This window comes from Furipterus horrens, unplaced genomic scaffold (assembly GCF_987537825.1).
Source record: "Furipterus horrens unplaced genomic scaffold, mFurHor1.1.pri manual_scaffold_5, whole genome shotgun sequence".
Classification (NCBI taxonomy): domain Eukaryota; kingdom Metazoa; phylum Chordata; class Mammalia; order Chiroptera; family Furipteridae; genus Furipterus; species Furipterus horrens.
Genome location: NW_028327175.1, coordinates 169581957 through 169726135, shown reverse-complemented (window position 1 = coordinate 169726135; position 144179 = coordinate 169581957). Strand labels below are relative to the sequence as shown.

The 144179-nt window shown below is 41.3% G+C and overlaps 1 protein-coding gene across 1 annotated transcript; it reads right to left on the bottom strand.

Moving 5' to 3' along the window:
- Positions 1 to 75674: 75674 nt before the first annotated feature.
- On the bottom strand, positions 75675 to 135036 carry SH2D4B (SH2 domain containing 4B). Its single transcript, XM_090279493.1, has 7 exons — positions 134885 to 135036; positions 132870 to 133017; positions 121108 to 121255; positions 105162 to 105378; positions 101058 to 101182; positions 79501 to 79721; positions 75675 to 76115 (listed from the first exon to the last, which is right to left on the bottom strand). Exons 1-7 carry the CDS (start codon positions 134983 to 134985, stop codon positions 76023 to 76025), a joined length of 1053 nt encoding a protein of 350 aa, XP_090135619.1. The 5' UTR covers positions 134986 to 135036; the 3' UTR covers positions 75675 to 76022.
- Positions 135037 to 144179: the final 9143 nt, after the last annotated feature.

The window sequence follows — 144179 nt, the reverse complement described above, 5'->3', positions numbered from 1 at the left end:
AGAATAGATCATCAGATTTAATTGCATATAATCAAAATTTCTGCATAGTGAAAAAAGCAAAATAAAAAGGCTGGTGAGAAAAAAAATGCTTCTGTAAATATATCATTAGAAAAAACAAAGGGGTAATGATTTTATTCTGTGAAGAACAAAAAGACATTAATTTAGAAAAAGAAAAATAGATGAATAAGTAAAATAGTCTCAATAGAATAAAAGGTATTTTTATCATTATTCTATTATTCCATTTATTATTACTAAATAGCATTTAACAATGATTACTCCCTGAAATTAGGCTGTGTTGAGTGTATATTACTCTTAATCATTATTGTAAAAACTACTTAATAATGGATTTAATTACAAAGAAATGATCACAATTAAAGATCAGTTATGGAGCCATGGCTGCTGTGTCTCAGTGGATTGAGCATCAGCCTACAAGCCAAGTGTCACTGGTTAGATTCCCAGTCAGGGCACATGACTAGGTTGCATGTCAGGTCCCCAGTTGGAGGCACGAGTGAGAGGCAACCACACAGTGATGTTTCTCTCCCTCTCTTTCTCCTTTCCCATCTCTCTAAAAATAAAATAAACAAACAAATAAATATATAATTTTGTTTAAAAAAAAAAAAGATGTTCTGAAAAGGTATGTAAAAGATCAGCAGTGGTTATTTTATCTATTTATTTATTTAATTCTCACCGGAGAACTTTTTTTTTCCATTGCTTTTAGAGAGAGAGGAAGAGAGAGAGGAAGGGAAAAAAGAGAAACATTGATGTGAGGATGTTCTGAAAAGGTATGTAAAAGATCAGCAGTGGTTATTTTATTTATTTATTTATTTATTTATTTAATTCTCACCGGAGAACTTTTTTTTTCCATTGCTTTTAGAGAGAGAGGAAGAGAGAGAGGAAGGGAAAAAAGAGAAACATTGATGTGAGAGAGAAACATCTATTGATTACCTCCCCTACACACCTGGACTGGGAATCATGTGCACCTGGACCACCAGGGACCAGACGCGTAACCTAGGTATGTGCCCTGTAACCTTTCGGTTATAGGACAACACTCCAACCAACTGAGCCACACCAGCCAGGGCTATTTAATTTATTGAAATATACAACTAAAACTTAACAGTTATGAAATGCAATGACCAAAATACAAAAGTTATAAGCTTCAACCAAGTAAAAGTAATACTATAACAAATTAAAATAGAGACATGAAGGAAATGGAGAGAGAGAAAAATTAGAAAAGTGCTATTTTTTATTATCCCTGTCACAAGGAGTTGGTTGGTAGTGTGTATGATTTAAAAGATGTAATTTAAAAAGCTAACTCTCACCTGTTAATATTTTATAAGCTATTTCTTAACTTTGGAAGGCTCTTTTGGAAAAGGGACAATGGAATGTGATAAAAAAAAAAAAAACATTTATCTAAAATTCAGTTCTTCCTTAAGTTTCTTCTTCTGTAATATTCAAGGAATATGGATTTTAATGCTTTCAATTTAAGGTGGCAGCTTGAGAGCAGGCCTCTGTTTCTCTCTGCTCCTGTGAGTCACAGAACGGCCAGGCAGCAAGGGGCCTCACATAGGCAGCAAGTATCAGAGCAGCCTCTTCCGAAGAGGGGTCTTGAAACAAAGAGATATACAGAATGGAAATATTTTAAACAGAACCAGAATTGTAAATTATTGAAGTGGCTAAAATAAACCTGACTGTTGGAGAACAAAAACAGGAGGTGAAAGAGAGGAATAGGAAAATAAAGAATCTGAGGGAAGAGAATTAATATTTCTTTTAGAATAGAAAAGGGAGAAAGCAATAGAGAACTTATAGCATATCAGACCTTCCCAATTAGAATGGGGAATAGGAGAATAAAAATATATTCTATCAGGTCAGCAGAAATAAAGATTTGGAAAAGAGCAGAATAAAATAAATAGTAAACTTTAAAAAAAATGAAAGGAATAAAAATCAAGTCTAATACATATTATCCAGAATTTGCAGATCAATAAGCAGACTATTAGACTGTTAAAAGCATTGTATTCTGTGTGGTTCACAAGAAATACACCTAGGGTGACAAACATTGAAAATGAGGGAGACACAAAGATATCAGCAAATAAAAGTAAGCAGGCAAGCAAACAAGCAATAGCAATAATTTCACTATCAGACAAATCTCAATGTAAAGTCAAAAGAATTTAACAGAATAGATGGTGGGATGATTAAAAATATGTAATCCGTGATAACATTATAAGAGTCATATACACTTTGTACTAAATAACACAGCAACCAAATCAAGTCTCTTATAAATACAATAAAACTTGAGACGAATGCAACTTGAATTTAAAATATAACTATACTTAAAAAATTTTACAGGTGTTGACAAAAATAACAAAGAATAAAGATTTGATTGAGGATATCAGCATTTAATGATTACTTGATTGATTGACTCCTTTCTTATACCCAAAGCACTTTTACAATATTGACTATATCTTTACCCAATAGTTTTGTCAAATTCAAAACTCTACAAGCTATGGTCTATATTAAAAATTAACAATTAAAATACAGTATTCCCTCACTTATCATGGGTATTATGTTCTAGAGCCCCCCACAATAGGTGAAAATCCATGAAGTAGAAACCTTACATTTATTTTAGTATTTATATATATTTTTAAGGCTTTATAAACCCTTCCCACACACTTATAAACCATTCCCAGCCCCTTACTGACCTTTCCCACTCCCTTATTAACCTTTTCCACACTTTTATAAACACTACTTATGTTCTTAAACATATTCTACACTCTTAAACCTACATAACTTTTGTGATATAGCGAAAAACTGTGATAAATAATTAAATATAATATTTTTTAAAATCCCACGATACAGTGAGGCCACGATAAATGAACCGCGATAGAGAGAGGGACTACTGTATAAAAAATAGAGTTCTTGAAAATTAAGAAAATCTCTTGACCATATTAAAAGGAAATCAAAATCAAAATTACAAACTTATTTTTAAAAGGATACAAAGAAGACTAGAACTAGATTTAAATGATGTGAAAATGTACTATCTGGGAGCCAGTATTGTTTGATGGTGAGTAAGACTACCTGGAGCTGTGTAATTCTGGAAAAATTACTTAACTTCTCTGTGCCTCGGTGTTCTCACCATTGCAAATGGTGATAATAACAGCACGCCCCCATAACTATGTGATGAAGATTAAATAAGAATACACATAACCCTGGCTGGTATGGCTCAGTGGACTGAGCACCAGCCTACAAACCAAAGGGTTGCTGGAATGATTCCTAGCCAGGTCACATGCCTGGGTTATGGGCTAGATCCCAGTTGGGGGTACAGGAAAGGCAACCACAAACTGATGCCTCTCTCCCTCTCTTTCTCCTTCCCTTCCTCTCTCTCTAAAAGTAAATAAATAGAATCATTTTTAAAAATAAAGAATACACACAAAACACCTAGGAGTTGAACACATAATAAGTGTTCTTAAATGATTTGTATCTAGTTGTCTTCGTTTTTTCCTCCACTTACTGTCTTTCCTCATTCCTCAACTTTCTCATTTTTAAAATGCTCTAAAATGTGTTTCTATTACTTTTGTAATAAAAATGTCTAATGGAGCTATTTCATTGCTAATCACATTATTAATGAAATACGGACTTCCAGCCAAGATAGAGGTGTAGGTAGATATGCTGCATTTCCCTTCACAACTAAGAAAGAATACATCTATGTCAAAAACGAAAAAACAATCTGAAGTGCCAGAAACTGAAGGGAAGTCAAACAAAGAAATACAGAATAAATACTCATCCAGACAAATAGAAGGGGCAGAGCCTGGGCAGAGAGGAAGCAGGGTGGTGCACTGGTGGCAGTGGCAGCAGTGTCTCCAGCGGCACTGGGGCAACAACACCAGCGAAGGCACTGGTAGCACCAGCAGCACCGGGGTAGCAACACCAGTGGTGGCACCCATGGCACTGGGGCGATGATGCCCACAGTGGCACCAGTGACACCCGCACCAAAAGCAGAGGCACCAGTGACAGTCACAACACAGTATCTGTGGCCTGCCAGTGGAAAGCACAGTCACACATTTAAAAAGTCAGGAAGAAAACCTGAGAAACTATGCCAGCCTGGACCAGACCAGCCAGCTCTTGAATCTGCCACCAGGGAAAATGAAGCCCCATTGCTTCTTACTGTGAAAACCAGTGGAGGTTGGGGTGGCAGAGGGAGCTGCTGGTCCCTCAGCAAAATCCATTTGTTTAGTGGAAAAGGGGCGAGTGCTGAGCATGTGGTATTGTTCCCTCCTCAGACACTCCCCCCACATACTGTGCCACAGTGTGGGGAAACAGGTCATTCCTTGCACTGACAAATACCTAAGGCTCCACCGCGTACAACGTGACATGTGCAACAGCTCTACCCAAGACACAGAGGCAAACACAGGATGCTGTCAAGTTGAGGAGACAGAGAAGTATGGCCCAAAGGAAGGAGCAGATCAAGGTTCCAGTGGGAGAACTGAGCAACAAGGAGATAGCCAACCTAACAGACACAGAGTTCAAAGCACTGGTGATAACGATGCTCACAGAAAAGATTAAGTATGACAGGGAAGAAATAAAGGCTATACTAAGTAAAATTAAGGAAAAGCCACATGAAACTACTGGTGAAGGAAAGGAAATCAGGGTTCAAATCAATGATTTGGAAGATAAAGAAAAAATAAACACTCGATCAGTACAGAATGAGGAAACAAGAATTGAAAAAAACAAGGAGAGACTTAGAAACCTCTGGAACAACTTTAAACATGCCAACATTCAAATAACAGGGGTTCCAGAAGGAGAAGAAAAAGAGCAAGAAATTGAAAACTTATGTGAAAAAAATACTGAAGGAAAATTTCCCTAATTTGGTGAAGGAAATAGACATACAAGTCCAGGAAGCACAGAGAGTCCCAAACAAGCTAGACCCAAAGAGGACCACACCAAGACACAGCATAATTAAAATGCCAAAGGTTAAAGATAAGGAGAGAATCTTAAAAGCAGCAAGAGAAAAGAAGAGGTTTACCTACAAAGGGGTACCTATAAGACTATCAGCTGATTTCTCAAAAGAAACTTGCAGGCAAGAAGAGACTGGCAAGAAGTATTCAAAATGATGAAAAGCAAGGACTTACAACCAATATTACTCTATCTAGCAAAGCTATCATTTAGAATGGAAGGGCAGAAAAAATGCTTCCCAGCTGAGATGAAGCTAAAGGAATTTATCATTACCAAACCATTATTATGTGAAATGTTAAAGGGATTTATTAAGAAAAAGAAGATCAAAACTATGAACATTAAAATGACAACAAACTCACAAGAATCCACAACAGCATCTAAAAAAATAAAAAATAAATTAAAAAAACTAAGCAAACAACCAGAATAAGAACAGAAACACAGGTATGATGATCATTTAGAGGTATATCAGGAGAGTGAAGGGGAGAAATGGGGAAATGGTGCAGGGATTAAGGAGCATAATTGGTAGGCTCAAAATAGACAGGAAAGAGTGAAGCCAAAGAACTTATATGCACAACCCATAGACATGAACTAAGGGGCATGGGAGTGCTGGAGGGTAGGGGAGTAAATGGACAGAGGACAAAGAGAAAAGAAATTGGGACAACTGTAATAGCATAATCAATAAAATATACTAAAAAATGAAATACAAAGGAAAAAAAGGCTTCAACTGAAAGAAATATAATAATTCTTAGGTCAGTGTAATCTGATATTCATCCTCCTTTTTGTTGGTGGAGGTGTATCAGGATGGGATGATGGCACAAATTAACTTAGAATGGTTTAATTTGTGGCTATTCCCAACAGAAAAGAAAAGGCTCAGATTCTGAGAAGGTTACCAGCTGGGCCCCTCCCCCCATAATTTTTACAATGAGAAACTGGTCTTCTTGGTCTCAGAGAGAGACATAGCAGGACAGAAAACAAAAACAGCCTGTGGGACTTTCAGGCTTTTACTTCCAAAAGCCTCATTTTAGGGGAGAGCAATGGGGGGAAAACTGGACAACTGTAATTGAAGAACAATAATTTTTTTTTTTTAAATAGAAGATACTGGTGTCCACTTTTCCCTAAACCTCTTGTGACCACTCCCAGACTGGAAAGAGCCTGCAAAGGAGGGACAGTGAGAGAGGAGTGCACAATCTGGGGGCCTCAAGACAGGAAACATCCAGGCAGCATGTTTAGCAACTGAAAAGACCCCCCAAAAAATTGGCTGTGGGACACACTGATGCAGGAGCCAGAGCAGGTAACCCCTAAATGATCCCATGCCTGAAGGGGTATGTGGTACAGAGCAGAGTGCAGGACCCAGAAGGCCACACCCAGTGAAAAGGTTGATGTCCTGCAGTACCTGACCTCTAAGGACAGATTGTGCAGGGACCAGGTGAGCAACCCCTACCAGACATCGGGCCTTTGGAAGCCTTGGGATTTTAACACAATCTTAGGTGTCAGAAAACCCCAGAAAAGAGTAATGTCAAAGTTTTCTGGTTGCCCAACAGAACAAAGGCAGAAAATAAAATTTATTTTAGAAGATAAAGTTAATACTTTCTTGCACACCTGAGTTTGCAGTTAGATTTATGCTTGCTGCAGTACTCTCCCCCATCCTCAAGGCAAACCCTTTGCCAAACCAGAGGACCCTGTGATATGCTACCTCATCCTGATGTGAACTCTCCTCTGGCACCCATAAATGCCACTTTCTTAACAGTAATAATTGCTGGGTGGGGATTTCTACCTAGTATGTTTTGCAACCCTTTTACAAGACAAATATTGGGAATGTAAGTTCACTTTTGTTGCTTTGTGTTGTGCTAATGAAGACCACCTCTGAGATTCTTCCATTTTCCTCCCCTTCCCTTCTCCCACTTTGCAGGTAAGGAAATTGAGGGTTAGAGTAGAAATGGTGCCCCTAGTTCACAGAGTGGAGCTGTAACTACCCAGTGGGGACAGGGAATGGAGTGGTAAGTCTTCTCTCTTCTTTGGTCCTGGCAGGATGTTCTTCCTCACAGCCCAGGAGACTCAGCCTTCCTCACCCTACCAGGAACTAAGGACACTTACCCACAACACTTCCTGGGCTACTACATAAGACACTGCCCCAAAAGCATCAAAAGCATAACAAGAACTTCTGTCTGTCTGTCTGTCTGTCTGTCTCTCTCTCTCTCTCCCTCCCTCTCTTTCCTTCTCTCTCTCCCTCTCTCTCTCTCCCTCTCAATTTCTCAACCCACCCTCCACCCTCCCTTCCTCCCCTCCATATTCTCTGAGTTGATCCTAGGACTTGAACTATAGCAACTACTCAATAAGTATTTATTGACACAGATTCCATTGCTATGTAATTGTTACATTAGATTAACAATAGCATCTATAATTTTTATACAAAGCACTTTGTGTGTGTGTGTGATCTCTAACACAATGACCTTCTACAGGCATCATCACAGATATTGTACAGGTGAGAAAAGCAAGACCCAAGGTTATACACCTAGCAGGGTTTTGTGTCCACACCATCTCTTCCAGATCAAAACCACATGGTACAAAACGTGATAGCTTTCCTCTGGCTAAAATTGTCTAGTGCCCTTTAAATTTGCTCAGTGGAATTAGTTTTCTTCATCTTCCCCAAGGATTAATTTCTAAGACTTTTCCAGATATTTCTGGTTATTATAAAGGCCTGTAGTCATCAGAAGTCACAAAGCTCAGTCTTGATTGTGAAATTAGAAGGTCGGACTTTGTATGTAATAATCAACACTTCAATCTTAATTTGAAAATAAGACTTACCCTCTTTTGCCAGGATTTCCTGAAGTTACAAAGCTCTCTCCTTCCTCTCCTCTTTTCACTGCTACCTGCTGTTTCTTTTAATTTCTTAATATTTTAAATATGGAGACTTTCAAGCACACACAATAAATCCATCACTCCCCTTCAGCAATTATCACTTCACCAGTTCATGACCAATATTGTTTCAACTACCTCTCTCATCAGCTGGATGCTATTTCTGACCCTGGCCCATCAAGAAGTTAAGAGGGCAGGAAACATTCTTACCCAAGTAACAGTGTCATAAGCTCTTCTGTACTCTCGGGGCCTGGCCAGCACTGAAAGCAGAGCTGTTTTTTAATAGAGAGCTTTGGTGGGTTCTCCACAGAATCCTTCCGTAGGTATCTCTCCCCTGCTGTGCTCTTGATGGGAAGAGACAGACCTCTGTTTGGATGAGTGGCTTAATCTCTCTGCAGCACCTCAGGAATCTGGTGGCCCACATCTAGTGCTTTCTGCTGAGGTCCCATCAGTCCTGTAGGCAGCCCTATGTCATAGGAGTGATGATACTCAGACCAGCTCCCTCACCTGCAAAGCCTTCATCTGTTCAGTGGAAAACTGTTGGAGAGGTCATGGAGAGAACACCAGTTGACTTGTGATCTGGACCCAAGCAATCACAGGTTCCTCAACACCCTTTTGTCCTTGGAATCTGCATTGCACTTGCCTTCCCCAAGCTAGAAGCTGCCCCAAGGACACAGGCATGAGACATTAAGGTGTTGTTGAAGCCATCTGGATGGTATATAGGACTGAACCAAGTGGGGCCTGTATATAAACTTTGAAGATTCTGGTGAGGAAATAAATGCCAAGATCAACCCATCTTAACGGTCATGCAAGAGAAACCTCATATGTAAGTTCCCTTTGTTATTATTATAATTCTGCCACCTACCTGAGGTGATTTCCCTCTTTCTTCAGTCTCTTCTTGCCCTCTGTGTACAGGGGCCAGTTTGTGAATCAACAAAAATATTCAGGCAGCCCTTGTCCTAATAAATTCTGGGAACACAGACAAGTATCAATCTAGTCACCTCTCCCCCAGGTGGTCCATCTGCAGCAAGCCTATCTCTCAACCTTTACAGATACCTCTGTGGGACCTTTGATAAACTCACATGGTAGTTCTAAGAGGTCTGTCCAGAAGGTATCCAGCCATGTAATATGAAAAAGAGACATTTATTGAAGAAAACATAAGATAAAATAAAAATTGTACATAGTATAATGACACCTCAATCCCCTTCAACGTAGGCACCTTGGGACCTCACATAGTTCTCTCAGTCACCATCAGCTACCCCATCGTATTTTCCTGAATCTCATCAATGGTTTGAAATCTCTTCCCTTTCAAAGGTGATTTTAGTTTTGGGAAAAGCCAGAAGTCTCAGGGCACCAAATTTTGGTTGCAGGGGGTGCTGAGTCACCTTGGTGATTTGATGTTTCCCCAGAAAACTGCATGAGACATGATGCACAAGTGGGCTCATTGTCGTGATGAAGCTGACAATCACCAGTTGTCCATAGCTGCAGCCTTCATAATCATATGAATAGTTTCTGCAGAGGAATGTCCATGTTTAATGCAAAACTTGCTGCATATTTGTTTCTCTACTTGCTCAGTCATTTTGAATGCAATGACCACACAGTACACATGCTCACTCAACAGTGTCTACTGCCCCCACTGACTAGTACAGTGAAGTCATCATTGTTCACACATGCACATTCCAGCCCACTCTCCTTGGCTGTCAAATTATCTCAATGTTGTGCAAACCATTCTTGTTATATTAATAATGGCTGGACATTTTCTGGACAGAGATCATATAGAAACATCTTTTACTCTGCTTACAGTGAGGCACAGGCACTACAACACCTTTAAAATGAATTTTTTCCTCTTCCCTATCTTTTCATACTTTTAATGTGAAGTAAAGTTTAAGTGCTCACTCCGTGCTACTTAAAGTGTGGTCCTAGGAATTTTTCTGGATTGTAAGTCAATGCAGTGTTTCCTTCATCAAAAATTCTTGCTGTTTAAAAAAAAAAAAAATGTCAGCTGAATTAAACAATGTTCTAGAAACATTGTTGATTTACTTTCTGGTTCAAGTTCCTTGTGTCATTATAGACTAGGAACAAATAGCTTGTGTACTGGCTTAAACAGTTCTTGGCCATTTACTTTGGAATTTATTCATGATGGAAGCATCAAAATATATCATTTGTTGTTCCTGCCAAAATCTGATTCCTCAATCAAAACTGAGATAGGAAGAATCCCATTATAACACTGAGGTATGGGAGAAGAGATTAAAGATTTGGACCTACACAGAGAAATTGCGAAGATCCAGGTTCTAGAAAGTTTTTATAGGCATGGTCTCTAGCCTTGAGTTCCTGCTCCTCCGTTATGTCACCTGCTTCCACTTTTCACTGAAACAGACCATGTGGCTTCACACCCATGTCCCTGCTTCTTAGAGAAAGCTGCCCTGGTTTTCTTGTGTGTAGGTTTTCTCTCAGCAGAGTATTTTGCCCTGCCACCACATCAACACATGACTGGAATTCATCTATAAATAGCCACCAGCACCCAGCTCCACATTCTGTACCCCATGCCCTCCTTCCTTACACCATCTCACATGTTAGATATCTGTTTGTTCGCTTATAGCCTGTCTCCCTTGAGTAGACTGTAATTTGTTGGGGACATATATTTTTGTTTTGTTCAACTAAAGAGTGAGTGGCACACAGCAGTTACAAAATAAATATTTGTGTGCATGAGTGAATGAATGAACAAATCAATCAATTAGTCAATAACATATGTAACCCATAGAATGTTATGAAAATCATAAGGGAAATGGATATCATGCACTTATAATTTGTAAAGCGATGCTGATTCAGGTTTTCAATGCAGTGCTACTGAGATGGAGCAGGAGATCTCAGTACACAGCCTTACAGTGTGTCATAAATAACTTCATCCAAACCACAGCCTTTTTTCTTTGCCTAGATGCACAGACATTGGCCAAGAACACTTTTTTTCAAGCACCTTAAATGCACTGGCTCCACTGTCCCTTCCAGCCCTACAAAAACTCCACAATAGCAGAAATCCAACCCCCCACCTCTAAGCTCTATTTATCCTCCTTGATGCCTCTTTATGAAAGTGAAAGTGGTCACCAGCTGAGAGAGGCACAAGTGTGCAGCTGGCACTATTGATTTCTCCCTCCTTGCAGAGACCACAACGCCAAATTGTATGGCTAAAAAACAGGCTAAATGGCCTGGCAGGCTCCCCCTGCAGGGCTCTTCCCTCATCCCCACCTCCCACCACTACAACTCAAAAACCCCTGTTTCTCTCTTCTCTGCCATGGACCTTCCAGATGCCGAAGCCACTGCAGCCCCAGTAACCAAGCTCAGCGGTTGGTTTCTACCATTCTTATTTTTAGACCTGATGCTGTTCCTGAAGAGAAAATAAAAGCAAATAAAACTCAGGCTGCTGCTATTGATCTCCAGTTATTTCTGAACGTTGCTACAGCAACTAATGGGGGCTTGATAGTCAATATCTTTCCTTCCTCCCCCTGTGCTTCTTTATCTCATCATGGGACCCAGGACCAGGGCCACGCAGATAGCATCAGCATTGTGTCCTGTCATGAGGCCTCTGTCCCCACTTTGGAAGACAGAGCTACCCAGGAACCAGAGCCAAACAATCAGCTCTGTCCACATGGTCCATTCACTGACAGACCAGCTCCCCAGCCTGGCTTAGTCCTAAAATGATGTATAAAGGGAGGCTGAGCAAGGAACTGATTACTGTTACAAACTGTTGAAAACAAAGGCAGAAGAAAAGGAAAGTGACCTGCACCATTTTAAAAAAGAAAGTTCTATAAGCTAGACTGTCCCTGCTTCCTCTGATGTCCTGGGGTACTCCTCAGCAACCCTAGAAGTGAAATCAGAGATAATGACTTCACTCCAGGCTCCTTGGGTACCTGGCATGCCTCACCCCAACACCTTCCTACCAGAGACCTGGCTTTCTGCTCCGCCCAATGCTATCATTTTCTTTCCCTGTTAAGTGTCCCAGAAAGAATCGGGTTAAAATATGCATGCTGTATGGGGTGACAGACTGTAACATATAGACTTGGGGCAGGAAAGCTTCAAGATCAGTTCAGGTCCACTCTGGGGACTGAGATGACTGAGCTGGGACCCCAACCCCCCACACAGCCTGAAGTCCAATCACAACTCCACTAATGAGAACAGTATACGTAAGATTCCAGCATACACAAGTTGTGTCCCAGCCAGGGACATCACAAAGGCACAGCCAAGCCCACTTGTGTGTGAGCATCAGATTGTTAAACACCAACCCCTGGCTGCTGCATGGTTGATGGTGCAACAAAGGGAATAACTTTATGGGGAATGATCTCCAGGTAATAAGTGGCAAGCTCAGAGCTGTTCCATTCACACCTGAAGCAGGACAGTCTATAAAGCCCTGCACACACCTGGGACACAGGGAGAAGGTGTTTGTAAAGGCACTGCTCTGTGGCCGTCTATTGCTGAGTGCATTCTGATGGGAAAGGCTCCTGCAGTGGCCTGGATCTCTGCAGCAAAAAATAGCCACAGAAGTAGCTGGGCCAGCAGGAATGCAATTCAGGAAAAAAACACACCAGTGGAGTCCCAATGGCAGAAAGTGCAGGCCCATGGCCAAGTTCTAATCAGCCCTTTGCTTCTTTCCTCAGATCCCTCTAGAATCGGGGTAAATCCTTCTTCCTGCATGTTTCATCCAAGATGCTCTCTTGTCTGACTCCAATGTCCCCTGCCCTTTGAGTCTAAGACCTTGGTTAATAATACCATGAATAATTCTGGTTATTTCTGCTTTCGGTTCTCTCTCAGTCTGGCAGATTGGAGCTCAAGCATCTGACCGAATGGAAGAAGCATTATACCCACAAAAGACATTTATATGAGTTCAGGAGGCCAGAATCCTCCCCCAGGTTCTACCATGACTCATTTGATGTCCTGGGTCAACCCCTTCCCTCTCTGATCCCAAGTTCACAAGCTCATTCCCACAGGGGCAGATGACCAACATAAGGTTCACAGTTCTTTCCCAAATATGTGTATGTCCTGAAGCCATACAGATGTAGTTTGAGGTGTAATGCAAATTTAATGTGTACTTTGTGATAAAAAGTTTATGCATATTGAATAACCCTCATTTTTGTAAGTATAAATAGTTATAACTATTCCAAATATACTGCATGCATTGCCCAGTTAATCCTCACATCATCTTGTGAGGGAGGCACTATTAATTTCTCATTTTGGAAATAAGTGAGTTGACACAGAGATGACAAGTCACTTTCCCAAAGACACCCAGCTTGGAATTGGTAGAATCATAACTCAAACTCAAGCAGGCTGTGAGCAAGACCCCTTGCTGTTCACCACCAGGCCCCCATCCTGTCTGATGCACACTCCAGATGCTGTGAGAATAAGATAACAAGGCAGAGGTCAGGCAGCGCCTGCCTTCCCAGCCCTACCCAGCTGCCCACGCCTTGGCACCTTCAGTGGGCCAGTGAGAGACAGGTGGGAATACAGAGGGCTAGGACTGGGTCACAGCTGGGTCAAGCACAGACATGCTGGTTTGTTCGATTTTTGAAATACTGACAAAAAGTTGCTGTCTTGTCTCCTGAGAAGTGCTCCTTTCATCCCCACCCAGGATCCAGCAATTAAGGGGTAACCCCTGGCCTAATATGGGGCTTCCAGAAAGCACCTTCTGATCAGGCTGGAAGGACACAGAGAGGTTGCTGCAGGTTATTCCTTCAGCCCTGCATGGACCTGCTGTTCTTCCCAAGTCAGGTGTGAGTGGTGACAAAGGAGGCTGGAGCCCTCAGTGGCCTCCAAGTGCCCAACAGTATCTCTTTCCCTGGCCCAGCTGTGTGTGGCCTGACTCCTGGACAGCTTTGGTCCCTTGATCCCAGTTTTCCCAGCCAGGGCTGGTTGGCCAAGCTCCTGGGTGACACAGCTCCTAGAACTGAGCTCTATTCCTGTTACTCATGCATGGACCCAGATGGATACCCCTGTCTGCTGCAAGCTGCAGCACTCCCATCCAACCCCTCGCTCTCCCTCTCCCATTCATTCTTCAGAGTTTCCCTGAGTCTTGAGTCTTGGTGGCTTGAATAGCATGTCCCTCTTGGGGAAGGGATGGGCAACCCTATGGCCCTCCAGTCACTAGTATGGACTGTCCTACTCCCTGCTAGAAGCTCTATTTTCCCCTATTTTCCCCCTATTTAAATGCAATCAGCATTACTGGGAACCTACTGCATGCCAGGTTACATGACCCAGTTGAGAAAATTGTCTTAAGCTCAGCTGATAGTAATGACAACTGCTTAGCTAAAACTGTGTATCAGAGACTGTCTCGGAGTGCTTTACGTTTATTAATTCTCATAGAAAACGCATGAGACATGAATTGTAAAATTATTGTAAAATTCCATTTTACAGTAGAAGACTCTGATGCACAGACAGGTTAAGAAACTTGCCCCAGTCACACAGCAAGTTGTGGAAGTGTCTGTCTTAGAATCCTGCATCTGTAACTGCAACGGCCGTGCTCTGGTTGATGCTCTGTAGCACAAAGGGATGAGTCCCAGCACCAGGATGAGTTCAAGTCCAAATGGGCATATTTAGGAACATGCTTATAATTGATTGGTTTATCCTCAAAATACCCACATCTAAGGGCAGCTGCAGAACAAATGGAATTGGCTTGCTGGGGGAGGGGCCAAGGTGTTACTGGGGAGACTTTCACCCTATTCTAAAGAAAGCTCCAAGCTTCTGGGGGAAAAGAGAGCCTTCTGTTGGTCCTGGAGGCTTGCCCACTTGCCATCCCTGCCAGCAAGCCCAGGGCCTCACAGAAGCTTTCTTTCTCTCCAGCAAACCCGCATGTCGAGGTCAGAGTTCCAAGGTGGGGATAAATACCCTCTTTTTAACTCCCCAGGGGAGAAAGCACCTGGCCGGCACCTCGGGATGCGGTAGCAACTCCTGCGGACATTCAGTTTGGGACGACCTCACGCAAACATTTTTCCAGCCAGCGCCCACGCTCCTCAGATAACCAGCTGGATGGCGCCATCTGCTGGATAAATTGGAAAGTCTCCTCTTTGGCCGCAGCACCGGCGACCCATGTTTCCTGTAGCCACTTCCCCTGACCTCCCTTCCCACCTCTCCTCACCCCAACTTCAACCCTGTCCTATCTCCTCAACCCCTAACCCTGGCCAGAGGGAAGGTTTCAACCGAAAGTTCGAAAGCTCATGCAGTGGGCACGGGTATCTGCATCTAGACCTTCCACGAGTCAATCAGTAGCAAGGTCATTCTTTTATTTATCTGCAATGATTTTCTTCTTCTTGCTTCTCAGGCCTCTGACTGACCTTCCCTCCCAGACATCCTCACTTCACCCCTTGATTAGGAGGAACCCTAATTCTCTAAATTCTCAAGCCTCTGTTTCCTCATCTGTTAAGATGCAGGGCTGTTGAGACCAAGAGGATGCACCTGTTTGAGGCACACAGCAAGGTGGGAAAGGGAGCAGTGATTATCAGTACCCGCCTAAATGCAGCCACACACAAAACGTGTCGTGGCAGGCCCATATGGATGTAGATATTTTTAGGTTCTCAGATATTACTGGAGCATCCCATTCTCTTTGTAAGATGTGCACTGAAGAACCAGTCCTTCTCTATGGGACTCACAGAGTATAAGACTCAAATCAAAGTCCCAGAAAAACAATAAATTACTATGAAACAATGACTCTCAGAGGCTTAACTATGGAGGATATATCTGAAACACTAAACTCTACTTGTTTCACTTGGAAAATGTTATTTTTCTTCTGTTTCTCTTTTGCTCCTTATTCCTTGTAAACCTGTTTTTCCATTCTGAATTGTTTCCTCCTCCTAAAAATTCACATGTTGAAGTTTTAACCTCCACTATTGCAAAATTCAATTTTGCAGAACTAATAAAATTTGGAGATAAGGCCTTTACAAAATTAATAAAATTAAAATGAGGCCATTAGAATGGATCCTAATCAATCTGACTGGAATCTTTATAAGATCTGAAAACACAGGGTTAAGCCACAGAATGGAAATAAAATTTTTCAAGACAAGAGCTTGTATTCAGAATATGTTTAAAATTACAACTAAGTGAGAGGACCAAAAGAATAAAAAGGGGGACAAAGGATTGGGCATTTTTCAAAAGAAGATATTCAAGTGGCCAATAAGCATATGAACAGGTGTACATCACGAGTCCTCAAAGAAATGCTAATTAAAACCAGTGAGATACTACTACACACTCACTAGAATGACTAAAGTTAAAAATATTGTATTTAGGGAAACACTTTGTAAAGTATATGATTGACCACTATACTGTACACCTGAAACTAATATGAAATATTAAATGTAAATTGTAATTGAAAAAAATTAATAATAAAGTTTAAAAGGTTGTCGATACCAAGAGTTAGTGAGGTTGATGAGGATGTGGACCAATTGGAACTCTCTCCTACATTGCCGGGTGGGAATATAAAATGTTACAGCCATTTTGCAAACAATATGACAATACCTTATAATATTAAATATCCGTTTGCCATACTGTCAAGCAATTCCATTCTTAGGTTTTTCAACCTAAAGAAATAAATGGAAACATGTCTCCAAAAAACATATGTGCAAATATTTATAGTAGCATTATTCTTAATAGCCAAAAACTGGAAATAACACACTACATATACACATACGTATACACACCATGGACTACAAGAGAGCAATAAAAAGTAACAAAATATTAACACATACAACAATATGAATGAATTCCAAAAAACGTTATGCTAAATAAAAGAAGTCAAACAAAAGAGACTATATAGTAAATGATTCCATTTACATGAAATCCTAGAAAAGACAACAAGCACTCTAGTGACAGCAGATTAGTCGCTGGCTGGGACTGGGGCATGGGAATGGGCTCACAAGCAAAGGGGCACAGGAAATCTTTTTAGGGTAAGGGGACTGTTCTTTACATCAATTAGAATGGTGGTGACATGATTGTATATACTTAGAAAAGTTAAATAAAGTGTGCTTTAAAAAAGGATGAATGTTCTTATATATAACTATTTTCATAATAAGCAAAAAGAAGGCCAAAAAAGCAGAGGAAATTTGGACACAGAGACACCAGGAGTGCACACACAGAGGGCACAGCAAGAAAGTGGCCATCCATAAGCCAAGGAAAGAGGCCTCAGGAAAAACCAAACTGCCAACACCTCGATCTTGGACTTTTTAGCCTCTGTTGATTAAGCCAGCCAAGCCATGGTAGTTATCATGGCAGCCCTAGCAGACTAATTAATGCACAATCTTAGTACAATACAGACTGCTGCTGCTCAGTGAGACAGGGTGTTTGTCCACATTGAGGTCAGACAGGAGGCATGACTCAGCCTGGGCATGAACTTGAACTTAAAGCAGGGCAAAGCCTTCCAGGGACCTGTACATCTCATTTCACACCACAGCTCCAGGCCCAGTATGGGGCACTGAACTCAGCAGAATCAAAACATCCACACTGGGCAAGCTCTACCTGAGGGCCCTGGAAGTTGCCTGCCTGGCTGAATTCCTGCTTCTCTCCATCCTTGAGACTCACCAATTCTCCTTGCCAAAGAAACAATGCATAAACACAGTGCCCCACTGTAGGGGTCACAGAAAGGCCAGGTCACCCCTCAGTGGAGCTCTAAAGAGAGGCTGAAGTTATGGCTCTGTGAGATGTTTACAACAGGAACATTTGTTTCTCAAACTGCTCTAGGGTTGCTGAAGTGAATTTCCTCTAAAGCTGAAAAGTGCCCATCCATCTGCTTGATGGCAACTTCCCGCAAGGCAAAGAGAACAGAGGCTTGGGCAGCTGGAATGGAGTCAGACTGGGGAGGACAAATCAAGCCACAGTTCAGTGGGTGCTGTGGATGACCCTCTAAGGCAAAGCAACAGTATTTTTAACCAGAACACAGTAAAAAAAATAACAGGCTCTGCAAACTTATCTATATGAAATCAATCATAGTTCTTTATACATTTAAAATACTTAAAATTGAAAATACCATAATTTCATTAAAATATGCTAAATTATTCAAAAACATATCATTTAAATCAAGAGTGCCAGGTCTTAGCTGGAGCCTAAGCTGAGTCAAGACCCATTCAAAAGACACTGGTGAACAAAGGGACTGGGGGAAACAAAGGAACTGGAGGCATCCAGCTCAGCAAAGACAGAATCAGGTCAGACAGTCTTGGCCCAGAAACACAGATAGTTAGTGGCCCAGAGATCCAGGAGAAATGATTACACAGACATTGCAGATCTGTCCCCAGCTAGTCCCAGGAACTTGCTGATTCCTACAGAAAACAAAACTCAGCAGCCTTTCACTTAAAAAACAGCTGAGACCCAGACCTGGGTAGCCCCTACTTTGTTCCCAAGGCAGGTCCCACCAAAGTGTTAAGGGATTGTTTTCTATCTATTGGGTTGGCAAAACAATTTTGTTTGTTTTTTTTCCATACAATGGCTCTAGTAGCACTTAGTTGTCTTGAACTTCATTTGAAACAATTTTGTTAGATTGTATTGTGACAATTGTCATATCAGCATGAATTAAAAAGAAAAACTTATCAAAATTGGTGAATTTTTGTGTAGCCATTTTAATATTAAAGATGGAAGAAAATATGCCAAGCATTGTTGGAAAATTATGCTTCATTATTTCAAGAAAGGTAAAAATTAACTGAAGCACATAAAAAAAAGATTTGTGCAGTGTATGAAAAGATGCTGTGACTGATCGAAGGTGTCAAAAGTGGTTTGCAAAGTTTTGTGCTGCAGATTTCTCACTGGATGATGCTCCACAGTCAGGTGGACCAATTGAAGTTGATAGTGATCAAATTGAAACATTAATTGAGAACAATCAATTTTATACCACACAGAAGATATTTGACATACTCAAAATATCCAAATCAATAAAGTTACTGGTGAAAATGAAAAATATGTCTTTCATTTTATGGAAAAAGAACAGACGAACTTTTTGGCCAATTTCAACACACGTCTCAGAATGGCGCTCAAACTCCAACAGGTATATTGTCTATCTAGGCAGCCCTGGCCCTTTTCTAACTCAGCCAAGGGAAACTCTGCCCACCTACTTCCAGGCTGAGGGCCTGGCCACATCTGACATGATGGTTACTATGGGAGTCTTTGAACCACAGTTGGTAAATGCTGCTCTTTATTGCAGATACTGTGATCATCCCAGCAGGAGGCAACCTCCTCTCTGCACTCTCAGCATCCCCTTTGACCTCCAACACCCCATATCCCAAATTCTACAAACAGACCATATTAGCACACCAGCTTGTGAACAGGATATGCATATCCATGATGAATGAATGAATGAATGAATGAATGAATGAAATCATACATCAATTAACTCCCTATGCATTGAATATCGTTCTTAGACTCCAGAATTGAATGCATTAAGCAATGAAGAGAAACAAAGCAGGTGGAAACTAACATGTCACGCTACTCAGAGAAAATAAGGAAATAATGACAAAAAAGACATTAATGTCCTTGCATAGGCTTCCTTTAGAGACATAACTATTGTGGGAAAATGAGAAAAATGATACCTACAGAAAGCAACTTTCTATAAATCTGTCAGGAAATCTTCCAGGGCCTACTAACCAGCAAGGCCCATGTAGCCAGGTGGCCAAATGGCCCTTCTTTTATTCATAAAGCTAGTCAGAATGGGAACGCTGACATGTGTTGGTACTTCTAGAGATACTGGTTATCTTCAAGACTGAAGCTCTAAGGAAGGAAGAGAAATAGCATTTGTTTAGCATGTCACCAACTTTTTAAACATTTTGTCAATCCTGACAATGATCTTTTGAAATAGGATTCACTACCTTGATTTACAAAGCAGACACTAGACCTCTCAAAGCTAATTTATCTTCCCTTGGGTTGCATGGCTAGTGAGTCTTAAAGCTGGGATTCAACCCAAAAGCTAGGTCCTGGCAAAATGCAATCTTCTACCTTACCTACTGACTTGCTTGTGCAAGGCTGACTTCCCACAATTCTTGACCTGGCTAAGGAGGGACACTCAATGTCAGACCTCAGGAGGGCATGTGTTAGGTGTCTTCCCTGTGCCTATGACTCAGCCACATTTCCAATCAGTTTGCTGGTCAAAGGGGAACCATGTTGAGAGAGGAACATGCTGCTGTACTCCTCACAAAAGGGGAACTCAATCGTGTTAACTCTTTGTTTCCTTCCAAATGCATCTTCTGTTTTTTCTGCTTTCAACTATTTTAAATGCATTAAATGACATGATTACTTAATAATTTCCATGGGTTTTCTGATATTTGTTTGGCGGTTGTTATTTTATTTTGTTTTTGTTTGACAGTGTTGAATCATCAAACATTGTAAAGTGTTTTTCTAGCTCACTAATTAATCCACTCCTGCCTAATTGACTGCTGTTTCATTTCTTCTTTGTTAAAATGACACAAGGTTTTTTGTTCTATTCGTTTCCACAAAAAAACAAACAGGGCTGCTCACTACCCCTCCATCTGCACCTCCACCAGGATGACAGTGCACAGCACAGACCCCACAGCTCCCTGGGCAGGGGTGGGGAGTAGGAGCTGGGAAGATGGGAGGCCCTGCCAAGACAGCCTCTGCATTCCTGAAGCTCCTTCACCAGCACCCTCACCCTCACCCTCACCTGAGGTATCTATTGACATCCTTGGCAGGTTTTAGATGTCAATGTCCCAAATTGCCAAAGGATTTCTGAAGCTTGTGAAACCTTTGGCCCATAGAGGCTTCACATGTAACCCAGCCAGAAACTGCAGCCTTAAGCCAACTAGCCTCAGCAGAATTGTGCCCCACTGGCACCTGGGGCAGGTGGGGGCCCCACCTGATGCTCAGCATGTGGATCCTTCTCAGCATCCAACCTCTAGCTCTGATCTCACCTCTGGCCCATCAGCTCACCTTGGATCACAGGACTGACATTGTTCTTCCAGCCCCACAGAGCATGTGGTGAGCACACTGGCCTCAGCCTTTCTCTGCCTGGGGGTTCCCAGGTCAGTCCTGTCCGGCGCTGACTCTGGGTTTGTCCTCTTCCAGATTTACCCAGATCCCAGGATAAGAGATCATACTCCAGTTGTGCCTGGCAACATTAGAACATCAAAGGGGAGAAAACCAGACTAGATCAAAACATCATCTGCCTGGACCCCAGCCCTCCAGCTTTCTCTCCCCACTGCTGGCGCCAAGGGCCCTGCCCTCCAAGCTCAGGGAGTCTCTCCTCTGATATGTTTCTTTGGCGGGTTGGTTGAGGGATGATTTCTTTAACTGTCTGACCAGGGTAACCAATCTGCCCAGTGGTGGGAAAATGAGACACGAATTAAATGTCTAGGATTCAAGCCTTTCCTATCTACCTCATCCCTCTGTCTTAAACACTCCTCATATGTCACCAGGATAGATACACTATGTATAGGTTGATGGAATTCACCTATAACATGATTGTCACAGTCATATGCAGTACATTGCCTGTGAGGCTTCAGTTCAGCCCACTCTTCCCTGCCTGACACCTCTCTACCTCGCCTCAGGTTCCCAGGAGTCTTGGCTGAAGACAATGGTGGAAGAGCACGTACAGCCTCAGGAGCAGCAGTGGCTTTCTTGATTTTGGAGCAACTTCTGATAGAATAAGATGCTGCCTCCTCCCAGCAGTTACCATGGGCCATGAGGGCATGTCTCTCCTTGAGCCTGCTCTTCCCAAACGCTTCAGGGTGTGGATACATTTTTCTGAGCACCTCTTTCTTTTCTATAGAACCTTGCCAAAACCAGAGGTTGGTCAGGAGCCAATATTTGACCCCAGACTCCTGCATTATAGAAGAGAAAATGCTGAAGCCCAATGAGACAAAGTGGTGTCCAAGGGCACAGCGGGAGTCATGGCAGAGCTGGGACCAGACCAAGGATCCAGACTTCTAACATGGTGCTATGACAGTTCCAGACTTTACTCCTGCAAAAGACACTCCACATCCTAATGTTCCTCTAAAGACCTGGGGATGCATGTAGAAATGGGGAGTGTTAGCTGGTAAGGCCTGTGAAAAGGGCCAAAGGTTTTGGTTTACTAGACGGGTCTGTGAGTGAGCACTGATCTACCTGCTACAAAGTAATCATTCAAACAATATAGCATCAAAGTCATACACTAGCTAATGTGATATACCTACATCTGTCCAGAAAAAGTCCCGCCATTGTTAATATAACAAGAACAGTTTATGCAATATCACTGTAACCTGGCAGCCAAGGAGAGTGGACTGGAATGCGCATGCATAAACAATGATAACGTCACTGTACTAGTCAGTGGGGATGGTAGATGCCATTGAGTGAGCATGTGTACTGTGTGACCATCACATTCAAAATGACTGAGCAAGTAGAGAAACAAATATGCATCAAATGTTTTAAGCTTGAACATTCCTCCATGGAAACTAGTCAGAAGATTCAGAAGGCTGCAGCTATAAGTAACTGGTGATTGGCAACTTCATCACAACAATGCACCCACTCATGCATCATGTCCTGTGCAGTTTTTTGGTGAAACATCAAACCACCCAGATGACTCAGCCCCCTCTACAGCCCATATTTGACACCCTGAGACCTCTGGTTTTTCCAAAAACTAAAATCACCTTTGAAAGGGAAGAGATTTCAGACCATCAATGAGAATCAGGAAAATACAATGGGGCAGCTGATGACAACTGGGAGAACTGTGTGAGGTCCCAAGGCACCTACTTTGAAGGGGACTGAGGCATCACTGAGAAAAACTGGGGTCATTTTTGGATTCAGATGCCGAAAGTTAGTCAAAAACAAGTGTCAGCTCTAACTCAAAAAAAATTGTGTTTCCCAGTGCAATTCTATTAACCAATATCACCCCACTAAATTTAATTTAAAGGCACACAAATTATACCCAATAGAAACTTAGATTTTAGTTCATTTTGCAGGTAGGCAATGACGCAGACTATACTGGCTCATCCTTCCCACAGTATTACTTTACCCACTAACGTAGAGACTTTTTTTTTTAGTATATTTTATTGCTTATGCTGTTACAATAGTTCCAATATTTTTCCCCTTTGCTCCCCTTCTCCCAGCACCCCCTTTCCCCCAGCAGTCACACCCCTGTTAGTTCATGTCCATGGATTGTGCATATAAATTCTTTGGCTTTACCCTTTCCTATATTTTTCTTTTTTATTAATTAATTTTTATAACAATAAAAAAATAACAATTCCCCCCTCTCAGACTTAAGACCTTTTATAATCTTATAAATGGCAATGGACGAAGGTCTTGTGCTCCTCTAGTTGCTTCAAGCTGGACATGGTCATCGTCTTACCTACCCTTGGGTCCAGAAATCCCTAATAAAAGTGGGGGTATAGAGGGGAGTGTGGCCTTCCCACATGGGGAAGAATCTGGCAGACTCCAGGTTAGTTGGCTGTCCCTGGACACGGCGTGTTTGGTTTAACAGGCTGCAATCCTTGTATTCTCTGGTAAATTTTGCTTCTTTGTTTGTGTTATTCATTAGTCTCCTGTATCGGGTGATATCATATGGTATTTGTCTTTCATTGTCTGGCTTATTTCACTAAGCATAACTCTCTCTAGTTCCACCCATGTTGTTGCAAATAGTAGAAGTTCTTTCTTTCTGCTACATAGTATTCCATAGTGTAAATGTACCACAGTTTTTTGATCCACTCATCTACAGATGGGCACTTAGGTTGTTTCCAGCACTTAGCTATTGTAAACAGTGCTACAATGAACATTGGAGTGCATAGGTTCTTTTGAATTGGTGTTTTAGGATTTTTTGGATATAATCCTAGCAATGGAATTGCTGGTTCAAAAGGCAGTTCCCTTTTAGGTTTTTTGAGGTAATTCCATACTATTTCCATAGTGGCTGCACCAGTCTGCATTCCCACCAACAGTGCAGTAGGGTTCCCTTTTCTCTGCATCCTCACCAGCACTTGTTTCTTGATTTGTTGATGATAGCCATTCTGGCTGGTGTAAGGTGGTATCTCATTGTGGTTTTTATTTGCATCTCTCTGATGGCTAGTGATGTTGAGACCTTTTTCATAGACCTTTGGATCCTCTGTATGTCTTCTTTGGACAATTGTTTGCTCAGGTCCTTTGTCCATTTTTTAATTGGGTTGACTGTCTTCTTGGTGTTGAGTCATATAAGTTCTTTATATATTTTGTAGATTGATCCCTTGTCTGAGGTATCACTGGCAAATATATTTTCCAATATGGCAGGTTCCCTTTTAAACTTGCTGATGTTTTCTTTTGCTGAGCAGAAACTCTTTAGTTTGATGTAGTCCCATTTGCTTATTCTTTCCTTTATTTCCCTTGCCTTGGGAGATATATCAGGGAAAATATTGCTATGTGGGATATCTGAAATTCTCCTGCCTATATTCTCCTCTAGGATTATGGTGTAATGGCTTATATTTAAGTCTTTGATTCATCTTGAGCGTATTCTGGTGTGTGGTGTAAGTTGGTGGTCTAGTTTCATTTTTTTGCATGTCCCTGTCCAGTTCTCCCAACACCATTTATTGAAGAGGCTCTTTTCACTCCATTTGATGTTCCTTCCCCCTTTGTCAAATATTAGTTGACCATGTAGACCTGGGTTTATTTCTGGGCTCTCTATTCTGTTCCATTGATCTCTGTCTGTTCTTATGCCAGTACCAGACTGTTTTGATTACCGTAGACTTGTAGAATAGTTTGGTATCAGGTACTGTGATTCTTCCTACTGTGTTCTTCTCCCTCAGATTGCTGAGGCTATTTGGGCTCTTTTTTGTTCCATATAAATTTTTTAAGTATTTGTTCTAGGTCTGTGAAATATGTCATTGTAATTTTAATAGGGATTGCATTGAATCTATAAATTGCTTTGGGTAGTATGGACATTTTGATGATGTTGATTCTTCCCATCCACGAACATGCTATATGCTTCCATTTATTTGTATCTTTCTTAATTTCTTTCTTCAGTGTTATGTAGTTTTCTGAGTACAGGGCTTTTACCTCCTTGGTTAAGTTTATTCCTAGGAACTTTATTTTTCTTGTTGCTATAGTAAATGGAACCTTTTTTATAATTTCTATCTCTGATATTTTATTGTTGGTGTACAGAAATGCCTTCAATTTCTGGATATTGACTTTGTACCCTGTTATTTTGCCAAATTCACTCATTAGGTCAAGTAGTTTTTTCATGGAGTCTATAGGGTTTTCTATGTACACTATCATGTCATCTGCAAATAATGACAGTTTTACTTCCTCTTTTCCAATTTGGATGCCTTTTATTTCTCTTTCTTGTCTGATTGCTGTGGCTAGAACTTCCAAGACTATGTTGAATAGGAGTGGAGAGAGTGGACATCCTTGTCTTGTTCCTGATCTCAGGGGGAATGCTTTCAGTTTTTGTCCATTGAGTATGATGTTGCCTTTGAGTTTCTCATATATGGCCTTTATTATGTTGAGGTATGCTCCTTCCATCCCCATTTTGCTGAGAGTTTTCATCATAAATAGGTGTTGTATTTTATCAAATGCTTTTTCTGCATCTGTTGATATGATCATATGATATGTCATTCATTTTGTTTATGTAGTATATTATGTTTATTGATTTGCAAATATTAAAACATCCTTGACTCCCTGGGATGAGTCCCACTTGATCATGGTGTATAAACTTTATAATGTGTTGCTGGATCCAGTTTGCCAATATTTTGTTGAGGATTTAATATCTATGTTCATCAGCGATATTAGCCTGTAGTTTTCTTTTTTTGTTGTGTCTTCACCTGGTTTTGGAATTAGAGTAATACTGGCTTCATAGAAAGAGTTTGGGAGTCTTCCCTCTTCTTGGATCTTTTGGAATACTAGCCTGAGAATAATAGGAGTTAGTTCTTTCCTAAATGTTTTGTAAAATTTACCTATGAAGCCATCCAGTCCAGGGCTTTTGTGTGCAGGGAATTTTTTTATTACTGCTTCAATTTCACCAGTTGTTATTGGTCTGTTCAGGTTTTCTGTTTCTTCTTGATTCAATTTTGGAAGATTATATGTTTTCAGAAATTTGTCCATTTCCTCTAGGTTGTCAAATTTCTTGCCACACAGTTGTTCATAATAATTTCTTACAATCCTTTGTATTTCTATGGTATCAGTTGTGATTTCTCCTCTTTCATTTCTGATTTTATTTATTTGGGTCCTCTATGTTTTTTTCTTGATGAGCCTGGTTAAAGGCTTGTCAATTTTGTTTATCTTTTCAAAGAACCAGCTTTTGGTTTTATTGATCTTTTGAATTGTTTGTTTAATCTCTATGTCATTTAATTCTGATCTGATGATTTCCTTCCTTCTACTCACTCTGGGTTTTGTATGTTGTTGTTTTTCTAGTTCTTATAGCTGTAGGGTTAGATTTTTTATTACAGATTCTTTTATCCTTTTTAGGTAGGCCTGTATTGTTATAAACTTTCCTCAGGACTGCTTTCACTGTATCCCATAGGTTTTGGGTTGTGGTGTGTTCATTATCATTTGTTTCCAGACACTTTTTGATTTCTTCCTTGATGTCATTGTTAACCCATTCATTATTTAACAGCATGTTATTCATTCTCCATGAGTTTGAATGTTTTTGAGTTTTTTCTTTGAGGTTCATTTCCAGTTTCAAGCTATTATCATCTGAGAAGATGCTTGATATAATTTCAAATTTCTTTGAATTTGTTTTGTGCCCTACCATGTGGTCTATCTTTGAGAAGTTTTATGTGCACTTGGAAAGAATTCATATTTTGCTTCTCTGGGGTGAATAGTTATATATATCAACTAAGTCCATTTAATCTAGAATGTTGTTCAATGCCTCAACATCTTTGGTGTTTTTTTGCTTCGAAGATCTGTCCATTGCTGACAATGGGGTGTTAAGGTCCTCTACTATGAGTGTGTTGCTGTCTATATTCTTCCTGAAGTCTTTCAAAATTATCCTTACATATTTGGGTTCTCCTATATTTGGGGCATATAAGTTTACAAGGGTTATATCTTTTTGATGAATTTTTTCCTTTGAGTATTATGAAATGTCCTTCTTTGTCTCTTCTTATGGCCTTTGCTGTGAAATCTGTTTTGTCTGATATGAGCATTGCTACCCCAGCTTTTTTTCCGTGTCCATTTGCTTGAAATATTTATTTTCATCCCTTCACTTTCAGTCTATGTAGATCTTTTGTTCTAACTTGGGTCTCTTGTAGACAGCATATATGTGGGTCATTCTTTCTAATCCATTCAGCTATCCTATGTCTTTTGATTGGAGCATTTAATCCATTTACATTTAAGGTAATTATTGATAGGTACTTATTCATTGTCATTTTCCCCATTTGTACATGTGTTCCTCTCTGCCTCTCTCTGTTTCTTCATCTTCTTAAAGCAGACCCTTTAGCATCTCTTGCAATGCTGGTTTGGTGGAGATGTATTCTTTTAGCCTTCTTTTGTCTTGGAAACTCCTTATTTCACCTTCCATTTTGAATGAGAGCCTTGCTGGGTAGAGTAGTCTTTGTTGTAGGCCTTTGTTTTTTCATTACTTGGGATATTTTTTGCCATTCCCTTCTGGCTTGTAGTGTTTCTGTTGAAAAATATTATGATAGCCTTATTGTAGCTCTCTTGCATGTTATTAGCTGTTTCTCTCTTGCTGCTTTTAGAATTCTCTCTTGGTCTTTGAATGTTGCCATTTTAACTATGATGTGTCTTGAAGTGGGCCTGTTGGGGTTCGTCTTCATTGGGACCCTCTGTGCTTCCTGGACTTGCATGACTTTTTCTCTCATCAAGTTAGGGAAGTTTTCTGTCATTAGTTTTTCAAACAGGTTTTCTATCCCTTGCTCCTCTTCTTCTCCTTCTGGTATTCCTATGATACATATATTATTAATTTCATGTTGTCCTGCAACTCTCTTAAAACCTCTTCATTCTTTTCTGTCTTTTTTTCAATTTATTGCACTGCCTGGGAATTTTTTTCTACATTGTCCTCCAGCTTGATGATCCAATCTTCTGCTTCCTCTAGCCTGTTTTTAATTCTTTCTATTGTGTTCTTCAATTCAGAAATTGTATTCTTTATTTCCTTCTGGCTCTTATGGATAGCTTCTATATCCTTTTTCATGCTGGTGTATGTAATTCTCTGTAAGTTCCTTGTAGTTTCCCTGAGTTCTTTGTAGTTTTCTTTGAGTTCACTGAGCTCATTGAACTTCCCTATAATCCACGTTTTGAATTCCATTTCTGATAGTTTGCTTCCCTCTATTTCATTTAGCACTCTTTCTGGGGATTCCTCCTCTCCTTTCGATGGGAGGTTGTTTCCCCATCTCCCCATTTTTGTGACTCTTCTTGTTTGTGGCTGCTTCTTAGATTGATCTGCACTTCCTGGATCTGCCCCTGGTGGTGTCAGATCATGTACGAGGCTGGGCCTAGGCAGCCTGTTGGAGACTACCAGAGATCTACTGCCCTTGTCTGTCTCCTTTAGTTGTTAATCTATTCAATCTGTGATCAGCTGTCAGGCTTAAGCACTGAGGTTGGGGCAGATTAATTCCTGCAGGCGGGGCTTTTGCTTCCTCTCAGACTGACACCACTTCGAGGGGAATCATCTATTTGCAGTACTGGGAATGAGTCAACACAGGGACCTGGTCAGCTGCTCCCTCAGTTCTCTCCTCAAAGCCACCACCCCATATTCTCCCCAAACATCTCTAGTCCTCTCTGCCCTCCCTCTGCTTGAGCCCAGGGTAAATGAGTGTCAAAATATTTTCATACATGATCCATTTAAGAGCTCCTTTTCTCCAGCTGTTTCTTTCAAGTCAGCAAAAAAAACCTGTGGCTTTTCGCTTTTCATAGCTGGATGCTATTTTACTTTTACTCTGTTGCTGTAGGCTGGGAAGCTCAGCTGGGAGTTTAGACCCTGCCCTTCTCATTGGAAACCCCCAGCTTCTGAGTTGTTTCTCAGTCCCTTCAGCTGCCATCCATGTGAGCCCAGCCAGCCCTTTTGCATCTCCGTACTTCCTACTGGTTATGTTGTGGTGAAGTGGCCTTTTCTGTCTCCCCGTGGTTATAAGACTTCTCTCCAGCTAGTGCTGGATCTCTCTAGACCTCAGGCTGCTCATCCATAAAATGTGTTCCTTCAGATCCCTGCTCACAGGTCACCTTCCCAGAGATACCTTCCCTGACCACCCCACACCAACATACACCATATAGTGACTTTATATAGAAAAAGAATCAGGGGGAGGGGAGAGTAGCAGATGAAGATGACCTAAGGTCAGTGTAAAACGTAGAATGGCTGGACTGTAGGAAAGAATCAATCTGGACTCAATCTGGGGACCACAGGAACCCCTCCTGGGTAGTACCTACAGGTACTGCCTTGCCTTTCTCCTCAAGTTTCCACCTCTCATTATTTGCACCTTGGAGCACATACCCCTGGCATTGTCCTGTGGGCCAACTGGGGTAGTGAGAAGGCACTGAGGACACTAGCCCACCTGGCTGCTCTTATGGAGAAATCACTCCTACTCCAAGAGTTGACTGCTTTCAAGGGAGGCCATATGGCTCCCACCATTTGACAGACTGTCCTACATGAGTTTTGGCTGTGGTTTCCTCCTTCCTTCTGTTCTCATGTGCTTTCCATCATTCAGAGATTCCTCAGGTTTTGTCCACTGAAAGCTCACTTACCTTTCTTGTAAGGAATTTCCTGATGATTTGAGCCAAAAGAACTTCCATGTATTGAGTCTGCCTTTTTAAACTCCTATGCCATTTCTCTGACACTGCTGTACTTTGAGCTTTCTCCTAGTGTGTGAAATACTTTTCCCAAATCATTATGTTTAAAACTGAGCTGGCATATAAAACTTATATGGCAAGAGTAGAGGCAAGTACATGACAGTTGGTTTCAAGAAGCACCCACAGGCGGACTTCATAGCAGGTGCACTGGGCATATGCCCTGGGCCCCGACTTCTGAAAGGCCCCACAAAACCCCAACTTTACACTTTTTTTAATGACACCAACTTTGGTGTCATATGTGCAATTTTAATTACAATTTGCATCTTTACATACAAGTTTTACATATGTTCAACTATTAGTTCAAAACTTCATAATTATTATTAATTATATTGTACATATATTCATATTTTATATTTTATTGGAAATAAAACATTAATAATACATAGTATTTTTTACTTATTTAAAAATGTGGTTAACATGTATTTTTATTTTCCTTGTCTATTTTTTTTAAGGGGCCCAATATTTTCTTCTGTGCCCAGGGCCTTGACCAACCTTAACTCACCTCTGGAAGTACCTATAAAAATGAGAAGAATGGTGAGGAAAGGGTTTCTGAAAAGACAGCACCATCTTAATAGGTCCCAATTAAGCTCATTGTCCTCCCCTACTGTCTTCTCACAGATGCTCTGTCCTGGCTAACGGCCTCATCATTCATTGTCACTCACTTCAGAAACCGAGTGTTGACCCTGCACTTCTTTATCCAATGGGTAGCTACGTGCTGTAAATGCTGTCTCCTTGATATGTCTCAAGCATACTCCCTTCATTCTATCCATAGATGATGTTATCTGATTCCAGCCCTTATTAACTCTCACATGGAAGACTGGAGTAGTTTCCTACCTTGCCTGCTCATGGGCAGTTCCCCTTGATTAATCCAATCCTCTCTCAACTCTGAGGCCTCCAAGGTCTTTAGGAAATACAGACTCTAACCTCTGAAAACACTGTTTTTGCTAGTATCTGCCCACAACTTTCAGTCCATCCTACCCCAGAATTGCACAAACTGTAAGCATGCTCCTGCCTGTACTGGACCAGTTTAGAGCCCTTTCCAGGTGTGCAGACAGGCCAAGCTGTTTCACACCTGTATTCCTCAGCACGCCCTCCTCTCCATCCAGATGCCCTTGCCAGGTCTACCCAGCATATTTCCAATCATCTACCAAGAAAAGTCCATTCCTCTTCAAACTCCTCTTCAGGTACATTCTAATGTATAAACACTTACCTTACACCTCCAGTCTCACTAAGCACTAATCATTCCTTGCTTTGTGTGGTTTATGCACTCAGTAAACTTGTTTACTTAATCTCTGACCTCTCATTGATCCATTCATCAAATATCCAGAGGGCCCACCCCACTGAATGAACTGAAAAATTTACCAAAACTAATTCACTGCAGAAACTTGAAGTTCATCACTTCATTTTAAAGAGTTTGGGTAAATATTTTTCTATCTTCCTTGAAAATAATATTTAAAGTTAATACATCATGACATAGTTTAAGTTAAAGCATAATAACTTACTCTCACCCTAGATATTGGCAAATGGCACAGATACTCTGAGACTAACAGGAAAAGATCAAGAAGCTATTTAGTGGGGCAAAAATCATGGGATAAATCACTCAGTGCCAAAATATAATGCTTTTTATGGGAAATATTTTGGAGTATTATTCTATGAAGCAGGATATGATTCCTCAACATGGAGAGTAAAGAAGAGAATGACAAAAATTGCATCAAATGGCTATCATATAGCAAGCATTCTATTAAGTAAGCACTTTACAAATATTTAATATTACAATAGTCATGCAAGATGAAGATTATTAACCACTTGTAAATTTAAAAAATGAGTTCAAAAACATAAAATAGTCCTAGCTTTATGCCAATAAATGACAAAACTATAAAACAAATTTGACTAATCCAAAGATCAGCTACCCAGACCAAATGTTAAATCAAAATAACATAAAATTCATAATACAAAATGATGGGCAATAAGAAATAAGCATCCCAAAATTCTAACTTTAGCAGTTAGGATTAAGTTCAGCTGCAACTAACAGTGATACAAAATGACAGTGGGTTAAAGCAGGTAGATGTTTACGTTTCTCTTGTTTCAAAGCCAGGCTGTAAGCAGGCAGGGCTGGGGTAGTGTCGGCCGAATCATCAGTCACCACCATTCCTATGGGACAGCATTCCTGCTCATGTTCCATCATGAAGCTCCAGCCATGACATTCATATTCCAAAAACCAAAGAAGGGAGAAAGGAAAGAAGGAGAGGAAGAAGAGGCAAAGCACTCCAGAAGTTAGTATTACAGCAATGCCACTTAATCTTATTGCCTGGAGTCTAATCACATGCCTCACCTAAATGCGAAGGATGTGGGAAACGTCGTCTTTATATTCAATGCAGCCATGCACCCTGGTAAAAATCAAGGATTTTATTAAATGAAAATGGATATTAGGGTAAACAACAAACTGCCACTCCCACAATACTTAATATTAAATAAATTATAAATATTACTTCAAGATCATTATATTAATATAACACTTTTTGCAAAAGAAAATGCATGCATTTATATATTAATATTCACTCATTCAGAAGTACTCCAAGCTACAGTCATATGCCACCTGATGACATTGGGGTCAATGACCAACTGCATATATAATGGTGGTCCCATAAAATTATAATGAAGCTCAGAAGTTCCTGTCACTTAGTGACATTGTAGCCATTGTAACATCATAACACATTGCATTACTCAGGTGTTTGTGGGGATGCTGCCATTAACAAACTTGCTCTGCTGCTAGTCAGATATGGGTATAGCACATACAATATGAATGGTTCAAAACACTTAATAATGATAATAATGGCTACATTAATTGTTTATGTATTTATTCTATTATACTTTTTATTGTTATTTTAGAGTGTACTCTTTCTGCTTATAAAAAGACAGTTTTGCTGTTAAACAATATGCCCTGTTACCCTGGCAGCAGCCTCACATATCTCATTTACTGCATAACTTGATTGCATCATTTTTCTTCTGCTTGACTTAATCTCATTCATTGTGGCCCCTAAGTGTTCAACATCCACTATTAATGTTGCTAGAAAGAAGCCACTTCATGTGATTGACCTGGAAGCAACATGAAAAGTGATTAAAGACTGCAAAAGTAGAAAATATGGTCATTGCTCACCAGTCAGGTATGTCCCCATACCACCAAAGCTATGATATTGAAGAAGAACAAAGGGACAGAAGCTGTTCAAGGATCTGCTTTGCTGAAGGCAACAAGACTAACAAAAATTTGAGAAGGGCCTGTATCATACATGGAGAACCTTCTAATGACCAGGATTGAAGGCCAGACACAGCATCTTTCGACAGAAACTATCCCTCTCAGCACCACAATGATCACACCAAAAGCAAGAAGTTTGTTTGTGATGTTGAAAGAAAAGTCTGAACCATAAAAGAATGTTGAATTTACTTCTAGCTCTGGATGGTTTAAATGATTCAAGAATTGTCATCCATGTCATGGTGAGAAAGTGAGTAGTGAATTTACAAGTGTTCATGTAAAGGCAGCTGAAGAATTTTTGGAACCCCTAGATAGAGTGATTATGGAAAAAATTACTTGCCAGAACAAATATTCAATATAAATGAAACCTCTGTGTCTTGGAAATGGGTGCCTGAAAGGACTTTCTTTCCGAAGGAATCCAAGTCAATGCCAGGTTTCAAGGTTTTTAAGGACAGGATAATAGTCTTGCTTGGGAGCAACATTCCAGGCTACAAATGGAAATTCTTTGTGATGTGGCCCAGTGAGAACCCCAGGGCCTTCAGGCATATCAGTAAGCACACCCTACCAGTGTACTTCAGGAGCAACAAAAGTCAGGGATGACCCAACTCTTCCTCCAAGAGCCCTCCTGAATTGCACTTTCAGTGAAATGGGGAAGTACATACCTTTTAAGATTTTGCTTATTATTGATAATGGTCCTGACTTCCTCCTTTTATTGGTAGTCTTTATCCCAATATAAAAGTCGTGTTTCTCCTCCCAAATCACCACCTCTTTCATACAACCATTAGATTGAGGAGTTTTAGCTGCTTTTAAAGTCTACTACCCAAGAATGACCTTTGTCCAAGCTATTGCTGAGACTAAGGGACACACTCAGTAAACACTGATGTAAATCTGGAAGGATTACAACACCTATGATGGTGTCAATAGTCTTGCTTGGCTTTGAGGTATTGTCACCAAGGAGTGTATGAATGACACCTGGAAAACGTCACTCAGCAGTTTTATCCATGGCTTCAAAGGATTTGCCAATGATGAAGAGGTTGCAAAAATCAACCAGGCTATAATTGGGTGTAGATGAGGATAATTTGGAGCCAGGCCAGAGAAGATGTGGTGTGGCAGTGGCAGCGGCAGCAGTGGCAGGCCAGCAGAAAGTGCAGTCACACATTTTAAAAAGTTGTGAGGGACACCTGGGGAGCACTTTCAGCACCAAACGAGATCGCACAGCTCATGGTCCCAGCACCAGGGAAAATAAAGCCCCATTGCTTCAGACTGTGCAAACCAGTGGCGTTTGGTGGGGAGAAAGAAACTGCTGGTCTCTCATCAGAGTCCACTTGTTCAAAGGACCCCCACGGTCCTAGAACCTCCACTCTGGAAATGACAGCCAGGGAAATGGCTAGAAGGGCACCATTTCCATACAGAAGTGGGAGAAGTGCCTGGAAAAGGGATGAGTGTTAAGCCAGTGACATTGTTTCCTCTCAAACCCCTCTCCCACATACATCATCACAACGTGGTGAAATGAGTCATCCCATACTGATGAATACCTAAGGCTCTGCCCCTTAAAACATAACGGGTGTGACAGCTTTACCTAAGACACAGAGGCAAACAAGCACAGGAGCCTGTCAAGATGAGGAGAGAGAGAAGTATGGCCCAAAAAGGGCAACGGATCAAGGTTCCAGTGGGAGAACTAAACAATGAGGAGATAGCCAACCTCACAGATGAGGAGATAGACAACCTCACAGATGAAGAGTTCAAAACACTGGTGATAAAGATGCTCATAGTCTTGACAGATATGCTTAAGTATGGCAAACGCACGAGGGAAGAAGTGAAGGCTATGCCAAATGAAACGAAGGAAAAACCGCACAAAATAAATGGTGAAGAGAAGAAAACCAGGGTTCAAATCAATGATTTGGAACATAAGGAAGAAAAAAAACAGTCAACCAGTACAGAATGAGGAAACAAGAATTGAAGAAAATGAGGAGAGGCTTAGGAACCTCTGGACCAACTTTAAACGCGCCAAAATCCAAACCATAGGGGCATCAGAAGAAGATGAGGAAGAGCAAAAAATTGAAAGCTTATATGAGAAAATAATGAAGGAGAACTCACCAAAATTGGTGAAGGAAATAGACATACAAGTCCAAGAAGCACAGAGAGTCCCAAACAAGTGAAACCCAAAAAGGACCACACCAAGACACATCATCATTAAGATGCCAAAGGTGAAAGATAAAGAGAATCTTAAAAGTAGCAAGAGAAAAGCAGAGAGTTACCTACAAAGGGGTGCCTATAACACTATCAGCTGATTTCTCAAAAGAAACTCTGCAGACAAGAATGGACTGGCAGGAAGTATTCAAGGTAATGAAAAGCAAGAACCTACAACAAGATTACTCTATACTGCAAAACTATCATTTAGAATGGAGGGCAAAGTGCTTCCTTGACAAGATAAAGCTAAAGGAGTTCATCATCACCAAGCTATTATTATATGAAACATCAAAGGGACTTAATCAAGAAAAAGAAGATCAAAACTATGAACACTAAAATGACAACAAATTCACAACTATCAACAACTGAATCTAAAAAATGAAAACAAAATTCAACTAAGCCAACCAGAATAGGAACAGAATCATAGGTATAGGGATCATTTGGAGGGTTATCAGCTGGGAGGGGGGAGGGGGAGAAATGGGGAAATGGTGCAGGGATCAAGAAGCATAATTGGTTGGTACAAAATAGATAGTGGAAGTGAAGAGTAATATAGGAAAGGGTGAATCCAGAGTACTTATATCACAACCCATGGACATGAACTAAGGGGAGTGGGATTGCTGGAGGGAAGGAGGGTACTGGGCAGAGGGGAGCAAAGGGAAAAAAATTGGGACTACTATAACAACATAACCAATAAAATATACTTAAAAAATAGTTTAGCAGAAGTTTTTTCATACCTCAAGAAGCTCCTTAAAAATTTTGAAAGCATGGACCCCAACACTGAAAGTTTTTTGTTAAAAGAGAGAAATGTTCGTGGTGCATTACCTGCTTACGAGCAAATCTATGATGAGAAAAAGAAATAAACCAAGCAAACTACCGTGGACATATTTCTCAAGCAAGTGACATCTCCTCAAGAACAGCTTCAGGCAGGTCCCTTAGGAGGTGTTACATAGAGAAGGCATTGTTATCATAGGAGATGAGAGCTCCATGTATGTTATTGTCCCTGAAGACCTTCCAGTGGGACAAAATGCAGAGGTTGAAGACAGTTATATCGATGATCCTGACCCTGTGTAGGCCTAAGCTAATGTGTTGTTTTGTGTCTTAGCTTTTAATTAAAAAGTTATAAAAGTAAAATAAATTAAAAGTAGAAAAAAACATATAGAATAAAGATATAAAGAAAGGAAATATTTTTGCACAGCTGTGTGTTTTAAGCTAAGTGTTATTACAAATGAGTGGAAAAGGTAAAAATAATTTTAAGTTTATAAAGTAAAAATGTTACAGTAAGCTAAGGCTAATTTATTATTGAGAAAGAAAAATATTTTTATAAGTTTATGTAGCCTCAGTGTACGGTGCTTATACAGTCTACAGTAGTGTTCAGTAGTGTCCTAGGCCTTCACACTCGCTCACCACTCACTCAGTGACTCACCCAGAGCAACTTCCAGTTCTGCAAGCTTCATTCATGGCAAGTGCCCTATATAAGTGTACCTCGTTTTTTCTTCTATACTATACTTTTACTGTACCTTTTCTATGTTTAGATACACAAATACTTACCTGTTTTGCCTATGGTATTCAGTTCAGTAACATGCTGTACAGACTAGTAGCCTAGGAGCAATAGGCTATACCATGCAGCCTACATGTGTAGTAGGCTATACCATCTAGGTTTGTGTAAATGCACTCTATGATGTTCGCACAATGGCAAAATCATCTAACAACTCATTTCTCGAAATATATTCCCACCGTTAAATGACACATGACTATATAATCAAGTCTGGCAAGTAAGAAGGTATGAAAGAGAATGACTGTTAAGTTCCTCATAAATTGGGGTAAAGTGAGGAGAGAGGGAAGTAGTTTTTTCCTTGATTTTGATAAGATAGAGAACATAGTTTTTTGCAGCATACATCACATTTAATGGGGAATCACTTGAAGGCATTTGTTCTATAGCTAGATATGAGACAAGGTTGCCCATTTTCACTACTTCTTACTCAATACCACTGGCAATGACAATAAGTAGAATTAGAGAAAGAAATCACATAAGAGCAAAATAGAGTGTATGGCTGTTATATCAGCAGCAAAAATCTCAACCTACTCAATAAAAACCAGAAAAAAGGAAAAACACACAACAAGTAGAAAATATGACATAAGATAGCAGAAGTAAGTTCTAATCTAATAATAATTTTAAAACCAAGTAGGTTAAACTTACCAATTTGAAATAAGACTCCAACATTAAAGAAAACAATACCCACCAATATATTGTCTTAGACACATTCAAACCAAAAAATAGAGAAAATATGACAAACAAATTAAATAGGGAAAGATACACTAAATATGAAGCCAAAGAAAGCTGGAATTCAAAGCACAAAGATTAGTGTTATATATTGATCAAAAGGAATAGCACAGTAAGAAAATATAATTATGAATATTTATAAAGTAGTAACTGATAGAACTGTGGGAAGAAATACGTAAATAAACAATTACAGTTGCAAATTTGATATTCCCTCTCAGAAACATAAATAAAGCTATAAAAATTGAACAAAAGAATATTTGAATTATGCAACTACTGAATATAGAAGCCTTCAACACGATAAATATAGAATATGAATTCTTTTTAATTAAACAATTAGCATACACCAAGAAATGAGCATGGATTAGATCATGAAAGTGTCAATAAGTTCTAAGGACTCACTATCACAGAAAAATGTTCTCTACTCATAATACAATGGCATTAGAAATTACTAACAAAAAGTTAAGTTCAAAATCTCACATATCAGAAAAGATTACATATTACTAAATAACTTCTAGGCTAAAATATTATAGCTGAAATTATAAATACTTAAAATTCAGTAACAAGACACTCTATTTCAAAATGTGTGGGAATAGCTGAAGCAGAACTTTTTGGATACTTTTAAATTCATCAAGAAAAATCAAAACAGCCCTGGCTGCTGTGGCTCAGTGGATTGAGTGTTGGCCTGCGAACCAAGCGTCGCTGGTTCAATTGCCAGTCATGGCACATGACTAGGTTGCACGTCAGGTCACCAGTTGGGGGTATGAGTGAGAGGCAACCACACAGTAATGTTTTTCTCCCTCTCTTTCTCCTTTCCCCTCTCTCTAAAAATAAATAAGTAAATAAATAAACAAATAAATAATTTTTTAAAAGAGAAATAAAAACAGAAATTGAAAATAAACATTCCATTCAAGAAGTTGCATAAGTATAACAGTGCAAATAAAAGAACTAAGAAAGCAGAAAATAATATATAGATTAAGGCAAATGTAAATAAAATCGATTATCAAGAAATAGCGGGTCAAAGCAGACTACCCCCCAAAAAAAAAACCCAAATAAATAAATAAATAAAAACAAAAAGAATCCAACATGGTAAAACACAAAAATAACCCCTCAATGAAAAGAAAAGAGGAATCCTCAGAGAGAGATAGATGAAATAGACATAGCCCAAATGTCAGACATGGAATTCAAAACAATGGTGGTAAAGAAGCTCAATATACTCGACATCCTTAAAATCAACTATGACAACCTTCAAGGAAGTTACCAGCAGCTCCAAGAAAATTACAGGGAACTTGCAGAGAACTACACCAGCATAAAAAAAGACAGAAACTGTTAACAAGAACCAGGAAGAACTTAAGAATACAATCTCTGAACTGAAAAACACAGTAGAATCAGTCAAAAGCAGACTAAATGAAGCAGAGGATCGGATTAGTGAGTTAGAAGATAATGTAGAGAAAAACTCCCAGACAATACAGCAAAATGAAAAACGATTGAAAAAATATGAACAAGATGTAAGGGAATTACAGGATAGCATTAGAAAGAATAATTTAAGGATCATCGGAATACGAGAGGGAGAAGAAAAGGAACATGGAATTGAAAATCTGATAAGAGAAATAGTGACAGAAAATTTTCCGAACCTGATGAGAGAAAAAGCTATGCAAGTCCAAGAAGCACTGAGAGTTCCAATCAAGAGGAACCCCCCAAAACCCACTCCAAGTCGCATCATAGTTAAAATGGCAACATTCCAAGACAAAGAGAGAATCCTAAAAGCAGCAAGAGAAAAACAGCAAATAACATACAAGGGAGCTCTGATAAGGCTATCAACTGATTTCTCAACAGAAACATTACAAGCCAGAAGGGAATGGTCAAAAATATTTTAAGCAATGAAAAACAAAGGCCTACAACCAAGAATACTCTACCCAGCAAGGCTCTCATTCAAAATAGAAGGTGAAATAAGGAGTTTCTCAGACAAAGGAAGACTGAAAGAATACATCTCCACCAAACCAGCATTGCAAGAGATGCTAAAGGGAGTGTTCTAAGAAAAAAGAAGAAAAAAACAAGAGAGGAGAGGAACAGAGGTACAAAGGGAAATGAATAAATACACGTCAATAATAACCTTAAATGTAAATGGATTAAACGCTCCAATTAAAAGACATAGGGTAACAGAATGGATAAGAAAACAGGACCCACATATTTGCTGTCTACAAGAAACACACCTCAAAACAAAAGATTTACACAGACTGAAAGTAAAGGGACTGGAAAAAAAAGCCGGGGTAGCAGTTCTCATATCAGACAAAACGGATTTCAAAGCAAGGGCAATAAAAAGAGACAAAGAAGGACATTTCATAATACTTAAAGGAACAATCCATCAAGAAGATATGACTTTGATAAACATATATGCACCCAACATAGGAGCACCCAAATACATAAAGCAAATACTAGAAGACCACAAGAAGGATATCAACAACAACACACTCATAGTAGGGGACTTCAACACTCCATTATCAACAATAGACAGATCATCAAAGCAAAGAAACACCAAGGATATACAGGCATTGAACAACACACTAAACCACATGGATCTAACTGATATATATAGAACTTTTCACCCCAAAGAAGCAAAATATACATTCTTTTCAAGTGCCCATGGGACATTTTCAAAGATAGACCACATGATAGGTCACAAAACAAGCCTCAACAAATTCAAGAAAATTGAAATCATATCAAGCATCTTTTCAGATCACAATGCCTTGAAACTAGAAATCAACTTCAGAGAAAAAAATCAAAGACACCCAAACTCATGGAGATTGAATAACATGCTATTAAATAATGAATGGGTTAACAATGACATCAAAGAAGAAATCAAGAAATTTCTAGAAACTAATGATAATGAGCACACAACAACCCAAAACCTGTGGGACACAGCAAAAGCAGTCCTGAGAGGGAAGTTTATAGCAATACAGGCATATCTGAAAAGGCTAGAAGAATCTCAAATAAAAAACCTAACCATAATGCTACAAGAACTAGAACAACAACAACAAACAAAGCCTAGGGCAAGAAGAAGGAATGAAATCATCAAGATCAGAGCAGAACTAAATGACATAGAGACTAAATAAACAATCCAAAAGATCAACAAAACTAGGAGCTGGTTCTTCGAAAAAATCAACAAAATCGACAAGCCTCTAGCCAGTCTAATCAAGAAAAAAAGAGAGAAGACACAATGAAAGAGGAGAAATCGCGACTGATACCTCAGAAATACAAATGATAGTTAGAAATTACTTCAGACAACTATATGACAAGAAATTTGACAATCTAGAAGAAATGGACAAATTTCTAGAAACATACAACCTTCCAAAACTGAATCAAGAAGAAGTGGAAAGTCTCAACAAACCAATAACAAAAAAGGAAATTGAAACAGTAATCCAAAATCTCCCGGCACACAAAAGCTCTGGACTGGATGGCTTCACAGGCGAATTCTACAAAACATTCAGGGAAGAACTAACTCCTATCCTCCTCAAACTGTTCCAAAAAATCCAAGAAGAGGGGAAAATCCCAAACTCTTTCTATGAAGCCAGTATTATCCTAATCCCCAAACCAGGTCAAGACACAACAAAGAAAGAAAACTACAGGCCAATATCACTGATGAACATCAATGCTAAAATCCTCAATAAAATATTGGCAAACAGGATCCAGCAATACATCAAAAAGATCATACATCATGATCAAGTGGGCTTCATTCCAGGTATGCAAGGATGGTTTAATATTCGCAAATCAATAAATATAATACATCGCCTAAACAGAATGAAAGACAAAAATCACATGAGCATATCAATAGATGCAGAAAAAGCATTTGATAAAGTACAACACCCATTTATGATGAAAACACTCAACAAAATGGGAATAAAGGGAGCATATCTTAACATAATTAAGGCTATATATGAGAAGCCTGAGGCCAACATCATACTCAATGGACAAAAACTGAAAGCATTCCCCCTGAACTCAGGAACTAGACAAGATTGTCCACTCTCTCCACTCCTTTTCAACATAGTGTTGGAAGTCCTAGTCACAGCAATCAGACAAGAAAAAGAAATAAAAGGCATCCAAATTGGGAAAGAGGAAGTAAAACTTTCATTATATGCAGATGACATGATAGTATACCTAGAAAACCCTGTAAACTCCACTAAAAGACTACTCGATATAATAAGTGAATTTGGCAAAGTCGCAGGGTACAAAATAAATATACAGAAATCTAAGGCATTTCTGTACACCAACAATAAAATAGCAGAGACAGAGACAAAAAAGAAAATACCATTTACTATAGCAACAAGAAAAATAAAGTACCTAGGAGTAAACTTAACCAAAGAGATGAAAGACCTGTACTCTGAAAATTACATAACATTGAAGAAAGAAATTAAGGAAGAAACAAATAAATGGAAGCAAATACCATGTTCTTGGATGGGAAGAATCAACATCATCAAAATGGCCATACTACCCAAAGCAATTTACAGATTCAATGCAATCTCTATTAAAATACCAATGACATATTTCACAGACCTAGAACAAATACTCCATAAATTCATATGGAACCAAAAAAGACCCCGAATAGCAAAAGCAATCTTGAGACAGAAGAACACAGAAGGAGGAATCACAACACCAGATATCAAACAATACTACAAAGTCACTGTAATCAAAACAGTATGGTACTGGCATAAGAACAGACATATAGATCAGTGGAACAGAATAGAGAGTCCAGAAATAAACCCAGGCCTCTATGGTCAACTAATCTTTGATAAAGGAGGAAGGAACATAAAATGGAGTGAGAAGAGCCTCTTTAACAAATGGTGCTGGGAGAACTGGATAGGGACCTGCAAAAAAATGAAACTAGACCACCAACTTACACCACACACAAGAATAAACTCAAGATGGATCAAAGACTTAAATGTAAGCCGTGACGCCATAAAAGTCCTAGAGGAAAACATAGGCAAGAAAATATCAGATATCTCACGTAACAATCTCTTCACAGATACATCTCCTAAAGCAAGAGAAATAAAGAAAAAAATAAATAAATGGGATTACATCAAAATGAAGAGTTTCTGCTCAGCAAAAGAAAACATCAGCAAGATGAAAAGGAAACCAACCATATGGGAAAACATATTTGCCAATGACATCAGAGACAGGGGACTGATTTCCAAAATATATAAAGAGCTGATACAACTAAACATCAAGAAAACAAACAACCCAATTAAAAAATGGGCAAAGGACCTGAACAAACACTTCTCCGAAGAGGACATACAGAAGGTCCATAGACACATGAAAAAATGCTCAACATCATTAGCCATCAGGGAGATGCAAATAAAAACCACAATGAGATACCATTTTACACCAATCAGAATGGCCATCATCAACAAATCAACAAGCAACAAGTGCTGGCGAGGATGTGGAGAAACGGGAACCCTACTGCACTGTTGGTGGGAATGCAGACTGGTGCAGCCACTATGGAGAACAGTATGGAATTACCTCAAAAGATTAAAAATGGAACTGCCTTTTGAACCAGCGATCCCACTACTAGGATTATACCCGAAGAATCTTGAAACACCAATTCAAAAGAACTTATGCACTCCTATGTTCAGTGCAGCACTGTTTACAATAGCTAAGTGCTGGAAACAACCTAAGTGCCCATCTGTAGATGAGTGGATCAAAAAACTGTGGTACATTTACACAATGGAATACTATGTAGCAGAAAGAAAGAAGGAACTCCTGCCATTTGCAACAACATGGATGGAACTAGAGAGAATTATGCTTAGTGAAATAAGCCAGGCAAAGAAAGAAAAATACCATATGATATCACCTAATACAGGAAACTAAAGAACAACACAAACAAAGGAACTAAATAGAACAAAGAGCAGAATAGCAGTCAATAGGGGGGAGGGGAGAGGGAGAGAAGGGGGATAAGTAAGGGAAGGGTTTAATTAAAGAGCCTGTATAAAAGACTCATGGACATGGACAACGGGGAGGGATATGATTGCGGGAGAGGGGGTGGGGTGGGTGGGGGAGAGAAATTAGGGGAAAAGGGGACAACTGTAATTGAAAAACCAAAATAAAAAAAATAAAAAAAAAGAAATAGCTATTTCATAAAACAAAAAGCTAGTTCCTTGAAGAAATTAAAAACATAGAAATTTGACAAGACAGATCAAGACAAAAGGGGGAAAATTAAAATAAACAATGAAATAGGAAATACCTGTCAACACAATATAAATGAGACCATATAAATAAAACAACTGAGCATTAATAAATCTAAAAACTTAGATAAAAGAAAGAGATTTTTACCCAGTGAGCAGCACAGCCTACCTCCTCAGGTTCCTGTCCCACAGACTAAGGTTCTGAGCCCAGATGCTAGCAAGTCCACCTGTCATCCTTTATACCCTGAGACCCATCTCTGATAGGGCAACCACCCTCCATCACACAAGTCCCAGAGTTTTCAAAACTCAGAACTGACAGTAAACACCCCTACTTTAACCCTTCAGTGGGGTCTGAGAAACCCATAGCCAAAGAGAGCCAAAGGAAACATGACCACGAAATATAGTGTGGTATCCCATCAGAAATATAGTGTGGTATCCCTGATGGGATCTTGAAATGAACAAACAAAAGGACATTAGGTAAAAGCGCAGGAAGTCTGAATAAAGTATGGATTTTAGATGAAATATCCATATTGGTTCATTCATTCATCATGACAAATATACCATACTAATGTAAGATGTTACTAGTGAAGAAAACGGGGCGTGGGTTGTATGTGGGCTTTCTCTGCTCTATCTTGGCCATTCTCTTGTAAATCTAAAAACTGTTGTAAAATAAAAAGTTATTTCATTAAAAAACAATGTAATGCAGGAAGAAAACCTTTCAGTGGTTCCGCAGCACTCTTAAGTCCAAGCCCTTTATCTCAGGAAACCCAGCCTTTTGTGAACCAGCATTCCTAGGGATACAGAGACTAGCGGCCTAGACAGCAAACGAATGGAGAGAGATGGGGAGCCTGCTTCTTATCACTGTGACTGGTAGTCACAGCTGGAGGGCCCCCTGCTGCTCTGCTCCCTAAGCTTGAGACCTAGGAAGGTATAGCAGCACAGTCTGGAACCCCAGCATTGGCTTACTAGGGGTCCCTTCACCAGCCAAAGCATCTAGATAGTCAGTCATGGTTCAGTTGGATCTGAACAGCCTGCCTGGATCAGGTTCCCATCACTGCAGCCACAGATTATCTTCAAACATCGACCCTTGGGTCTTACCAATGACCAGACAATAGCCCCATGGGTTCTTGCCCAAACTTACCCCTTTTAGATCAGACTCCCAGGGCTCAGTCCAACCTAACTCAAAGATAGCCACAGTTTTATAAGGGAGGGCTAGAATAGAATGAATGACTTCTAAGAACTTTTCCAGCTCTAAAAACATTCTCTAAACATCTCCTTATTTTCAATTCCTCTGCAGTCCTGCTGGAAGTGAATGAAACCCCATCAGAACCTCAATCTTTCTTTCCACCCAGACCACATGAGAAGAGAATGTCTGTGCTTAGAACCCCAGTGTGGCCTACAGGGGAAATGCCAGGTAGCCACACATAGAAGTGACTTTGCACCCTGGCTGATGTGGCTCAGTGGATTGAGTACCAGCCTGTGAACCAAAGGGTTGCTGGCTCAATTCCCAGTCAGGACATATGACCGGTTGTGGACCAAGTTCCCAGTGGGGGCTGTGTGAGAGGCAACTATACATTGATGTTTCTCTTCCGCTCTTTCTCCATCCCCTCCCCTTTCTCTAAAAATAAAATCTTTAAAAATAAGTATTAAAAATTTTTTTACAAAAGTGACTTTGCAAGTTATAGTTTATGTTTCCATCCACATTCCCCTCCCTCATCTTCTAACAAAGAGCACAGAGGGATTAAGAATGAGGAGGATTTCATCAAGTCAGGCAAAATTAATTAGCTGCAATTTCACTGCTGAGCTGCCAGGTAAATTTCATAGCATAATCATTCCATGCACCTGCATTAATGCAACAATAACGCCTTATAACTATTCAGTATCCCATTTGCCTCCATGCATGGGCAAGACTAAGAATTAGATACTAAGCTGCCATGCTTGATTTGGATCTGGGAATAATTAAATTTTGTAGGATGTTTCTCACAGAGAAACACAATAGCTTCTGTCTCCATTTTTTCTCTTCTCACACACCTCTCCAACTCTTGAAGGAGGCTGGACTCCTCTGTCTGGGCCCACAAGCAAGGCTGTTTGGTTGACTGAGCCACTTGCGAAGGCAACAAGTTAGAGCAGAAAGTATGAGGCAGTCTGTTCAGCCATTAACTGACTAGGTAATTTTGCGCATTTGGCTCAGCCTCTCTGGGTCTTCATTTACTCACCTGTGAAACAGAAACAGTGGCAGAACTTGTGTGCCTCCAAGCCTGGCACAAGGATCAAAGGAGTTTATGGGCATTATTTCCATTTTTCTATAACTGAACACTGCTTTGGTCACCAAAGATCACTAGGCAAACACAGAGAAACTGAAGACTCAGTTTCTGGAAATGAGCACTGGCACGTGTCCACACACACAGAGCACCCACCTCCCAGCCTGAGGCCCCAGCTAAGTATCTGGGTCGGCACAAACATTGCTGGTTCCAGGTGTGGGTGTGAGTCTGTCCTCTACTGCCCACAGCTGACATTCAAGGAAGGCCCATATTATTCCTCAGCTATGGTTTCTCAGAAACAGCTCATGTTTCTGCTATTGGTCCTTCACCAAAATCTAGTGGTTGATCACTAAAGGCTCAAGGGAGGAAATGTAGCAATCCCATATTTAACCAATAAGGGTGACAGAATAAGCTCGCACATAAGTCTGGACAGCCCAAGGGATGTAACCCAGGACTGGGGCAGAGTTATACACAGGAGTTAAGTGGAAGAGCTTTGGGGCCTGGCCAGCTGTAGTTTGAATCCTGGCTCTGCAACATTTCTGAAGTTTCCCTACCTTTAAATGGTAATGATAATACCTACCTTGTTGGGTTGCTGGGATGCACCGAACACAGTACGTGACACAAAATTAGTGTTCAGTATAGCTCTAGAGTGCAATGACCACAAAGCATATACCCAATTGCAGTTTATTGATTAGCTGGTTTCCATTTAAGAAAACTGAAGACACAGGAAGAGAAACTTAAGGGGAGTGGGGATTATCTTATTTGGATAGCACTTAATGGCCCAGAAAGCATAGAAGGAGAGTTGGATCCAGTAATAACCTCTCATATATGAGGAGCAGCAGGGTGACCTGGAAGTAGGACAAGGGACCTCCCTGCCTGATCATGTCTCACCAGCCTAAACACCACCTCCACCATGTGTGCCTGGCTCAGGGCCCAAGCTACTGAGAAGGCTTCCCTGTGTCAGATGAAATCTTCTCAGCAGACCAGGTGAGGCTCTCCATCTTCCCTCTGCTGCTACATAGAGCGGTTCTGCACCTGCTCCCAAATGGGGGCCCTGCAAAGAGCACCTCTCAAATCCACTCAAAGACCCCTTATTCCTTCCTCAGTCTCTACCAGCCAGACTGAAACTGTGCTGCCTCCTTCTTCACTACAAGGGCTCTGAAGTCAGATGGACATGGAGTGAATCTAGTGTGTCCAGTTATTTTACACTCTTCTTTTTTCCAGTTTTTTTAATTGCATTTTTCCATTACCATTTAGTCCCCTCATATCCCTCCCCACTCTGCAATCACCACACTGTTGTCCATGCCCGTGAATCCTTTTTCCTTTTTTGCCCAAATCCCTCCACGCCCTACCCTCTTAAGACCTAAAGATCTTCTACAGTATAGAGAATTCAATAGAGGATACTTCAGAGAGTATCTATGAAGTGTGCATAATGTGAACACCAGCCTTAATGGATTAAGCACTTACTAAATATTAGTAATTTTTATAAAATGGAGAAGATAGCTCATAGCATTATATATGATGAAAGCATGTTTTAATACACATTAAGAATTCCATTAAATGCTAGTAGTTTTTTCTTCAAATGCTCTTATAATTATGACTTTCTACTTTTAACCATATACCTCCGAAGCTCTCTGAAAGTATCTAGTTTTCTCCTACCCTACTGGTTGATCCACTCAATGTCCTTTGTTAATTCAAGCTTGTGGGATGCTTCCAAATTGTGAGGTGCCCAGGCTCTGCCCTAGGCTCTCAAACCTCCTTCATCTACCACTGGCTTTTAATAACATCCTGATGTCTAATACCCTCCAACCATTTTAGCTCTAGTTCTACTATTTCCATTAAGCTCCAAACTCACAGCCAACTGTTGCCTTCACATTTGCCTTAGATGTTGTACAGTAAAGAATTTCACCTTGCCCATAAACAGTTTTATTCTTTTCATTTGGCTTCTGGGAGTTATCTCTAAGTCCTTGAAATGCCATGCCTAATAGGAGTGTCTTTATTGACCTGAGAGCTTTGAATCACACCAAACAGCCTAACAATGTGATTTATGGTAGGGGATTTAAGTAATGTGGTATCAGCGCAGCCAGAGAGACTGGAAATTAAGATCATCCACATGAGCCATGGATCATGCCTATGTGATGGAGCTCCATTAAAAAAACCTGGATGGTGAGGCTTGGATGAGCTTCCTTGGTTGGCAGTGCTCTATGCACATTGTCACACAGTGATACCAGAAGAGTGATGCTGTCCTGCCTGGCTCCATGGGGAGGGGACAACGGAAGCCCCATGTATGGTACCTCTGGATTCTACTATAAACTTCTTGTTGTCTAATTTTAATCTGTGTTCTTTCCCTATAATAAACCATAAACATGATTATAACAGCTTTCAATGCATCAGTGAGTCTTTCTAGTGAATTATCAAACAGGAAGTGGTTTTAAAGGTTCAGGAATTTACAGTTGGTGTCATAAGTAAGGGCAATTTCATGACTGTCTGCCTTCTACTTGGCAGTGGGCAAACTCTTGTGGGAATCTAACTGGCATCTCAATCCTAATGTATCCAAAACAGGAATTCATCTGCACTTCCAAAAAATAAACTGATGATATTTTTTAAATCTTCAAAATATGGTTCCTAATATCACCTTGCTCACTTCCATCAAACCATCAGAAGGAAAAAGTACATAGGAAATAGACAGTAGGATTTTTGCCGTCCAGGGCTGGAAGTGGAATCTATCATTTTCACTCACATTCCATTGACTAACAATCAGATCATCACACCAAATGTTAAGAGTAGCTAGGAATATATACAAGACTTGACCAGCCAGGAGGAGAAAAAAACTTAGAGAATAGTTAGCTATCCCTGCCATACTTGCTATCAGTCTAGGACTAAAGTTCAATTCCTTATTTCTGTTCTTCAAAAACACAAGGTTTATTCCTTCCACAAGTTGTACCCAGCTGCTCCATTTGCCTGGATCTCTGCATGGCTGGCTCCTTCTTGTCATTCAGACCTCAGCTCAGATGTTGCTACCTCAAAGAGGGCTTTCCTGGCCACCCAATCTAAAGTAGCCTCCACTCATCAGTTACTTTCTGACATACCACCATTTCAATGTTGTCAATTACATCTGTATTTGAATCAGTTTTATTACAAGGTGGGGGGGGGGGCAAAAAATACCCAGAATTTATTTATTCATACATGTTTAAACTTCAGTCACCTTCAAAGTACTCTCCATTTGATGTAATACATCTATGGAGACTTTTTCCCACTGCTCAAAACAGTTTTTGAACTTGTCGATTTTGATGCCTTTTAGTGCTACTGCCATTTTGTTCGTTTGTTTGTTTGTTTCACCTCTTTCACATTGACAAACCATTTCCGTTTGAGGACTTTTTCATCCAGGGAAATTTTTAAAATATCACTCGGGGCAAGATCAAGTGGCTAAGGAGAGTGTGGCATGGGGTCACACCATTTTTGGTCAAAAACTACTGAACACTCAATGCAGTCAGTGTGGGAAGGTGCACTTGTAAATCACCCATCATGAAATGGGTAAATATGTTGAAAGAGTCTTCAAAAAAAATATCACTGAAGCCAAACACAGCCTCTCACAACATCACCAGCTGATCTACTGATACAAATGGATTCCTAGAACACTCACCTAGTGGGGGAAGTCTGTACTACAAGGAGCCCGCCCTCCAGAAAATAATTCTGGGTTTTTAGGTCCTCCATTGTATTTCTGCACTTACACTTAGTCTCTATATTAGATTAGGATATCTATAAGTGCCTGACACTGGCAAATGCTATTATTTTTAAATTAATAATTAATTAATGCTTTCCCATACATGTTCTAATTGGCCAAACATCATCTGAACAGTGAAATTCAGCCCACAGTGAGATCCCCTTAGAGCAAAAACACCCATCTTTTCTCCTGTTCTGCTGTCTCGCCTAGTAGAGCCCATGCTCTCTTGAGCACTGGGGCTTTCTCAAGGCCTAAAGCTCTAGTTCCAGCAAAGGTGGACTGTGCTGCAGGGACATGAACTACTTCCTGCTCACTCATTACAAGGAGAGGCAAAGGTCTGCAGGTCTGCATGCTGATTGGGCACAGCTGGAAGGAAACCAGGCCAGGACAGGAGTTGACAAAAGCCTCTTCATATCCTCCCATGTCCCCCCACCAGCGCTGAGATGTCCCTGCCTGGGGAACTCCCTTCTGCTCAGGGTGCAGAGAGAAGACCTACACAGTGATAGGATAAAAGGTAGCTCAAAGATATTTCCTCTGGGAATAAAAAGTAGCTGGAAAAAGGAAAGAAAGAAATCTTATCCTTTTCTCTGCAGCATTTTTTTTTCTTCTCTTATAAACCATTGTATCTGAAAGGCCACACATCAAGGTTGATGGCTGTCTTAGGAATGCCCTTTATTCCTCAGTGGTGGAGTCTGCATATCACAAGACAGAGAGGCTGATGGTGGCTACTCTTATAAAATCTTAAATTGCAACCATGTGAATAGCTCAAATAAAACTTCACAAGGCTCTGAGGTTCTGGCCTTTTTAAAAATTGAATTTATAGGTTGCTCTGCTTTCAGATGTCCCCCGCCAATTCTGTCTTTTGAAAAGAACCATAATCATCAAGTGAGAGGCTGGTTTCCAGAGTCTCTCAGGAGGCAGTGATTCTGATTCATCCATCCATACACTTATAATGTACCCACCATCCACTCATTTGCCCATCCATTCACTCCATTAGGCACTCATCTGTTCTTGCAATGATTGGCTATACAGCAGTAAACTCACAGATGTGGTCCTTGGTCTCATGGAACTGGCATTCAAGGAGGACAGGGACAAGTACACTAAGTGTAGCAGGATGATGTGTTAAGAGATATACTATAACCTGGCTTAAAAATAACTATCTTTTTTTTCCCAAAGAGAAACCCAGAGTTTACATACTGAAGGCTTGGGCTTTCTCTACCTGATGGGTGAGTACATGAGTAAGCTTTTGTTTTCAAAAATCTGGGCAAGTACCATACTGGCCACAGAGGACTACCCAGTAGCCACTGTCCTCAGCCTACACAAGGCATTTAGAGACACTGGATCTGGGCAGCAGGGAGACTTGAGATCTTGTGTTGAGGTTGCCCACTTACCCTCTGCAGGTAGCTGGGCTTGTGAACCTCCTCTATGCCCAATGATGAGAATTTGGACTGGCAGTTGCTCTCAAGCTTGGCTGTGGATTAAAATCACCTGGACCTTTTAAAAGTCACTATGCCCAGACAACATTCAGGATAATTAAATCAGAAGATCTTGAGGTGAGAGCTAGTCATTCGTAGTTTTTAAAGTTCCCCATGTGAAAATAAAATAATAAAAATAAATAAAAAATAAAGTTCTCCACATAAGTCCAATGAGAATGGCATGTCTAAGGTGAGGAGCTGGCAGTTTTGAGCACTGGGGCCTAAAAGAAGTGCTATTCCAGCCCCTGCAGGTCAACTGCAGGAGGGAAGGGTTTGGGTTTCTGCCCTTACTGGAAATCAGAACATTATTACAGCAGCCATCCCAAGAAGCAGTGATATTGTTAGCAGATGACTCAAATGAAGGAAAACAGGCAGCCCCCGTGGATCATGTAAGCCTTGCCACATTAGTCTAAGCAGAGCCCAGAAATGACTGGACCTGATTTTTAGGTAAGCTGAATCTCAGAGCTGGATTTTGCATTATTTAGAAAAATTAGAAAATGTTTCACCTTTTTGTGAATGTAAGTAATCTGTAACTTTTACCCACTCAGTGGTCATACAGGGTAGCAAGTGCTACAGGAGTACAGAGGATGGTCCTCAACCTGGCTACTACTTCTCTCCTTTTACCAGCCCCACTCAGCCATGCCTAGGACTGGCAGTGGTTCAGAAGTCTAAGAGAGAGGGACACAACCCTCAGTGTGGAGAGAAGTGGTAGGTGAGGTGTTGGGTTCCGGGCAAACAAGTCGTCCTCAGACTGTCAGAGTTCTTCCTTTGACTCTGAATCTCAGGGGTAGATGTACTTCCTCCGGCTCCTCTTCCTTCTGACCTCTTGCCCCTCCCCACCTCATGCTCCAGCCTCCTCCTCAAAACAAGGAATTTTAAAGCATCTGAAATGATTGCCCCATCCCCTTTTCTTCTGCAAGAAGGCATCTATCCCGCCCATCTGAATTCCTCCTCCTGGCAGTTAAACCCAGATCTCAATTTTCTCTGGAAGCATGTGGCTTTAAGAACCTTCCCTTGTTTACTGTTGGGACTATTGACTGTATTTTGTAGAAATAAAAAAATCATGAGCTTTTTCTCTTTGCTGGCACAGCCAATGAGAAACAGCTGGCAGCTTTGTAAATGGCTCTGTTAAAGCCTAGCTCTATAGTGGGGTGAAGATTTCCACAGCCCAGTGCTTCTCAACCTCAGCTGCAATTGGAATCATCTGTATGCACTTCTATAACTAGGATGCCTGGGCCCCACCCCGCAGAGATTTTATTTTAATTAGTCTGCAAGGGGTAAGGAAGGCCAGGCATGAGGATTGCCTTTTAAGACCCTCCCCATCCACTCCCAGGTGATACTAATTTGTGGCCAAGGGTGAAAAGCACCCTGATGTAGCAGGTCAACACCTTCCCTGCCAGGACTCCTGTGTCATCATTCAGGAGAGCATCTCTGAAGTGCAATGACCAAGGATGGGATGTGATGAAACAAAGCTACATCATTCAGAATCCTACAGGGGTTCTGCAAGTTCGCACCTCATACTCTCACTGCATCCAAACTCACCTCCAGCTGGTGTAGGCACTGCTGGGACCACCCCACCTCTACATAAATACATTTCCCAGGATAAATTATCTCTGCCTGGCGTTCTTTTCAATCAGCAAATCTTTTCTGACCACATAGAACAAGAGGGGTGCCACACACCACAGACCCAGCCCTGACTCTTCCACACGAAGCCCCTTATCCAACTGGGGAGATGAGCAGATGACCAAGGGCTGACCTGTACACTAATGCCTGTAAGTTTGGGGTGTACAGTATGCTTTCAGAGAAGAGCTGACTGTGTGCTACAGTATACACTGCTTCCTGGAGGAAGCAGGCCAAAGGCCTGACAGAATGTAGAGGGGGTAAGGCCAAGAGAGGGCTTTCTAGGAAGAAGGAACAAAGTAAGTAAAATTCTTCTACTCTATGTGATTTATAAGGCTATAAGAGGTCAAGAAATATATAACTGTATAGAGAGGGGGTGATGGGGAAAATGGAAAGATAAAAACAGTTCATCCCTTCCCACTAACTTTCACCCTTTGACTGAGGCCATTGTTGTCACTGGAAAGGGACCTGGACCCTAAGATCTCCTTCCTGAAGCAGGGTTTTTTCCTATCTGAATCTTTTGGGCAGGAAAGTGGAAAGTGTCAAAGGTTTCTTTTGAGTCTTTTGTTTCCTAAAAAACAGTTTAAAATCAATACTCCTAAAAAGCAGTTTTAAGGTAGCAGAACTTTGATACCTTCAGTCCCGCCTTTTAATAATAATATTTCACATTTCAGAAGCAAAGTTGGTAGATTGCTCCATATTTCATTAACTCAATTCTTTAGTTAGGTTAAATTGTTGAGTCTTATTTCAGGAGGCAGTGATAGAGATGGGCTCCCAAAAGTGAGGCCAATATTGTATAAATAAACAATCAGGTGTTTAATATGAGGCATGCCTATGAAAACAGAATTAAAAAACAAGGGTTAATGATCAAAGCAAATTATAAACCAGTTTCTGAGACTGTAAGGCTGTCATCAAGAAGATATCTAGATGTAAGTCTCAACGTTTCCTTTGCTGGAATGAAAGCATGCAGTCACAATTTGATATATCCTCCTTATCTGCAGTTTGAATGTCTCTGATGATGTCATCAGGTGTTCATGTAGATTCTGCATGGTTTACACAGCATCAGTCACTAAGATTTTTTAAGTACGAGCTGTTGTGGAAATTTCTGAAGTTTCTAAATTTATACTTTGGCTGTAATTTGTATTGCAAGTTCAGAAAAAAAACTTTCAGTTCTCAGTAATTTCAAGATAAGAGATGGGAAAAAATAAAACATTAGTCTGAAGGTTGTAGCCAAATATTTAAGAAAACTAGGAAAATTTAGGATCCAGTTCAATTTGTAGGTTAAAAAAAACTTTGAAGACAACTGAATTCTAATATCTACTACTCTGTATTATAGATTCTATTGAAACACAATTTCTCCTCCTAAAATCATCCTCATTTTTATCAAAGAGTCAAATTAAGACCAATTTATTTACTGCATTAAGTCCAATTTCAATTTGGCCTGATTATTTGCATAAACACAACAAAAATGCAATTGGTCATATAGGCTCTCTTAAATCTGCTTTGCTGAAATGTCATAAGAAATCTCCAGATTGAGCTTTCATTAGCCTCTCATGGTAAAAAAGACAAGTCACATATTTGCCATCAGGCTTTGCCTGTAATACCCATAGATTTGGGTAAATTCCTCAAGTTTGTGAGGTCCCTAAAAATGTCTTGAGGTTCTTTCTTTGCCATATCCTAGGAAAGAGACCTTTGTTTCTTACTGGGAAAGGCACCCTGAACCATGTAAATAAGCAGGGTACCAGGATCTTTCTCCAAGGAACTTTTTTAAACTTCCAAACTCAATCTTAGTCCTTAAAACTTTCTAGTGACATCTCAAACATGACATTCCAGTCAATCTTGGTTAATAAAACCATTTCCAATTGTGTTCTGTTATAAAGATAAAAGACTCTTATTGGATTCATGCAAACAAATATATTGTTGTGAAAATAATAATACTCATTAAAAGTTACCAAATTCTGGAGGAATCAGGTTAGGAGAAAAAATATAAATGTTTAAAATTGCTTATAAAGGTATAATTAACCAAACTAATTTAATAAAAAAGTTTCTTAATATCTGAAAAGCAAAAGCAAAAAAAAATGATTTAAAAATCAGCAATATTTTGAATAAAGTCATAAAAATAATAATTATTCCAGTTTATTCAGTCTCAACTTTTATTTATCCTGATTATTTACTACTATTTTCATTAATCCAGTTATTTCTTAAGAGTTCTCAAAATCTTCAATTAGTTTAAAGATATAATCTAAAAATTTATTCTCAGAAAATCCTAGTTTAGGATAAGTCAGAGTCCTTTTCATGGATCTTACTAAAGATGTAATATATTTGTAAATGCATCAGAGTAAAACAATGACTGTTTCTAAATGATAAACATTAAAATGACATGGTTATAGATATTATTATAATACAATTGATAAAGAACTTTCGACTTCCAGACAAGATGGAGACATAGACAGATATGCTGCATCTCCCTCCACAACTAAGAAGGAATACAACTACCTCAAAACTAGAAACAACCAGAAGTTCCAGAAAATCAAACTGCATGGAAGTCCAGCAAACAAAGATATGAAGAAGAAATACTCATCCAGACAGGTAGGAGGGGTGGAGCTGAGGTGGAGAGGTTGCAGTGTGGTAGCAGTAGCAGCCACAGGCCAGTAAAGCACAGTCACAAGTTTTAAAAAGTCAGCATTCCAAGTTCCTCATAGGATCTTGAAGCCCATGGTCCGAGCACCAGGGAAAATTAAGCCTCATTGCTTTTGACTGTGCAGACCAGTGGGGGTTGGAGTGGAGGCAGAAACTGTTAGTCTTTCAGCAGAGTCTGCTTGTTTAAAGGGCCCCCATGGTCCTAGAATGTCTGCCGACCCACCCACTCTGGGAACGTTGGCCAAGGCAGCAGATGGAGGGGCACCAGTCCAGTGTGGAAGTGGAAGAGATGCCTGAAAAAGGGGTAAGTGCTGGGCAGACAGCATTGTCCCCTCTCGGACCCCTCCCTCACATACAACACCACAACGTGATGAAACAGGTCTTCCAGTACTGACAAATACCTAAGGCTCCACCGCCCTACAATGTAACAGGAGCAACACCTCTACCTGGGACATGGAGGCAAACAAACACAGGAGCCTGTCAGAATGAGAATACAGAGAAGTATGGCCCAAAAGGGAAACAAATGAAGGTTCCATCGAGAAAACTAGATGAGGGCATAGCCAACCTAAATGACACAGAATTCAAAACACTGGTGATAAAGATGCTCACAGGCTTGACAGATATGCTTGAGTATGGCAAATGCATAATAGAAGAAATGAAGGCTATGCTAAGTGAAATGAAGAAAAATCTACACAAAACCAATGGTGAAGGGAAGGAAACCAGGATTCAAATCAATGATATTGAACATAAGGAAGAAAAAAACAGTCAAGTGGTGCAGAATGAGGAAGCAAGAATTGAAAAAAAGGAGTAAAACTTACCAATTTTTGTGAAGGAGATGGAACAGGTCCAGGAAACACGGAGGGTTCCGGGCGAGCTGGACTCAGAAGGGACCACACCAGGACACATCATGACTGAGATGCCAAATGTGAAAGATAAAGAGAGTCCTGGGGGCAGTAAGTTGCCTACACGGGGGTGACTATAGGACTGTCAGCTGACTTCTCAGAAGACACTTTGCATGCAGGAAGGGACTGGCAAGCATTATTGAATGTGATGCAGAGCAACCTACAGCCAAAATTACTCTATCCAGCAAAGCTATCATTTGGAATGGAAGGACTGATGAAGTGCTTCCCAGACAAGGTAAAGCTAAAGGAGTTCATCATCACCAAGACATTATTATATGAAATGTCAAAGGAACTTACTCAAGAAAAAGAAATCAAAACTATGAACACTAAAATGACAACAAACTCACAACTACCAGCAACTGAATCTAAAAAATGAAAACAAAATCCAACTAAGCAAACCAGGATAGGAACAGGATCATAGGTATAGGGATCATTTGGAGGGTTATCAGCTGGGAGGGGGGAGGGGAAGAAATGGGGAAATGGTGCAGGGACTAAGAAGCATAATCAGTTGGTACAAAATAGACAGGGGAATGTTAAGAATAATATAGGAAAGGGTGAAGCCAAAGAACTTTTATGCATGACCCATGAACATGAACTAAGTGGGATGGGATTGCTGGAGGGAAGGGGTGTACTGGGCAAAGGGGAGCAAAGGGGAAAAAATTGAAACTACTGTAACAACATAAAATATACTTAAAAAATAAAAGAACTTTGCTTCTCTGTTAACATTTTAAGATAAAAATTAGAATTACAAATAAAAGTAATCAGAACTTTGTAGACTCTTGGGGATTTTTATATAATCTTCAGAATATCTACTTTAATAAAAATGTATTTATGCAAATAGGACATAAATATTTTTTAAAGTTTTATTTATTTTTACATGGGGGTGTGGAGGGAGAAAGAGAGGGAGAAAAACATTGATGTTTTCAATTTTCTTGAATTTGTTGAGACTTCTTTTGTGTCCTGCCATGTGGTCTATCTTTGAAAATGTTCCATGTGCACTTGAGAAGAATGTATATTTTGCTTCTTTGGGGTGAAAAGTTCTATATATATCGACTAAGTCCATTTGATCTATAGTGTTGTTCAGTGCCTCAATATCTTTGGTGTTTCTTTATTTTGAAGATCTGTCCATTGTTGACAATGGGGTGTTAAAGTCCCCTACTATGCTGCACTTCCTGGATCTGCCCCTGGTGGCATGAGATCATCTACCAGTCTGGCCCTAGGCAGCCTGTTGGAGACTTCCAGGGATCTACTGCCTTTGTCTGTCTCCTTTAGTTGTTAATCTATTCAATCTGTGATTAGCCATCAGGGTTAAGGGCCGTGGGTGTGGCAGCTTAATTCCTGTCGGCAGGGCTTTTGCTTCCCCTCAGGCTGACACCACTTGGAGGGGAATGGTCTGCCTGCAGTACTGGAGATGAGTCAGCACTGGGACCTGGTCGGCTGCTTCCCTAGTTACCCCTCAAAGCCACCACGCCAAACTCTCCCCAAGTGTCTCCAATCCTCTCTGCCTTCCCTCTGCTTGAGCCCAGGGTAAGTGGGGGCCAAAATATTTTTATGTGTGATCCATTTAAGAGCTCTTTTTCTCCCGCTGTTTCTCTCCAGCTAGCAAGAATCCCTGTGGCTTTTCGCTTTTCACAGCTGGATACTATTTTACTTTCCACTCTGTTGCTGTAGGCTGGGAAGCCCAGCTGAGGGTTTAGACCCTGCCCTTCTCAGGGGGAACCCTTGGCTGCTGAGCTGTTTCTTAGTCCCTTCAGCTGCCACCCGTGTGAGCCCAGCCAGCCCTTCCGCGTCTCCACACTCCCTACCAGTTACGTTGTGATGTAGCGGCCTTTTCTGTCTCCCCATGATTATAAGACTTCTTTCCAGCTAGTGTTCGCTTGGTTATTCCAGATGATTTCTCCAAAATTAAGTTATAAATCCAGACTGGTCCTGGGAGGAGGTTAGTGTAGCTTCCACTTACTCCTCCGCCATCTTGGATCTCTCTAAAAGATAAATCTTGATCATTTCTGTTAAAGCAAACAATAGCTTATCTTTTAAAATCTTCATATGGAAAATACTATAAAATGACAGTTCTATGGACAGTTATATGAAGATCAAAGAGTATTGAGCCAAAAAAGTAGGACAATGAAAATACTATCGAGGTGTATTAGTTATTTGGTAAACATATTACGCCATCTTTCTGGATTGGAAGATGTTTGTTGTATTTGGCAAAATATTCACATTTGTGCTTTGTTGTGATTTCTTTTCATATTATATTTCAAATTCCTTTATGTACCTAAAAAGAAACTTAGGCAGAAAACAGTGAAAGTCATAAAATAGATGAATTAAGGAGTAATGATTAGCTTTGCACAGTTTAATTTAACAACAACAAAAATCTTTTAAATAGTGTTCTCCTGAGACATTTTAATTATGGTTTCATAAAATCTTACAACTTGAAGAAAACTTCGAGGTGATCACATGAACCTTATTCCTCAGATAGTTGAGGGAACAAAGGCCAAGAAAAGGAACTAAGTCCCAAAAGCCATACTGTGAGTTTGTGGAAAAGGGATAATGAGAATTCAGGCCCCTTGCACCAGTCCACAAGTTCCTGCCTCTGTGTACTGGAGTGGTGCATTTACTTTTCCAGGAAGTTAATCCCATTGCTCACTCTGAAATGCACACAATGACAAAATTTCCCTCCACCTCTGCAGCACGGTGCTATAAAGCCAGTTCCCCAGGCCAAGAAAAAAAAAAAAAAGAGCTAGGCTTTTTCACCAGCATGACTTACTCCCTAAGTAACCGAATGTAGGTTTGGCTGCCCACCACTTCAAAAGCCAATACTCGAGAGTCAGATGCTTATGTAAAGGAAAGTGGTTTTATTCAGGTGCCAACAACCTCGAAGATGAGGACTCTTGTCTCAAAGCATATCTTAAGCATCTCAGGAATTCTGGCTATTATATTTGGGGAACTGTGGGAAGAGGGAAACTAAGGAATTTCTGGTGATGTGCAGTTTCTCAGCTCTGCTCCTGGGTGGTCTCAACACTGTCTCCTGTGTGTGTCATCATGTAGCCTCACCGCTCTGTCCAGTTTCACTGCTGTTATCTGGGAACATGACATGATGGCACTGTTTTTGCTGGTTCTAATATGAGTCACTGGTGCTTGCCCAATTTCTTATGGTCAAGGTCAATCCTAAGTTAGCAAGACCTGCAACTGTTGATGTCTGTTAAATACTTATAAGGAAACTTTTAATACATGAATCTTCTATGAGTTTGTTAGAGCAGCCTGTTCTATAATTATCACCTGATTAGTATATTATATTTTCTTCAATAACTGTTTCAACTTCATTGCACCCTCTATGTCACCAGGGTCTCAACTTCCCACCTCTCTTTCTTGCTGCTAATGAGGATGCTGTGGCAGATGCTGCTGATGCCCCTGCTGGACAAACTGGATATCACAGGTTTGGCTGCCCTCCCATTTACAGATTCTGGTCTCCAGAGGTTTAAACCCTGCACATAAGATATGGAGCCAAAGTGGAACAATTCTCCACATAAAGAGAAATGGAAAAGTTCCATGAGACTTGTTTTGTTCATCTTTAATTGACTATGGCAATTGGAATTCCATCCACCAAATCTAGAAAGGATGAAGCCTGGATAGTGTAGCCAAACAGTGCCTTGAAATTTAATGTTACTAGAGTCCAAGATGGTCATGGAGTAAGTGGAAGCTACACTATTCTCCTCCCAGGACCAAACTGGAATTACAACTAAGTTATAGAAAAGTCATCCTGCAAAACTGACTGAATACTAGCTGGAGAGAAGCCTTATAACCAAACATGGAAGAAGCTACATCACCACAGCGAGACTGGTAGGAAGTATGGAGGTGCAAGAGACTGGCTGGGCTCCCATGGGCAGCAGCTAAAGTTCCAGAGGAATATTTCAGTGGCCAGGGGGATTCCTCCTGAGAAGTATGGGATCTAAACCCCAAGCTGGGCTCCCCAGCCTGGAGCACCAGCACCAGGAAAGGAACCCAAATAACATTCAGCTGTGAAAAGCAGTATGGTTTCGGTTCACCAGGGAAAAATGGCTAGAGACATAGAGAGCCCCTTAAAGCCAATGCACAAATGTTTGATTGCCGCCACTTACCCTGAACTCAAGCAGATGGAAGGCAGAATGGACCAGAGCCATGTGAGGAGAATCTGGGGTTGGTGGTTCTGGAGAGAGAGCTGAAGGGTCAGTCACCAGGATCCCTAAGCTGAGTCATTCCCTATACTGCAGAATCCATCATTCTCAGGCAGAGCACTTCCCTTCATGTTGCATCAGCCTGAGGGGAAGCAATAGCCCTACCTACAGGAATCCCTCTTGACACACCACGTGGAGCTTTAGCCAGGCTGCTGAGTACAGGTGGAGGCTGTTTCAGTGATTAAGTCTGACAGAAAGCCTGCAGGCAAAGGTGGATCTCTGGGAGATCTGAGACTTTTAATTGACCCTCCCCCAGACCTGATGCTGGTAAAAACCAGCCTTGGTGCACAGCTTGGTATTTTCTTCATACACTCAGGCCCAGCAGAGGGACCCACAAACTATGGATTGCGGATAGCTCCAAACAGGTTGCCTAGGGCCAGATATAGGCAGCATCTGATATAGGTCTGATCAAGAGTCTTTGCAGAACTACCTAATACATAGAAATGAAAACAAAGAGGCAGCCCAAATGGAAAGACAGAGAAATAGGCCCCAAATAAAAAACAAGAGACTTCTTCAGAAGAAGAACTAAATGATATGGAGGCAAGCAATTTATCAGATATTGAGTTTAGAGTAATGATTATAAGGATACTCAACATCATTAAAAAGACATAGAAATCAAGAAAAGGACCAGTCTGAAATAAAGAATGCAGTAGCTGAAATAAATAATACACTAAAAGGAATAAATATTATGTTAGATGAAAGAGAGGATTGAATCAGCAATTTGGAAGACGATGTAGAGAAAGCATCCAAGCAGAGCAATGATGTATTTCATAGAACTAGAACAAATATTTCACTTATTTATATTGAACCACAAAAGGCCCTGAATAATAACAGTGATATTGAGAAAAAAGAACAAAGTTGGAGAAATCATGCTACTTAATATCAAACTATACTATAAGGCCATAGTAGTCAAAACAGCATGGTACTGACATGAAAACAGACACATAGATCAATGGAACAGAATAGAGAGCACTGAAATAAACCCTTTATAGTCAATTAATATTTGACAGAGGAAACAAGCTCATACAATGGACTAAAGACAGTGTACTCAATAAATGGTGTTGTGAAAATTGGAGATATGTGCATAAAAATGAAACTAGGCCACTTTATTTTGCCACACACAAGAATCAATTCAAAGTGGATTAAAGACTTAAACATTAGACCTGACACTATAAAAATTCTAGAAGAAAACATAGGCAGCAAAATCTCAGAACTTGCTTGTATCAATAATTTACTTGACATATCTCTTCAGGCAAGGGAAACAATAAATAATAAACAAATGGGACTACATCAAACTAAAAAGTTTTTGCATAGCAAAGGAAACTATCAACAAAATAAAATGACAAACCACAGAATGGGAGAACATATTTACCAATATATGATAAGGGGTTAATACCCAAAATTTATAAAACTCAACACCAATAAAAAGCAAACAACACAATTAAAAAGTAGGCAAAGGACCTGAATAGACACTTCTCCAAAGAGGATATACAAATAGCCAATAGACATATAAGACATAATATCACTAATAATCAGAGAAATGACCAGTAGAACCACTATGAGATAACACCTCAGAATGCCTATGATCAATAAATCAACAAACAACAAGTGCTGGTGAGGATGTGGAGAAGGGGGAACCCTTTTGCACCATTTGTGAGAATGCAGATTGGTGCAGCCTCTGTGGAAAGGAGTAAGGAAATACCTCAAAAAAATTAAAAATGGAGCTGCCTTATGACCCAGAGATTCCACTTCTAGGAATTTATCTGAAGAAACCCAAAACACTAATTTGAAAGAACATAAGCATCCCTATGTTCATGGCAGTGTTATTTACAATCACCAAGATATGGAAGCAGCCCAAGTGTCCATCAACAGATGAGTGGATAAAACAACCATGGGACATTTACACAATGGAATACTACTTGGACTTAAAAATGAAGAAAATTTCACCTTTTGCAACAGCATAGATGGACCTAGAGAACATTATGCTAAGTGAAATAAGCCAGTCAGAGAAAGACAAATGCCATATGATTTCACTCATACATGGAATCTAATGAACAAACTGAACAAACAAGCAAAATAGAGACAGACTCATAGAGAGAAGGCTGACAGCTTTGGGATAGGGCTGGTTAGGGGGTGAAGGGGATTGAGCAAAAAGGAAAAAGGACTCATAGACACAGACAATAGTGTGATGATTGCAGGGGGTGGTAGAGTAGGGATTAAAGGGGTAAATGATAATGGAAAAAATACAATAAAGATAAATTTAAGAAAAGGAATTTAATGTGAATAGACATCTGGGGATCTTGTTCAAATGCAAATTCTGATTTGTTGCGTTTAGGGCAGATGCTGGCACCCTGCATTAATAATAAGGTCTCAGGTGATGTGATGCTGCTGGTTCAAAGATCACACTTTGAGTAGCAACATTCAAAATGAAAGCGCATGGACTTTGCAGTCAGACAGAATGGTCTGAATCCCAACTTTTCCCTTTACCAGCTGTGTGATCTCAGGAGGACTTAACTGTCTTGAATCTTGAATTCCAATTTTGTAAAATGGGCATATCCACAGCTATCGCTGCAATTTGAATGGATTGTATAGATACCATATATAAATACCTAAGATGATATCCAGCATGTAAAGGATGTTCAGTAAATGGTCAGTATTACCATCATGGGAATTTTTCCCCAATATTCTTTCCTCAGTATCTCATTGCTCATGAATACTAGTAAATGGCTTTAACCTACACAAACATGTAAATCATAACATCTCAAGTGTATGGATGCTATAGTCTCATTTATTAGCCCCTCACTGCCAAGGTTAGATACCTATGACTGCAAACCCAGAGGCTTTTGGTCAGTTAGAGCTGATGGTCCCAGGAGTCCCTGATGAATGTACATCTTCTCTCACACCCACCCTGGAAAGACACAGAAGAAATAAGATAGATGTCTCATCACCACACTGGAGGTAAGCCGTATTTCATATGTGCTCTAGGCAGACACTGGAACGTGACCTGCAAATAAAATCTTCAGAGAGTGCCAGGGAAAGACTTGCTGCTGTGGAGCTAGAAGATTTATGTTTACATACCATCCTCACCACTCTGTCATTGAGCTAACCCCACAAACCTTACAAGTTTTCGGAGCCTCAGTTTCCCCAACTGTAAAATGAACTGATGAAAACAATGCATTCAAATTAGATATAGAATGTGAAGTGCTTTGAAATGATCACTCCCTTTGTCTGGGCTCCTCTTGTGTGAGAGTGGTTGGAATTTCAGATAAATTGGGACCTTTCCTCCACAGGTAGTTCTTGACCCAAGGATCCAGGAAATGAGAGGCAGCAATATATTTTGTAAATAAAATACACTGCAACTTATTAAACAGTCAAAGAGTCTAAGTCATTAAGTTTTAAAGACCATATACCGACCTGGGTTACATTTTAAAGCAAAAAGTGACTGAAACAATGTAAGTCCCATCTCCAAAGCAGAGCCCAGAAGACCCTTTCACACTGGCCCTCTCCAGCTCATCCCTGACTCAATTCCTAATAATTCCAAAGTCCCGGAGGCTTCCCAGATCCTTGTGCCTTTTCTATGCCCCACCCCTCAACCCTTCCCAAACATTGAAGGAGTCAGGAACCAGTCAGGGCTCTTGTTTGCAGCAGAATCTGTCTCTGGGTGAGTTAAGCAGTTAAATGACATTTCAGAGGACACCAGGGAGAGCGCAGAATCATCAGAAAGGCTGGAAAAAGCAGCAGGGCAGGGGGATGAAAATAAAGGAAAGCAGAGACAGAACACAGCCAGACTGCAAAGCAAAACAGCCCAGGCACAACCTGTCTGCTGCCACTGCCAACACCAGAAGCCATAGGTGCACTGCCAATGCCACCAGCCCTGCAGGCTCACTCTGCCCCCTCTCTGCCACCATCACCGACCAAGGAAATGAGACTCATCACTCAACAGTGCCAAGTCCCAGATGGAGCTGTCCAGCTGAGCAAGTCTGGGGGACTTTGCCTTTCTTACAAGTTGGGCAGAGAGTGGGAAAATTGGGCTTTTCAACTCCTGTAGTGAGTCATGGGGGCCTGCATTCCAGCCAGATCAACCTGGGGAAAGGGCTCGGATGCCAGAGCACTGGTCAACATGACGGCTCTACATGAGCATCATGGTGGTGCCCAAAGCTCCCTGATGCACTTTTTTCTTGCTAGACAGTGCTCCCAGCACCCCTTAAACTGAGCCTTGTGGTTTTGTATTTTTCTGGCTAGGTTTCTGTGACCGCCTTAGGACAGACACCTCCAAAGCAGACCTTGAGAGGAAGAGCCACATATGTGTGATTTATGAAGGAACTTCTCCAAGTCCATAAGGCAACAGGGAAGAGGCAGAGGAAACCAGGCAAGGAGGGCATCTCGGAGGTGGCTTCAGACTGACCCCACTAGGGATCTTAGGAGGGTAACCACACCTCAGAGTTGCCTCTACCCAAGGCAAGGGACTGGATGCCAACACTCCATGCCCAGCAAGTGTTGATTAATGGCAGCCAGGATTGGAGAGAGAAGGTGGAAATCAAAACTCCAAGCACATCCTTCCAAAGGGGCTCCAGTCGCTCAGTCACAGTCCTCTAAGAAGACAGGTGTGAACTATTGAGAACAAGACACTGACAGCAGCAATGGTAAAACAAGGTCCAAGGAGATAGGATAAACTCTGACACTGTCTGCTCCAGTGCCCTCCCCCAGACTGGGAGCCCCCTCAAAATCTGCCTGTGACTGATTTGTTCCCATGTTTGCATCACTCAACATAGGACAGAAAATTTTCAAGAACTGAATAAATGCTGGCTAGAAGGGGCTACTGCTTCTGAGGTGTAAAATGAAGCAGTAGATAACTACAGACTCAGGTGGGAAACAAGCAGGGAAGGGTCAAGGAATTCCAATTTGGATTTACTTTCCCTTCATTATCTTGCAAGTCCTGGCCACCCTGTCTCTGCCAAAGGAAAGAATTTATGTCATTTCCAAGGTCAGAGGGCCCCTATGGTTAGAAGGTATCCAGTGTGAAGAGAACACTTGTCTCAAGAAGGTGAACAAGCATTTGGAGTTCCAGGCACAGCCAGCCTACAAACTTTACCGGCTCAGAAAGAGTATAAGAATTGGAGATAATGCAATGGCTTCCAGAACTCATAAAATACCCAACGGACACAGGCAATTTGCTACAGAAGCTCTCTTCCTTTCACCTACTAGCAAGAGGAAAACAAGGCTGGACAGGTTGCTAAGACCCTGACGGATGCATTTTCACAGGAGGACCCCCAACAGAATTCATCTAGGCTGACTCTGGAGAGGGGTCTATTTTTAATCCTATGCCTTCAAATTGGCCAACCCAGAGAAAGAGCAGAGCCTGGGGGCAACCTCCCTGTCTCATTTTAGGATGAAGAAGCAGGTGGAGTGATTCAGCAAAGGCTTGATTTGGGTCTTTCCAGACTGAGGCATAGATGGTAACCCCAAGAATGTGGCAGACCACCAAGAGAAGGAACCACTGAGTAAGGCCCTCCTTGACCCAGGTCCTGTTATCAGCAGGTCAATGCTTAACACCACCATTGGCCTTATGTGTCAACTTAGCTGGGCCATGGTGGTCAGATATGTGGTCAAACATAATTATGAGTCTTTCTGCCAGGGTGTTTTTGGATGAGACAACATTTAAATCAGTGAGCTTGAAGAAAGCAGAATGTCCTCCTTGGATGGGCCTCATCTAATCAGTTGAAGGACTGGATAGGACAAAAGACTAACCTCCTCTGACAAAGGGGGAATTCTGCAGCTGATAGTCTTTGGACTTGAACTGTAGCATCTGTTCCTTACTGGTCTCCAGCCTGATGGCCTACCTTTCATATATATATGAAGGCCACATGGAGGTGCCCAGAAGGACAGATGCAGACAGTGTCACAGAGTCCTCACAATCTAGATAGAAAACTCAGAAAGCAGCAAACTTTCTCCTGTGTAGTTTTGAGAGATAGCAGAACTTCAGGAGGTTTGGAGCCAGGGCAAGACTATCAGCAGATACAGTGTGAAACTTACGGCTAGGAACTAGATGGAGACTTCTGCCAGGTTCCAGCAGGAAGGCAGGACAGACCCGAAAGATCAGATAGGTCTACAGGTACCGGTGGATGCTGATTAGGATGAAACATGTCCTGAAAGGCAGACCCTTAGTCAGTCTTATCACAAACTAGAATTATTTACAAATCCCCCAGTTCTGGGGAAAATAAAGAATTGTGAGTGGACTAAATTTAACCTATAATAACCAAGTTTTATTCAGCAGAATGTCAACTGGATATAAATTACATTCAATTACAGACAATTAAAGTTGCATTTCTTGCAGAGCTACCTAAGAGTTGAAAATTATAAATGTCATCATCCTCACAAAGATTTTATGTTCACACTATCCTGTACTCCACAGATGTGACTCAACCTCAGGAACACAGAGTCCCATATCCTTAAAGTGTACTGATGCAGAGGCCCCAGCCCAGACCAAGAGCAGCAGCAACCCTAGAGCAGAAATATCACTACTTGTTTGTTTGTTTGTTTGTTTGTCTGTAAGGTCCCTGGATGACTCTCATGTGAATACACCTGGAAACTACTTTAGATCTTTCTCTCATGGCTATCATGTAATCCTGGATGTAGACAATTTACTGGCAGACAATCGAGGATTTTCCTTCTTTCCTTGTTTATTTTCTAGTCTTCTATTCTTGCAAAGTTTCAAATGCAGCCATATCAGATTCAGCCTTAAATCCAGACTATATTTAAATTTCACTTACTCCTTCTAATTTGCCAGAGATTATACCAGTAGTTTCCTCCCATGCTCAGATTAACCAGTGAGGAAACACAACAGCCATTTAAAGGCCACCCCCTTGTTCTTCAAAAACAATAAAACAACAAGGAGCTTCCTGGTGGGGCTGCCCGGGTGTGGGACCCACAGTCTCCATATTCTCCCGGTAGCAGAGCCCTGACTTTCACCTTCCAAAGGACATGTGCGGGAACCCTGAGCTACAGGTTCAGGTAAAGAACCGTGGGGAGCACTGAGTAGACAGACTCCAGTTGTGTCCCCTTCTGATCTCACAAGTTTCCAATTGTTACTTTGTCTTTGAGGACCTAAAAAAGGAGATAATCTATTCCATGGGAAAAGTGAAGCAGCTAGAAATGAAATAAATCTTCATATAGAGACTGTTCAAAGGGTCATATCCAGGACAGGAATGTACCAAGAATGAGTTCTTTGCTAAAAATGAAACTAAATGGGATACTAGAGAATTAGTCAAAATGAGCATATCAAAGGTAAATTAGCATATCAGAGTGCAAAGGATGAAGCAGCCTGCCATCCCCAGTCCAATGACCACTGCCATGATGTCTGTCTCCTCAGTACTGATGATAAGGTGAGGGTCACCTCATAGTGGAGTTTAAAAGCCAGACATTTAGTAATGAGAAGACTTCTGCCTTAAAGCAAGATAGAGAGGCTCATTAACAGACTTTGCCAGGGGACCTGGAAAGGTGACAGTAGCGGATGGAACAGAACAGGCAGATATACTATCTCTGAATATGTGAGAGGACTCAAGGTTGCCAACAAAAGCTGGGACATTATCAAACTAACTCCACCCCCCAACCCTGCCAGCCCAGATGTACCCTAGGCCCCCTCCATCTTGGGAGGCTGATTTGTGTAGATTACACAAGAATTGCAGGCCCTCTGGCCTTAGGCTAGCTCATCCACAAGGGTGTCCAGGAAATATTAGAAGGAAAGAGGTGGGTGAGGTCAGGGCATTTACTTATTTATTGCCCTGGCTGTCTCTCTGAAAGGTCACCTCAGGCTGGCTCTGTCCCTTGATGCAGTCCTGACCTTCTCAAAATGGCCAACTGTCTGTGTGTCTCCCTCTTCACACTGTAACTGCTCCCTCCTGATCATTAGGACCTCAGGGGTCACCGCTGGGATGTTACAAGGCCACAGGTCACTGCGCTTCCTGCTGTGGCTCCTACACCCTACCTGTGTAATGAAATTTCATCAAATGGCCCTTTGTTGAGGGTCCCATTCCTGTCTATCAAGTCCCCAGGTAATATAGGCACCAACAGCCCCTACATTTTTTTTCTGGCCATTCTCAGGTGTCTGTGGAAAAAGACAGATTACATATTCAATGGGACAGGAAAAATTATTCCACTTGAAGAGGAAACAGAGATAAGAGGAAAGGCTTGTAAGAGTCTTTAAAATGTCTCTTAACTTTTTCTCCTGTTTAAGTCTCTGTTGTACTTTTGAGTACAATTGGTTAAAAATTAGTGTTCAGGGGCTTTTAAAGTTGCTGGGAGAAAGTCACCTCCCTTAAACCAATAATGGAATTGCTTAATTGAGAACATAAATCTCTATTGTGGAAAATGACGATTTATCTTTAAATGCTCTGTGAGCTACACCGATCAGCCTGGGCTCTATTGTTTTATAGACGAGTCAGGTAAGTGCTTGTCACACAAAGTATTCCTCCTTTGGTATGTACTAAGTAATAAAAGTTAAGTTGTCCCTAAAATGATGTTGTGTTTCTGCTTTAGCTGTGAATTAATGTCTGCTTTTTAAGGTTAAGAATGTTTCTAATGCAGAGTGTCATTAATTAGTTTCCCGGTGGCCCATTTGCTCAGGGATCCCATGCCTCTTGAACAAATTGCTAAGCTGTTAATGGAAAACGATATTTTGTTAGGCAGACCTGTCTGATTTGCTCCTAAAACAGTGTGCTAGAATCAGACTCTGGGCTCCTAGTTTATAGATGTTTTTATGGATTTAGCTATTTATTAGAATGCCAATTTTTATATTTAGGTATAATATTTTGGTTCTGTTTGTTTTGTTTGCTTATAAGCCACACATGGTTCTTACATTTCATAAATCCTTAGAAACTGGAAATGAGAAGAGAGGCTTTATTATCCCAAAGAACTTTCTGGAGTTCTGTTCAACAACCAACTACCAGTAGTAATAGGAGGCTGAAAATACACATACCACATCCAGAGGGGTGGGCTCCCCTTATCAAATTACCTATCAGCTGCACAGAGGAAAAAGAACCCCAGATGTTAAAGAATGGCAAAACGACAGGCAATAATTATAGCCAATAAGAACAATCCAAATGGAAAACTCATCAAAAGCCCATGAAGATGTGAGAATAAAAGGGAAATTAACCGGAGACATGTCAGAGTAAGACATAAAAGGTAACCAGGAAAAGATATTTGAGGAACAAAGTTATGGAAGGTCTAGGCTGAAGTTCTGGTCAATACTCAAGTAATCAACACAAACTGCTCTTGCCCCACAGGCTTACAGAAATATCCAAGATGCTGGCTGATGGCTGAGAACCTATGCACTATGTTTCCTTTGGGATAAATTTGGTTGTGCAAATGTTTAGTTTGTATGAAAAGGAAGGGGTATAGAATGCCAGCAAGCACATATCAGGCTTTCACACACACAGAGAGAGCCTAGGTTTGGCTCTGAATGACCCCTGTGGATCATATTTAAGACTTTTTTCCCTCTGTGTCATACACACACAGACATTAATATACCTTCACGCTTCCACACCTTTGCTTATGCCAGTTGTTTCTTTCCTTTTCCTAGAAACCTCTTCTATTCTTCTTCCACCAATTAAATTCAGATTTACAGTTGATCCCCCCAAAATTATTGTTTCCACTACTCTTTGCTGTCTCCTCCTGCCTGGGAGGAGGGGAGAGCAGGAGAGCTGTCCGTGGAGAAGAGAAGATCCATGGAGTGGTTAAGGATCCATCATGCACAAGCTCTGCTGGCCTCCTCATCTGCAGAGCCTGATATTCCTAAGGCCTCCTCTCCTGCAGCTTCCCTCCAGATGGTCCCTTTGACTGCTGAGCCTCTGATACTGGGTGACCCCAGGATAAAAATATTTCCCTGCAGAAGAACACCTAGCAAAACCATTTTGGGGTTTGCTTCTGGCTCTGCAACCTCACCATCCTCCACTTTACACAGACTCCTGGGGAATGAACTCACAGCCCAGCAAACCCATGAATTCTTCCTTTGAGATGAGGATACAAATGGGCACAAAATACTGCTCACTATAGAAACTTAACATAGCTGCTCTTAGCATGGCCAGTGGAGAGAAGACATTCAGCTCTTATTAAGTCATTATCACAGACCCAACATGTTACACATATTATCTTTTAAAAGCCCACCAGCTAAAGCCCTCCTGGAACACGCATGTAACCAAGTTTAGGTTTATTAGCTTGTTGCAGCAAGGGAGAGTACATACCAGAAGAATTATGAAATGTCTCAGAGGATGGGAGCTAGGAAAGTTTACTTACTGAGATGGGGAGCTAGAGTTGATCACAGAAAGGCCCTGGCAGGGACTGGTCAGAATATGTAAAGTGAGAAGTTTCTGGAGCACTCAGGTGGTTTTATGGACATACACGAGCCATTCAGGTATACACCCATGTGCGTAGGAGCATTAGTCATGGCAGCCAAAAGGTAGAAGCAACCCAAATGCCCACTGACAGATGAACGGATAAGCAAAGTATGCTATATACATTGCAGTGGAATATTATTCAGTCTAAAAAAAAGAAAAAATTCTGACACATACTACAACATGAATGAACCTTGAAGAAATTATACTAAGTGAAATAAGCTAGTGACCAAAAGACAAAGACTGTATAATTCTACTTATATGAGTTACCTGGAATCATCAAATTAATATGGACAGAAAATAGAATGCTGGTTTCCAGGAGCTAGGAGAAGAAAGAATGGGGAGTTATTATTTAATGGTCCCAGAGATTCAGCTTAGCAAGAGGAAGAGTCGTGTGGAAGGATGGCAGTAATGGTTGCACAACAATATGAATGTACTTACTGCCTCTAAACCATACACTGAAAATGTAAAAATGGTAACTTTCATGTATATTTTTCCACAATAAAAACAAGTCATGCACAGTTAGTATTAGATCAGTTCATCTGATGTCCTATTAAAATGTATGGGTTTGCAGAGCTGATTAAAGGGATTTGAGCTTAGGCAGTTTCTCTTGCAGGCTACAGTTTAGTTCAGTTTACAGTAACCCTCATTATTCTCGAAGGATACATTGCAAAGCCCCCAAGTGCAGGCCTGAAACCACAGATAGTGTAGAACCCTATATATACTCTGTTTTTTCCTGTATGTACATACTTATGATAAAGTTTAACTTGTAAATTAGACACAGTAAGAGATTAACAATACCTAATAATAAAATAGAACAATTATAACAATATACTGTAATAAAAATTATGTGAACGTGGCATTATTAAGTAAAATAAGGGTAACTTGAACACACTCTCTGCAATACCACACAACAGCGGCTCTGATCATCAGACCACTACTGCGTGACTAACAAGCAGGGAGCCTGTGCAGCGTGGAAGCACTGGACCAGGAATGAGTCACATCCCATCCTGGGCAGGTGAGATTTTATCTCCTAACTCCAAATAGCTCACAAGGTAAAGCTCATGAATTGTTTTCTTCTGAAACCTTCCATTTAATATTTTCAGTTTTACCACAGTTGGCCGCGGGTAAGTGAACCTGCGGATAGGAGGACCACTGTATCTGCTTTGCTAACCACAGAATGGCTTTGCCAAGATGTGATTGCTGTTTCAATTCTCAGTTCCCCCATCTCAGACTAGCTCTTAGCAGAGTTGTCTTTGACTTTCCAGTCTCATTTGTTTGTCTATTTGTTTTTCATTTGTTTATTCTTCTTAGCAACTGAAAGTACTGGGTTCAGACTGGCCTTCTCAATTGCGGGGCTCCTCCAAAGGTTAAAGCAAATTTTTGAAATCTGCACAGTCTATCTGTCCCCAATCTCTAACAAATGCAATTCAACATCGACTCTTCCAGGCATCATAAAACAGAGAGGTAAATATGGCATTGTCTGACCTCAAGGACTTCATAGACTGAAGGGCAATAGATTACATGCACAGTTAAGTGTAGGAAAGTATGATGAACTCCAGATAGCAAATGATACTATGTCCATATAAAGTACTTACAGCTGTGATAGTACTTGCTTACATTTGGTTAAACTCCTTTGACAAAGATACAAGCCTCCATTTTGGTTATTAGAGATGAGATGAGATTCAAATTTAAAATTGGAACACTAATAGAAAATGTAACAAATTTACTTAGGCTTCTCTGAAGTATAAATAATGATGTTAGAATCTTTCCTAAGACTAGATTTTTAAAAAGCAGAGAAAAAAAGCAAAATAATTCCTAATTTATGCACCATAATTTAAAGCTGGTGTCAGCAAGTCTTTCTGTAAAAGGCCAGATAATAAACTTTAGACTTTGCAGGTTATCGCCAAAGATACTACGTAAACAAATGAGCATGGCTGTATTCCAATAAAACTTTATTTGTGAACACTGAAATTTGAATATAATATAATTTTCACAAGTCATAAAATATTATTCTTCTTTTCAATTCCTTCCAATCATTTAAAAATGAAAAAACCACTCTTGGCTCTCAGAAACACGGATGCAGACTGCGTTTGGCCCACAGCCGTCATTTGTCAAGCCCTGCTTTCAAGGCGGGCTTCTCCAAGTGTGGCCCACAATCCAACAGCATCAGCAGCACCCAGGCTCTTGTTATAAATACAGAAAACAAGCCCATGGAAGGAGAATCTGCATTTTAAGAATATCACCTTGTGTTTGATCTGCACATTCCAGTTTGAGAAGGACTGGCTTAAGGTCTAGGCTGACTCCAAAGCCGGACTGATGAGTCCCAGTGATATAATACAACTTCCCAGAGAAGTGGCCCTGGAAAAGTACTGAACTTCTCTGTGCCTCGGTTTCCCCGTGCACAAGATGGAGATGATAGCATTGTCTCCCTCAGCATGGTTGTGAGGCTTATACACACACACAGAGCTGAAATAATATTTGCCATTACTATTACAAAATCTTACATTAGGTTATTTCACATCCACCCTCTGAGACAAGCATTGTTTAACACATTTCACAGAAAAAACTGTGGCCCAGAAAATTGGAGTTACAGAACAAAAGTCTTTCCGTTTCCAAATTTAGTACTGAGGATAATGAAGGGTTCAAGGGTACAAAAGGGGACACAGTCCTCAGGCACCCAGACCTTCATTTCCACATCTCCCTTCTAATGGTTCACTCTCAGAGGCTATGTTGAGAACTGCCTCTCAGAAAAGTTCCTCCGGGAGGAGAAAAGGAGAAGAATTGATTTATCATCCACTGTCTCCCATTGACAAAGGCTCACTGCTCCTGAGATAGCCCCCCTACTCCCAAGGGTACAGCTCCCTGACTCTGCCACCCAGTAATCTCCCTGAATCTGTGCCCAAAGATACTCTTCCATCCCTTGAAATATATCTTTCGTTAAGTTGTGTAGTGTTTTTTACAACTTCTTTTTCTAGTTATGGATTGTAAATTTTCCTTCTGCTGAGTCGTATAGCTGCCTGTTTTTTATTGTATTTGTAGGACTCAGGGAAAAAAAGGCAATTCCTTTATTTGAGAATCCTGACATTTATTAGCATAATAAAATTCTCAGGATGAAACTGCAGTTTTCCAGACAGTAATTTCATTTATGGGACAACTTACAAGAAATTTCTTTTAAGGTCAGGTAAAACCCAAAATATATGAGACGTACAGAATGTGCAGGCCCCAAATAAAATAAAATAAATGTTAGGCATGGACACCTCAGCTGTTGTCTCTTACGTATTAATTAGGGTGACAGAAACAACAGCTCGGGATTCAGGTTCTCAGCCCATCTTGGCCAGTTTTCAAACTTACTGCTAGTTCTTGGAATTAAAACTTTCTTCTAACACCTGGAAAATCATCACATTCTGTCCCTTGACACATCACTGCTATACACGAAATAAGTGTTGCTGTTGTTGTGGTTCCTATTAGAAATAACTTTCACTTGGACAGAGATTTTATACTTATCATTAAACTGATCTGCCAGTGATGGCCCTGCAGAAAATTCTCTTCTCAGTTACATTGAGCTTTAGTGTGGTTAAATGACTTGAATAAAGTTGGATACTGGGTAAGTAGCATAGCCAAAGCTAAAACTCAGTTCCTCTAAGTCCAGCAGAAAGAAGGTAACTTTAATAATATCAGTTATGGTTTTAAAGCACTTTAGAGTTCAGAAAGCAGATTCATTTTATCCTCAGAGGCCTGTGAGACACGCAGATGAGAGGGAAGCTATGGAGGCAGACTGCAAAATTGGCATTATTAAACACACTTGTATAATGGGTCCTTACCCTGGCTTCCCAAAAGGCAGAGCCTGTGGTAAGTGCTTACATGCTGCTGCTTTACTCAGGAGTGCAATCCCAGGGGAACAGGAGAAAAGAAAGGGGGGCGAGGCAGGGAAGGAGGAAGAGCAAACAGGAGGGTGTGAGGTTGGCCTGACCACTGCTTGCTTTATTCTGACTAGCTGCTTGATCATGCAGGACTGTCTTCTTAGAGGCTATGTTGAGAACTGCCTCTCAGAAAATCCCTCCAGGAGGAGAAAGGGAGAAAAATTGATTTATCGGCCACTGTCTCCCACTGATAAAAGTTCACCACATGGGGAGTTTACTTCCCAGCTCTTCTTGGTTGCATGGTGTCTTATGACTCTGCAAGAACAGCAGAGGAGAGGCCAGAGCAACACACGTGGCAAGGTGTCATTGGCTCGTGTTCATGTGAAGTGGTGGACACAGGGGGAAGAGCAGAGCCCATGCAAAACTGTTTGCTGTGGTGCTGCCTGGGGTGAAACCCAAAGCCAAGGATATGACGAACAGACGAGGCAAGAGATGTTGGATACAACTATCAAGTAAGGTAAGCCAGGTCGTTGACATCCACAGAGTCCATTCATCTTTTTACTCTCACCAAATACAATGCTGTCTCTATGTATAAGTCCTTAAGTGTGAAACATAAGTATGCACAAGTAGGCACCATCCCTGAGAGTTATTGAGAAGTTATTGGGAGCATCTTTTCTGAATAGAAAAACATACTCAAATTAAGTGAGCAGTAGAACAAAAAAAATTAAAGGACTGTGTAGACACAGGTAATCAAAGGATTTATCAGATGTCTACAAGCCATTCTTAAATTATAACTCACCCTAGGTTTGTGATACATCTACAGGAATACATAAAACCACTGCCTCACTATTGCAAAATGAGGGCCAGCATATGATTTTAGACAGAGGAGGGGTGGCAGAAGAAGAAGCAAATGAGGAAGGCAGGGTAGTATCAGTCACCTGCTCTAGAAGCTGAGGCTCAGAAGCCTTAGTAAGTCCAGTGATACTGTCAACAAGGGTGATGATTAATATTATAAAAGATGCAGCATCTATGTTTTCCACATAAATCCCTTACAATGTGTCTTCTATAATCTTCGTGACTATATAAACAGTGACAAGTAGGAAATAACTTACTAGAAATCATGGATTAATGCTGGAAACTTTCAGAAGAAGTACATTAATTCAATAAACATTTATTGAACAGACACCATATGTTAAATTCAGAGTTCAGCACTGGAATTACTTTGGGTTATAAAAACATGATCCATGGGCTCTAGGAGCTGAGTTTAGAGCAGCTGTGACAAATAGGCTTCATCTTCTGAGGTCTTATCTAAATTCTTCATCAAAGATTTGCATCAACAATTAGCAATTTCTGTCCTGGGAACTGGAACAAAGACCAGTAGCACACATACCATATATTTAATATCTCTTGAGACATACGAATCTACTTAACCCTCTGGATGGTGGGGAATCTTCCAGAAGGTCATAAGGATTTGAGCTGAAAAGTTCTTGAGTTCAAAAAAAGGATGCCCAAAGGAATCCAATTAATAAGGGGAAAAATTCATTCAAACAACAGATGATAGTCTGGTGGACTGTTCCTCTGTCCACAGGGTTCCTGCAGCAACTCTCCTCCTGAAACAGTGATAATTTCCTCCTGAAAAAAAAAAAAAGGAAGTTTTCACTTATAATTAAGAAAAAGAAGTAGCATCCACCAGAGAAAAACTAGTTTAAGAGAGAAAAACTAAGAATATATATCTGCCTCTTCCTCACTAAAATTTCTAGAAATCACAGAAAAAAAAAATGTGCTTATAAAAATAAATAAATTTACAAAAGTATGGAAAAATAAGAAAGGCCATCAACAAAGCAAAAAAATGTTGAGTAATACTTGAAAACCATAAGATATACAAGGTGAGGTTTTCAGAGGAGTTAATGTGGGACAAGAACTATCGCAAGTTATCAGCGGGACAGGTTGTGGACCTCCAGACAGCAGAAGTCTCTGTCTCAGCCAGGGTAGAAGGTGACAGACAAGAGGCACACAGAGACCCACAAAGTTCAGAAACTCCCATTCCCAAAAGGTAAACTACTCCCTATCAACTCCAACCCTAACAACATAAAGAGACTGGATTTGGGAAAAAGGAACTGTATCCACTGATGGAAAACAAGAAATTCGAAGTTGAAAGATTACCTCTTGGCTCAAAATTTATAAATATTTAAGGAAAATCATAGCCATGAAAGAAAGATGCCAATCTCAACAATAGAACTGACTCCCAAGAAAATATCAACTTTGTAAAACAAACAGAAAGAGCATTTAAGAGATGTGTATTAATCTCCTCAGTGGAATAAGATAAATCATCCATGAAAAAGAATGGGCTATAAATTTTTTTAAAGAAAACAAACCTGGAAATAAAAAGGATGCCCATTTAAATTACATGGAAATTTATAATAGAAGAACTGAAGAGCAAAATAGACATAACTAAGAGCAATTTAGTCACTGGAAGAATTGACACAATTAATAAGAAAGAGACATTTAAGAAGGAAAATGGAAAAAGGATATGAACAGACAATCCACAGAAGAAATTCAAGTGGCCATTAAATATATGGAAAAAAGCCTCAGCATCAGAGAAATGCAAGTTAAACAACAATGAGAGTCTGTGTCTGTCTGCCCATCCGATGGGGAAAAAATGTGAGTGATTGATAATCTCCAGTGTTGGCAGTAGTGTGAGGAAACAGCTTCATATAGTTTTGGCACTACATTTTTGGAGGGCACTCTGGCAGACATTTTCAAATTAAAATGTGCATAGTCTTCTACCCAGCAATTCTAGTTCAAGGGATTTATCCTAGAGAAGAACTCATACATGTGCCCAAAGTGACATATAGAGGCAAGTCTTTGCAGCACTGTTTGTGATCGTGAGAACCTAGAAGCTATATAAGTGGCTCTCAAAAGGAGGATGGATAACTAAATTATAGTGTGCATCCACACCATTAAATACCACAGATTTTTACAAGGACACAGTACATGGATTGACATGGCTATGCCACAATAATAGCCAATGTCCTGATAACTTACAAATGTCGGGATTTTACACTGATATCTCATTGAAACCCCACACTAACCCTAAAGAGGGTGCTATTATTACACCCATCTTACCAAGAAGGAAACTAAGGCACAGGAGTCAGAGTGGTTGCCCAAAGTCAAACACAGTAACAAAGTTAGTATTTAAAATTTGGCAGTCTGATTCCAGGGACCACGCTTTTACAAAATACATTTTATGATATATTAAGCATGTTTAAAATCAAATCATTGAGCTATCGGTAAAGGATTACCCAATTTGTATAAAGTAAAATGTTATGTATTTCCTTATGTACATAAATTTCTATATTAAAGCTCTGGAAATACTTGGATAGGTACATGGCAAACTGATCATTCAAGATGGAGGATGATGAACAATGCTGAAATGAACAATGCTGCCCTCTCTTTTTAGTGTTAGAAACTAAACTGGCAGGCTCAAACCTTAGATTTGGAAAAAATAAACACCTTCAAAGACATATGGTTTAGCCTTCATGTTCAGGAACCTGTCCACAGCATCTCTGAGAGATGGACATTTACCCTTTACTTGAATACTTCCAAAGACACAGAGCTCAACACTGCTCAAGTAGCTTATCTTGAACAGGAAAAGCAAGTCAGGTGGTATAGTGGGAAAAGCACAAGCTTTAGAGGCACAAAGCCTGAGGCTTGACTACTAGATCCAGCTCATACCAGCCATGAAAACTTAGACAAGTTACTCAATCTCCCTCTCCTGATCTGTGAAATGGGACTAATCTGCCTCTCTCACAGAGCTATAGTGAAAATTAAATGAGAACATGAACATGGAGCAACAGGCACAGTGCTTGACAGAGAAGGTGCCAATATCCACACATCCCCTCCCTTTCTTTTTCCTATAGTTGTTAGAAGACTCTTCCTAATCTGCTTTGATCCTGGTTAACTAGTTTTCCAGGAAGTACTCTCCTCCAAGTGTCTAGGTATTAGTAAGTGGGTGATTTTCTATGTACTTATAAGATCAAGTTAAGAGTTGTTCCTAGAGTTCTAGGGACACCCATGAAGAAAAATCAATATAAATCCAAGAGTCCCTATCATAGCAAAAGCCCAGTGTGACAGTCAAGTAATCCTGTGGACCTTTCTATACTTGCAAAGTTCTGGCACAGTTACCACGATTCTGTTTCTCAGAATCCCGGGTCCTGCCCTTCTGAGTCATTGAGTTCCACTTTTGTCTTTCTCCAAGTTACTACTGATGCCAACAGCCTCATTAACACAGAAGTGCTTCTTTCAACATATATTATTTAGAAGGCAGCATCTTTTTCAAGGTGAGGTCCACAGCAGGCAAAAAATAACAAAAAGAGTTCTGAGAGATAAGAACTTCCACACTACTTACAGTTAGAGTGCTGTTATTGAATACATGCATTCCCTCATTTAACATTCATAGGATCTGAGCTAAGTATTATTTGCATCCACTTGCCCAGCCAGGAAACTAAAGCTCAGTGAGACTAAGGAATCTGTCCAAAGTCACACACATACTAGGTAGTAAAGCTGTAGTTGGAACAAGAGAGATGGTAACTCTATGAGGAAAGCCTCTCTAACCACAGGGCTGCTTGTTAGGCTTCAATTAACTCTACAAAGCTGCAAGAGGCCTTTCTAGACTATTTCCAAGAGAGATGTACTGGGAGTGAGTTAGGGAGAACTCATCTTAGACAGATGGCTGGTTGACCAGCCCCTCAGTGTTGACTCTAGGGAGCACTCAGGTCCTCAAGGTGAGAGGACTGAAGACTCTCCTGCGGTGACTACATAGGTCAGAGGGTAAGCCAGAGAGCAGGCCACAGTACCTGGCCTAGGCAATCTCTGGTCCCTTCCATCGTGATGCCCCATATCCCTGTGGTCCTGCCTGCTCACTCTCCTTCCCCAGCTCTCAGAAGGCCTGCAGCCTGGCTTTCTCTGCAGCTCAAGTTTCTACCAGCTTCATCCCCTTGACCTCTAAGAGTACTACCTTGTGGAAATCAATGAGATCGGTGAGTGTGGCGTGGCGATTGGGGTCCACTCCTAGGAAGCTGTAAAAATCCTCAGAGGCATCCACAAGAAAGTGCTTGAACCCTTTCTGCAGGCGATAGGAGAGAGTGTATCCCCAGATTTTCTCACTGACCCGGACCAGAAATGCTCCCTCAGTCATGTTCTCAAGGAGATCTTCTGCATCTTCTCGGCTAATAATTCCTGGTTTAAAAAAGAAAAAAAAGAAAAGTTAGCAGGTTCTGTAGCTTCCCTCATCACCCTCCACAGATGACTCTGCCCCTCAGCCTCTGTCAAAGGAAGGGAGGGGCCTCAGGGACTGTGCAGCACTCACCTCAGGCCACTGAGGGGCCAGCTTGGTCCAGAGCAACCAGCTCTCAGCCTGGGGGCAGAGTTTCTACAGGACCTCAGTTTAGCACACTTTCCTCTGAATTGAGCCACACTAATTCAGATTCATTACAAAGAATTAGTAATGACCCAGAATTATAGCACCTATTGATTACAAATACAAGTCAACAAGCAGTGCCCTGTGGAGAACCTTGAGTCCTACTTTAATGATGAGACCAGGATGACGTATTACTCCTGCCCCGGTTATCTCTCTGGTACCCGTAACTGAGCACCTGCGAACACTATTTCCTCTTAATAAAAAGACTTGCTCTGTCTACCTGTGGACAGTAGGCAAACAGTTTCTTAATTAAGCTTCACTTCAGCTAAAAGAACAAAATTTTCTCAGATTCTGCAGTCCTACGCAATGTGGCTTTACCATAGCATAGCAGCAAGTTAGAAAAAAGATGTCTCTCTGAGTGGTTGAACTAAAAAGCAGTGTCTCTCTGTGCCAAAATGGCAAAGCTCCCATTTCTATATTTCAATCCCTCCCTGCTCACCCCTACCAGGAAATAGTTTCTATCCCAGGAATCTACAGGGGATATCCCACATTGGGGTTTTCATAACATCCTGCCCAAACTTTACAGTATACTAGTAAACGGGTCATGAATAGCTCAAAGACAGAGCCTGTGGCCACGGTGGGAGCATGCTGCTCAGGCCTCCCTTCAAGAGAGACCTTGCTGCCAGGAGCAGCATGGGAAGCTGGCAACCTCCAGCTGCTACGTCTTCAGAATGCATCACTGAGGCGTGCTCTCCCCAGGCTGCTTCCAGCACAGGGGACACTGGACTGAGCACCCCCTGACTCAGAGCACAGGGGATTCTGTGACTGAGCACAGGAGTACAGAGCTGCCATTCCTACCAATGTGGGTCTCCTCTAGTGAGCAATCTTTGCTCTGCGGCTTCTCATCAGCCTGACCGGGATTTTCTCTGAGCTGCGCTCCAGTACCAGGCTCTTCCTCCAAATCGTCCTTCCTTCTCTCTCTTACTTCATAGCTGTCAAACCTGCACCATGTCTGAAGATTTTCCCACCTTCTCCTGCTCCCTGTCCCCTCTATCTTTCACAGGCATTACCTCCAATAAATCTTGCATTTCTGCTTCTGGAAGACCCAGATGAGCACTAAAATTTTGTCTTTGCATCCCAAGTGCCTGGGATGTAGAGGGGCCGATTTGGCGCAGCATGGGCTAAAATCACAACTCAGGGGCTTGATCAGTAGTCAGTCTTCGGCAGGTTACTTAAGCTCTCTAAGACCCTTTTTAATGCCCTCATCTATTAAGCAGTATTGATAATACTACCTCCATCATAAGGTTGTTTGAGAATTTATTACATTAATCCTTTAATGTGTTTATAACAGTACTTGAGAGCATAATGTCTATCTAATATGATGTAACTCGTTTGCATTGGATACACTAGCATACTATACCTGCGCTAGTTATGGGTGCTACCTTGTGCTGGTAGCAGTAATGCGCAATGCTGCCAGGCTGTGCTGCCCACACCCCACACAAGAATCCTTTCAAACAGAGGCTGCTGAGGGTGACTTCCTCTGAAGCAGACTGCCCCTGGGCCCTAGCTGGGGCCATTCTTGGGAGACTCTCCAGGTGTTTCAGTAGTAAGCATCTGTGTATTCTGCTCTCTCTTTGATACTTATCTAGACATCAAAATTGTTATTTGGCCCCAGACCAAAGGTGATACAGCCTCATAGTTCAGGATGGCAAAGAACATTTCACAGAAATCCCAACTCCCATGACAAGGGGTTGGTGGTTGGGGGACATGAACCTGTTATTCACTCTGCTCTCCTCCTCTCCCCCCTCCCTTCTGGCTCCACATAGCCTCTAAGGCAAGTATTCTGGGAACAAAGCATTAATCATATCCCACCCCCATCCCACCACTGCCCCTTCTAACACTCTACAACCTTCTGGCTAAAAAAAGAGGAGAGGGCCTCACCTCACCCCTACCAGCTGAGGAGAGAGAACACCATTGGGATCATAACAACTTTCTAACTCAGCTAATGACCAGGGCTCGCTGAGGCATATGGCAACGGTCCAGGGTGGTTATTTTAGAATGATTACTAGAGAATATAACCATAGGTTCTTTCTGAGTGAACTCTCACCCCCAGACAATGGAAAATGTAGTTTTTTCCTGTAGTTTCTCTTCTTTCTTTATTTCTTTCCTCCTTCCTTTAATAAATATTTATTAGGCACTAATTAGGGTCCAGGACCCATGCTGTGCACCTAGAAGTCAGCACTGAATGAGAAACAATCACTGCCTTACAGAACGTCAGAGTCTGGGCAGAAATAAAGATTGGGATAAATTTTTTTAATAAATAAATAAATAAGTATATATATATATATATATATATATATATATATATATATATATGCTTACTGTAACTGTGGTTATAAAGGCCACATGGGGTATGGCCTCAGCTGCTGTGGTTGTATCTAAAGAAGGTGCCCCACCCAGCTGTGGAGTGAAAGTTAGACTGAGAACAGAAAGGTTAAAACAGAGGGGCCAGGCCAGGAGGGCAGTTTGCAAAAGGAATTGGCACACAGTTCTTTGCGGCTAGAGGGAGGGCTGAAGTAGCAGTGGAGCAGTGGCAAGATGCATGAAGATAGGCAGGGGTCAAGCTCCAAAGCACTCTCCATATCCTTAAAAGAATATAGACTTAATTCTGAGGGCAATGGGGAGATACTGTTTCCCAAATAGAAGAATATGAAAATTTTCAAGGGTAGAAAATGGATACAATAGGTATCAATTAGAGGTATACAAGCCAGGGATTTCAGCCCAGTGAGGGCTTTCTCATCTAAGGATTACATCACAGCTTCATCTCCACAGCTGTAGCATTGAAATCCAGCTCCCAGACCATTGGGCTGCCAGAAATAGCTTCCATTTTGAGGTAGAGAAGTGAAAAGACCAAGTGAGGGTCACATGAGAAGCTTTCTGGGTACCATGTGGCCTTCATCTCGTTAGCCTCCCTAATGAGATGACCCTACTATCATCAGCTCATAGCTGAGGACACTGAAGGTCAACAAGAAAAGTGACTTACCCAAGGTCACAGAGCTATTAAATGGTGGGGCCAGAATATGAACTCAGGTCCTCGGACTCCAAGTCCAGTGCTCTTTGCTCTACACCATGATATGTCATGCAGAGGACAGTAAGTGCTGTGAAAGACACAAGAAGGAGGAGATTAATGAGGCCTATGGAAATCAGGGCAGGCTTTGTAGAAGGAACAAAGGGAAGTGTGAAGTGGGCCTGGAAGGCTGGGTAGACTCTGAGCAGTAAGGAGTGGTGATGAGGTGAAAAATGAGAAGAAAGGATAAGATGAGTGAAGAGTCACAGTGAAGACAAAGAATGACACATTCATGGGGATATTTATATAAATGTAATGGAAGAGAAGTTTAATCTAAGTCTCAGGAGGTTAAGAGACATGGAGAATGAAATGAAAGGTCTAACACATGTATAATCTGAATCACAAAGAGGAAGGAAAATGGAGAGGAGGCAATATTTAAAGAGTGAATGGTGGAGGTTTAATCAGAGGCACATAAGTGAAACTGCACAAAGCTACTCAGTGTCTCATTTTGTCAACCAGAGAGAAAAAGCAGATTACCTACAAAGAAGAAACAATTAGACTAATAGCTGACCTCTCAGCTTCAACATTAAAGCCAGAGGACAATAGAATAATATTTTCAGAGTGCAGAGATAAAAATAACTGTGCTTACTGAAACTATCTTTCAAGGAGAACGACAAAATAAAGACATCTTTAAAAAAAAAGATTGAGAGTTGATAACTGAGGGAATTCTAAAGGATGTACTTTAGGAAGAAGAAATATGATCCTGGATAGAGAAACCAAGATGCTAGAAGAAATGATGAGCATATTTATAGTGACTTACAAAGTAATGATAATGAATAATTTGAGGGTTTAAGAAACAGAAACATCTTATCAGGAGAAAGATGATTGGAGTTAAAAAATTGCTTGTTTAGGAAGAGAGTAAAGATATATATTATATTTAGGATATGTTAAGTATGTATGCTAAAATATCTAAGTAAACCACTAGAAGATAGCTTTGAGAAATATATAACCCCCAAACAACAGAGATGAAAAAGCACAAAGAAAAATTTTTTTTCAGTGAAGCATGAAATAAGCTAATAACTTGTTGAAAGATAAATACACTATGGTTCCATATATTACACTGAAAAACTCATAAAGCTAAATACTATAGTTTTTTGGAGATTAATATATATATAGTGAATAAAGCAAGGAAATAATGAACAAAATATTCAGGATAAAAAATCATATCTGGTGGAAGGAAGAGGGCTACATTGTGAGAAGCACACAGGGGCTTCCAAGGATAGGTGATTTTCCACTTCCTAAGCTTTCTTTACTCCCTTCACATGTGTATGTGTATATATTATATAGATTCAATGTTTAATATTAAAAATATTTTAATATTGTTGTTCTCCTATGACAGTCATTCAAAATCGATCAGTGCCCTTGGGAGATGGGGAGATTATCACCTGTAATGTGGTCAAAGTGGGCTGTCTTGAGTCTCTAGAACATGGTTCTCAGCACAGGAACCCTCTGAGAGAGTCTGGTGTGATTCATTTTGGGTATACCAAGAATCAGTAATATTTAAAATCTTCTCATATAAATCTAATATGTAGCCTGATTTGAGACTCACTGTGCTAGAGAGTAAAGGGTCTTGCAAGCTAGGATAGGCAAAGAAGTAAAAAGTGATTTTTATATTCTAGAAACTTCCCATATATTCAGAATAATCATCAGAGGTTTGAACATAGGGTTTTATAGACCTACTTCAGAGGACTATAGGATAGATCCTGTGAGAAGTTCCTGCCAGACAAGAAAGAGCTTTTCCTGGGCTGAGGCTGGGGTAGATGGCAAGAAGGGCTGAAAAGAGGCCCTCGCTTACTTTTTTGCACCCCACGGCCCAGAGAAATTGAGATGGTAGCTTAAAGTAGAGGAACCCCATGCCCAAATTTTTGTGGAGAACTAGCAGGTGGTATGTGCCTGCATAACGAAGCCACAGTCTAAAAGAAATGGTGTGTTTGGAGAGAGAACAGTCTGAAGATAGTGGCTACCAGCCTTCAAGTTCCTGTAAGTGCAGAGGGGATCCAAGGCTTCCTATGTTCTAGTGAGGAATTTGAAACATGGAGGGAGAGCAACCCTCATGTAAGGCTGCTGGGAATGGAGGCTGGCTCAGGCTTCTGGAGAGCCACGGGCACCCTAGTCAAATTAAGTACATGTATATGCTCTGGCCCAACAATTCTAATCCTGAGATACCTTATAAAGAAATCCTTATGTGGGTCCATAAGCATCTGGTGCAAGGAACTTAACTGATACTTAGGTTAATTTGTAGTGGTGATGAGTTGAAGACAATTTGAGTACCCATGACTCAGGGAGTCGATGGGCAAAATTAGGTGGCAGCACCCTATGGAATACTGTGCAGCATTTAGAAATAAAAGACTAGAGATGCATAGGGCATGGATCTCATAGCAGAGTGCTCAGTTAAAGTAAAAAACACAGGATATATTTAAAGCACCTCACCTTTCATGCACATGTATGTAAGTACAGGGTGTGAGGAGTAGATTCTGGGAATTGGTGGTGGTGGCAGCATCATTTTTCAATCTCTTCAAATCCCCAAATAAAAAACAGGGAGAGCAACTAAAAAGCAAAACCAAAAGCCCACAGTCTACTAGGTGCCAAGGTATCCTCATGAGCCCCAAATACAAATGGTGGTGGAAACAAACAATTAACACAGGACCTTCAAGATACCACATCAAAATTAGCCACAGAAAAGTATTGAAGTCAAATACATACAATATTTTCAAGAGAAAAAAGAAAATAAAGAACATATAAATCTCCTGTAAGTAAATACACAAGAACACTTACAACAGATACAGGTTAAACTTATTAGAATGGCTGCTTATTAAGGAGGAAAAGGAAGGTACATGGAGACTGGAGATAAAAGAAAGTAAGTAATCCCTGACCAGTGTGGCTCAGTTAGTTGGGCAGCATCCTGGAAAGCAAAAGGCTACCAGTTTGATTCCCTGTCAGGTCAGGGCACATACCTGGATCGTGGGTTCAGTTTCAATTGGGGTGGGCAACTGACCGATGTTTCTCTCCCTCTCTTTCTCCCTCCCTTCCCCTCTCTCTAAAAATAAATAAAATATGTTTTTAAAATAGAAAGTCAATAAAGAAACAAGAAATAGCTTTATTTCTTCCAATAATATAATAAATTATGGGAGCAGGGGATGGAAGAAGTGACCAATAAACTCAACCCTCAGGATTTAGAGGTTTTTTTAAAGGTAAAGATCATTAAGAGCCTGATACAGCTTCCTAAGGGCCCACCACAAAAAGAGACAAGATGATCCCAGAATGTAGGCTTTGGAGTGGGCTTCTCAGCCAACAGTAGTTGATGGGAGCTGGTGAAACTCAGAAGGCCAAGTAGGAGTCAAGGTAGTGTCAGATCAAGTGTGTGAGGAAGAGGCCCCCCGCAGGCCCCAGTTATGCTCAATATCTAACAGTCACAGGTGGTTTCAACAGCAGTGGACCAGTAGAGGATTAGTAAAAACAGAGGACAAGATCCAGAGATGAGCCACTGAACAGGGAGGGCCTTCTTTGGCTGCCTTCCAAGGCCATGAACTTCCTCCGCATTCAGACACCATTTGGGGAAGAGGAGAGAACATTTGAGAGGGGAGAGATAGGACTTTGAGTTTAAAATGATTGAATATTTGCTAAAAGTACCCAAGTGAAACTGAGAGACTCAAATCAGAGAGGACAAGATTATCTTTAATTGGAGATTTTAAGGACTATTTTCCCAGGCATTGACAGGAAATAGAAGTCCATAGTAAGATGAAATCACTTATAAAAGCAAGTAAATAAATTATGCCTGCTGCATATTCTTCTAGCAAACATTTAAATGTTTAAAGGAGAGATACAAATCTGGACACACACCAGCGTTTCTCAACATGGGCACTGTTGACATTCTGAGCCAGATAAGTACCTATCATGGGGCCCTCCTGTTCATTGTAGGATGTTAAGCAGCATCTCTGATTTCCACACACCAGATGCCAACGGCACCTCACAGTTGTGAAACCTAAATTGTCTCCAGACATTGTCAACTGTTCACTGGGACAAAATCACCCCCATCACCACCACCCCTGTTGAGAATCACTGACATGGAGATAGACCTAAAAGATTTCTAATTGATAACTAGAAAAAATGTTGTAGAAAAATAGTAATGCATGATATAATTTATGCTAGAAACATGAATTCCACAATTTATATAAAAATTACCATAAATTTTACATAAAATCTATTGAGTGCAAGGATTATGTCTGTTTTGTTCCTACTATATCCTCATGTCTGGAACTTTCTAGGCCCCCAACATTATTGAACAAATCATTCATTAAAATTACAACCCCACATCCAGCATTTATGGAATGCTGACACTATGCCAACCACTGTGCAAAGAGTTTCATACACACTGATTCATTCAATTTTTATAATAACCTTTTCAGGTAGGAACTTTTATCCTCCCATTTTACAGAGAACAGAATTTGGCTGAAGACATTGAGTTGCTTGCCCAAGTTCTCACACCAGTAAGTGGCAGAGCAGGAAAGACTACAGCCTTCTTTTCAATGTCAGTCCTTTGCAAAAGGCTTGTATCCTATTAAACTGTAAGCACCTGCTCTTCCATAGGGGTTGTACTTCCAGGTGCAACACATATTCATATCTCACTTCCAGAGCTTTACGTGCAGGGGCCCCTGGAAGAAAGTGTGTACAGGCATGGACTAGCATAACCAGCTCTTGACACAGGGCTTACTGAACTCACAGCAAGAACCACGAGGATTCAGCCAAGAAGCCTGCTGAGGCCTCTCTGGGGACTGCTTCTCTGAGGGACCAAGCCCAGGTCTGTGGGCACAGACCAATTGTAAAGCCAACCATGATTCAAGAAACAATGCCCAGAAGGTCCGGCTTTGTCAGGGGCTATATACCCAAGGTGGCCTAAGGACTGGGAGTAGTCACAAATCTCTGCAAACAGAAATTGTGCAGTTTGGATAGGCCTGTCCCCAGGACCCATGAGATCCTATAAAAAGCAGCACTAAACCAGACAAGTCTGAGTTTTCAATCAGGTCTCTGCCATTTATGGCCTGACCTTCAGCAAATAAATCTCTCTTAAATGATATGTGAATAAAAGGAGGGGGGTATGGGCAGGTGCGCAAGCTCAATGACTGAAAGTGACCTCAAAGATCATAAATTCCTACCTGGGCAGGTCATAGTGGGAAGTCACTTCCCAGGACTACAGCTTTCTTAGTAGAAAGTTAATATTCACCTTAAGCTAGCCTTGTCCATTGTTCATGTGCATCTAGTATAACATACCTTTAAAATGCCAGAGATCGCTTCTCAGCCTTTTGGCTAAGATCAACTGTAAAACATCAGAGTAATGTTTTTTCCCAGAGCCCTCAGAAACACACTCACTGGCAACACAGCACAACTATGAGGAAACTTGTCATCTTGTTCCCCACATACCAGCTCTATTTTTTGTAACTGTTCAATGTTAACTATCCTGTACCCACCAATATAAAAGAAGTATTGGGTTGGCCCAAAGGTTTGTTGAGTGTTTTCTGTATGATGGCTCTAGTAGTGCTTAGCTGTCTATAACTTCTTTTGAAAAAATTTTGTTAGATTGTATTGTAACAGCTGTCATAACAGCGTGCATTTTTTAAAAACTTATAAAAATTGGTGAATTTTTGTGCAGCCATTTTAATATTGAAGACGGAAAAAGATACATAACATTTCTGTTGCATTGTATTTTATTATTTTAAGAAAGGTAAAAATGCAGCTGAAATGCATTAAAAAGATTTATGGAGATAAATCTAAAGATGCTGTGACTGATCCAACATATCAAAAGCGGTTTATAAAGTTTCTTGGTACTATTGACATTTTGACCAAAAAATTACTTTCTGAGGAGCGCTTATGCATTGGAAGATGTTTAACAGCACCCCTGACCTCTATACACTAGAAGCCAATAGCAGGAGATAGCTGAAATACTCAAAATATCCAAATCAGTAAAGTTATTGGTGAAAATGAAAAATGTGTCTTTCATTTTATGGAAAAAACTAAATGGTCTCTCTCCACTTCCTTTTTATCCAGCCATAGGTTTTCCTGCTTTTGCTTTCTCCTGCCTCCTTAATCCACCACCAATGGATTTCAAGTTTCCTTACATTTTCTCCTTTGATGTATAAAAAGAACTAGAACACTGCTATTCCCAGCACATCTTCTCAGCCCTTTAAGATTTTGCTTCTGGGCCAGTTTCTCAGCCCGTGGCTCAGATAAACTCTTTAAACCTTTCTTTAGGTTTGGAATTTCTTCTGTGGACAACAAAATGGATTCACATCTGTATTACCCACAGTTATTGGCCATATCAAGTGAAACAATGCCAGGAAAACAATGGCAGCTTTGACCATGGTGGCGGCTCCTGCCAGGATAGACACAAGCCAACCCTGACTTGGCCACATAGGTCAAGGGGCTGCAGCAGAAGCAAACAGAGCTGTAATCTGCAAACTGAGGCAGAAAGCCAACATATAGATCAGGGCTCTTGATAAGGACTAAAGTGGGGGAGGGGTGTACCCAGTACAGCCCACAAGTACCCACAGGTTCCTCTGGGCACAGAGGATATCCGACTAACTGCAGCGCTCCCTATTGGGCCTCTGAAGAAAAAGACATGGACAAGGTGAGGGGACAGACACCTTCAGGGCAGCAGCCCCCTTCCCTGTGGCTGCACCCAGTGAGGATGAGAAAGCAGGGAACACAGAAGGGAAAATGTAGGTCAGCATAGCAAAGAAGTCCAGGTTTGCTTTTGCTCTCCCAACATCACACATTAATATCACAGGCAGGCTGTCTGCAGCCAGCAGCTCCTGACTCCTCTCCGTCACTGCACTGTGAGCACAGTCCATGGTGTGTTCTTTCTGACACCTCGCCTATTTATCCCCCTGCCTTCCGTGCAGATGCTCTCAAACATTGCCGGCAACTTCGCATTTACTATCGAAATATTTACTTCATCAGTGCTAATCAACAGAGGACCCAGGAAAGGAAATGCACTTGAAGCATACTTTCAAAAGACACTGTGCTGTAATGGACCCATAAATCCATGTGTTAGTAAATCCTAACGCAGTCCTGGGATCTGGTTTTCAGCCCCTCCTCCACCTCCATACTGGCCCCTCAAATCATTAGCTCAGAACTAAACTTCAGTAACCAAGTGAGCTCCTTTTATTACTGTTAGGACTTCTCCCTGAAAAGAAAGAAGTGCAGGCAGCCCAGGCACGACCTTTTACTTTTTATGGGTTTCAATTTATCTGATGTGCATATTTCTTAAAGCTTTCACTGCAGCTACGCCTCACCAGCTGACAACTCCTCCATTACAGCTTAGCTATTTCTCATTCATTTCTGTGACTTTTCTTTCTTATTGCCATGCTTTCCAGACGATATCATTAAGGAGGCTAGAATTATTAAGCTCTTCATTCCCAATAGTTTCTCAAAGCATCCTAAAGCCACAGAGATTGTGATGAATGAGTTCAAATGCCTTCATTTTTTTATAACTATAAATGAAATTTAACTGCTGAGACAAGGGTTTCACTGGACAAGCTTCTTGATTCCAGATATATTTATGCACAAGAAGCAATATCCCTTGCCCACGACTCTCTGCTCCAAGAAGACATGCCAGGTTCACATCACTAATGCCACAGTTTATGACAGAGGGTCCCAATACCCAGCAGAATGACTTCTGAAACTGGTTACACAGGAACCTGTGTAGCATTAATTTCAATGGAAGTATAAATTTATTATTTGATTTATCCAGTCTTGCTGACTGTGCTGACAGTTTCACAAAGAGACAGGACAGGTTATTTTCCTCTCTATGATGGACCTCAATTGGTCTTGTTTATTCAGGACCATTTGTCCTTCTTATGGATAAGGAATGGCGAGCTTCTTAGGGAAAGCCACACCTTCTCACTCAGTCTATGCAGCTGCAATGGGATGGACTCTGCCCCACTCCAAGGATGGTTATATGACTCAAGACTAGCCAATAAGAGAACTCATCCCTCTGACCATAGCGATTGGTTCAGGAGTGGGCATGTGTCCAAATCAGACCCAACAAGTCAGAATATTGGGACTAGTATTGGGACTATTGGGACTATTGAGAGAAAAGTGTACCCTCTCTTCCGCTGGATTTGAGGTAGGAGAAGGCAGGTATACAGTCACAGCTGATGTGTTACTTGAAAATGAAAAAACATGGAGAGCAACAGAACTAAGAGATGAAGAGAGTCCAAGTCCTTTGACTCCATCAAACAAAGCCTAAAGCTGGACCTGCTTTTGGATTTTTCAGTCACAGAAGCCAATAAATTCTTTTTTATTATATTGGCTTGATTTTTCTGTTAATTGCAATGAATGTAAGTTCTTTGAGGACAGGGAAGTTGTCAGTTTTGTTTTCCATCACATGCCCTGTACTTAGCACAGTGCCCAGCACACAACAGAAGCATAATATTAATAACCAGCAAATTAATTATTTAAATGCCTTACACAGGGGGCCTGCCTCCTAGTGTCCCTGCCCAGGTAATTCAACAATGCCAAACACTGACAAATTCCTGTTTTACTTTGTTAATTGCAGGAGGACTTTGCTGTGTATGAAGACTTGGAAGGAATCCTTCAGGAATTCCATGGGAGGGGTGGTGCTGGCATCAGGAGGAGCAGACACTTGCCCAAGCCAGGAGTAAGGCATGGAAGCTGAAACAGCTTTCCCCATGATCCAGAGATGGCTGGGTGTCTCCCAAAGGATCAGCCATCTCTTCATCCTCAATGGAACATCCTGGACAGGAAAGAAACTGACCCCCTGCCCCATCTCTGCATGCCCCAGGGCAGTTACTAAACCTTTGGGGCCTCTAATCCTCATCTGTGGGATGGCAATAAGGCTGGATTGTATCACGGATATGCACATGGACTCTGAGGCCAGACCACCAGGGTTTAAATCCCACAGCCTCCGCTTACTAACAGTGAACTGCAGACAAGTGGCCTCACTCTTCAGTTCTTCATCTGTGAAATGGGGCTAATGCTAGTAGCACCCTCACAGTGATATGATAAGGATTAAATAACTTAACGTATGTGAAGTGCAAAGAAGAGTGCCTGTACACTGTAAGCACTCTGTACCTAATTGCTAGTATCATTACCTCTTCCAGAGAGTGGTGTGTGGAATAAATAAAATATTGAAAGTTTGATGTTTACTTGACACAAGATCAGCAAAGTAATGTTCAATAAATGATCAGTTAAAACATAAAAGCGACAATGACCCCATAGGTGCAGCCAATCAATCACACCCCACAGATACTGACCAGCACCACCTAAGGAGTAGAACAAGTTCAGGCAAGCTTTGCCTAGCAATGACACCAATCCAGGAGATGTCTCTGTGTACCTCCAGATGGATACAGCCCCAGACTGGATATAGGACTTGGAAGCAAAATGGAGACCTAGGTCTCAGCCTCTCTCATCCCCTCAACCACACCGCCTCATGCAGGACAAAGTCTGCACACTTGCGCGGCAGCCCTGCCCCTTACCACCTTTCCACAGTGAAGGGAAGCCCCTGTCAGATGCCCTCTTGGAGAGAAGCACAGAAAGAGGGGAGGAAATCCTAAAGACCTAGTTTTCCCCAAAGAGACTGAGTTAACTAAACAGACCAAACCATTGAATAGAATGAAATTAAAATGGACTTGAGTTGGTTTTTTTTTTCCTCATTACCTGAAGGGGAAAGAGGGGAGGTGATGACTTCATGGGATCAGAGAAATTGTAGAAAAATTAGAGAACTGCATTTTCTTTATGCACTTAAATAAGTTTGAAACATGGCTGCACAAATGTTGGTAGAGCCTCACTGTCTGTAGCAGACAAATAGTGTATTTGTGATGGTACATCAATTACACACACAAGCCATGTTGACCCCCTGCAGGATTCCTGGGGAGGGGAATCCCTCTGGCCTTGTGCACCCCTAGGGACTGGTGAGAGGGAGTGGGACTCACGAGGCCCAAAGGCAGCATCATTATTTTGAATGAAACCTGTAAACATGCTCCTGACCCTGTCATGTGAATCTATAAAGGATTCAACTAAATTCTAAAGAGAAGGTAATTTGAGTCTGATAAACTTTTAACAATTAAGTATAAATATTTCATGAGTCTTCACTTTCAGAAAGACTTCTCAACTGGTCCATGTCCTGGCCTTGAGGCCCTTTGCACACTGGAGGACGTTAGCGGTTTGAAGGCAGAGGCTGTGTCCTTCCTGCTCAGCCCCATGCTTGTCCTCACAAAAACATGAGGCCAAGGGCTCTGGATGGGGTGGATCCCTGGGTGCAAGGGCTGGGATGAACTTTGGCTGGGGAGTGAAGAGAAACTAGACTCCAGGGCCTGGAGCACAGAAAACATAAAGGCAGCTTTCTGGAGTTAAAGAGGGGTCAAACCTATGATAGGACCTTCTTGGAGCTGGGGAAGTAGGAGAAGACTTGCAATCACCAAAAATTGGATGGGACTATTGGAAGATGATTAAAGCAATTACATCCACAAAAATCAAAGCTTCATTTTTGTTGTCCTCTGCTTTTCAAAACCTAGATAGAAGATAAAAGTAAGTTCTATCAAATCCAAGCCATCTAGGTCCCCCAGCCCCGGCTCCTTCCCTACATCTTAGTTACCCACACCTGTGGGTCAGAAATCAAAGAGATCACATCAGAATATCCAAACTAAAAGTGTGAGGTAGATAAGAGACAGAGAGTCTGAAATCAAGAATGTAGAACTATAGACAGATGAAAGAAAAACGTTAAAATCTTGTATACATTATTGCCATTGATGCTTTCTTAAAGCAAAAAATGATTTCACTCCTCTTTGTAATCCTTTTTTGAGACTTTATAGCCAGTGCACAATTTTTTTTTTATTTTTAAGGAGAAAAAAAAGAAACCTTTATTTCTTAGTTGGAACAGCTTAAGCAAGAACTTAAGTGGAAAGTAGGTCAAATAACCTACTTTTTTCTTCTTTAGAACTTTTTGCATTTGGGATCAGAGCTGGTGGAAAATTTCCATTCCAAATTCTGCGTAAGAGAGGAAAATTATCAATCTAACTTGACATAATGGATCATGACATGTTAACCATCCTTCCAAATGAACCATGACTTACCCCACACAGCTTGAAAGAAAGATTCCAAAATGAATATCCATAGTCATAATAAAAGAAAATTCAGACTTGCACCTTTTTTGAGGTTAAATAAGTATCATGGTCCTATTGTGTTGAGTCATTTGATGTTGACTTTTTCTTTCTTTCCAAGTGACAGCAGTGTATGAAGCCACAATTTAGGTGCTTCAAATCCTGACATGCATCTCCAAAGGCTACATTTTTACTCATTCCATATAATAAACAGGAGCATTTATTACACATCAGACATGTTCTAAACACTTTATAATTATTATGCATTTAATGCCCATAACACCACTACAATGTTAGTATTATTACTTTCTCTACCTCTGGTTTCTTCAGTTATTCCTTGCTTAACAGGGATTTAGTACCTGGGTCCACACTAGCAGGTCCCCCAGTCTACCTGCCACCTCTAAACAGGTTCTGAAGCCTCACCATAGTTTCCTATCCTCCTCCTGATCCTAGAAGCCAAGGACAGGGGTCTGAGCTGGCTCACCCTCTGCAACTCAGCCCAGACACTCCAGCTCCTGAGAGTAATCACAAAGACCAAGCAGGACGTTCCCAGAAAAGCGAGATTAAAATAAAGAACTCAAGTTGTGCACAAAAGTTCAAGTGAATATGTGGTAAGAGATTGTAAATCCAGAGGAGGCCCTTCTTTCCCTCAATTTCCTTCCCTAGACAGCAGTGTACTCAAGGAGATGCCAGAATAGGGTAGGAAAAACTAGGAGCCGGAAGCCCTGGATCTTGTCCCAGCTCCCATGCTTACTGCTGGGTGAAGAGGGGTTGGTTTCTAGAGTTCCTTGAGCCTCAGTGTGGCCACCTGTAAAGGGCTAACCACAACCAGCTCAAGATGCAGTTGAGAATGCCCATGAGGTGGTGCACAACAAACCACTCTGCATCTACACCACCCAGGGAAATATACAAGACTGCACAGCAGCAGAGTATGGAAGGATTGCCAACAGTCAGCACTGGTCAGCCAGTCCAACCCCTTCCTGTTCTGAACAGCTCAGAGAAGTGACTTCCCAGTACATGTGGTTAGAAGGGTCAAGCCTAGATTCCATTCCCACTCAGCCATTGCCTCCTAAGACACAATCCCTCCCACCTCTATGGGGGCTGCTTTCCTGCAGGACAGCATGGTGTGACTGCCTCTTACCTGCAGGACTCCTGGAAGGACCATCCAGATGGGTCACCACTGCCAGTGCCTCAGCTCCTGGACCAAATCTCTTCCAGCAAAAGAGAAATGAGCAAGGCATACATGCCCAACAGTTGACAGGAGAAGAACACCCTCAATCCTCCTCAGCCCACAGATTCCTACACCCTGGCCAGCCTTTCCAATGCTCCTGACCTCCTGAGAAAACTCTGAAGGATCAGCAGGGCATGGGCTCGTGGTCCTAGAACAATGACAGCAGAACATAGTGTTGGAACCAGGCCGCATCGCAGATGCCAGGGCAGAAATCTTCAAGGTCCCCAAGCCTTCATCTGGGGAGTACTAGCCATCCAGGCTGCCCAATGGTTAGCTATAACCATCAAAAAGCTCTTTCTTCTATTGAAGTGAAATGTTTCTTCAGAACTCCCAGCCCCAAACCCCAGTTCTGTCCTCTAAGAATCTCCCTTTCTCGCCCTGGCTGGTGTGATTCAGTAGGCTGAGCACCAGCCTGCAAACCAAAGGGTCACTGTTTCGATTCCCAGTCAGGGCACATGCCTGGGTTGTGGGCCAGGTCCCCAGTTGGGGGCGCACAAGAGGCAACCACACATTGATGTTTCTCTCCCTTTCTCTCTCCCTTCCCCTCTCTTTAACAATAAATAAATAAACTCTTAAAAAAAATTTTTTTTTAAATCTCCCTTTCTCAAGACAGGGCTCCGGAGCCTGAAAAGTGGCACAGCTATGCTCCCCCATCCATCCCACCAAGGCTTCTCTTTTCAAGACAAACATCCCCCAAGTAATCATTTAAAATGACTACTGTGACTTCTCTTTTCTTCCTTTTCCTTCAAACTCACTTGGCTGCATGTGGTCAAGAGAAAGGTGAACAAGAGATATGAAGGTGTGGGCCATTCTAGAACCTCTGAGCCCTGAGAGTTCAGCATCCCTCTTCTCCTCCAAATATGCTCTGAAGTTACAGTGAGGGAAGGTAGGAATCAGTGTCCATGCCACTTGGGAGCATGAAAAGTCGCTCCAAACCACTGGATTCCCTACAGACCACACTATGTGGGTGGGGAGAACCTCCTCCCCAGTGAAGCTCCCACCTCGAGCACATCAGAAAAATCTTGACAATAACACCCCACCCGAGTGCAGGTGAGGCCATTCTTGAGATCCACTCCCAGCCCCTGAGCAGGATCCTGCAGGAATAGTTTCCCAAGGCCAACTACACCATCTACTGCATCCTCCATTCCCTGCCCAGCCTGGGGGCAAGCCTCAAGACAGCCAGAGGGCTGCTGCCAAAACAATTAACTGAGGACCACATCGTGACTGTTTTCTAGAAGTAAAGCTGAGGAAGAAAAAGAGTTTCCAACTGAGCCAATGTGCAGACAGGGGATGTTCTTAAATTAGATACATGTTGAAGTACAAAAATATTTTTTTTCCCCAAAGCCAAGCTTATATGCACTCACTTTTCTCAGGAGTATTTTTAGATAACTACAAGTCTCTCTTACAAGCCCTGGAATGTAACAATGAAGGAAGGAGAAAAGAGGAATGACCTGACCACTTTATGCCTCTGTTTAACAGAGGGGACACTATCAAGAACCCCGTGGTAGCAGCAGGAAGCCCGCCTCCACCCCTGGCACCCTCTCTGTGCTCGGAGCCCATTTCCCAAACTCTGGTAGTTGACCTCAGACTACAGGAGACAGCAGCACTCACACTGACGTGGCTCATCATGGCAGGCAAATCACACTTCTTGTCTTGATCTTCATAAGTAGCTTGTGAAGTCAGTGTTATAATCCCAGTGTAAGTGATGGGAAACTTAAAGGACACACCCAAGGTCACAGAGCTGCTCAATTCTAGAGTGGGCCTGTATTGTCAGACTCCTTGTCCGCACCACTCTTTGCATTATACCACAACACATCCAGATGAGTTTGAGGGAAGAGAAGGAAATAGAAGTCACAGTAGTCATTTTTTATCTTCATCTAAAATCCAGTAAATTAACTAGGAACATTTTACTTAGTGGGGGAAGACAATTTATATTAGGATTGTGATAGATTACATTATTGTTCAAATGCTCCTCCCCTCTCTGTTATCACACCCTTTGACATACGATTTTTGCAGTTCCTCGAATGAAAGGAGCAGAATATATTTTCCCAACCCTCAACTCTGTGACATACTGCAACCAATGACATGAGATGGAAGTGACAGTGTGCTTGTTCGAAGACTAGACTGCAAGATCTAGCATGCAACCATTTGTCTGCTCCCTGAGAAGACTGTGTCTGGGATACCCAGCTAGTCCCAGGAGGAGCACGAGAGACACATGGGGCAGAGCCACCCCAGCCAAGATGCCACGCCAGCACCAATCGAGAGCAGAGCCTCTAACAAAGGCTTCCTAACAGCCATACAGGGAGGCAGTAGGCTTTGCCTCCATAAGGATCAATACAGGAGTCCCACCAGGAATGCGATCAGGGAAGTCCTACATTGGGAAAGAAGTTGGACCATATCAGCAGCTCCAAATGTTGGAATTTTAGGTATAAGTAAAGTTATTCTAAAGAGTTAGGAAACCAGCATGGAGCTGTTACCTTTTTGCTTCTGAGCAAAGCCAATATATAAAAAGAACTACTTACTATCACCATCAAGTCATAAAAGATAGGATATTTTGACACTAAAACTGAGGAAATAATATTGTCTTGGAATATGACATAGTCCTTTCCAAGCAGAGAGAGTTGGCTACCCTCCATATGTGAGCTTTTCTCTCTCATTCTGTCACAGAGCAATGAAAACTTTGTCACTAAATAGCTCCAGTTCACATACTATCAACTTTTCTTCATGCTTTATGGTAGAACTGTCAAAAGAACATGAAATCAGTTACATAAATTGTGAGACTGAAATCATGATTCTGTTTGTTCTGGGACAATATAAAACTTATGTTGTTTGTTTTGTTTTTTAATCAGGACAGAAAATAAAGCTAAAGATAAATTTGAGCTTCTCTACCTCCATCTTGCCTTCTTTATTTTTTGCTTCAAGCCACAGAGCAACCAGTGCCCTGCCAAACGCCCACACCACAAAACACTGAGTTACATTATGTAGGTGCCTAAGATACTAGTGTCGTGCTTCCATGGTCACAATAATGTATGGATGGAAAAGAAAGCAGTGATTCAAACAGAAGCTTTCCCAAGGGCTACAGGGACACATAATTGGGACAGAGGTGAGAGGTAGTGAATCCCTGGGATGAGCTGCAGGGACACATGATTAAGTCACCCAGGAACGTTGATTGTCTGCTTTCTGAGAAATAAAAAAACCACTCTATCTCTTGTTGGCTATGTGGAGGCCAGAGAGAAAAAAGTGGCCTGAAAGCAGATGGTGGTTATAATCTACTCTACTGTCATCCAAAACTGTTCATCTACATCACAAAGGCCAAGCTGGCTCTGGCCAAAGAAATGTGAGCAACAGTGGTGTGTGTCAGTTCCGTGCCAGAAGCTTCAGGAGCCAGTATGTGGTCTGCCATGTCTCTCTTTTCCCTCTGTCATGAGACCATTAGAGTTTCCAAAAGAAGTAGCTCCTTCAGTCTGAGGCCAATTTCCAATTCCACAACCCAATGAGCAGAGAAAGATGGTGAGTTTTCCTTGGCCTTGTTTCTAGGAAGATGAAAAGCAGAGGTGAGGGTTGAATGCAGTGATGCCTAAGGCATAGAGCTCTGGCCCCAGTGAGCACATGTCCAAGTGGGAAGGCTAACCTAACCTCTCCTGTGCGGCTCTGGGTTTTCTGATTGTTTTAAGCTCACTCACACTCACTGGGCCCTGAGGGGACATACCCACCCACAAGGGCCCCATGCAGAGAAGCAAGAGCTGTTCTTAGGAATTAGAAAGACTAGAATCTGATCTTACATCTGACACATCATTTGTGCCTTCGTCCATTCTTCCCATGGATACTTACTATGATAGGCATTAGGAAATGGACAAGGGCCTTAGTTTCACAGGCTTACAGTTAGGTAAGAGAATAGACATTAAGCAAATGAGATAAATACAAATCAGGAGAAAAGTAAATACAATGAATTAAGAGAAACTGGTGAAGGCTGCTTTAGGTTAGGATTTCAGAAAAGGCCTCTCTAAGAAGGGGATATTTCAGATTAAAAAATGGGAATGTATTAGCCATGCAAAAAGCTAGGGAAAGAGCAATAGCAAGTGCAAAGGGCTTGAGACAGAAAAGAAAATGGTTTGTTTGAGGAACAGGAAAAAGCCAGAGCTGTGAAAGCAAGTAAACAATTATGGCATGAAGCTGGAAGCCAGACCCATCATCTGGGACCTTGTGGACCCCAGCATGGAATCTGAAGTTCATTGCAAGTGTAAAGGGAAGCAGAGGGTATTGAGCAGTCAGTGACAGAATCTGATTTATATTTAAAAGATTCTCAGGGTCCTATGCGGAGGATGATTTGTACAGGAGCCAGAGTGAAAGAGACAGACCAATGAGGACGCTCTTGCAACCTGGATTGGGGGGTGCCTCTGTGACCTTCGTGTCCTTGGGCAATCCCCTTACAGTGCTATATCTCAGTCACCCCATCTGTAGGGTGCAGCTGCTGTCTGCACTTCACAGTTCACCAACTGTTAGGGCTTCTGGAGATGGAAATGAAGGTGTACATGGCCTTGCTCGCCACTGCATGATTTATTCTAATCACTCCAACTGCCTTTCTAGGAGCTAGAGCCATATCCAGAGCTTGCCTGTGAAGGCCTCCCTAACAGCCCTCAAAATTCCAGAGCCTCCAGTGCCTATCATGGCATTGGCTTGATCTCTCCATCTGGATGGAGCTAAGAACACCTGGAAGCTGTCCAGGAAGCAAGACAAATTCAGGGGAAATAGAGGGTAATGTGGAGGTGATTTGTTACCCAGCAATCACTGACTGATAGAGGGTGTGATGACCAGCAGCCTCTCCTCTTTCCCTGAAGCAAGTCTCTGCTGGAATCACAAACCTATTTCTCTGTTCGAGCCCTCTACATGTTCAGATCACTGGACTGGGGTCATGAGCCAGGAGATACATTCTTGAACTTCTTCCCCTCTCTGGGCCTGTTTTCTTATCTATAAAAATGAAGAAACAAAATACTTACAGGAGCCTCCCAGCTCCAAGATTTTGTTTGGCTAACTCTGGGCTCTTCACGCAGACATTCTGTCATTTAATCTACCAGTATTTGCCCAGAGTTTGCTGTATGCAAAGCCATGACCAGAACCCAAGTATACAAGCTCAGACAACAAGATTTGGGCCTGGCAAACCAGGAACTTGTGGTCCACTGAGACTTCATTGGCTTGTGAGTATAGAAAAGATACCTCTGAGGAGCCCTTGATGGCCAAGGAGACTGTGAGGCAAGGGCAATAGGCAAAAGTCATGTTCATCCCTTCCTGGCAGAAAGAGGGAGTACACATTCAGTATCCCTGATGCTTCCAGTCTCCTGGGCTCCTGCTCAGAGAGGTTATGTCTTGGTCTCTTAGGGCCTCGAAAAAGGTCACTTTGTATTTCAGTACATTCCCTGGGGAAATCAGACCTTGTGACTTGAACTTAGCACACTCACTGCAGACATGGGCCCTCTGCCCACTCTAGTCTTACCCACATGAGCCAGGAGAGTTGATCCTTAACCTTGGGAGATTGGTCCATCTTTGTGAAGCAGAATGAAATAAGCAATCAAAAGTCTTTTACTCCCCTGATTATAACAGTCCTTCAGGACCTCCTTCCCAGTCTCAGAAAGAGGTGGAGATATGGAAGGCATCTTCCCAGACACACAGACAGCTGTCCTACCATGGAACCAGGGAGCGATGAATTTGGTGTTCCTCTCAAAGCCAGCTCGGCGAGGCAGCTGCTCCTCCTTAAACCAACGGACTATGACTTCTCTGGAGACAGGACGCAATGGGCGCTCCCAAGTCCTGCTGAAAAGAGAGAGGGAGTGTGGCAGAGTCAGAAGGGAGAGGGAGAGGGAAAAGAGAAGGAGGGAGAGGGAATGGGGAGGCAGGGGAAAGGAGGGAGGGAGGCCGCTGTGAAAATGGAGCACAGAGCCCACACTCATGCCAACGGAAGGAGAAGATTAAGTGAGTCCAGGTACTTGAAAGCACTTTGCAGATTATAATGTACAAGCTGTTATTATTTTTCCCCAAAGAAAACTGTTATCACTTGCTTTGAAAAAAGCCATTCAGGTGGGAGCAGAAAAGAAGATAGGAGAGGATGTTTGAGGGAAAGAAAAGGCATATTTTCCCTCTAGGATGGCCAGGGTGTAAATATGAGCATCCACAAGGAAAGATCCTAATGTACAGGAGCAGAACTATTAACATGTGAGTGTCCTCTGTCCCTGTCAACACCCCACTAAAGAACATTCCGGTTTGCTCCTCGGTGTGGCCTCTTCCCTGGCCTTCCACAGGGGACACTTGCCTTTGCCAGCTAACTCACTTCTATGCTTCTGTGAGGCAGAATCAGGACAGTGAACAGAGAGAAACCAGAGAACCTCGATTTGCTGTGGAAGTGGCTGTGATTCACAACCCCAAAATAAAAAGGATGAGGACAGAGGACAGGCTGACTTTTGATAGATTTCAGAGGGGATCTGGTGAGGGACTGAAGGAACCGAGAGTGAGGCACATAGAAGCGCTTGAAGAATTTATGAGTAATGACATATTTTTTATATTTTCTCACAAATAAGCCAAGATTTTAATTGTTTTTGTATCTGAAGTATGATTCTTGAGTGCACACAGAGACTGGACCACATAAGACTGCTGTCCTTCTGGAGCCACATGGACAGGAAGCGCAGTTAGAGTTTGACGACACGTGACACGTGACACATGACAGGCACACACCAGCTATTTGTTGACTGAATATGTACCAAGATCACATTGCATTAATCTGCAGAATGAAAACACAGCATATGAAGGGCAGGCCTTTGGCCCAGCTTGAACAACTACAGATTTTCATCTTTCCAACTAAGGAACAGAACCTGGTCAATTCTTTAGTCATTGCTCTGCACTTACTAGTCATAGCATTTATAATTTACCGTGTTGTCATCGATTTTTATAAAATGAGCTGTCCCTTCACATGTTCTATATTTGCCCTGCATCGGCACTTTGATACGGAGTTCACCATATAAAATATATAAACCCCAAATGAGTTTATATTTTTACTTGCCCTAAAATAAGTCCACTCACACACACATACACAGTAGCAAACAGTGTGATTTTAGGAAGCTTGAAATAAGAGAGAGAGCGGGTGAGGTTCCATTGCATGGCTTAAAGCCACTAGCAGTGGAGTTTGTTCTCTAAACATCTTTCCCACTGGCTTCCCTGGGCTCTTCTTCACCCCCCACTTACAGCGTTGCTCCCACTGATCCACACTTTGGGGTTTCTCCCTCACAGTAACCCAGAGGCATTTCTTCTTTATTAAGCAGCACACTGTAGCCCTGCCCAGCCTCTTCCTTCACACTTGCATTCCCCAGTGAATAACTGCTCAAAGGAAAAACTCTGGTTCCTAGGACACATTTTCCTTAGAAGGCAAGAGGAAGTTATAAATAACAGCAAGAAAAATGTGTTCACTCTTATCCCTCTGTTTCTAAGCAGAGAATATGATTCACCAGAATATAAATGCTAGGAATGTACTCCAAGAAGCCACCTGGCCAGAGGCTTTACTCCTGCACCCGGAGCACTTTCCCATAAACAATGTGTATCTGTCCCTCAGCACAGTCAGATAAGGGTGGGCTGGCCAGTGCCAGTACTGCACAGTTGGGGGCAGTGAAGCCAGAGGGACGTATCCAATGGGGCAGCCACAGGAGGGAGGCTGATGCATGGCCTCTGGGGCACCTGGGTCTTCCGCTCCATCTGCGGGGCCCCGGTCCCCTTAGACAGCTCACTGTGGTGGTCGCTGCTCTCCTACTGACACGACCCACAGCTGGCCTGGAGACAGGCTGTACCACTGTCTATGCAGCTCCACCATGTGGGCCTGAAGGACAGATCACCTGTTCCCTTTAAAATTAAGGATTATAATTTTTTCCTGGGAAAATTCCAAGAGGGCTTTTCTAACTATGTTTCCAAAGCCAGGAAACATAAAAGAAAATCTGACCTCATAAAAATCAAGAATTCCCACATGACAGAAAACATAATTGCAAAAGTCAAAAGACAAACGACAAACAGGAAAAAAAGCATTTATCACAAACAAAAGGATGCTCTTCCCTAATATTTAAACAGTTCTTAGACATGGGGGTTAAGGAAAAAAATAATAGTACAATGAAAATACAGGTAGAGTATATACCAACGGTCTTTACACATACAAAATACTTAATCTCACTCATAAATATAAATGCAATTTTAAATGTTCACTGAGATATATTTCTCACACAAAACAAAAGTCTGACAACAAACTGCTGACAAGGCTAAAGGATGAGAGTGTTCATTGGCACAACTCCTATGAAGAGCAACTTGAGATAAGTATCAATGATGTAAATGCAAGTAATCCTTAATCCAATGATCTTACTTTGGGGACTCTCTCTTGTAGGTAATAGTTGTGTGTGTATAAAATTAATATCTACAAGGTTATTCAATAAGGCTATTATTGGTAATGATCAAAGATTTCAAACAACACCAATTTCATTAATAAAGTTTTTGATAAGTAAATTATAGCACATTCTTGTAGTGGAATACTATGCAGCTATAAAAATAAAACTAAATAAAACTAAATTGATAGTTAAGAATTGATATGAAAAGATCTCCAAAATATAAGTGGGGAAAAATCACAAGGCAAAACTCTGTAGAATATGCAAATATTATGAAAAAAAAAGAGAGGGATGACTTTTTATGTTGGCAATTACAAAAAGGGACTAGGCAGGTACAAAAACTGAGAACAGTAGTTCCCTTGGGGAAAGAGGAGACTGAGTAAATAGACAGCAAGGATGGGAATTGGTCATTTCTCCATATATCTTTTTAAACTTTCTGGTTTGTAAATCACAGTGACAGAGGAGAAAAAGAAGAAAGAAGGAAAGAAAGGAAAATATTCAGACATGATCAGCTCTCCCTGGGCTGCAGAGAAAAGAAGAAGAGGGGTATGAATAATTCTAAATCTCAATTAAAGCAAAACTCAGGCAGGCCTTCATCCTCTGGGATGAATAGACTCTTCTGCAGATTAACTGTGGCTCAGGGATCCAGCAGGCACTCACCACCACCCAGCCCCTGAGCTTTCACTGGGGGAGGTAGTTGCTCAGCAATGATAAGGACACAGACCTTGGGGCTGGCCTCAGGTGGGCACAGGCAGAAAGTGGAGAGGCTCCAAGCAACCACCTCACCCTCGGTCCTGGCGATCACGAGCAATCACCTAAGTGCCCTTGCCAGACCCCTCCAGTGATGCTAGTGTGTGAGAGCCTTCTGCATGCCACCACGCTCATCTATAAACCTACTATCAGAACCCAGGATCCACCAGCACTGCCTGTGGCTCCAGAGGCAGCCGGCCTTGCTTTCCAGGCCACTGGGCCATATTTAGTCAACTTGAGGCCTTACATTTTAAGTTCTTAACCTGGAATCTGTGGACATTTAAGGGCTTGAAATTATATGCAAATATTTTTGGGTATTTATATATGCACATATTGGAGGGAAGAGGGTACACAGTTTAGATTCTCAAAAGAATCCGAGATCTCAAAAAGGTTTAGAATCCCCGAACTCTAGAGTTATTAGAAATCTCCAACCCCCACCTATCCCCCCTCCTGTCCCATTACACAGTCTGGGACACCAAGGCCCACAGAGGGGAAATGATTAGCCCCGAATTTCACAGCGAGATAGAGGCAGAACCAGGACTGGATCCCCAGTTCCCCATTCTCCCATCCAAAGCCCTGTCCCCAGCCAGGCCTGCCCATGCAGAGGCCTCCAGCCCCACCAGACCCACCTGACAGGCATTCCAAGAGGTAATGGTGGACCTGGGCCTGGGAAGTGGTGGTAGAGTCTGGCCTCCTGCTCATGGCTCTGTCCAAGCTCTCGGAACATGAAGCTAAGGCCAGAGACGGTGCCCTTCTGGATGGCACGGAGCGAAAGGCGCCGGTACTCGTCCCGCGCGCGCTGGGCTCGGCGCCTTCTCTCTTCATCAGCTGCCTTGGACCGACGCACTGGAAAGGAAGAGAGCACATTTTTCTAGAGCCGAAGTCTAGGCCATACACTGAGCAAGCCAGGACTGGGCCAAGAGCCTGTGTCTCTCCCAGGGTCCCAGGATTCACAGGATTCCCCTACATGGGCTGCATGAAAGCTTAGAGCCCCAAATGGTAAGGTGGGTCAAGAGCAGCCCTAACCAGAAGCCCTAAACTAGCCTGTCCCTGTGGAGATAAAGACGTTCATGACAGTTTGGGGTCATCAGGCTGTTCCCGTGGTCCTGTTCCAGAATGAGCAAAAACCCTTCAGGTGGAAATTTACATCTCCACACATATTTCTTCCTGGTAGTGACCTGCACAGAGCAGCTTCTCAAACACTGTGCCTAACCTCCCAGCTTCAAGAGTACCTTTCAAAGTGGTCAGCATGTCCAAGTACCACTGTCATCACCCACATGGGCTGTAGACTTTCTCTGTGCCCTGCCCTGTGCTGCATGCTTTCTCTGCAATATCTCAAGAAAGACACTTCCCCCAACCACCCAGAGAGGAGGGCACATCACTGTTTCTACATCAGAAACCCAGTCTCTGGGTGGGTAACTAACTTGCCCAAAGGGACTTACTCACAAAAAAGAAATCAAAACTATGAACACTAAAATGACAACAAGCTCACAACTATCAGCAACTGAATCAAAAAAATAAAAACAAAATCCAACTAAGGAAACCAGAATAGGGACAGAATCATAGGTATGGGGATCATTTGGAGGGTTATCAGCTGGGAGGGGGGAGGGAGAGAAATGGGAAATGATGCAGGGACTAAAAAGCATAATTGGTTGGTACAAAATAGACAGGGGGGTGTTAAGAATAATATAGGAAAGGGTGAAGCCAAAGAACTTACATGCATGACCCATGGACATGAACTAAGGGGGATGGGATTGCTGGAGGGAAGGGGGGTACTGGACAGAGGGGAGCAAAGGGGAAAAAAATTGGAACTACTGTAACAACATAACCAATAAAATATACTTTAAAAAAAAAAAGAAAAAGACGAAGATCAAAACTATAAATAGTAAAGTGACAACAAACTCTATCAATAAATGAATCTAAAAGACAAACTAAGCAAACAACTAGAACAGGAACAGCACCGTGAGGGTTATCAGCAGAAAGGGGGAAGGGGGAGAATGGAGGGAAAGGTGCAGGGATCAAGAAACAACTGGTAAGAACAAAATAGGGGGACATTAAAAATAGTAAAGTAAATGGAGAAGCTGAAGAACTTGTATGCATGACCCATGGACATGAACTAAGGGAGGGCGGTATTGCTGGAGGGAAGGGAGGTACCAGGCAGAGGGTGGCAAAGGGGGAAAAAATGAGACAACTGTAATAGCATAATCAATAAAAATAAAAATTTAATAATTTTTTAAAAACCCAGGTGCATTTGACACCAGAGCCCCACTCTTTCCTACAAAAAGCTGAAAGAGCACTTAGGAACATTAGTCATGTGGAAATTGAGGCCCAAGGGAGGACACTGACTTGGCCGGCGGGACCAGTGGCCAAGGAACCACCAATTCTGATACCAGGATGAGTTGTTGAAAACACTGATATCTCAGTTGTGGGACCCTCTCTCATTAGTTTCCTTGGGCTTGACAGCTGATGTGTGGGTGTGTTGGGTGGGGGGTGGAGAGGATTCTTTGATAGCTCTGCTACTCCACAGATTACAAAACTCCAAGATGCCTCTCTCCCCAGCCTTCTGGCTTTTTCGGTTTCTCAACACAGGGTCCTGTCTCAGCCAAGTGGCCGTGAAAAGACATTTGCATGTTACTGCTTCTAAAACTTGAAAGGGTGTCCTGGAACTGAGAAAATGCCAAGAGAGGCAACAAAACCTGTTGGAGGCAAGGTGTTAAATTAAAACCAACTATTTAGTAGCCTGATTGCATCTTGTCAGGCATATCTGCCTCTAAAATCTAATCCCTTCATAGAGAATTCTTAGAGCTGGCTGTGTTCTTTTCATTGTTCATGACTACCAAGCCCTGCCCCAAGCAGGTCACCTTCCTCTTCTGGAGTAAAATCTTACCCATATATTTCTGCTCCAACTCCATTCAGTACACATGCAGCAAGCACCTACAACCTACCAATGCCAGAGTCTGTTAGTATTTGGAGGTCAATAGCCCTATTCCTAAAAGAAAGCACTTCCAATCTGAAGTTGCCAAAAACCCTTTCTTGAAACATAACATTCCCCAGAACTGAGGAAGGCAGCATGAAGTCTGTCTCTCAGCTGGTAGTTATGGATATGGAGGTCACAAGCAGAAGCTCCAATGGTCTGTGGGCTTAACGAGGGCCAGTGGGGAATTTTCTTTGGTTACTCGTTGCTGTAGAACACATAGGTATCAATCAGCAGTTAATACACATTTTGGATGACTGTGCCCAATTAAGTATTTAAGCAATGTCAGGCCTGCACTGGACACAGAGAGAACCAAGACTAGACCTTTTCCTTAAGGCACTTGAGCCTAGCTAGAAAAATAGACAAATAAATATCTCTAAGAATAAAAACAGGGATCAATTCAGTACTGTCAGAGTTTAGGAGCAACAGGGGCTCACATGCTGCAAAAGAGCACCTACCTAGGTCTGGAAAGTTCAACAGGAGTTTTCCAGAGAAAGAAGAGGAGGGAGCCATGAAAAAAAACCTAGGTTTCAGGGCCCAGTCAGCTTGCCTGTAAGTTCTGGTACTAAGACACCATAACGTCTGCTACGCATGTGGTGAGAGGCTCACCCAAGGCGCAGGCTCCATTATGGCCTTTGAAGTCACTAGGCTGCAAACTAAACACAGAAACTTGTGCCCTTCAAGGGCCAATGACCCTTGAGAGTTTATATAGCCCCTGAAAGAGAGTAGCACTCAGTGACAGACAGACAGGTTACAGAAGGAAGATCATATACAGACTAGGAAGACAAGTTTTTGGAATTCAGCTAGGGGCGGCCCTGAGTCATTGGTCACACAGAGACAAGCCTCCCAAAGTCCAGTTCTAATCCCACTCTTGTCTTTCTCAAAAGTCTCCAGTGTCTCCTACTGCACAGGATAAAGGGCAAATCCCTTGGTCCTTAAGAAGTGTCCCACCCACCCCACTTTCTTCCAGCACAATAGGGCTTTCAGTTCCTCCCCACTCAGGGTGCTCTGGCCCCACAAAGCTCCCGACTCCCCCACCCTACCCTACCCTCTCCACTCTGCAAACTCTCCTCTGTGTTTACCAACCAAGACTGCTATGTATGGGCAGCCAGGCCAGCTCAGAAATGTCCAGCAGCAGCACTGAGCACACTGACATGCTACAAGCAGGAAGCAAGATCTCTGCCTTGGAGTTACTACCTCCATCACATCACAATTATCATTTCATTTTTGTGATGAGATCATTTAAGATCCAGTCTCTTAGTGACTTTCAAGTATATAATACAGTACTGTTTATAATCCTATGCTGTGCATTGGATCTCCAAAACTTATTCATCTTTTAACTGCAACTTTGTACCCTGTGACCAACATCTCCCCAGTTCCTCTACTACCACCTCCAGCCTCTCAGAACCACCATTCTTCTCTCTGTTTCTACAAGTTTGACTTTTTTAGATTCCACATATACATGAGAACAAACCATATTTGCCTTTCTCTGTCTGATTTATCTCACTTAGCGTAGTGATCTCAAGGTCCAACCATGTTGTCGCAATGGCAAGATTTCCTTCTTTCTCATGGCTGAATAATATTGCAGTCGTCGTCGTCGTCGGCAGCCGTCCGTCTCGAGAGACGATGGTGTAGCTTCTTAAGAGTCTATCTGCACCGCCGAGAATGGCTGTGCAGTCCGACTCGGGGGTGACACGGTATCTGTCTCCTCCCGTGTTGAATCGACATCTTGCGATGACGCTGGAGCATCCTCTCCAGTGAAGCTGAAGCTACAGAGCCTGGGCAGGGTGATATGGAGGGTCTGCTGTTGCCCATGCAGCAGACCCCCCCTCTCTTCGCAGCTGAAGGGTCCAAGGGAAAGACGGAGTCAATACAGCTTGGGTTCAGGTGCGCCGCAGGAGTTGCCAGTGTTGACTACAACATCAAACCGCCTTAGGGACTCCGGCTCCGGATTTTCTGTCGGGGTTTACTCCCTTAGCCTTTCCCCTGAAGAGGTATGCCGCAAGGCAGCGGAGGTTTTTTGGAGTCAGAGTTTGTGTATATGTATGTTCCACATATTCTTTATCTATTTATCCACTGTTGTGAATAATGCCTCAATGAACATGGGAGTGCAGATATCTTTTCAATATCCTATTTTCATTTCCTTTGGTTATATACCCAGAAAATTGCTGGACCATATGTTAGTTTTGTTTTTTATTTTTTTGAGGAACCTCCATAATGCTTTCTAGAGCAACTGAACCAATTTTCATCCCCCCCCACCCCCGCCCAGCAGGGTAACAAAGGTTCCTTTTTCTCTTCATCCTCACCAACGCTTCACAAAAGCTTTCCTAAGAAAGTCTCAGATGTCTCTAGGCCTCAGTTTCCACCTCTGTCAAAATGAGAATGGCATGAATGTCCACCTCACTGAGTTGTTATGAAGATTAAACGAAACATATAAACACTATAAGTTATGAAATGCTTTGGAAAAGCAATGTCTTATTAAACCAGGCATCTGAACTTGACCCTTTCTTTACATCTCCCAATGTCTGGAGTCAGGTTGCCTAGGTTCTGATCCCAACACCGTTTACCAGCTGTGTGACTCTAAACAAGTTACTTAATCACCCTGGGCGTCCACTTCCTCATAAGTAAAATGTAGATAATATTGGTCACTACTTCATATAGTTGTTATGAAGATTAGGACAGCTAATAACATAAACCACTTAGAATCAATAAGCACCATGGTAAGTTAACTAAAATTTTTATTTTCGTTAGCCCTGGTATTGCTCTTTCCAAAACAGAGCCATGAACAGTTCTTGGCCAGTCCAGGAGGGGGCACCCTTGTTGGTCTGTCACAGGGAATCTAACCTGTGACAATTTATAAACAGCTTCCCTTAAATTACACTCAAAATCTTAAAGGGTTGTTTTTAGTTCCTTCTCAGAATCAGGAAAGTATTTGGACTGTATCTCATGAATCTGCTATGAGGAACTAGAATTCATGGAGTACTTTTTCATCTAACCCAGCAAAAACAGCCACAACTAACACTAGGAACCACATTAGGAGCAGCCACAACCCTGAGCCAGCAATTATTGGACTGTCCTCGTGCTCCAGAGGACCCACTGAGGAGCTGAGTGCTCAAATCAAGTTACCTTCTGCTTCCTCCCACAACCCACACTCTGGCCTGAGGAGACCTTCCACAGGCCTGTCCAACAGGCACTGCAAGAGCCGCTGTGCACTCAGAACAGAGGGGGCCATGATCATTCCCTTCTAAGGTAGGTTCCAGGGACTCCTTTCTCCAACTCTTAAAAGGAGAGTGAGCCTCATCTCACAGAAGTACCATAAAGACAACTGAGATAGCATAAAAATACTGATGACTTCCTAAGAAAGGCTGACTTTAGATATTAAAAAGTGGACCAACCACAATGAGATATCACTTCACATCCATCAGAATGGCTACTATTTTAAAAAATTTTATTAACAAAACAGAAAGTAACAAGTGTTGGCAAGGGCAGGGAGAAATTGGAACCCTTGTGTATTGTTGATGGGAATATAAAATAGTGCAGCTGCTGTGGAAAATAGTATAGCAATTCCATAAAAAATTAAACATATAATTACCATATGATCCAGCAATTCCACTCTGGATATATACCCAAAAGAACTGAAAGCAGGGATGCGAACAGATATTTGTGCACCAGTGTTCACAACAGCACTATTCACAAGAGCCAAAAGGTAGAAACAAAATATCCATTAATAGGTGAATAGATAAACAAAGCATGGTATATACATACAATGGAATATTGCTCATCCCTAAAAGGAAGGAAGTTCTGACACATATGGCAACATAGATGAACCTTGAGGGCACTGTGTTAAATGAATAAGTCACACACAAAGGAGAAATATTGTATGATTCTGCTTATATTCCATATAGCAAAAAACAGAATGGTGGTTGCAAGGGGCTGTGTGAAGGGAGGAATAGGGAGTTATTATTTAAGGGGCACAGAGTTTCAGTTCGGGAAGGTGAGAAAGTTCTGGAGATGGTGGTGATGGTATCACAACGTGAATGTATCTAATGCTGTTGAACTATACACTTAAAATGGTTAAAATGGTAAGTTTTAAGTTGTATACTTTACCACAATTTAAAAAATGGATATTCTGTAACATTCCAGTTTAGCAAGCATCAGGCTGAGAATCAAGAGCCTGGAGCACAGCTATGTGTCAGCATTAGCTGGATGTGTGAGCCCTGTGGGCTCACCTCAGACCCTCTGTCTCTTATCTGCAGATCAGAAGGAAAGTTCCCTTCCAGCTCTGCCCTCCTATCACAGGATGCACCCACACCTGTCTGGCCTGGGGTCACCTCCTCAGAACTGAGAGATTGCTCTCCAGTATTGCCTAGCTGGAACCCTCCTGCTCAATAATAAACACAGAATCTCATGGTTTTCGGAGTCCAACCTCACCCATATCAGACCTGGGAATTTTAGCGGCCCCTGCTCAGGGGTGGGGGGTCAGGGGGTAGAGGGGGGAGATGAACATTCTGCTTGGCATGTCTCCTAACTCTCTGTCTAGCCTAGGGCAAGTTTTCATCCCCATGGGTCTTAGTTTTCCCTTCATGGAAAAGTATCATTCTCCATCCAAGTGCTGCCAAAACTCCCCGGCTGTTCTGGAATCATGTCCTTATCTGTCCCCAAGCCTCCTGCTCAGTTCTCTAACACTAAAGAGATGACAGGGGTTGGTTTTCCTCTTGGCAGAATCTCCGTGAGCAGTTACATAGCTCCAGAAACACAACCAGGCTCATCATTGTGAAGGGCGGGGTTTCTAACACTTTAAATAATACATTTGGGTGGGGTGTGCATGTTTATTCAGCACAAGATATTTAGTGCCTGCTTTGTGCTGTGCAGGACCAAGCTGTGCGTTGCACAACTGCAGAGGGCACAGTCACTGAATGATCATTATAGATTTGTACAGATGTTGCAACACTTTTCTGGCAGATGGCAATTCAGTCTTGAGAAATGGGCACCTTTTTAAAATTTTCACAAGGACACCATATCAGTTGGCTGCCAGGCTGGTACTAGAGGATGTGGGTACAGCAATGAGCAAGACACAGTCTCTGTCCTTAGAGACTTTACAGTCTAGTAGGGGAAACACACCAGCAAATGATGAGTGGAGCTGTGGTGGGATGTTCACAGGATGCCATGGGGCTCAAGCAGAGAAATCCTCCAGAGAAGGACCTCTAAGCTGCTACCTGGGGTCCACACAGGACTCAATCGAGAGACTGAGCAGAGGGTATTGTAGGTAGAGGAAGCTCAGGGAAGGAGACCCACAGGTGAGAGGGAGTTGAGGCCTTCCTCTGGAAATGGGTCAGCATGTCTAGAGGGAAGCTGTCATAGGCAGAGACAAGAGGTGAAGAACAGAAACTACCCTTTAGGAGACCAGTAAATACTAGCTAATTAACTTAAGTACGTTACCAAGAGTGACTGAAAGCCACTGAAAAGTTTTAACTAGGGGAGCAGGATGCTGTTGGCACTTTTCAAAGACTGATTTGGCTCCACTCTCGGGAATTAATATGACAGGGACAAGAATGAAGGCTTGGAAATCAGAAATCTAGGCAAAGAACAATAGGGGTCAAAGTTAAGACAGTTGGGACAATGGGGAGGAGGGGTGTAAATTCGAAAACTATTAAGGAGGTTGAATCTTTACAACTCAGTAATCTGGGGATTAGTAGTGAGAAAAGTGTCACTGGTTCGATCTTCCAGTCAGGGCACATCAGAGAAGGAAAACTCTGACTCCAAAAAACCTCCGCTGCCTTGCGGCATACCTCTTCAGGGGAAAGGCTAAGGGAGTAAACCCTGACAGAAAATCCGGAGCCAGAGTCCCTAAGGCGGTTTGACGTTGTAGTCAACACCGGCAACTCCTGCGGCGCACCTGAAGCCAAGCTGTATTGACTCCGTCTTTCCCTTGGACCCTTCAGCTGCGAAGAGAGGGGGCGGTCTGCTGCATGGGCAACAGCAGACCCTCCATATCACCCTGCCCAGGCTCTGTAGCTTCAGCTTCACTGGAGAGGACACTCCAGCGTCATCGCAAGATGTCGATTCAACACGGGAGGAGACAGATACCGTGTCACTCCTGAGTCGGACTGCACAGCCATTCTCGGCGGTGCAGATAGACTCTTAAGAAGCTACACCATCGTCTCTCGAGACAGACGGCTGCCGACTAGTAGTGAGAAAAAGGAGAGACCAGAATGACAGCCAAGTTTCTGCCTTTGACAGTCAGGTGATGAAGCAGGGTAGAAGGAAGAGGAAGAGGAGGACTGAGTTTAGATGTGTTAAGGTAGGGAAGGGAGGGAGATAAACATCATCGGGTTGCCTCTTGTGCCCTGAACCCAACCCACTGAGCTACACTAGTCAAGGCAAGACTTCATGTTTTACAGACCCAAATAATCCAGTTACATCCTACAGAGAGATTGAACACTTCAAAGCATTATCAGTATGTAGTAACCCCTTGGGTGAATAGAATAATGTTCCTGAAAATTAGTGAGTAATTTTCTATAGAGGAAAAGGCACCAATACAGATTTAAGTTGTGTGTGGGTGTAGATGTATTTAAATTCTGTTCCATTTTCTACTCCATATGACCTTGAATTACCATATCTTTATTTCCTCATCTGTAAAATGGGGGCCTCAGAGGGCTGCATTGAGAGGTAAGTGAGAGTACACAGAACAGACTTGGACAGTTCCTGACACATGATAGAGATTCATTAAATATTATCTGTGCTGTTGTAAGAGGACTAGAACGCAATCTTTAGAAGGCCCATTCTCAACAAGCGCAAAGAGGTAGAGGAAGGGATGACATGAGGTGGGATGGGAGCTATGTAGAAGCAACAGTACTGGTTAGGAAAATGGGAAAAAATAAAATCTTTGTGAAAAGGAGAGATTTCCTGACCCCTGAGAAAGGGAAAGAGGCAGTGCAGATATGGAAGGATGTGTACACAGGCCCCCGGATGGCTCAACCCACTGGAACAGCCTTCACCTGGGGAAAAGGTGGGTTTGGCACCAAGATAGGGAACCCTGAGAGATGAGCCTCAGGGAAAGCCAGCAAGGTTCACCCACAACTGAATGCAGGTCAGAGGAAGGGGCTCTCTTCATCTGGTGCCCTGTTCGAGGTCAGCTGCCAACCTTCTTTGTCCAGCTTGCAATTCCTGATGGCTTCCAACAGTGACCCCTGGTGGTCACCAGAAGCAACTTCAAGGATCCCTTAAAAGCAGAATCCTCAAAATGATTCCACAGAATCCCAAAATGATTCCACTATGGGACAACATTTAGCCTCTGGGGAATCTTCAGCAATTCAAGAGGAGAGAGAACCCTAAGCAGGACCCGAACCACACATGTGGGGACTCACACTGGCATTATTCTGAATTGTAAAACCAAAAACATGTGGCACCAGAGTTTGAGGAGCAGTTTGAATGAATTATGTCGAAGGAGAAACTACACAATTTCCCATCCCATCAGTAGATAGAAAAGGCCCTTCTTTGGGGTACCCTTCAGCTTCCCCTCCAGCCCTGAATTCTGCTTTGCCCCACCCCATCTCCAGACCTCACAGCATCTCCACCAGCCCCCTCAGGTTCTGCCTGTCTCAAGCAAATAGCATTTTAGAATCACTGACATTAAACCCAGACTCACAGCACACTCCTTTCTAGGAAGGAAGAGAATGGAACCCATATCACTGGATGCCATAATGGGCACACATTTTCTCGCTCAGCTCTGACAACAACCTGGAAATGGTGAGACAACTGGAGTGCCACTGTGGGTGAGGGGCACCATCAGAATCACACAGTTCAAGGAGGGAGGGAAGGGGTTAACAATAATGCAGGCCCAGGTTTTGTACACAATATCATTGACCAAGTCATTCTCGCTCATCTCTAAATCTCTGGGCAGCTAGATGTTACTTGATTCCACACTCCAACAAGTTCACAGCTGAGCAATAAATGAATTTCTGCCTGATATATTCAGAGCTTCTCAGAAGTCAGAGCCTGCTCTACTGTTTAAACTGAATAACTAAGTCTGCATTCAAGTGATACTAATGGGAACAATTCCCCTTTTTTTCTAGCTTGGAGAATTTAATTTAGATGTTTTATCAAAAACTGCTGCTCCTGGTAGATTAATGGCCCACTATATCTTTCATATTAAATTAATTGAGTGCAGAATGGCTTTGCTAAATTTGAATGACAGGCTCCAGAGTTTAGCTCATGATTCTTTAAGAAAGCATAAAATGAGGAACCAAAATCCTGGGACCTGTATTATCATATCCTTTCTCTGTTTTTTGGAGGTTTTTCCATTTTCTCTTGCCACACAGTACATTAATTAACAATCAGGCAGGACTTGCGCCAGATGATTTCCATTCTCCATCCCTAATGAAACACCCAACCCATAACTTTCCATCTCATTGTGTAGCTACAAAAAGAGAAACATTTTACAAGTGACGGCCCTTTACCACTTAGAAACACCTTTGTCTCTTTCCTCTCCTTTCAACCTCCCAAAAACCTCTACTCAAAATGATTACCCCATTTTACAAATGAGGAAACTGAGCAACTGAGCAAGAACTTGCTCCTGGTCACAAGTGGCAGAGCTAGGACAGGACTGCCAGTCCAGTGTTCCTTCCTCTACACCATAGTAAATCTCATGTGGCTCTACTCTGTAATGTATTTTTTCAATATAAATCTTTGTCCTACTTTACCTTCCATTCTGAATTTAAATGAAAGACTCCTTCTTAGCTCTTGACCGTCTTATCTTTCCAGCCTCATTTTCATCATTGAACTTCAGGCTGCAGCCACATTAAAATATGCACATGTCCTATATACACAATGACCTTACTTTTCCTTAGTGCTGTTCCCACTGCTATAATGCCCTTCCCTGCCTTCCTTACCTTCCCACTTTCCCAAACCAAATGTCATTTCCTCCACAGGGCCTTTCCAAATGCTCTCCCTTCTTGGATAGAAAAAGATAATCTATGCAAGGGGAAACAAAAAGAGATCAGGAGTAGCTAAACTTATATCAGACAAAATAGATATTAAGCCAAATATGGTATTAAGAGAAAAGGAGATTATATAATGATAAGGGGGGTCAATTCATTAGGAAGGTATAACAATCATAAATATATAATCCCCCAACATTAGAGCAAATAAATATATAGATAAAACATTATGCAAAGAGAAATAACCAGCAATACAATAATAATAAGGGATGTCAATACCCCTCTTTTAATAATATATAGATCATTCAGTCAGAAAAATCAATAAGGAAACATTGGACATGACTTCACTTAAGACCAAATGGACCTAGCAAACAGACACAAAACATTTCATTTAGCAACAGCAGAACATACATTCTTCTCAAACCCACATGCAACATTCTTAAGGATAGATCATAGGTTAGGTCACAAAATAAATCTTAAAATTTTTAAGACAATTAAAATCAAATCAAATATCTTTTCTGACCACAATTCTATGAAACTTGAAATTAATATTAGAAAAAATACTGCTTAATTCAAAAATATGTAGAAATTAAACAACACAATCCTAAACAAATGGGTCAAAGAAGAAATCAGAAGGGAAATGAAAAAATATCTTGAGATAAATGAAAACAGAAATACAATATATTAAAACATGGAATGCAGTTAAAACATTCTAGGAAGAAAGGTTGTAATAAATAATTTCTACATAAAGAAAAAAGATCTCAGATAACCTAACCTTACACCTCAAAGAATGAGAAGATGAACAAACTAAGCTCAAAGTTATCAAGGAAGAAAATAATATATAAAATCAGAGCAGAAATAAATAGAATAGACACTAGAAAAAAATAGGAAAGATAAAACTAAGACCCATTTTTTTTGAAAAGATGGATGAAACTGAAAAACTTTCTGTCAGACTTACTAAGGAGAAAAGAGAGAAGATGCAAATAAAAAAATCAGAAATGAAAGAGGAAACATTACAACTGATACCATAAAAATACTAAGGATTATAAGAAACAACAATGAACAATTATTTACCAACAAATTAGAAAACCTAGAAGAAATTGATAAATTTCTAGAAACATACAACCTATCAAGACTGAATCATGAAGAAACTGAATATCTGAACAGAATAAATATTAGTGAGAAAGTCGAATTAGTAATCAAAAATCTCCCAAGAAAGAAAAATCCAGGACCATATGGCTTCACTAGTGAGTTCTACCGAATATTTAAATATTCTTCTCAAACTCTTCCAAAAAATTGAAGAGGAGGGAACACTTCAAAACTCATTTTAGTAGGCCAACATTATCCTCATACCAAAGCCAAAGAGAGACAATACAAGAAAAAATACTAGCCAATACACTTGACAAACATAATGAAAAAATCCTCAATAAAATATTAGCAAACCAAAGTCAACAGTACATTAAAATAATTATATATCATAAGCAAGTGGGATTTATTCCTGTCATGCAAAGCTGGCTCACTATAGGCAAATAAATCAATATGATACACCACATCAACAAACTGAAGAATATAAATCATATTATCATCTCCATTGATGCATGAAAAGCATTTGACAAAATTCAACATGATAAAAACTTAACAGTTGAGGTAAAGAAAAAAATATGTCAACACAATAAAAGCCACATATGCCAAGCTCACCAATAATGTTATACTCAATGGTGAAAAAGTAAGTTTTTTCTCTAAACTCAGGAACAAGACAAGAAGGCCTGTTCTCACCACTTTTATTCAACAAAACACTGGAAGCCCTAAACAGAAATATTAAGAAAGGAAAAGAAATAAAATGCATCCAAATCAGAAAAAAAAGAAGTAAAAAAAATGTCTCTGTTTGCAGATGGCAACTAGTTTCAAAGCACAGAGCTCAAGTAATTTACACCAGAACTACCAGGGGTGGGGATGCCCAGGTGCTGGTGAAGATGCATGAACAGTTCCCATCAGCTATACTTTATTAAATCAAAAAACTACATCCAACTAAAATGTTACTGCACAGCAAAGAAAACAATCGACAAAATGAAAAGGCAACCTATGGCATGGGAGAAAATATCTGCCAACCATATATCCAATAAGGGGTTAATATGCAAAACATACAAGGAGCTCATATGACTCAAAAGGAAAAAAACAAATATCCTTATTTAAAAATGGGCAAAGGACCTAAATAGATATTTACTCAAAAAAGACATGCAGCTGACCTATTGGTACATGAAAAGGTGCTCAACATCTTCAACCACCAGGAAAATGCAAATCAAAACCACAATGAGATAGCACCTCGCTATTTAGTAGGATGTCTATTATCAAAATGACAGAAGATATCAAGTGTTGGCAAGAATATGTAGAAACTGGAACCCTCATATACTGCTTGTAGAAATGTAAAATGGTGCAATCGCTTTGGAAAACAGTATAGCAGTTTCTCAAAATGTTACACAGAGTTACTATATGACCCAGAAATTCCACTCCTAGATATATACCCAAGAGAATTGAAAATATATGTTCACACAAAACCCCACAAATGAGCAGAGCAACATTATTCATAACAGTCAAAAAGTGGAAACAACCCAAAGGTCTATCAAGTTACAAATAGATAAACAAAAATATGATATCTGCATACATTAGAATTTTACTCAGTCATAAAAAAAGAAGTAAGTGCTGATACATGCATAACATGATAGACCTTATAAACACACTAAATGAAAGAATTCAGACACAAAAGGCCATGTAATGTATGATACTATTTCTATGAAATATCCAATCTAGATAGGCAAACCCATAGGCACGGGAATTAGATCGTCATTTCCAGGGGCATGGCAGGAGAAGGAGTAACCTGTGAGTACAGTATCTTTTGTGGTAATGAAAATGTTCTGGAATTAGATAGTGGTGATGATTGTACAACAATGTAAGTAGACTAAAAATCACGGAAATGGACATGCTAAAGGGATGAATTTTATGTTGTATGAATTTTATTTCAATTTTTTTGAAGTCTATCTATTGAACCTGATGAATAGTTAAGAAAATCTGAAGACCTGAGGGCTGGAAGTGGAAGCCACCTCATATCTCCCTGCTGTGGCCTTGGTTCCAGTCACCATTGCAGCAGCCATTGCAGCAGCCTTCTCTTCTCTCATTCCCAAACTCAGCCTCAGTCATGTCACTCACTGGCCACCTCTGTTACATGCCTTTTTATTTTCTGCATTTCTTGTGTCTTGACATCTGGGACCTTGCTGATCCTAGAGACCGCCCCTCCCAGAGCTCTCCAATTCCTAAAGATTGTAAAGAACTGTTGTGCAAGTGTGACTTCCACATGCAAACCAACCGATCCAAAGCCCATATCCCAACCACCTCTTTTATCTAGTTTTCACACTCTGGGTCACTGTTTACCTGCCCAAATCACCCCAGGGCCAGCTATCAGAAAACTGGAAGCAGCCCCTGCATCCCAAAGCCTGCTGAAATTACTCAGACTAGTCAGAACTTAGCCTGCTTACCCTGCTGTATTTTACCTTTCCCACAGAAGCCACAACAAAGGCTCTTGCCTACATTTTCCCTTCACTCCTTCTGCCTCCTGACTGAGCCTGGTGCTTCCCAGTGTGGCCCTGCGTGTCGTGCCTGCTCCCTGTGGTTTCTAAGAATCCGGGAATAAAATCTTCCTGCAAGACAGTCATTTCCATGTCTGCATGTCTTACCAGACCTGACTAAAGCCAGCCTGAGCACACATTAAAACACCACCCTTCTGCCCTGACCATTATGGCTCAGTGTATTGGGCATCATTCTGAAAAGGAAAGGGCCACCTTTTTGATTCCTGGTCAGGGGACATGCCTGGGATGCAGGCCAGATTTTCAGTTGGGGTCCTGAGAGAAGCAACTGATTGATGTGTCTCTCACACATCAATGTTTTTTTCACTCTTTTTCTCCCTCCCTTCCTCTCTCTCTAAAAATAAACAAATAAAATTGTTTAAAAAGCAAAACAAAACCCACCACCCCTTTGGCCTGGCTCAACTTTCCCTTTCTCACCACCCCAGTGACGCTCTCCAAGCTTTATAGCCATCTCATGCATCTCCGGCTTCCTAGCACACCACATTCCTTTGTCACCATCCTGACATATGCTGGCTACTCCAACCACAGTCCCCTGTCAATGTGCTTTTACACGTGCTGGGTACTTTGTCTAGAGCATCCTCTGCAGCCTCTGTGCCTCAGCTATCACTACACCACCATCAGCCTCCACTTTACAACGCTGCATGGCACTGTCCCTTAGAGCCCTTAGCCTGTGCATCTAAACCTGCCTGCCTGGTAAGTTCCTCCAAGATAAATAAGCACCATGATCCCTTACCTCTGGATCCCCAGGACTTGAAACAGAGCCAGAAAACTATTGGTAACTCAGGAAGTGTAGGGTTTTCTATTTTAGTGTAAGAAATCTCCCCTACAGGCACATACACTCCTTGAGAGTGCAGCTCTTACTCTCTGGGTCCTTAGCAGGACCAGGCACACAGCTGGCCCTGGGTAAAGGCTTCTGGGCTGAGTGAGTGAACTAGAATGATGGCTGAACAGGTAAACAAGTGGGAGGAGGGTGAACGGGCAAGGCAGGCTGGTCTCCGGAGCCCGAGGACCAAGCTCTACTCACACTGTTCTTCCCATTCACGCTCCTCCTTCTCACTGGCTTGGCTCTGCAGCTGGGCCTGCTTCAGTGTCCAGTAGAGTTCCTTTGCCCTCTGCTCTTCCTGGAGACGAATCTGCTCTTCTCCTCGCTTCCTCTCCTCTTCCTCCTTCCTCTAAAATACAGTGGGGACAGAATGTTAGATGACAGTGACACTTCCTGAGGGAGAAGGGCTTCTGTGATTCTGCAGCAGGGAACAGCTGAGATGTGGTGGGGTGGGTGACCAGCAGTGGCCGCTCCAGTCTCAGTCTCAACACACTTGAAATGGCAATAGTTACATCTGATCAGGCTGTGGCAGGGGTCAAACAGGTTGAAAAACCCAAGCTTTCTGCAGAGATAAGAGGATGCTGGGCCATCCTTGGCCACACTCCCATTCAGGGGGGAGGGGGAGGGGGATACTTGGTCTTCTTAGAGCCCAATTAAGCAGGATATAATCATGTCTTAACCTTATGTCCAGATAAGATATTTCAAAGAAAGAGCAGGTTTGGGGCCCCAAATTTCTAATTTTTGTCCCATTTTTAAGCTCCAGAAAGGTAGTGTGTGTGTGTGTGTGTTTTCCTCTACCTCTGTTTACACCAAAGTAACACACATATGTTAAAGATGCATTATAAGTCCAAGACTTGTTATAAAAATAGCAATTCTCCAAACCACTTGATCACAACTGACTCCACCCTAGTCTGTGCCAAAAGGCCACAGTTTCAATTATTTTAGCTGTTCCTTCATGTGCTTACATTTATGTTTGAATAATGTTGCTAGTTCTTGATTTATTAATTCTAGACATTAACTGCTGCCTTTCTTTTTCAGTACATGAGTATTTAGCCCTTATATTCCTAAACAGGTACACTCCCATACCTTTCCTCTCCTCGTATGCACAATAAATTTACAACACGATTTGTGGTTAAATCAGTAATCAGTGTAAATACAGTTCACTGCAAAGCCAGATAAGGTGATAAATCCACCAATTCCAACAAAGACATTTTTTTATTTTCTAAGATAGGTCTCTGAAATATTGGCATGTTAAAAGTTGCCTTTTTGCTAGACAACAATTTTTTCCTTTTTTCTTAAAATAATGATATATTTTATAATTAAGGTATCTTAAATTTAATAAAATATGGTAGTATGATGGCTTTTTCTTTCAAATATTTTCCCAAGTTAATAATTTTTGTGTGTTGAATCTGGATATTAACTTTTCCCACACTTCTCTAATATTTGTAGAAAATCTTTCTCTGTTAAACCAAGTGCTTTTTATTATAACAGATAATACAGCAGTTATCTTTTTCCAAGAGACACCCCCACACTCAGATACCATCTTACCTTCTCCTCTGATCTCAACAGGTTGCTGTCTAGGTCTCCTGTCCATCCATCCACCACCCTCATCTCTCAGCCTTCCCTAAGTGGAAGCCCTTGTTTTTTTGTTCTGTATTCTTTTTTGGCCACTCCTTCATTTTGCAGGCACTCAGCTTATAGTATCTCTCAGGTAAGGATGCACAAAGAAACACTTTCTGAGTCTTGTCTACAAACAACTGTATGCTACCGTCACGTATAACTGCTAATTTAGCTAACCTCATAGAACTTGATTAATACTTATTTCTTGCAGAATTTGGAAGCCTGTACCTTCTTGCCTTCTAATACTGCAACTAGTATTTTCATTCTTCTGTGTAAGGCAATAATTCTGTATCACTGATGTTCTGAACTTTTTCAAAATTATGTGCCTTGGTTTGGGTTTCCTTTTATCGATTCTGTTGGGGACTCAAGGTGCTCTCCCCCTGGAGTCTCAGGTCCTTCTAATCTAATACTTCTTGGTTTAAGATTTCTTTGACAATTTCTTCTCCTCTCATTTCTCTTTTTGCTTTCTAGAACTCCTAGTTGTCAAAAACTGGACCTCTTGAGTTGATCCTCTAAGTGTCTTATCATTTCTCTCTTATTTTCCATCCTTTTTTTTTTTTTTTTTTTTTTTTTTTTGGTTCTATTTCCTGGTTGATTTCAGTGACTTTATCTTCCATACCTTCTGCTGAATTTTGTATTTCAGCTATTGCATTTATAACTCCCAAAGGTCTTTCTTATTCTTTGTTCCCTTTTGCTTCATTACACCCTGTACTTGTTTCATGAAGGCAATAGGCCACCTCTAAGGGTTTTATACTTTTTTCTTCTCCATATTCTGATCCAACACTGGCTGGTTTGGCTCAGTGGATTGAGCGTTGGCCTGCGAGCTAAGTGTCGCTGGTTCGATCTTCCAGTCAGGGCACATCAGAGAAGGAAAACTCTGACTCCAAAAAACCTCCGCTGCCTTGCGGCATACCTCTTCAGGGGAAAGGCTAAGGGAGTAAACCCCGACAGAAAATCCGGAGCCGGAGTCCCTAAGGCGGTTTGACGTTGTAGTCAACACCGGCAACTCCTGCGGCGCACCTGAAGCCAAGCTGTATTGACTCCGTCTTTCCCTTGGACCCTTCAGCTGCGAAGAGAGGGGGGGTCTGCTGCATGGGCAACAGCAGACCCTCCATATCACCCTGCCCAGGCTCTGTAGCTTCGGCTTCACTGGAGAGGACGCTCCAGCGTCATCGCAAGATGTCGATTCGACACGGGAGGAGACAGATACCGTGTCACTCCCGAGTCGGACTGCACGGCCATTCTCGGCGGTGCAGATGGACTCTTGAGAAGCTACACCATTGTCTCTCGAGACAGATGGCTGCCGACGACGATTCTGATCCAAGCCTTTTTTCTTTTTTTTTTTTTCTTTTTGGGTTTTGTTTGTTTGTTTGTTTGTTTGGTGACTGTCATTCATGTTGGAGGCTGATGTTCCCTGATTGTTTATATTCAAGAGAGAAAGTACATATCGAAATGGGAGACTCAGAGTATGTAGACAGGGCTTCCTTGAGAGGTGGGCTTCACTCTACGGTGACTGCATGAAGAACCAGCCATTTCATTGAGAAACCCTCAAGTATAAGAATCTAGGAGTCCTCTCTCTGAGATTATTCAGTGTCTGTTCATCCATCCTACCTGGGTGGTATCTAACCACCAGCACTCCAGGAGTCTGGGGTGGAGGCAGGTTACAGGCAGGACAGCCCTCAGACTCAAGCCAGCAGGACCCTTCATGGGAACGCTATGCTTTGAAGTGCCTTCTTTGCAACTTTTCCCCCAAGTCCCAACAGGAATGGCCAGAAAGAGCCCTCCCAGGATTGGCAGGTGCAGCAGTTCTACCCAGGTAAGGTGTCACAGGCCCAGACCCTATCCCACATTAGTCCTAGTCCGTTTCTCCCCTTCAGGTTGTGCTCTGGCCCTCTCCTCCATGCAAAGGGCTAACCAAATGCCCCAAGGAGCTAGAACTCATATTTATGGAGTCATTCTGGGGCCTAGGGGCCAAGCCATGGTGCCATAAGGGTGGCCAGCAAGCAAATGAATCCTCCAGCATAGCATTTTCATCACAGGATCATAGAAGAGTCTCTAGAATGGAGCTAACAGACTGATTTTATGTGCCTTAAACTGTTAATTTGTTATAGAAAAAAACACCACAAAAAAGTATTAACCGACCCTGTACACCCTAAGAGCAATCCTGGTTGCAGGTGTCACTGTTCAGAGTTCAGACCTTTACTTAATCTTCTTGCCTCTAAGCTGTCCCTCCTCTGCTCTCTTTCCTTGGTCTGACACGCTGAGCCCAAACCTTTCCCTCAACTCCCCATCTCCTTCTGGCGTGGAAGGAGCAATGTGCACAGAATAAAGTAATAGAATCTAGAAAGCTACTTTAGGTTCCATGACCAGCGGTCTTTTCAGAGGGGTGACATGACCTGAGACCTGAACAATAAGAAGGAGGCCGGTAAATAAAGATCAAGAAGAAATTTCCAGAGGGAACCACAAGTGCAATGGCCCCAGAACTGCAAATGTGTTTGACATGTTGGAGAATAGAATCATACTCTGTGGCTGGAGGAAAATAAGATGTCAAAATTCTATCTTGGATGAGTCTGAGATATCAAGAGGCCTACCATTAGCAGTGGTATGTGTGAGCGTGGAGCTTCAGAGCAAGTTCAGGCTGAAGATACTGAATGAGAAGTCATCTGCATGAGATGATTCTTCTCAGTCATGGGACTTAATGTAGCCACTAAGAGAATGAACACAGATCAAGAAGAAACACCCAAATTGTCTTGGGACGCTCCTCCATCTAAAACTTGAGAGAAAGAGCAGGAGTCAGAAAAGGAGCTTGAGAGGGAGGCCAAGGGATAAGATAAAAATCCAGAAGGGGTGGTGTCTATTGGGAAAGCCAAGTGAAGAAAGCATTTCAAGTAAAAGGGAGTAAACTGAGCTTTACGTTGCTGCAACGTCATAAAAGATAAGGACAACGAAGCCGCAAGGGACTTAGGAATGAGGCCACAGGAAATGATGGCAGAGCTTGACAAGAGCAGCCCTAGAGGAGTGGAGGGTGGAGAGTGGAAGTGACCACAGGCAACCATTTTGCCATTTTCTGTAAAAGGGAATAGAAACAGGATGTGGCAGCCAGTAGGGAATGTGGAGCTAAGCTAGAAATGGGGTAAGTTGGTTGGTTTTAAGATGGGAAATACCAGAACAGAAAGTTAATGACTAATGCAAAATTAAAACTAGGATCTGTCTGACTCCAAAGCAGAATAAGCTAAGTTTTACCCCAAAGCTGTAGTTCACCTTCATCAGTCACTAGCATCTCAATCACACAAAAATCACCTTTCACACTGGTACAGAATTTCACAGTTTACACAGTGGGTTTTCCATTCCTCCCCAGGACTCCTGGCTCCCTAATTTCTGACCATGGTCACTGCCTCCCTCATTCCATACACAGGGCACCAATCAAGACAGCTTCCACCCAAGTACTTCAGATCCATATCTGCCCATGGGCGTTCTCCAGGCAGATGCAGGTTTCAGGAAGAGCCCAGACAGACAAGGCCTGTCAGAGCCAGAGAAGCTCCAATGCCCTGGTCCCATGCCCTTGTACTGATAACGGGTGTACAGGTAAAGCTCCAAAACAAAGTACCATAGACCAGGGGGGGCTTAAACAACAGGCATTTATTGTCCCATAGCTCCAGAAGTCCAAGATCAAGGTGTCAGCAGTGTCTGTTTCATTCTGAGGCCTCCCTCCTTGGCTTGTTTCTTCACATGGTCTTTCCTCTGTGCTCACACATGTCTGCATCCAAATTTCCTCTTCTTATAAGGACACCATGATTATGAATTAGGGCCCACCCTAAAGACTTCATGCCATTACCTATCTTTAAAGATCTTATCCTCAAATACATTTACATTCTGAGGTATTGGGGGTTAGGACTTCGACATATGTATTTTCAGGGACACAATTTAACCCATGACGAGGGGACCACACCCTAGAGAAGGGTCATGACTGGCATACAGTGGACAAGCGGCATTTGACCACCCCCCTCAAATTATAATGCAGTGTTCCTATTCCAATTAGCTGTGGCTAACATAAAGCAGCAAGTTAAATGACAGCACCCACTGTCCCATTCCCCATCCCCTGGCAACCACTGTTCTACCTCTGCCTCTACCAGTTCAACTTTAGCGTAATGTCCTCCAAGTTCATCTGTGTTATTGCAAATAGCAAAATTTTCTCCTTTTTAAAATTAATTTTCATGTGTGTGTGTGTGTGTGTACCATATTTTATTTACCCATTCATCAGTCAACAGACACTTAGATTGTGTTCGATGAAAGGGTACAAAGTTTCAGTTATGTCAAATGAATAAACCCTGGAGATCTAATGTACAGCATGGTGACTATAGTTAATTCTGTATTGTATACTTGGAATTTACACTTAAGAGAGTGTAAATCATCAATGTTCTCACCTCACACACAGAAAAAAAAGCTAACTAGGTGGAGTGATGGATATGTTAATTAGCTTGCCTGTGGTCATCATTTTACAATGTAAACAGATATCAAAATATAACATATACCTTAAAAATATACAATTTTATTTGCCAATTAAACATCAATAAAGTTAAGGAGAAAGCATGCCAAATGAAAGTCTAAACAAACAAATAATTGGCAGCACACTGTTCACTCATTCCTCTTCAGCTGAGAGCAGGAGCCAGAGCCTGCAGCAACCTCTACCTCACAGGAAAATGACTGGCCTCTGGGAGGAAAGCAAGCTCTTCATAAGGATGGGGAAGACAAAAGGAAACATTGTGCCGCTACAAATAAAGACCATTGTCTCTTACTCTCCGTGGTCTTGCTAAAGTGCTCAACCATCACAGGTTTAATTGCTAAAAACTCTCATTTTTGCTGCTACAATCAGAATACTTCAGCCCACTGTGATCACTGCAGAAAGCCCATCTTTCTTATGTTTAGCAGTCAAAGGCCAATGCAGCCAAAAGGCAGATATGCAGACACTCCTCCTTCTACCTTAGGAATCAATTGCCTTTTTCTGGCAAAGAAAAGCCCTCTGAACTGTCCAGCTTATTCAATCCCCCTTCTCCTGATAACCCATCAGTAACAGCACACCACAGGAGCCCACAGAGGCCTGGTCCGCCTCACCCCAGTGGAAAATATCACCGAGACAGATGCTTTTTCTGGAAGACACAGTGGTTTTTGTTAGCCTGGCCCCAATAACACCACTGTGTTTTGTGAGGTGATGCACTCCAAAAGGGCAGGGCCAGACCTGTGTTATTTGTTCCTCCAGCGTCAGTTCCCAGCACAGGGCCTAGCAGATAGTAAGTAGGTGCTCCATAAACACTGACCTGAGGAGTGAATGAATTAATGAACAAGTGAAGATTAGATAGGATTTGTGATGATCTGTGATGGGTGAAGCATAAACCACATCACATTGTCTTGTCAATGCCAGCCTTGTCCAAGAGAAACTCAGATAAATTCTACAATTTTCAAGAGAAAATCTAAAAATAGAAAGTTTTCCAAGCACTTATGGTATTGGGAATAAGGCAGAAATAGTTTCTATAGAGTAGAGGATGTCATTAAGTCTTCAAAATGAACTCGATCCTTAAAGGAGAAAAAATTTTTAAAAGAATGGCTTTGAATAGAAAATGTAGAAAATTTAAAGGACAACTTAACTGTATCAACTATGTCTGCTGCTCATAAGGGAGAGGGGGAAGGGACCCTGGGAGGTGGGGAACGAGGTCACAGGACATGAGGCAGAGGGAGAAAGCAGGATCCTTGCTGCCCATGTTCTGTGGTCTTAAGCAGAGGAAGAAATATCCAAAAAGCAGTTTCAGGAGTTAAGAAAGCAGAAAAATAAAGTGCTAATTTTATCTGGCCTCATGATCCCCTTTCTTCTAAAGCAACACTTTTATTTGCATGTAAATTGCACTCAAATGGCACCAGCCACAATAGAAGGGCTTTTAAAAACAGGTTTGCAGTTGTTCGGATCTCTATTTTGACATTCTCTCTTTAACCCTACACAAGATACAAGGATTTTTCCCCCACTTTCTAAAAGAAGTTTTCACTGTTTTCTTTCCTGTGACCAGGAGAATTTGTAGAACCTGCCTACATCCTCAGCACAGGCTGCCCAGCCAACCTCCCACTACCAAGAGCTTCTCATCCAGATTCTCTCTTCTCCTCCATCCCACACCATCTCCCTCAGCACATTGTGTCAAGCACATTATCTTTCCTCCAGGTCTGCATCTCCTTCCCAGCTCACCATTGCAGGAGAGTGGTGGCATGTACCCATCCCATAGCCTTGGGCTCAGATGCTTTGGCTCTTTGCTTTCCTTCATCCCTACATCTAACTGCTTCCAAGCCTTGTTGATCTTACCATCACCATTTCTCTATGTCCATCCCCTTCTCTCTCTGTCCACAGTCACAGACTCATCATTTCCCTCCTTGACCATTGCAAAAATCTCCTAACTGGTCCTTTCCCCAAAACTTGCATCACTTGAATCACAGCATTGATGCTAGTTGGCCTCATAAAACTGGATCTGACCATGTCCTTCTTTGTACTGATATCTCGACAGCTCTGCTTTGTCCACAGAAAACAGCCCACTCCTTAATGCAGCATCCAAGGGTTCCACAGCCAATATTTTGAGGTTTGTGTCTGCCTCCAGTCATGTGCTTTCTTCTCTCCCCTGAGCAAAACATTCATCATTCTACATATCCCCTTCATTTCCCGTTTTTACTGTGCTCAAACTCCTGGAGGTGTTCATCTGCCCTCCGTTTTTCTCACAGAGTTGTCCCTCTCTCTCCTGGCACCCAGTAAGCCTTTTGAGAGTAGGGAGTCAATTGTTACCACCACCATCCCAAACAACCTATGTTTAGGTTCTTAGAAAAAAAGAAAATTAAATAAAATGAATGTTGGTGCACTGCCACATGCAAGACATGTTTTGTTAGGATCTTGTTGAAAGACACAATAAAAATGACTTAAGCCAATCTCTAAGCCGATGCATAAATTCCTTTTGCAAAGATGTCTCAGGTATCTATTGCTGATTAACAAACTACCAGAAAATTGAGTGCTTTAGAACACAGCACTCAGACATAAGTAATCAAATGCAAAATCCAACAATATAAACTAAACATTTCTCCACTATTAATTGGATTTTAGATACTATTATAGAATTATTGTTCATTTCAACAGGTGCAATAATGATTATTGTGGCTGTGCAGGGGAATGTTCTTATACATGGGAGATGCCCACTGAAGGACTTAGGGTTTCATCAGGAAGGAGTAAGCAAACTAAGGCTCTCAGGCCAAATCTGGATTTAAGCTATTATTTAAAGTAAAGTCTGAATGGAACATCCACACCATTTGTTTACATGGTGTCTATGGCTGCTTTGGTGCCTCAGTGGCCTGAGTAGAACGTGTGGCCCAGCTGGTTAGAACATCATCTCAATACGCCAAGGGTGCGGGTTCCACCCCACAGTCAGGGCACATATAATAATCAACCAATGAATGCATAAATAAGTGGAACAACAATTTGATCTCTCTGTCTCTCAAAATCAATTTTTAAAAAAAGAAAATAGATTGCTAACCCCTGAGTTAGACTGTATGATGTCTGCAATTTCCTTTCTAATTGTTCAGTGAAAAAAGAGCAACAAAACAATGTGTATATGCATTTGTGTGTATATATATATATATTTATACATATATATGTATACACATGTAAAGTTGACTCAAACAATGTGGGAGTTGGGGTGCCAACACCTGCACAGATGAAAATTCTTATATAACGCTTGACTCTCCTAAAACTTAGCCATTAATAGCCTATTGTTGACTGAAAGCCTTAACATAAATAGTTGATTAACACATATTTGTATGTTGTATGTTTTATATACTGTACTCTTATAATAAAGTAAGCTGCAGAAAAGCAAATGCTATTAAGAAAATCTTAAGGAAGAGAAATATATTTACAGTATTTATTGAAAAAATACACATATAAGAGGACTTACACAGTTCAAACCTATGTTGCTTACCTGTGTGTGTGTGTGTGTGTGTGTGTAGAGAGAAAAAGAGAGAATGTAAATGTGGCAAAATATTAATAATTGGTGAACTTAAGTGGAGAATATTTGAATATTATTTTATTTTTCTTTCAAGCTTTCTGCAGGTTTGAAATTTTTTAATAAAATGTTTTGAGAGTAAATATTACTTCATTTAAAAACTCAAGATAACCTCCTAAAATATAACTGAAGAGAAAATTAAATAAGTAGGCCAATAACAATATAAATATATAAATAGCAATTACAATAAGTTTTAAGGTGATGAGAACAATCTCATTCATGATAGGAACAAAAAATATTAAGCCTAAGGTTTAACTAAAAAGAATTGTGGAGTACTTAATACAACAAATTTTACCAAAGTCCAAAAAAACAGAAGCAAGTAAGTGAATGTGAAGCACATAAACACACTATGAATGCCTGGGGCAGGGTGTGCAATGCATTTATAGGTGTTAATAAAAATACAAACAAAAATGCTTTATCAAAGACAAAAAAGAAGATTTGAATGACAGGAAAAACACACCACATTCCTGAGCAAAAAGATTCAGGGTTTTAATACTGTGAAAACAACCATGCTCCACCAATACGGCTGTGATGCAATTCCAAAGAAAATCATAATGTGTTTTTTGTTGTTGAGGGATGGGAAGTGACAAAATAATTCAAATGTATCTCTAGTAGAAAAAAAATGGGTAAGATTAGCCAAGGTCATTTAGGAAATGAAGAGTAATGATAGGTTCTCACCATAACAGATATTAAGGTTTATTTTAAAACTGCAATAATTAAAAATGTAAATCTGGCTCAGGTATAAGCAAAGAACAAAAATCCATGAAGAGATCCATAAGTAAGAAGTAAAAATCAAGGCAGTAAGTCCAGTGAGAGAAGAGAGGGTAGATTACATACTCTATGACTTTGGGACAACTTGCTAACCACTTGAAGAAAATAAAGTTAGAGCCCTATATCAAAACACATTCCAAAGTGAAAGAAAATTAAGTGCAAAGAAACAAAATCATGAAAGATATAGAAAACAATGCATGTTGCTATTTTATAAGCTTGTGGTAGCACAGATCCTTCTAGGCATAAAACAAATAATAAAGAAAAAGATTTATATAGTTAGCTAGTAAAAATTTTAACCTTCTGTACTCTAAGAGCACTATAATCAAAATTTTTTTTAAAAAACACAACAGTAAGAAAAATACTTGCAACCTAAATGATCTTAAGGAGCCAAGTCCTCACTATGTAATCATTGAGGAAAAGTGGGTTTTTAAAAAATTTTAACAGGCAAATACAATTAATCCCCGCCAGTGATTTTCAACCTTTTTCATCTCATGGACACATAAACTTATTACTAAATTTCCATAGCACACTAAAAAATATATAATACTTTTTGTCAATCTAACAAAAAAATAGAAATAATCTTGATTTGTTCACACTGGATAACTATTGTTGTGTTGGCTGTTGTCATTTTTTTTTTTTTTTTTGACAGCCTAAAAGAAAAGAGGTCAGTGCCCCTGACTAAGTAGTCAGGTATTGCATGTTTTCAAAATTCTTGCAGTACACAGGTTGAAAAATCACTGATCTACACCTCACAAACTAATATAATTGTTGGGATTCAGAATGATTATTATTTTCTTCTTTTTGCTTATATGCATTTCTGAGTTCTCTACCCACCCCCAAAATATGTAAATTACTACTATAGCAAAAAAAAAAAAATCTCAAAATAGGGAGCAGAATAAATTTTTTTAAGGCTACTTAAGCTTCTATAGAGCTCCTTTACCAGCTCTGAACTCTCCCAGAATGAATAGGCATGCAAGGTTACCAATAGCTCCCTATCTAGGGCCAGAAAATGTGCATTTTTAATTTCCTTGAATCCTCCAAAAACCTCGAGTTGGGTGTTATTATTACAAACAAGAAAGTAAAGTCTCAGAGAAGTTCAGCAAGCTTCCCAAGGTCACACAGCAGTAAGCAGTAGAGTTAGAACTGCATCCCAGGTTGACCTGACTACAAGCATTGCTCTTTCCAGGCCTCATTGCAGGAATCTTGGTTTGGGAGGCAGAAGGCCTGAGTTCTGAGCCTAGCTCTGTTCCTAACTACACATGGCCTTGGCAAGACTCTTCCCTGTCTGACCCTGTTTTCTCAACTGTGCAATAAAAAGTGGATTGGCCCAAATGATAAGTCAAGTTTCTTCCTACTCAGACATGCCAGGTTTCTGTTCTCATAAAGCATTCAGTAATAATCAATGGCCAAGGACTGGTCAAACCAGGGATCAGCCCCAGTGGCCTGGGAGCTAGAGCAGGTGGCTGCACACAGATACCCCATGCACTGGCTCACCTTGAATTCCTCGTGAATGCGCTCCTCCAGGATTTTGGCAGCCCTGCGGTCCTCCATCTCCACTTTCCACCTCTCTGCCAGGATCCGAGCTTTCTCATTGGCCAGAGCATCTCGGAACTTCTTGGTGATCTCTGCCTCCTTCTGTCTCCTTCCAAGAGAACACCAGTAGATATAAGCTCATGTGGGAAACTGAAGGACCACATAACAACAGAAGTTCAAATAAAAACTATGGGCAATATTTCTTTTTCTCATATTAGTTTCAGGTGTATACCCCAGTAATTAGATATTACATAACTTACTAAGTGATCATCCCAATAAATCTCACACCCATCTGACACCATATATAATTATTAGAATATTATTGACTGCATTCCCTATGCTGTATTTTACATCCCCATGTTTATTCTGTAACAACCAATTTGTACTTTTTAATTCCTTCACCTCAGGCAGAATTGCTTACTCTGTTAGAATGATGAATGTCTAAAGTCAATAAAACTCAATATTGGCCAAAGTGGGGAGAAATAGGCACTCTCACGTATAAGGGTACAGATCAGCAAAGTTGTTTTGGAAACCAGGGGAAAAAAAGACTCCAAAATCCCATTTCTCAGTTACAGGCATAGGTAAAAGACATTCATCAAAGGATTTTTATAGCATAAAGAATGGCAAATGACCTAAATGTCCATCAATAGGACCAGTACATTGGATTTCCCATGTAATGAAAACATTATATAATGATTTTATTTATTTTTTTAGAGAGAGGAGAAGGGAGGGAGAAAAAGAGGGAAAGATATATTGATGTGCAAGAGAAACATTGATTAGTTACCTCTCACATGACCCCAACTGGGGACTTGGCCTGCAATCCAGGCATGTGCCCTGACTGAAAATCAAACCCATGACCTTCTGAGTTGTGAGATGATGCTCAGCCCACTAAGCTACACCAGTCAGGGCAGTAATCTTAGAAAATGTTGTGAATCTATATTAATCAATTTATCGTGGTATAAATAAAACAGTTTACAAAGCATGTACAGATGGTCCCCAACCTACGATAGTTTGACTTATGATTTTTTGGCTTTACAACGGTGTGAAAGCAATGCACATGCAGTAGAAATTGTAACTTGAATTTTGAATTTTGCTCTTTTCCCAGGATATGAATATTCTGTAAGACAGTCTCTTGTGATGGTGGGCAGTGACAGAGAGCAACAGCTCCCACGCTACAAGGGTAAACAACCCATACTCTACAGTGTAGTCATTGTGTTAGATGATTTTACCCAAATGATGCTAATGTAAGTGCTCTAAGCACATTTAAGGGAAGCTAGTCTAAGCTGTGCTATTTCATAGATTATATGTAGTGAATGCATTTTCAACTTATAATATTTTCAATTTACAGTGGACATATCAGGACATAACCCCATCATAAATCAAGGAGAATTTGAATTGCCTAAATGTTCACCATGGTTATTTTAGGTGGCAGGTGTTGGGTTGTTATTAACAATTTTATAGTTAAAACTCTGTCACTAAAAATGGGTGGTGGGGATTGACATACAAACTTGGTGAAAAGATATTAAAAGTTGTTTATAAAATATGTCTGAGTCCAAATCTCACTGGGGGCTCAAATGTCCATGAAGGAGAAACAAGTATATAACAAAAGCAAATCCAAACTGCTCTACTATCCCAGGAACAACTCAGTGAGAGAAAACGCAAAAACATGTCGTATGCATTGTCTCAATGAATCCAAACCACATCCAAATGGAAAATGTTGTTATGCCCACACTACAAATGTGAAAACCGAGGCCCCAGTTAGCTCACTTCTAATTGGTAGAGCCAGGGTTTGAACTCACAAGGTCTATCTGAAGCAAGACTTTGATGTTTTGCTCACTTAATCTTAGCAGAGATCAAAACAGGCAGCCAGCTGCCTGGTAGCTCCTCCCCCTTACCCACAACCCATTGTCCTTATCCAGCACCCACCCTAAGGCTGTGAGTTCAAGCCCCACCCAACACCCACTGACACCTCTCACCAGAGCGCCTTGGCCTCCCTCTGTGCCTGCAGCCGAGCCCTCTCTGCAATCAGTTCCTCAGAGATCTCTTCATAGGGCTTGTCGCCAGGGCCTTCTCCCATGATCCAGACCCAGACCTCACCATCTGCCCCTAGGAGCCACTGGATGTGCTTGTCGCTTGCTGCTTCACATCATAAGGAGGAACAAGAAGGGAAGGAGAAACAGATCTGAGTTCTAACTGGCCAATGGTACACAACATCTCTACAGTATGCTGTCATCAATAAAGAAGATCCAGAGAGATTTTGGCCTGAGAGCAGGTCCACAGACCTCTCTCCCTCCCACTCCCTCTAGGGGGCAACACAGCAGCCACGTCAGCCTGCTGAAGCCAGTGTCCAAGTCCGGTGTCTGAGGCTGAGCACCCTGACATCTTTAGCAGAGAATATAGCACTCTCTGAAGGAAGTCACTTGTGTCACTCTTGGACCAAGGCAGTTAGGAGGCAATGAGCCTTCTTCTTGCTCCTCTACCCTCTCCCGTTTGCCCTCTCTCCCACCTTCCCCTGCTTTCCTGTCCACTGGATGAAAATAAGGAATTGGAGGTGGTGGAGCTGCAAGATGAAGCAGCAAAGCCCCTGAGTCTCCCTAACCCATATCCACCTGTAACATGCGCAGGAACTAAACCTGTGTTGTATTAAGCCACTGAGATTTTTCAGTTTTCCTGTTGCAACAGATTCTATTGATTATTATGACTAAAATGGAAATCTATCCCAAAAGTGGGGTATCACTGAAACAAAAACATAAACAATGGGTCACTGCCTTAGCAGTTGGCTGTTGAGTGATGTTTAGCGGTCTGAATGGCTGGAGATCCATGTTATGCAAGAGCAAAACATTTTCTAAAATTGTCAGACACTACAAAAGGCAGACCCTCATGCCCTCTGATCCTGTCACTCTAAGGGAAGAGACTGGAAAATAGAACATTGGTAGTGTGTGTTGGTTGTTAGCAGTTGTGTTGGCAAGGTGTTTAGAGAAAGAAATTAGTTCAAGAAAGAATTGAATACTTTGCAAATAGAAATGAAAGGAAATAGAATACAGAAATCTGGGACTTCATAAGATTGGAAAAACCTCCTCCTTCTAGGGTCCAAATTGCCAGAGATGAAATTTTTAAAGGTTCTGCATGACAAAGCCCGATAAAACCTATAAGGGGAGTAAAGTGACCTGGGTACAGAGCACTGTGGCAGCCATTAGAATGTGCTCTAGATATCCAACTACAGGGAGCATGATTGACCAATCACTCCAGCTCCTGTGTTCTTGTGTTTGCCTAAGACCATGCTTCACAGGGGCAGCTACCAGCTTTTGACTGAGCATGGCAGGCTTGTTCCTGGGAAACACCAGACTCCTCTGATGGGCAGCTTCCCTGTGGCCTTGACAAACTTTTCTGGATTGCAGGTCTGCCTAGAGCACCTCCACCCAACCTGACAGTTTCCATCTTCTTCACTCAAGGTCAGACTTGCACTGCAAATGTGATGGCTCTCCCTACCCTCTCCAGCACCCTGCCCTTTCTTACCTCACAGACATTTCCTAAGCAAAACCCTTGTATGTTTAATCCCATCCTTATCTCTGTTCTACAGAGGAGCCAGGTTAACACAAGCACGTTAAGAGTGTGCTTTCTTGCACTTATTTCTACAAAGAGCCTAAGGCAGATGCTCTTCAGTTGAAAGGGAGAGGAATAAAGGTAAAGAGGCAAGCCTCCTAAATTTTTGAGTCATGACTTTTAAACTTTTGATTATTCAGGACTTAAATAACTTTTTCAATGGCCAGGAGGTTGGTTCCAAAGGTTATGCTGGTCCAATGAGAGCATGATCCTCAACACTCACTTCAGATGAGGCCAAGGGGAATAATGAACAAAGAGGAGCATCCTTACAGGCGCACTTGGCATCCACTCACAGCTGTCCCTTCACTGCCAGGGCAGGGGAACTTCACAGAGCCTGACCTATAGGACTTCCAGAATGCCACAGACTAGTAACTACGTGGGGCTCACATTCTCCCTTCTCCACAGTGGATATTTTGACCCTACTTCACCACGGTACACTGTGTCTTAAAGGTGGGGGGAGTTGTTTAGGTGACAAGTCTTAGCCACATCTGGACCTTATAGAGACAAATACAGAACCCTTGGCAGACTCTGGGCTGTATGCAGTGACTGGATGTGACTTGAGGGTGCTGAACTTAAGGAAGTGGTGGCTGTGTTCATATGGAGGAGAAGGAAAAAATGTGTGAGTGACCAGAATGACAATTCGTAACAGAGACTTGCTATGTCCAGAACCCCATTTCTTCTTCATGAATCCAGCAGATGACTACTTTTCCTGGCTTTCCTTCAATTTCATGGGGCCATGTGACTGACTTTTAGTCTGTGGCGTGTCAGGGGAAGTGATCTGTGCCACTTTCAGTCTGAGGATGTTTGCAGCTGGTGTGCTTTGTCCACATTCTGTCACTTGTTCACCCAGCTAGAAATAAGTTATCCCAAGATGGTAGAATTGCAAGAAGAAACCAAAGCAAACCACAGAGAAGAGATACCCAATCCACCTCAAACTGTGATGTATTCAGAAATAGACCTCCATTGTATTAACCCATTGAAACTTCAGTGTGTATCCATTGCAGAAGGCAGCATTAATTCCCCTGACTAACATAGAACATTATTTTTAGATATTAAAAGCAACATAGTAATAGAGGAACATGGTTTAGTTATGACTGATAGAAACAGAAAACAACCAGTACTAGAATTATAAAACTTACAGAACATTAGTGGAAGAAAGTAAATGATAAGAGGCTTAGCTATTCTGTAAAACTGAGTAAAAGGAAAAGAGAAAACAACAAAAAATGTGTAGCTATTACAGCAGACACAGTCAATTACCTCCCCACCGTCCATTCCAACCCACTTCCCTCCCTTACAGAAAACCCCAATTTGTTCAGGAAGTAACAGAGATCCCTCAGTTTTGGAAGAGGTAACTTTCTACCCCAGACTCAAAGGACAAATCAAATTGGTCTAAACCCATCATGTAGTATGATTCTCATTATCAAATGATTGACCTAGGAGTGACCAGATGTCCTCATTTCTGACAAAGTAGATACAGAAAGAAGTTCCAGTGAAAGGATTTTTTTCTCCAAACAAAAGGTGAAGACACTTTAGGAAAAGACTCTTCACCCTTTGCTGTTTTATCTCACCTCCTTCTTCCTCCCTGGAATGAAGAAGTGAATGCCCAGAGTTGCTGGAAGACTTTTGCAACCATGAGGAAGAAAGCCACATGATAAGACCTTGTTGAGCAGATAATCCAATACTGCCTACTACAGTTCATCTCCAGATTTCTTGTCATTTGAGAAAAATAAGGAACTTCAATAAAAAAGTTTTGTAATTATTAAATAAATATGATAATATAGATATGAAAGATTTGTTATTAAACAACTGTTAGTCATGTATTCTGTTATTTGTAGTCAACCATATCCCTAACTGAAACAGATAACAAACACAAAATAACACAGAAGCCCTAAACCCTAAGTATACTTATTAACACAAAAACATGAACAAAATTAATTCCTCAATTAAAAATCTGAGACTATCACATGTGATTAAAAAACAAAATCCAAATGTGCACTATTTAAATATAAAACATCTTTTAAAAGAAAAAGATTAAAAATAAAGAGGTAGGCAACAGTAGATGGTGCAAAGACAAGAAAAAGTGACAATGTCAGAGCAAATTCAAGGACAAATGTCTTAAACAAGACAAAGAAGAATATCATGTGACAATAAAAGATGCAACCCACAAAGAAGATGTAACAGTCATAAAACTTTATACAACATACAACATAGCAAACAACTGCATAAAACAGAAACTTCTAACAATGCAAGGAGAATTTGAAAATGTACATATACTCATGGTGGGGAGTTTTACTATATTTATTTCAGAAGTCAGTGAATCAAATAGATTTTTAAAATTAATAATATAGTCAACAAACTTTATTTAATAACTAAAAACTTTTCTCCTTAAATATTGAGAATATATTTTATTTATTTTGATCTTGCAATTATGAGAAAAAGTGTATAGGCCATATTCTCTAAAAATAATACAAAGATTAGAAATAAATGGGAGAAACAACCATTAAAAATGTTAACTGCTCTATAATCAAGAAAATATCTCCCTGATAACCCAGGAATCTAAGAGGAAATCAAAATTGAAATTACACATTATCTAGCAGAGAAATGTAGCAAAGAAATAGGAGCATAAGTAACAGTGAGCTCAAAAGAAAAATTATAGGCTTAAGAGCTTTTCTTTTTGATGTTCCCAAGAAGGCATGCTTCTCTTCTCCAAACATATAATAATAGTAAGTACAAAAGAAAAAGAAAAATGCAGAGGAATATAAGAAATACCTCCATGGATTTTTTATATGGAAATATGAGACACAGTGAGCATGATGGAAGCCTCAGGTTTCCAATGTGGTTCTTAAAGCAAATAGTGATCATCAGGATTGTGATCCTTAGAAAGTAAAGAGGACCCCTCCAGAATAAACATGGACCTGAACAGGATCATTATTGAAGACAAGTGCTGGTAATGTGCTTGGCAGGTTCAGGAAATAGCCAGGAGACCACTGTGGCTGACACAGAAGGGGCAAGAAGAACTGGGAATGAAGTTGGAGGGCAGTGGCAAAAGCCATCATGCTGGACCTTATTGGCCCAGGTACGAGCTCTGCATTTTATTCTTTGTGAGATGAGTAGCCATTAGAAGTGCAGAGTGGGCAAAATATCATAATCTCATTCATATTTCAAAATGTTCACTCTCCCAGTTGTGTGGTAAACAAATAAGAGCAAGAAAAGCTATAGGCCAGTTAGCATATGTGATATCCCAGGTGAATAATGACCATTTCTTGGGTTAAGGTGGTATTAGTGGAGGAGGTGTAAAGTGGTTAAGATTTAGGATATATTCTACAGGGAAAAGCAACATTTGCTTAAATTTTGGACATGAATTGTGAAAGAAAAAAAATAAAATGCCAACATTTCAACTTAAGCAACAGAATGAATGGTCATGTTATTGACATGGGTAACATGGAAGAAACAGTGTGGAGAAATCAACATCTCTGTTTGGGCCAGATTAGGTTTGAAATGCTTATTAGGTGTCCAATAGGCAGTTGGATAAAATAAGGTTCAGAGGAGAGGCTGAAACTAATATATAAATTATCAAAGTCATCAGTGTATGGCTATTTAAAGCCACCAAACTAGATGAGAGCAGATAGAGAATGAGTATAGATGGAAAAGAGAAGAAGTCCAAGGACAAAGGCCAGGACACTCCAACACTTAGGAGAGGACATCCAAAGGAGAAAAGGACAAAGAAGCCTGTGAGGCAGGAGAACAATCAAAAGAGAGCCCTATCCCAGAAGTCAAAGGGAGACAGAATCTCAGGGATTAAAGGTGAGATCATCTGTCTCAAAGACTGCTGGTGGGTAGATGGGATGAAGCAACATGGAAGTCCTGGTGATCTTGATAAGACTGGTTTCATGAGTGTGTGAAAAGGGATACCTGGAAACTTTTAGAGGAATATATAAAAGCATGTGATTATAACTTTGTGGAAGGGAAGAATTTCTTTTATAAGACATAAAAAATAATAAACTACAAGAGACAATGGTGATAAATTTGAATACAGATTAAAGCTTAAGATTTCTACACACACACAAAAATAACATACCATAGAGACAATTAAAATCCAGCAAATGAGAGAAGATATTTGAATAAACATAACTGTCAAATGATTGTAACAATTAATAAAAGTAGTAATAACAGCTAACATTTATAGAGGGCTTAGCTGCTAATCATGGTTCAGCACATTTTACATGTATTAACTTATAAATATCTAGAACAATCTTTTTCTACTGGGTCCTGTGAGAGAAATAAGCCCTATAGAACAATTTGAATAGTGATTTTTCTCAGTTTTCTCAAGGGTGGTATATATATATATATATATATATATATATATAGTACTAGTCTAAATACATTACAAAAAAGTTAACTCACATACAATATATCTTTTAGGGCAGTGGTTATCAAATAATTTGCTCTCAAAATCTCAATATTTAGTATATTAAAATTAAAACTGAGGAGGCTGAGAAGATGGTGGTGGAGTAGGTAGCAGTGTTGTCTGCTTGCTCGCAACACAGAAGAACTTGGAGTACAAACATGGAGAGGAGTGAGTGCTAGGACCAGGAAAGTCCTGGAGGGAGTCATCGAGAAGGTTTTGTTAAAACAGCCAGAGATGTGGGAAGACAGTGAATAGCCTGGACTATGAGAAACTGTATGAACTGAGTCTAGATGGGGACTCCCTGGGCTGGCAAACCTGGGCTGGCGACCCCGCACCCCGGGCAGGCACTTGCATCACGGGTCCACCAAACAAACAAACAAACAAAAAAAAGATGGAATTGAGCAATGGAGAGGAGCCCATACAGGAAAGCTGCGGTGGAAACGCAGACTCAGTAGGGACCCAAGACAGGCAAGTGGTATGCACAGGCACACAATAAGGCGCTGCCAACCAGGGATGCAGGATGGTGCTGCAGCTTGGAGGAAACGCATAGACTTTTTTGGAGAAGGAGCAGAGACAGGACCCAAGGCTGGGCAGGGACTAGGGGCTTGCGCGATGGCTTGCCGGCAGAACAGCGTTGCTCAACAAGCCTGAGGATTGCTGGTGTGTGCTGCAGGACAAGTGTGGAGAGACCCAACTCAGTGTGGCTCACAGCAGGAGTGGCAGCAGGCCCACAAGTGAGAATATAGCAGCCCCAGAATCCAGCTAGATCCCCTCACAGCCAGCCAGCCAGAATAGAAGATTTGAAACCCATGGAATTTTGACAAGGGGTGGACCCAGAAAAAGGACAGCGCCCAAAGGTTGTACCAGAGAAAAAAATCTTTATTTAATCTGTTTCCTACCTTCTCTCCCTCCTATTCTTCTTCTTTAATTTTTCGTTTGTTTGTTTGTTTTTCTGTTTTATCTTCCCTCTCACACTAAATACATAGCATATAAATATTATATAAATCTAATACTATACACTTCCATTTTCTCACTTCATTCTGCATTCTTCCCTCCCATTTTTAACATATAATGTAAATACTACTTACTGTCTCACATCGCCCTGACCCTACTTGCTACTACTATTAATCTACCATCTTCCCTCTCAAAAATCATCTATCAGTTAAAACAACTCTTATCAGTTTTTCACATAGTGTAATATTCTTAACCTCTTCACATCTATATTAATACTGGTTTATTTGCTAATGATGGTGTGGTTGTGGGTGGGAGATATTTTTGAAGGTGTGGGTTTCTTGCCTCAGTTGTGTGTTTATGTTTTAATAGCATCTCCACAAAAGAACTCAAGACAAGGTGGGCAGAGTGACTCTCAATCAACTAGCCAGAGAGAAGTTTCCACCAAAGAGTAATTGAACTATAACCAGACAGCTTAAACAAACAACATCAAGGGCATCCCAAGAGCATCAAGCTCAGGAGATCAAAGAGACTGCACCACTGAATCCCCCAGGTCTCCTATACAGAATCTCATACCACGAAAGCAGGAAATCAAAGCAGACAAGTCCAAGAAACAAAAACAAAGAGGAAGCATACAAAATGAGGAGACACAAAAACAACCTCCCAATGAAAGGAAAAGAGGAATTCCCAGAAAGAGAGATAGATGGAACAGACATAATCCAACTATCAGACATGGAATTTAAAAGAATGGTTATAAGGAATCTCAATAAACTTGACAAACTCAAAGAAAACTACAACAAACTCCAGGGGAACACAAACAACTCCAGGGGAACTATGAAGAACTCCAGAGAAGCTACAAGGAACTTACTGAGAACTACACCAGCATAAAAAAAGGACATAGAAACTATCAATAAGAACCAGGAAGAAATGAAAAATACAATTTCTGAACTGAAGAACACAGTAGGATCAACCAAAAGCAGGCTAAATGAAGCATAGGATTGGATCGGTAAGTTAGAGGACAATGTAGAAAAAAATTCCCAGACAATAAAGCAAAATGAAAAAAAATTGAAAAAGAATGAAGAGGATTTAGGAGAACTGCAGGACAACATGAGATGAAACAACATTAGCATCATAGGGATACAAAGAGGAGAAGAAGAGGAACAAGGGATAGAAAACCTGAATGAAAAAGTAGTAACAGAAAATTTTGCTAACTTGATGAGAGAAAAAGTCATGCAAGTGCAGGAAGCACAGAGGGTCCCAATAAAGATGAACTCAAAAAGGCCCACTCCAGGGCACATCATAATTAAAATGGCAACATTCAAAGACAAAGAGAGAATCCTAAAAGCAGCAAGAGAAAAACAGCAAATAACATACAAGGGCGCTCCAATAAGGCTATCAACTGATTTCTCAACAGAAACATTACAAGCCAGAAGGGAATGGCAAAAAATATTTCAAACAATGAAAAGCAAAGGCCTACTCTACCCAGCAAGGCTCTCTTTCAAAATGAAAAGTGAAATAAGGAGTTTCCCAGACAAAGGAAGACTAAAAGAATACATCTCCACCAAACCAGCATTGCAAGACATGCTGAAGGGAATGTTTTAAGAAGAAGAAGAAAAAGACAGAGGGAGAGAAACACAGTAAAAAGGGAAATGAATAAATACTTGTCAATAATAACTTTAAATGTAAATGGATAAAATACTCCAATCAAAAGACATAGGGTAGAAGAATGGATACAAAAACATGACCCACATATATGCTGTCTACAAGAGACACACCTCAAAATAAAAGATTTACACAGACTGAAAGTGACAGAATGGAAAAAAATATTCCAGGAAAATGGACATCAAAAAAAAGCTGGAGGAGCAATACTTATATCAGAAAAAAACAGATTTCACAGCAAAGGTCATAAAAAGAGACAAAGAAGGGCATTTCATAACACTTAAGGAAACAATCCATCAAGAAGATATAACCCTGGTAAACATATATGCACACAACATAGGAGCACCCAAATATATAAAGAAAATACTAGAAGATTACAAGAAGGATATCAACAGCAACACACTCATAGTAGAATACTTTAATACCTCATTATCAACAGTAGACAGATCTTCAAAGCAAAGAAACACCAAGGATATTGAGGTATTGAACAACACACTAGATCAAATGGACTTAATTAATATATATAGAACTTTTCACTCCAAAGAAGCAAAATATACATTCTTTTGAAATGCACATGAAATATTTTCAAAGATAGACCACATGGTAGAACACAAAACAAGCCTCAACAAATTCAAGAAAATTGAAATTGT

Coding starts and splice junctions, on each gene's coding strand:
- SH2D4B (XM_090279493.1), bottom strand. CDS start 134,985: ATGGGAGAAGGCCCTGGCGACAAGCCCTATGAAGAGATCTCTGAGGAA. Junction 133,018..134,884: donor AGGGAGGCCAAGGCGCTCTG/GTGAGAGGTGTC, acceptor TTCTCTTGGAAG/GAGACAGAAGGAGGCAGAGA. Junction 79,722..101,057: donor CATCGCTCCCTGGTTCCATG/GTAGGACAGCTG, acceptor TTTTTAAACCAG/GAATTATTAGCCGAGAAGAT.